The sequence below is a fragment of the Lepidochelys olivacea genome (assembly GCF_965140295.1).
Source record: "Lepidochelys olivacea isolate rLepOli2 genome assembly, chromosome: 16".
NCBI classification, from domain to species: Eukaryota; Metazoa; Chordata; order Testudines; family Cheloniidae; genus Lepidochelys; species Lepidochelys olivacea.
This window is the reverse complement of record NC_140426.1, coordinates 10,751,068-10,895,246: the sequence shown is the minus strand read 5'-3', so window position 1 is coordinate 10,895,246 and position 144,179 is coordinate 10,751,068. Positions and strand designations below refer to the sequence as shown.

The following is a 144,179-nucleotide window of genomic DNA, read 5'->3' as shown; positions in this document are numbered from 1 at the left end:
TTCCCCATTCCCACCTCCTTCTAAGCAGGCCCAAATACACCTGCAATGCATGCCCACAGGGAGTGTACCCATGCACCCCATGGGAAGGGCAAGGAGTGAGGTTGTACTACGGTCAGAGACAGGCATTTCTTTGTTTTTTTAGTGTTTTAAATCTCCCCCCCCCATCCCTCCTTTGCCCCTCCCGACTGGTTGCTTGACCTTGCCTTGAGATAGGGGTTGAGGCAATCTTAAAGTGTGCTCATATTAAAATTACATAATACACAGGTTGAGAAAAGAGTGTTTGTACATCTGGGTATCGTGTTTAGATTACCCACAAATACAAACTTGTTGTTAAAGCCATAAGTTACATGTACTGCATAATCAGCAATAACCTAAATTTAGGTGAATGAATTGAAGAATGCAGTTTAGGTATCTAGCATCCATGCATCTGGGTACATTACTCATGAAAAAAGTTATACAGAGAGTTGGTGGCGGAAAGCAAAATAAATCAATGAGTGAAGATTGTCCCTCAGTATTTGAGAATTTCGGATAGGTTGTCCATTTAGAGAAAAAACAGACCATCAGGAAAGTATTTGAGTTACCTTCCCAACTGCATTTCTCATCAGCACTCCAGCTCATCTTCTTGATGTCTGGTGAGATATTCTATGTAGATGTACCTTGACCACCTGATGGCATCCGACACCATGAGTTGCCGCATCAGCCGAGCGTAGCGTTGACCGACTCCACATTCTTTCAGCACTGTCTCGTAACTGGGGTCCCATGCATCCAGGGCTCTGACAATCAGCAAGTGAGTTTGGACTTCGTAGCCCCTAGCTCTCACGGTGTCGGCAACATACTGTACTGGCTTCTTACAACCATATCATACCTAAGGAATTTGCAGCCACTTCCTGCCATCATTCTCTGCACCCTGGAGAATTTTCTATAGTCAAAGCCTTCTGCTAAAATCTACACTGGCCGAGGTTGCATTAGGACCTGTACTTTTGTAGCAAGACTAGTTTCCCTATAAGCTTCCTTAAATATCTCTTACTGGAAAATTTACCCCTCATTTCCAAAGGGATGTCAAGAGCCTCTAAGCCCTCTGGAAGACCACACAAAAGCTACTTAATCCTGCTCTGAATATTTAGTGCTGCCTTGATCCCCTTTTACAGGAATTTGTTAAGTTGTTCCTACAACTTTTGCAACAACCATGCCCTGTGTCATCGCGGCATGCCGCAGATCATGGGCGAGGAGCTGTCAGGAGCAGCAGTAATGTCTAAAGGATTAAATGATTTAAGTCTTATGGGTGAGACACGGTGCCGTAATTCCAGATTGTTCACCCGTCACCTCTCTTTGTGTTCTGCCGCTGCACTGTTGAAGACTGAATTAGGTCACGGATCTGTGTGTTGGGGGGTGAGGAGGGGGAAAGCACTGCACAGAGCAAAAACCACGAGAGCTGAATGTACTTACGCCTGATTCTGTCCAACCTACAGCAAAGAGAGCTTCCCAGGGCGAGTTAGGCTTCAATCTTTCCATCTGCCCTGAGTGAGGGGCAGCACCAGCTTCCCAGTCCGAAGCCAGACCGCAGAGTGAACTGACTCAAGGTGTGCACCGCCTGCAAACACGAGGTGAGACTGCAGCTTGTGCAGATGCCCCCAAGCGAGCTGCAGTCTAGCTCAGCGGTTCTCAGACAGTGGGTCAGGACCCCAAAGTGGGTCGCGACCCTGTTTTAATAGGGTCACCAGGGCGGGTGTTCGACTTGCTGGGGCCCAGGGCCAAAGCCGAAGCCCAAGGGCTTCAGCCCTGGGCAATGAGGGTCAGGTTACAGGCCCTCCGTCTGGGGCTGAAGCCCTTGGGCTTCGGCTTTGGCCCTTCCCCCCCCCCCGCCAAATAGGGCAGTGGGGCTTTGGTTTTGGCCCCTTCACCTGGGGCAGCGGGGCTCGGGCAAGCTCAGGCTTCAGTCCCCCCTTCTGGGGCCGTGTAGTGATTTTTGTTGTCAGAAGGGGATCGTGGTGCAAAGAAGTTTGAGAACCTCTGGTCTTACTAGTTCGGGAGCTGGTAGCTGGTGAACCCTGGTAGCAGAGGCTTCATCATGGGTTAGCTGTCTGAGTAGCTACCCAGGGGTCTTGGCATGCTTGTCCAGCCCATGCTGCCCTGGTTTCACTGGTGCTGGGACCCCAGCTGGCTAGATCAAAGCTAGCCTGGGTGTGACTGCAGTGTAAACATACCCTCAGAGTCACATTTCCTCCTGGTCTATCCCCCTTCCCCTTTTGCTCTGAGTAGGCGAATAACTTACTTCACAGCTTTTCATGGAGCAGCTCACTCCCCCATTGTGTTAGTGGGGCAGCAGAACCACGGGCCCATTCGCTCACTCTGGGCAGTAACTGGTGAGTAGCCCCTGCTCTACCCCCTGTAGCTAGAGTCACAACCTGAGCAAGGACGAGCATGGGTCCTATCCCTCACTTACTCCCCTGTCTTGCCAAAGAAGAGCTGTGGTGGTCTAGCCCTGGGTAAGTAATCCCTTTGCAGTCAATGGGACTATGTGAAGAATTAAGTACTACTTAGATGATTCAGGGTGGCAGGATCTTTCTCTTATTAATTTAGTTTTAGAGTTGAAGGCCAGGAGGGACCAACAGGTAATCAAATCTGACCTCCTGTATGTCACAAACCACCAGCACCACACAGCACCCACTCACTAACCCAGCAATGGAAATGAGACCTAAGTATCATAGTCCACAGGAGACTAGACTGTTTTGTGCCACAGGCAGAGAACAGGAGGATCCGACGTGTATTAGTGCTCAAGGCCCCCACAATGAAAGGGAAATGACCAAATGAGACAGACCCAGTTAATCCTGGCAAGTGGCCCGCATCCCCACGCTGCAGAGGAAAGCAATGAAAACCCCAGTGCCACAGCCAATCTGGCCTGGAGTAAATTCTTTTCTGCCCCCACGTATAGTGATCAATTACAATGATTCTGCAAAACAGACAAGCCAACTAATTAGCTACTCCATCCAGGGCAGTTCCAAGGATCCCTTTGTTCCTGTGAAAACACAAAATCACTTTATTAGGGAAAGACTAGAAATGTGCATCCAGTTTGCATCTGAAACAGATCAGCTCCACAGATAATGAGCAAAGACAGAGCAGTCCAATCATTTGCTTTCAGATTTATTTATTGTGGTTTATTTTATTTTGGTGAATGATGCATCTGTGAATGATGTTTTTACAATTGCAAGTGTAACACACAGCATCTGGCAAAGACATAGGGCCTGAGTCTCATTTACACTAAAGCCCCTTTACACCACTCTGGCAGCATAAAGAGCCCTTGCAATGGACATAAATTACATTTCCACTCATTTTAAAGCTGGAGGTATAAATTAGAATCAGGTCCATAGTTTATAGTGATGATGGTTTATTCTCTCTACTGTGCAGGAGAGGGGATTTGTTGGTCGTAAAGCCATCTTAGTTCTCCCCACGTACTCTAAAATATAGCAGAAAGACCTGAAAGTTAATTTCTTTACTGTGTTAGGGAATTCACAGACTGACATCAAGAGAGACACATACACAGACTGATATTAGAAGCCATGAGATATTGTACTCATTATATTATACCCGTTATAACAATTCTTAGCACTTCTATAGCACCTGTTGCCTAATAATCTCAAAGTGCTTTACGAAGATACAATAACTGTGCTTCACAATACCCCTGTTTATGTATCAGACAGTGTTATACCCATCTTAGGCCCTGGTTCAGCAAAGCATTTAAGTATATTCTTAGTTTTAAGCATGTTTTTAAACTCCCAGTGAGTTCAATGGAATTTAAGCATGTGCTTACACTGAATGGGGATGGATTTAAGCACACACCTAAAATTAAGCATGCGTTTGAGTGTTTTGCTGAATCCAGCCCTTAAAGATAGGGAAACTGAAGTGCAGGGATATAAAATGGGTTGTTCAAGGGCACAGAGTGAAGTGTTGGCAGTGGTGGGAATTAGCTGGGTGAAGAATGGAATTTTTTTTGGCTCATCAGCAATTTTTGAAAAATCAAAACAAAGCAAAAAATCATTTCCAGTCAGAACAAAAATGAAAATGTTTGAACTCTTCTGTGAACTGGAAAGTTAAAAAAAATAAATTAAAGTTAAAACTTATTTTTTTCATTTTTGACCATTTTTACCCATTTTAAAATTGAATAGAAAATTAAACTCATTATAATGATTAAATTAAATAATTTTTTCAAGCCCCTCCCAAAAGAAAAAAACAAACAAAAACAAAAAACAAAGACCCACCACATTTCATTTAGAAAATGTTGAAACAGACATTTTTTTGTGATTTAATTTATTTTTTCTGAAACGAACAATTTGGTGAAACGGACGCAAGTTTGCAAAACACTTCGATGTTGCCAAATTTGCATTTTTCATCCAAAAAAATAAAAAGTTTCAGCTGAAAAATTATGCCCAGTTCTAGTGGGAATAGAACTAATCTGTCTTGATTGTTAGTGCCCTATTTCATTCCTAGGCCTTTAAGTTTCATGTTAATTAGTATTGTGTTCAGCATATTTTGTCTCAAATAGTCTTTGATATAAAGTAATAAGTACCACCTCCTTGATATACAGTAATAAGTACCACCTCTGTCATTTTCCCCAGTACTGGCTGCTGTCTCTCTCCTCGGTTACAATCCGCATTCCTCATTACTGCTGCTGGGGTAATGCCTGCATACTTGCGTCAAGTGTGTCACATGAGCAGTGCTGGTTTGTCTTTTCAGTTGATGTGCATAAACTTCCTGCAGCATTAAACCCTGATGGATACGTTCTCTTTAGACACTTGCTACAGGCAAGTTTGCATCTTGGATCAACGTTCTCTCCTCCAAGGATTCCTTAGAGAGGAATGTTTCCATGCAGACATTGTACATGGCATAACAAGTGTTTGCAATATTTATCTGCTGTAAAACATTTTCCCCCAGCCTCTTTGATCTGAACAATACCTTTGAAGTCCTTGCCCATTTCTACTCCATAAAATGTGGCTTTCCTTGTGGTTGCATTCAGAAATATATTTCCCTGGAGATTCAAGCCCACTGGAATTAATTTTCCAGACTGATTCCAATCCCTCCATCGTTTCCAATGGGACACGATTTTGCACAGGCGGGTGCTATTTTAATGATCACTCTCCTGAAGCTGGGGAACTCGTTATGTCATCACAGATGAGCTGCACAATGAGTAACTGTGCAGTGGGGAGAGAAGAATGACCTTGAAGAGGTCATCAATGCATCAGCCTGTCGGAGGTCCAGTGCTTTTGTTTCCCTTTGCTGCTGAATAGCTGAGGTCAGGGTGAAGGAGGGAAGGAAAGAAAGACGATGAAGGTAGGTGAGATGACAATAAGGAATGCGTACAAGCCAAAACCAAATATCACGGGTTTCATGCTATTAATGTGCTGGTGGTGACATCTAGGGATTTAGCCTTGAGAAAACACTTCCTGGGAAGATATGCTTTTGGCTCCTTTTGCCAGCTGCACTGATAAACGCAATAGTCTTGGCTAAGGGTAATGAAATGTGAGGTGTGGCAGAGCTTCCCTGAAATCTACTGCATCTTTCTGTAGGTATGGTCCCACCTACAGAGGGCCTGCTGAATATTTGTGTGTCTTGCTATGTCAAGAAAGGAGTAGGAGGATGTGAATCCCAATTCTTTGCAGACAGTGACTGGGTGGGGCCATGAGAATACACACACTGGTGGAAACACAGCTTGTATGAGTTCTATCAGTGGTCAGACCAGATTGTAGTGAACAAGCTCTGCTAAAGAGAACTCCACCCCAGGAGAAGGTGGATCTTGGGATTTCTACATGCAGGAAACTGTCTACATCATCAGTTACATATTATTGATTTTTCTGTCATTTTAAATTCTCCAGTAAATGGTATGCACAAGGAGTAAGAGAAGCCTTCACCCCCTCTGGCCCTGATGTGAGCATTTGTCATCACTGGAAGAGTAAGAACTAAAGGCAATACAGCTCAGTTTTATTGCTGGGGCTGGGATAAGGCAGGAACAGATCTGGATTTTATAACAGTTCAGTTAAAGTTTCCAAAATAAGTGATAACTCTGTATATCACATCCATGCAATACCTCTGGGATTTGCTTTGAACCTGGACCAATGCAAAGAGTTTGGATTATTATAGGATTTCAGAGTCGTACAAGCCAGATGCAAAACCTGAAGGATTCACTGTGAAGAGAGTACAGAACTGGATGTCTAGAAAGGTATGAAGAGGGAAGCTTTTCTGTTTACCTTAGAAAACATCTAAACCAGGGGTAGTTAATAGGCAGACCGGGGGCCAAATCCGGACCGCTAGATGCTTTTGAACGGACTCCAAAATCTCTTTATTTACTTACTATCTAAACCATAGTCCAGCCATTAACCAGTGTTTTAAACAAAAAGGACTCCCCACTTAGAGGGAGGATATAGAGTAGTGGCTCACTTGTGGCCCAATCAGCACACAGCTGTGGCCCATGGGACATCCACAGGGCCATGCAGGCAGTATATATGTTGTGTGGAGGCAGCCCACAAAACACAGAGAGCTGCATATGCAGCCCACAATGGCAAAGAGGTTGAGAACCACTGACGCAGAGTTTAAATCTAAGATTTCCAGGGCTATAAAAACTATGTATTCTAATGACCGATCTTGTAATTGAAACTCTGAGAACTTCAAATGGTCAGAAGAGCAAGTCTGTCTGATACCCCATTTTGGTCTCCTAGATGCTTCTTGAGGGCTTATAATTAAATAGGCGTGAGTAAGATTATCCTGGTATCACAGGAAAGGAAGAGTTTAGAGATCATGTTCATTGTGCGGGGATGAAAACTTATCCGTGAGAAAGGAAAGAATCTTGGGGAGAGATTTTCAGCAGCTATCAGGGTTGTTTTAATGCTACTCCCATTGAATTCACTGGGAGTTTTAGTATTGACTTCAACGGCAGCAGAGTTAGGCCAATGCTGAGCATGTTAGACAATCCCACTCTATGCCTCTAGGCAATGAAGTCCGGAGAGACCATCAAATACTTGTACTTTAGTGGTAAGCAATGCAGTCAATATATTCAGGAATATATCATGACACACAAGCAATGAAGACTGTGAGAGATCCTGGCCGCAAGTCAGTCCATATCCTGTAGAAAACTCCACAGCAGTTAATCAAGAGAGAGGGCCAGACTCTCAGTGGGTGCTAATCAGCACAACTCCACTGAAGTCACTAGAGCTGCATCCATTTACACCTGGCTGCAGATATGGCCCAGAATAGAAGTAGGTAACTTGTGTATTCTGATCACTTTACATCATTATGGAGTGTGTGTGGGTGTGTGCGTGTACACACATACACAAGCAGAAAGCCCAATTTTCAGCCCTCACTTGTGCAAGGAGTGCTTATCGATGCAAGCTGCCAATGGGATTACTCATGTGACTAAGAGCTTTAGGACCTGGACCATAATCAGACAGCTTTCTGTATAATAATATTAATAAAAACTAGCTCTTATATAGTGTTTTTCATCCGTAGATCTCAAAGCACTTCTCAGGGTCAAAAGGAGGTAACATTTTGGAGGCTGAAGTATTCCTGGCTCCGACATCAGCAGCTGTTACTATGAAGATACACACACAGTGGTGAAATGATTAAATATATCCACTCCATGTACACAATTCTGGGTGCTGCGAATACAAGCCCAGGCCCATTGCATTAAAGAAATGACCATATTTCCTCCAACACAAACAGTAATTCAGTGTCTCTGGACTAGTAGCATCTGGCATGAAGCCCGTATGTTGTTTCCAGAAACCCAGGACAGAAGGGCATTTTAAAGCAAACAAAAAGTTGAAATGCTCTGATTCCAGCGAGCACTTGGAAGAAGGATTTGGGTGCAGGGTGTGGCAATGCAGCCAGCACTTGAACTAAACCCAGGCTGTGTGACGTATCACAGCAGCTATGTAAAACAAGGACTCTTTTACACTTCAGCCCTCTCCCTCCAACGGGGTGTTGCACTGAGCTGAGTGTTACCTGACTTTGATGTTCTCCATACAGACCCCATATTTGTTCATGTTTATATGTTCTGACAGTGAAGGAATGGCTCTGCTTAACATCCCCTGGGTTTCCTTGCGGACAGTTTTAAACATCACACAGCATGTCCAACAGCCAGTGAGACCCAGCCAGCCAGCACTTGTGTCTGACGGAGCAATGGATGAGATCACTGATTGCTTGCGTAGATTTCAGACCTACAGCCACCACTGTATGAAGATATTTGGAAAGCTCCTATCCCATCCAAATAGGGATAGGAAAGTACTAAGGTGGATGTAAGAGGTCAGCAAACTAGTACTCGCCTCCTTTAAAAAAGAACAAAAAACACCCAGCATGTTTCAAATATATATTTTGTTACAGTAGCAGGTCTGAGGAGCTATTCAAGAATAAAAATCTCTGAGAAATTACACTGACCATGCAAGCTTAGTGAGCCAGATCCTCCCTCCTGATTACATTTATTCAGTCTACTCATTTATTCAGACTCAGCTGCTCCTCATTGTCCATTCATGTTGCCTGAAACTCCATTGACCTTGCTGGAATTATTCCTGATTCACACCAGGGTGAGTGAGAACAGAATCAGGCATACTGCACGGAACATCCTCACCCAAATTCTGCCCTCGTTTATGTTGGCATTATTTGTATTACTAGGGGCCCTGCCTGAAATCACTGTTAGATGCTTTGCATACATATAGGAACAGTCCCTGCCACAACGGCTTAGAATTTAATAGAGAAGGGTTAAAGAAAGCATTAATATCCCTGCTTTACAGGTAAGGAACGAAGGCATAGAAAAATGAAGTGAGTTAGCTAAGGTTGTACAAAAAGTGTGCAGGAGTAACTGAAGCCACGAATCAGGAGGAACTCAAAGTCTAATGCTTTAACTGTGGGAACACCTTTCTCTCACCCTCCTGAGCCTTGTGTATTTCCATATTTTCAGTTTTCATGATTTTTATTTTAGGTTAATAGGCAAAAAAGCAACAAGAAAGAAAGAACAAATGTAAAATCTCCAGAAGACAGAAGATGGCATGTGTGTGTCTGAAGGATATTTCACCTGGCTCCCAGCCGTCTGTGTTTATCTGTATAGGAAGCATTGCTAAATAAAATGGATTGACCGTGAAATCAACAGGATGATGATCTTCATGGTGACTTAAAGGGCTGAAAACGGGAGAACTTTCAGAGGGAGAAACCACCAACTAACCATACAGAAAGAGAAGGAACGGAAAAAGAGGAGAAGAATACACATATTTAAGAAAGGAACCTGAACTGTACGTCCCAAATTGTTCAAACATTGTCAACACTGGGTGAAATTCACCTTTGTGCAGAGGACCAGAACAAGGCCCATGTATTTCTTATGTCCCACTTAAACCCTCCCAACTGGGATCTTGTTTTTCAGAACTGAGGCCCCTTCCCCATTTCTCTCTTAATTTTTCTCTGCATGGACTGAAATAGAGAATTAAAAATGATGTCACATCCAAAAAGAGAGCCCAACCCGCTGGAACTGTGTTTGTTTTCGGTGTCAATGGGGTTAAATGTAACAAGCCAAAATCTTCATTAAAAGGCAATTTAGCTCAAGTGTCCAGTAGTCTGAACTGCAAGGAAGTGACATCTAGGGATAATGAATTCACTACACAGCTGTCTAAATGACATAAATCCATTTATATCAAATATCTCCTCTACGAGAGACTATCCAACCTCTTCCAGTTATTAGAAACGCTGGACAAAGCCAAGAAGGGGACCCCACGGTGTTATTGCTAAACAAATGCAGTAAGAGGAGATGGGGAGCCAGGGAAATCCTGATGTACATGCATGCTTCCCTCAGGCTGATTGTGCTGCTGATTACAGGAGATTAGTCAGCTTTTGGCTAGGAGCAAAGCTCTGCTGTGAAGATGAAACCAGAGTGGAATTAGTTGACCCTCAAGCTGCCTTCACTCAGTAAACAAGATGGAAAAAACTGGACCAAAACCAAAGCCAGTGTTGGTGGCTTGTGCAGTTGAACTGTCTATTTGGGGTAAACATGAATCTATTCTGTTTGCTTCAGACAGCTCTGTTTGCTACATCTCATTGGTAGCATTCACAGCAGCCAAGAAAGGCAGAACCATTTCAGACAGAAGAGATCCATTCCACAGCATATGACAGAGCAATAAAGATCAGCCTCAATCTTTCACAAAGTACTGGGAGCCTGAAGCCACCTGGGAGTGGTTTGAAGTAGTGTAAAATTAAATGTATTTTCATTCTTGAGTTCAGCATGGGTTTTCTTCAACTCAGACAGGCAAGGACTGAGGGACGGCAGAAACTGTGACAACCAGGGTAGAGGTGTTAGGGATCTGATTCGCCATGTCATCCGAATAACGCAGTTCTGTATCAGGCCCAAGAAGGAAACAATAAATAGGACCAGATCCTCAACTGATGTAAATTGGCCTAACTCCACTGAAGTCAATGGAACTAGGCCCATTTACATCAGTTGAGCATCTGGCTCATAACTGGCAATACGTACAAAGAAAAGGAGGACTTGTGGCACCTTAGAGACTAACAAATTTATTTGATCATAAGCTTTTGGGAGCTACAGCTCACTTAGTCAGTTCCACTGGTATACTTTTGTTGCTTTGTACCACTCTGATATAACAAAAATTTAAACTTAGCTTAGGTGGCCAGTAAAATAAGGCATATGAGTACTTTGTATCACCACACCATCCTCGTGAATCGGGAACACTATTTTTAAAAAGTGAATTTAGCACTACAGAATCAAGTAACGTTGCCCACGCAGCCTCAATGCATCCTCTTTGTGCGTATAAATTACAATACTTTACTTATGTGATCACATCCAGTTGTTCTCCCCCACCACAAGACCCCTGCCTCATTCAGGTATCTATTGAGTATTTCTCTTTATCCAAAGAAGATGGCTCTAGACTGTTCTCAGTGGTACCTGATGACAGAACAAGGAGTAATGGTCTCAAGTTGCAGTGGGGGAGGTTTAGGTTGGATATTAGGAAAAACTTTTTGACTAGGAGGGTGGTGAGACACTGGAATGCGTTACCTAGGGAGGTGGTGGAATCTCCTTCCTTAGAAGTTTTTAAGGTCAGGCTTGACAAATTCCTGGCTGGGATGATTTAATTGGGGATCGGTCCTGCTTTGAGCAGGGGGTTGGACTAGATGACCTCCTGAGGTCCCTTCCAACCCTGATATTCTATGATTCTATGATTTTATGATTCATCAGTCAATGTGTGGCCCCATGCATTTTTTACTGCACTGCATCTAAACCCTGGAACAATTGAAAGAATATTTTTAGCATGGGCAAAACAGTGTTATTTTTCCCCCTCAAATCTCATTCTCAGAAACAGCTGAACTGTTTTATTTCAGACTTTCCCCAAAAATTCCGCTGGAGACAGACACCCGACATGGAAAATTTCAGCCCATACAGTTACACTTTGGCAAAGTTACATGCAACTGAAAATGATGTCTTTTAATGGCAACCTTAACTATAGGTTTTGTTATCTGCATTCCATCTGTTTATACTTGTCTTCCAGATGGACCAAGGAAAGCCCCGTTTGCCAACTGGCCAGATTCCTGGTACCTTTGGCATATTTTTCACTCACTGTAAATATTTACGGAGATGGTTATCCTTGGAATGACAACATCTTTTTCCAAAGAAATTAGTTCAGCATTAACGACAGCAAAAAAAGAAGTGATAAATGTATCTGAGACTTGAGAAAAGCCCAAACACCATGGTTGCCTGATACTGTTTCCTTAGAATGAGTTGCAGGGAGAGAGAGGGAGGGTTAGTTTAAAAAGCACCAGGGACACCAGACTAAGAGTCTGTCAGATCCATAATGTTTTATTCTTCCATGGCTCTCAGATACCATGATGATGAATGTGGTAAACCAGATTACAAAGATGCAAAGACTACAAAGGTACAGAGTCGTATTTTCAGCCACAGGTTGTTGTCTCCTATGCAACAGTTACTGAGTGAAATTCCATGGCATGTGTTATGAAGGAGGTCAGACTTGACGATCATAATGGTCCCTTTGAAAACTATAAGCTCAATTCTCCCTTGTTTCTGAGCTCCCCTTGGTTCCTGTGGCAGCCCGGAGCCAATTGGATTTCCTGTTGGAACTGCTCACATGCTTAAAGTTAACCCCATGTCTGAGTGTTTGGGACCTACACTTGATTGTTGGTCACTAGTAAGAATAATCGTTTGCATTAGAGCAGACTGGAAAACGGGAAGGGGGTGAAATCTACAAATATTTTTGTCAGAAACTGTTTCCTTTTTTCAATGACAATTTTGTTTTGACAGACATTTTCCTACCAGCATCTCTACTTTGCGCTTAACCCAGCACATTTAAATCTAAGGGTCTCCAGGCAAGGAAGGATGGTCTTGTAGCAGAGACACAATCTTGGGTGCTGATAGAACTCAATTCTGTTCTTGGCTGTGAAGGGGCTTGTTCCGGTTTTTTTTTTCTTTTACTGACATTTATACTGGAAAAAGCCTTAGTGTGAACACAGTTATATCAGTTAAAAAGTTCCTTATACCACTATAATTATTCCCCTTCCGATGTGAGAATATCCGTAGCAATATACCAATATTATTACTAGCATTACCGTAGTGCTTAGGAGCTGCAGTCATGAAAAAAGCACCCCACTGTTTTAGGTGCTGTACACAGACCAAAAAGACAATCCCTGTGCCAAAGAGCTTACAATCTAAATTGAACCGTTCCCATATTAGGGGATTGTGCCACTTTAACTATCCCACTATAGTTAAAGTGGCACAACTTTGTAACATAGGCAAAGCCGAATATCATCTCTTCTCAAATGCATCCATCCTCTACCCACTGTGTTTGCCAGACCCCTTAGAGGATCAGTTTTGGGGATGGAACGCTGCTTCGAAGCTGCAGCTCTGGCTGTTGGATCTTGCTCACAGGTCCTTACAGTCAGATGTATTAAGCTCTTCAGCTGTCCTCTGGCCCTCCAGGCTGATCCCTGGAGTGATGCTCAAGAAAGAGTGAGTCCCTCTTCTTGCCCCATAATATGGGCTGCCAGCATCTTCCTTAGCAATGTGGGGTTTTGGGAAGTGGTCAGTTATGCCTGAAGGGAGCTGAACTAATTCTGGCCTGTGGAATTCAGTGGTAAACATTCTCAGAGATGACTTACTGTCTGTCACAACATTGTGCAAATCTATTTGGAACTGGGATTCTTGCAGGGTGAGATCAGTCCCCCCACATGGCAGTTAGATCCAAGAGGAAGTAAGAGTGTGCGTTGGGTTACAAGATGATATCACCTTGCTCACTGCGGCCATATGCCTGTGGGTCTGTTCCCATATGAGATCCTCTCAGAGATTTATGAGACTGATTCAGAAGGCTCTAAGGTCCCCCTTTCTCCCATCCCCAAGGAACCATGTTTAAAGATGATTCAAATGTGTCTGCAGCCCCCATCCAGCACATGCTGTTCAGACTGTGTGGATGGGGGCCAAAACAATTATTATTAAATACATTTGAGATTAGCAGGATTGTGGGAGGCTCATTAAAAAGACAGCCTTGGCCGTTCCAGCATGATTGCAGTATCCCCACTGTCTCCTGTTCTAAGTTTGAAGAGCTAGTGCACTGAAAATAGCAGGGTGGCTTCAGCACCCTAGGGGGTGACTTGGGTAAACCACCCAAGTATAAGCCTGCCCAGCCCTACTGGGCACATATTCAGGTGGCTATCCCAAGCTGGGCCCATGCCATTGCTTCCACACTGCTATTTTTAGCAAGTCAAACAGAACTAGTACATGTCTATCTACCTGGCATAGGCACCGACTCCTTGGGTGCTCCGGGGCTGGAGCACCCATGGGGAAAAAAGGGTGGGTGCTCAGCATCCACTGGTAGCCCCGCGGATCAGCTCCTCCCGTTCCCTCCCAGCACCTCCTGCTCACTGCGATTAGCTATTCAGTGGTGTACAGGCGGTGCTGGCGGGGAGGAGAAGGAGCAGGGGCAGGAAGAAGTGAGGGGATGAGGCGGAACGGGGTGGGCGGGGATGGGGTGGGGTGGGAGAGGGAAGAGGCAGGGCAGGAGTGGGGAGGGGGCGGGGCATGGGGCAGAGCGGGGGTCGAGCACCCCCCGGGAACTGGGCAAGTCGGTGCCTCTGCTACCTGGGCTGGGAAACTTGTTCCTAGCTGCTGTGGAGACCTATCCTTAGCCCTGTTTTCCTCCTCAGATGGTGTCACAGACCAGAGTGCTCTTTTCTATCCCCTAGCACTCCGTTCAATAAACAGTGGCATTTCTAAGCACAGGTCAAAGAACTTCATTAAGCTGTAGATAAGTGTGAAATGTAGATCAGTGTCTGAAGTGCTAGAGACCTTGAAAGAACTTTGTAGCTATCCAAGCACAAAATTCCCAAATTCCAACTTTATGAAAGCATGCAGCCAAGCTGCGCTGGGACTCCTCCTCGCCCACTTGCAAGGGGCCAAGAACTGTACCCATATACCCAGCTTTTAAAATATTGGCAGGCAGCCCCCAAATCCAGGTTATGCACCTTTCCTTTGCTTTTGGAATGTCCTTGAATGTATATTCAGCAGCTCAGGGGAAATCACTGGAGCCAGTTAGGAATGATAATGTGGAATGGAAAAATCCCACTCTGCCCTATAGAGAAAACAGACAAGGCTGTGTAATACGGGAAATGCCATGCTGTTCTTTTTATGCAGGGAGAAATGCAACACTGTAATATCTGGTTCAGGTGCAGGCCAAAAACCCAGCAACCTGGGAAATCACAGGCCAAAAACCCAGCAACCTGGGAAACCGCTTGCCAAAAGCTCCTCCATAAGACTTTTTTTTTAATTAGTTTCTGGTACTTTCCAATATTTTTTCCCTTTTGTTTCGTCTTTCCCAGGCAGGCCAGCTCTCCACTTTGAGAGAGCCTTCCTGGACATCCTGTCCAAAGAAATCCCAGGCACCCCAACCAACAGCTATGGAAAGCAACAAAATATTTTGTAAGACTTTTTAGAAAATTTCAAAGTATTGTTTCCTGCCCACGCATCAGCTTTATCATTGTTCTCAAATATCCTGCTTTTTCATTTCATTAGTCAAAACTTTTTTTTTAATTAACATGAAAATTAGCTGAGACAGTAGGAAGAAGAGCTTAGTAGCTACAGCAGTGGATTGGGACTTTGGAGCTCAATTCCTAAATCAGCCCCTGCCTTCCTTTGTACTGATGATCGAGTCATGGGTGTAGAGCCCTGAGCAGATGCAAAATTTATATCCATGGATATAAAGCAGATATTTGCGGAGCTGCAGGGCTCTACCAGGAACCACAGTGGCAAAATCAGCAATATGTTGGGCCACTGCTCGCAGGAGCCAGCGCCCAGCCCAGATAGCTCCTCCGGTATGGCTGTACTGCCCTGAGCCCAGCCCCTTGGGGCAGGCACCAGGCTCAATGACAGCTGTCCCTGGTTGTGCTACAGTGTGCAAGCGACTCGCATGCTCCCAGACAGGAGACGCAGACAGCTGTGTGGAAGGAACTCCTGTCCGGGAATATGCAAACTGCTTACACGCACTAGCATGATCAACATTTCAATTAAAAGTGCCTGTGACGGGGAACATCGGCCTCACGCTGGTACCGCAGGGGTTAACCCTTCCTTCCTAGCAGAGGAAGCTCCACCCGGAAGCTCTGCTGGGCATGCTCTAACTGAAGAACAGGTATAAAAGCCTACAGAGCTGCTCAGTCTGGACTGACCGCTGGAGGGGAAGTAGGCATGCCACCAGCTCCCAAGGAGGGACAGCCTGCGTGCCAGGATCCGGGGGGCCAGCTGAGCCGGGATGCACCCTCATGCCCAGACAGAGGACGTCACAGGAGGGGAACAGACCGGAGGATCCCACGAAGCGGAGAACCTGGTGTTTATGGTAGGAAGTGACCCAGGGGAACTTTAGAGGCAAACACTGTTAGAGCCGCATAGACACTTGGTGGATCCCCAGCGAGCTGGTGGCAAGGGGAGCTTGCCACTACCAGGGCCCTGGGTCAGGACCCAGTGGAGAGGGCGGGCCCGGGTCCCCCTACCACCCCTCGCACCGTGGGAATCCTATGGACTCTGTCTGCTAGGCTGTACTACCCCACTTGCGAGGGGGATTGTGTGAACTCTGGCCATTGGGCCACATTGCTCCAATGCGGGGAGCGATTTATGTGGACCCTGGCCATTGGGCCACACTGCCCTGACACTTGGGGCGAGTTACCTGGACTCAGGTGGCTAGTCCGTACTACCCTGCTTGTGAAGTGGATTGTGTGGAAGGAGGCCATTAGGCCACAACCGGCTGCCCACAGAGAGACAGGTGCGTGAACTTCGAAGTGGTGAGGTTCCGACACCCCATCCCACCGCTGCCACAAAGGGGTGGGGCAGAGTGCCACGCCTGCCACAGTGCCCTACAGTCTTTAAATTCCATGCAGAACTGCCAGGACCTCACTTTTGAAAGTCTCAGCTGAAAAGCCAGAACACACAGTAAACCACAGTTTCTCTTTCCCTTCAGGATGAAGGGTTACGTCAGGTGAGATATTGCGCCTTGTTTCAGAGGAGACAATCTGAAGTGGCTGCAGCTGGGTGCAGGAGTCAGCTGTGGTCAATGGATAGTTTATGGAGCAAGAGGAAGCCTGTTCTCAAGCTATGTTTCTGAGCCTTCAATCAGAGCTTGAATCCATTCTGAATGTGAGGCCAAAAGGACAGCTGTCCATGCATAGGTGGAAGCCCAGAAGGTACAGGGAGCGTCTTTCCTGCCTTGGATTTCTAGGCAGAAGGCCACCATCACATGGGTAGCTGCAGTCCAAGCACATGAGGGTAGAAGGATGCTAGTGTTGCCAGCAATACTTCATGATCCATATGTGTCTGGCACGGAAGGGACTTGGCCAGGATTCTACTGCACTGCAACTTTCCCACACAACGGGGAGCATCTGGTGCCCAGATTGGGATGGGCGTGTGACTTTTAAATGGGACTGTTGATGAATGTGCTCCCCCAGGACAAGTCGAAGGATCATTCCTGTTGGCCTCCAGAGGCATACTACCTTGTAATGTTGAGAGGTACCGGTGATTGCATCAATCAGAAACCTCTTCAAGATTGGGTGGAGAAGCATCCTTCAATTAGCATAACTGTAATGAGATGTTAATCAGAAGCCCCCCACCTGAGACAAAAGGGGATTGTGAAGCTGCCATGGGATTTGGACTGAATGAGAGGAGGGCTTTTGCTAAATAGTGAGAGACAGAGACTGGGAGTAGGGTAGGGGGCAGAACACACACAACAGAGAGAGAAGCGGACGCAAAAAGCAAGAAACCCAAGCAGTAGCTGTTGAATACAGTGTGATCCTGGAAAAAACTAGAGAGCATTTGGGTCGATCAGCTAAAGAGGCTTGGGATTGTAAGCTAAGAAACTGTTCCTTTTGTTCTTGGGTCCTGCTGCATTTGGAGAAGCAGGACTTTGTACTTTCTTTATAAATAAACAAAACTGCATCAAAGAAATACCTGACTATCACCAATTTCTTCTTCCAGTTGGAACATCCTAAGGGGCCCAGACTTTCACTAGCCACTCAGGTCAAAAAGGGCAACACCTCTTTACGCCACCACACGTGGTGCAGCCACACCCAGCCTGGGCAAACTAGTGCGGATGTTTGTGATGGAGAAACATCTTGGCCTCTCGAGTAAATGGCTTGTCATGGGCTGTGTTTATTTTTGACCTGCTCAAAGGGACCATTAATCATTTCAAGATATGGCATCTTGTGACTGGCCAGGACTAGAAACATGTGCTAAGCACCGTATTTTTCTAATTTAATGGTGCATGAGGTAAAAAAGATCTCAGCTGATCTCATTATTCAGATTATACCATTGCATATCTGCTGAGTCCTGTGTTTGAAGAATAGCATCCTGCCTGTATGACGCTGATATCCGTCTGCCTGTACCTGCAGAAATCTTAATTAGGCCCCTTTATCCAAGTATTTAATATGTTCTTGGTACAGATTTTCAGTCATCAACACTACTGTGCCTCTTGGATTTAGCCAGGAAAGGAAGCAACTCAAACGTGATGCAGGAAGCCCTGGAAAGCTCTGAGGCAAGCCAGATCTCATGCAATTTTCAGCTTGATTTCCACGATGATGAGGACTAGGGTAAATTTGGTAAAGCTTAGGAAAAGCATCCAGATTGTACAGGTTTTCTCCTAGTAGATCTAGTTTCTTGCTGTCTTTTGCCCATTTGTAATTAGAGATACTCCTTAAACCCCAGTCTCCGAGCCAGTGTTTCAATGATCAGCTTATTTGTGGTCTTAAGGAAAAAATAATATTCCACTGACGTGTTACATCTCACCTCATGTTTCCTGGTAATACGTCAGGAGACTGCACCTTCACATTTCTGATGTCAAACTCAGCCACATGTAGAATGCTTCTTCCTCCAGGTGGAATATAGTCTGTTGACACAGTTGGCTTTAATGTTAACCACTTCCTTTCGTAGGGTCTGGAGTACCAACCTTTTGACCTGACAGCGTGCCAGGCCCTGATCTCATTTGCAGCAGTCTAAATCTGCATAACTCACTGATGTCAATAAAGCTGTTCTGGATTTACATCATCATAACGAAGATCAGCCTCTGGCCCTCAATGTTCATCTCAGCCCCCCCAAATCTAAAAAATACCCCTGACCTTTTATGTCGATTTCCAGGTTCTGCTTAAATCCAGTTTGTACTGTAGGTTTGAGGCTCCCATGACATTGCGCTCAATATACTGAATTAATCAGATTCCTCTTGAGTGAGCAAAGGAGCACAGCTGCAGGGTAAAGCATGAAAAGGTTAAAATAAAGAGACCCGATATAGTCCCCCACTGTGATAACTCCCACCAGTATCAATAGGAAAATGCAAATTTTGCCAGACTGGATCAAGCCAATGATCCATCTAGTTCAATATCCTGTCTGTAAAAGTGTCTGGTATCAGCTGCTCCAGAGGGAGGTACAAAGAACCCTAAAATGGTCATTCTAGCCTAACGAACACATTGGGAAAGTTATGGGTATAATGCCATCAGGGTAGTTTAGGTGCCAAGTTTACATTTGACAAGATGTAATGTTAACGGCAACATTGTATGATTTTTGTTTAAACCTTATTTTCAATAAAACAGTCTCTTGCTGGGACAGAAAATTTCCCCTATACCAACTGCAACTCAGACAGCCTGGCCTTTTGCTGGTGCTTTGTGCATGGGAAGCAGAAAGCGGCTTGAAACAGATTATAAATAAAAATGGAAGTAGAGTTTCTCTTTTCATCGAGCAACTTGGAAAAAGCAAGTAGAGACAAAATATATGTCTGTGTAAGACAGGAAGGGCCCTATCCAGGACCCTGCATACAGCACAAGCCAATAAGCCGTGCACAAGGGAGTTCTGCAGGGCTCTTGCAGAGAGAAGCCAAGAGCATTCCTGCAGACAGTGAAATGGCAGCATAGCCATTCTGCAGCTACCTCTGCAACGTGCTGCGTTGTCCCCATTGTCGGTGGCAGCATGATGGGTCAGTAGGTCCAGCCGGTCTGAAACCCTCCCCAAACCTGCCTGTGTGCAGGGATGAGGGGGGCTGTGGCTTGCAGAGTTTGTAAACCCTTTGCTTGGCTCCCTGAATCCTTCCCTCCACCCCAACATGAGGGGAATCTTGCTGGTTCACAGGCAGTGTCTGTCCACAGTCAGGCATGAGGGTTGTAGTCAGAGGGAGCGCCATGATGTTCAAAGCTCAGAAAATTCATGCTGTCAGTTTTCATGACCTTTGTGAGCAACAACAACAGAGGAAGAGAGGGTTTAATACATCGGGCTACATTCAAACGTGGGTAAGTCTACACCTTCTGCTGCTGCTCTTAGCATGTTAGGATGTTATACCAGCTAGACTCCCTCTAGTCACCCTTAGACTCACACCTGCTTACCACTGTGTAACTTATCCCTTTGCCCTCTGGCTTACCTCTGAATTTGACCCACCAAGTGTAAGGGAGTCAAACCCAAACCACCATACCCTACTCATTATCCCATAGCTGTGTAACCTGACCCTGTCCCTTTAAACAAGCAATTCTTAACAGGAGAGACACCTTGCCTTAGTCCACCTTGCTTCTTAAGTCAAGGACCATCAGCCTTAACATGCTTCCCTAGTAGTCAGGAGCTTATTATTCAGAAAACGACCTGCTGCTACAGGACTAAGCAAGACAGGGGTTCATTTAAACCAGCTCCTACTCCCAGAAATGCCCACTGAGTCACATACAAGCTAGTAGTGAAATTAATTGTGCTGCAGTCACATATCAGTATAAGCTCCTTGTCCCAATGAGAACACAATGTCAATACAGTCAGGGTTAAAATCCATCCCATGGTACTCAGCCTGAGTGGCTGGGATCTGGGGGAATGTGGCGGGAACTGGAGCAGAGAGGGAGGAAGTCTGCTAGCTGAGGTGTAGTGCTGAACGAAACGTGTGTGACCACATCACCTAAAGGAACACAGGTTGTTTTGTTTTTACAGGTGCTCAATGCCATTCAATGGAATTCACCCCGCAGGGCAGGAGAGGACCTATTGTTAGCCTCCCACACTGGAGGGGGAGAGTAGGCTGCACAGTGCCACTCACAAAGCATTGGGGTCCCCCCCACCCTTCATCACTATCCCGTTTATGACGGAGAGGAGTCTCACTCACTCAACTACTGAGCCAAGACCTTTGAGCAAAGGAGGGATTATCTAGCGGAGAGTATCAAACGGTTTCCCTCTGGGCTGCTAATTCCCAGCCTGGGGTGGGGAAATCACACGCAGCTAATTAGAAACAGGTACCGTCTGCAGGTAACGTTGCCAGACAGAAGCCCATTCGCATCTGACACAATCTGCACAGTCCACAGCGTCTGAACAAGCCCCCGGGGGAAGTGATGAATTTGTCACACCTGTTTCTCCAAATCTAATAATAATAAAATAATTCCATTCAAGCCCAGGGAAGGCGGCATTCCAGTAACATTTTGCTTTTACTGACTGAAATTTCCCGTAAGACGGGCCTCTGGCTATAGAGTGGAAAATCTCTCCTCACTCATTTCCCCCTGCAGCCCTGGAGCAGACGTAGGGAGTCTGTCTGACTTTTTAGTCCTGCCAGGGCTTCAGCAGTAGCTATGGTGTGCTTGCACCTCCCGGGTGTCAAGTCGGAGCCACGTCGAAGGGGGCGGAGGAGCTGGCAGCTGTGTTCCAGTGGGCACTCCTAAGTCCCGCTCACTTTGTTGTGCAGCAAACCGGGAACAACACCTTGTAAAACGGACCCTAAAAGGCGGGGGGGGGGAAGACGTGATTTCAATGATAACATCAAAGGAATGTGTGTAAAGGCCATAAATGTCCCGTGCCATATGGCCAATCACCAAAGATTGCTTGACGCATCAGACCATATGTTTTCCCCTAAGCAGCAATTTCCATTGTACTTTAACAATAGGACAATGAGAGGTGGAGCATTCCTGAGTGGTTATTGCTGCATGCACGTGGGGTAATAACTGTGGCGTGAGGCCAGCAGCTGCGTGCGTTCAACTCTTCAAGCAATACAGTCACCATTCTCAAGGCAAAGCGGGGGGTATCTTGATGGCATTATGAAATGGAATTGCTATAGCACTGTACTGAGCAATCTCAGACCTGATCCGTTATGGAGCATTGGGGGTACACCTGTTACATCACTGAGAGCCAGCGAGAATGCTCCCAGGGCTCGACGCACAAGGGGGACTTGGGTGTTATGATACTTAGACAGAGAACATAGGAACATAAGAACAGTCATACTGGGTCAGACCAAAGGTCCATCTAGCCCTGTATCCTGCCTTCGGACAGTGGCCAATGCCAGGTGCCCCAAAAGGAATGAACAGAATAGGTAATCATCAAGTGGTCCAGCCCCTGTTGCCCATTCCCAGCTTCTGGCAAACAGAGGCTAGGGACACCATCCCTGCCCATCCTGCCTAATAGCCATTGATGGACCTATCCTCCATGAATTTATCTAGTTCTTTTTTGAATCTCGTTATAGTCTTGGTCTTTACAACATACTCTGGCAAAGAGTTCCATAGGTTGACTGTGTGTGTACTGTGAAGAAATACTTCCTTTTGTTTGTTTTAAACCTGCTATCTCTTAATTTAATTTGGTGACCCTTAGTTCTTGTGAAAGAGCTGGTGACCCTCTCTCCTTTGTATCCAACAGTCCAGTAGTTAGGGAACTCCCATTCAATATAGGAGATCCTTGTTCAAATCCCACCCTGCCTGATGTGGAGCAGAGATGTGAACTTGGATCTCCACTATCCTGTTATGGGACCATTCATGTGCTTTAAGTTAGGCCCCTGCTTAAATGTCTTACAGAGCCTTAGATACTCCCATGCATGTCTCACTTGAGACAATGAAATCCAACCAGGTGAAACCAAGAGTAGGAACTGGCCTTGGCATTGGTGATAAGCCTACACTAATGTATTCTATCCATTTTGGGAACGTTAAATCTTGTATTTCATATTGATGCTGAAGGCCAAGGAAAACAGGCTCATTTCAGTTACTATTTTTTGATATCAAATGTTTTCCTGTGTAATAAAAGAGGTCCCCAGCTGAAGTTCTGTAAAGGAAGTTTGGGGCAAATGTTTGTACACAAACTGGGGGGAGGAGAGATGATTTTATGTATAAAAAAGTAGAAATAGGTGAGCGTGACTGATTCCCATTGTGCTACAATATACTTATTTTACCCTTACTCCATCCTCCACCACAACCTCATTTATGTGTCTCTTTCTTCTGCTAGTCTAGTTCCGTGTGCTTGTGCAGGCAGGGACTGTTTTTTAACAGTGCCTAAAATAATGGGGCCATGATCCTGCACGGGGCCCTTCAGTGCTTCTGTAATGCAAATAACAAATACAATAGTAGCAATACTTGTAAATTTATACCCGTGAAAGCATCTTGGCCTTTGTGGAGACCTTCCATCTCACAGGCCGAGGAATAGGCATGGTAGAGCAGAAAGTTCTCCACACTATCCCATTTTATTAACCTTGTGTTAGTAGACCTTAATAGATAAATATTTAAAGGAGCCACCTTCTCCTGCACAAAAAGTGAGTTTCTATGTTCATTTGATGAGTGTCTGCTTCTGCAGTGGTGTCTCATTTGTTGACATGCCACCCCACCCCACCCCACACACCTTTTTGCCTTGAGAGGACCATCGTCCACTCGGCAATGGGGAAAACTCAATTTCAATGTTCCCTGAAACACAGGCTTCCCCTGCTCCGCCACACAAACAGATGTCAAGCAACGTAACCTGAAGCTGGAGGGGCACACATTATCATGGCCTGGTCTACACCTAAAATTTAGGTCGACCTAGCTAGGTGACTTAAAGGTTTGCATTCACACCCCTGAGAGATGTAGTAAAGCTGACCTAAGCCCTGGTATAGACACTGCTAGGCTGAAAGAAGAATTCTTTCATCAACCTAGTCACCGCTTCTTGAAGGAGTGGATTAACTACAGCGATGGAAAAATCCCTTCTGCTGCTGTAGCTACTGTCTGCACTATGGTGCTACTGCAGCACAGTTGCAGCACTGCAGTTGTGCCACTCTAGCATCTGTAGTGTAGACATAGCCCCTGGGGTAAGGGGGATTCGATTCCTATCTGTAACAAGCTATCTGTGATTGCCATCCCTATGAGTAGGTGGTGATCCTTCTGGGAAAGTGTTAAGAGGGTTATGCAGGACATAAGGAAGGTGCGAATGGCTCTTGAGAGGGAGAAGACCTAGGATGTGGGCTGAGCAATCCTGAGGGAGGAACCAGATGAGCAGTAAGCCAAGGAAGATGGCTTAAACTGAATGTGTTCTATTGTTATTAATCTCTATGTTAACAGAACCAAAACTCAGTAATGAGTCCAGGGGTGAGTTTGGAGTTTATATAACATGGGAAAAGCACCTGTTTGCACCATGTTCACTCAGTTCTGGGCTTCTGTACTCTTCTATCTACCTACCCCCCTGTCTTGGTATTTATACCTGCTCATTACTGTGCGATATGATGGTCTCTAGCTTAAGCCTAGAGAGGACCATACTTTTCTGAGCAAAGGGGAGAGAAGAGGTAGGTGGGAGCTGGTGGTCAGGACTTAATTACAGGCAGTTGCATTGCTATATATTGAATTTATGACTATGTTAGACACTAGTGACAGATGCCAAACTCCTTCTCTCTGCAGTTTAAGATTATTGCTGATATTAGGTCTCTAAGAACACAAAGGCAAAACAAGAATAGAGCTAACCCAGTCAAAGGAGTCTGGGATTACAGCTGTCTTTAATGAAATCCAAGTTAGCCACAGAGAACATAAGTAAGTTAAATCTCATCTGCTTTGAGGTTTCCCTTTGGTCCCAGAAGACGCCAAAGGCAGGATATGAGGAGAGGTGTATAGGCTTTTTCCGGAAACACTGAGAGAAAGGCAAGGAAAAATGCCTCCCTGTGCACCTTTCGTCTGTTTTTATGATGTGACCTCATCACTAACAACCTCATCTACTGATGCAGGCTACAGTACAACACATTACATAGCAAAGCAATGAACGAAGAAAGAGCAGACTAGCGATTTTACCCTCTCCTCCACCCCCAGCAAATTGGATTAAAACTTCTGGAAGGGCCAGACTGGAGAAAGACAGCAGGAAGAGAATCCCCGCCCTCTGCATCCCCACTTCCATCCTCCCCATAACACAGTCCATAGGCCTAGAAGGGAAAAGCAGTGGGGCCAAGGAGCAGGGGGAGGTGCCTAGGAAGAAGCAGTGTACACAATACTTTCCCTCTGCTACATGGCAGGATACAAATTGGGAATTAACTGATTGCAGCAATAAATATTCCCTAGAGCTCTCATGAACCTCATGAGAGCAGTCACACAGCACCAGGGGTTTTTTGCCAGCCCTCGGAAACATGATTCTACTGACACAGCTGGCAGGAGAGGCAGCTCTGCAAGGAGAACACCCACAAAGGCCTTAGTGCTTCTGGCTGGAGATCCACACCATTGGAGCCTGGGTGTCTGGTGGATTCTCCAACACAGCAGTGTCCGCTTGACCCTGCTCCCTGTTTCATTAGCAATAAGGAATGCAGCTGGAGGCAAGTAGGAGGAGCCATGAGAAACAGCTTTATCAATAATGCTGAGAGGCCAGTGATCTGTTTGTCTCCCTGCCCACAGGTTTATGTTCGTGAATTTCAGGTCCCTCACCTAACTATGTCCCTCTTTGAAAACAGAGACTTTTTTCCCAGTTCTACTCATGCCATGCCACCAGTGTACCCTGGACAAGGCCAGAACAAGCTGCAAAGGCCGTGCAGGTGAGCCACTTCTGTTACCCAACATATCTGTATGTTTATAGCAACAGTGTACATTTCACAGGTTGGGTTGATAGCTAGGAGGGAGAATTATGAACTAAAATGATCTGTCCTCCATCAGCCAATAATATTGCCCCTTCCATAATGGCCTTTCCTGCCACATATCCCCGAAAACACCCTGCAGAGTTGCTAAAAATCTGCAGCTCAGTGATTTATGATTCAACTGTGATTTATGATCAAAGCGTGGCAACAGCTGAGCTTTGAAACGCAGCAGCCACGTGGGTGTCATGGACCAGTTAAGGCAGTGAATTGTGTATCCTGGCAGTATAGCAACTGGAAGCTCTGAACTAGAGAAGTCAAGATTCTGCCAAAAAACGGAGGTCTTCATAGCCCTTCCAAACCTTGGTCCCTTCCTAGAACTCAGCCCAAACCAAAATTTTGGAATAGTTTAAAATGCTCCATTGACTTTGTTTCTCATTATTTGTTCACTTTCATGTACTCTGTACTTTCTCCAGTACTCAGATGATGATCACTGTGAGCTAGGTAGGTAAATAGGTAGATAGATAGGACAGACTTGATTCTTCTCTCGCCCCCCAGGTAAATCAGGAATAGTTACGTTCTGGTGTAAATCAGAATAACTCTATCAACATCAAGGGAGTTACACCAGTTTATGCCCCTATACTCTCCTACTATACACAGCAATATTGGCCCCAAACACCTGTTTTACTACTGTAAGCAATAGAGTTTTGAATTATTACTGCAAAACTTTTTTGCAAAGGGAAGTATTTATTCTCAGCTTCACCTGAGAGTGTGTGTCATTCTGTGGTTTGTAAAGTAGAGGGTTATTTTAAAATGTGAGAGTCAAATTATAAGATGGTGCAAATCCATTCACTCCACTGCAACTATATGACTTTATACCAGCTGAGGGTTTGGCTTTAAATTTACATCAGAAATGTCAACAAACTTTGCTAAGGCCATAGCTCCTTACTGCATCACCAATCTGCATCAGTGCCAATGGTTTGGTCTAGCCCCATGTGCTACCCTTCCTATATTGTCATGGTAATATTAGTCCCCAGGTAATATTGCATGTCAGAGTAAGTAGCTGTCTGTGACAAGTGTCTTAACTGCCACAAAGTACTTCCACCTGCAACTTGTGAAGGGAGCTGATTTTTTTTTTTTTTAAAGCTTGCTTTGTGTTTCACTACTGGGCTTATTATGTCCCCTGCTAATGAATCCATGAATGAGATCACAGAATAAAATGGAAACCAAGAGCTTGTTAATTGTTAACAGAGGCACAAAGGGGAGAGGTAGTCTGGTATGTGTCTGCTTCCTGCAGACATTTACATTTTAGTTACATTTTACAGTTTCGTTTCCACTGAGGTATGTACAGAAGTCTGAACTCTGTAAGATACAGGCAGTGAAATATTCCCGTATTCCATAGGTATGAACCCAGGGAGATTCCAGCCCTCCAGAGCTCTCATAAACTCAGCAGTGAGACTTTCTCCATCACCGCCTGAGATTTCTGACAGACATTGTCCTACCCCTTGAAAATTGTTCATGACTTTAAGGACAGATCCTCTTGTTGGGGTGTTTCCTATGAAGGGGAATGGCGTAGGATCTAACTTTTCTCTCGTACCAGTGTAAATCAAGATTAACTCCCCGCAAGTCAACACAGTTATGCCGGTATGTGAGAAGAATCAAGACTATGGAGCGTAAGGGGTGGACTACACTAGCAAGTTAGGTGAACTCAGCTACGTTGCTCAAAGGTGTGAAAAATTCACATTCCTGAGTGACCTCGTTAAGGAGACTTAAGTCCCTGTGTAGACAGCTGTAGGTCAGTGGAGGAATTCTTCTGTCGCTGTAGTAAATGGCTACACTGAAGCGCTACAGTGCTTCAACTGTACTGCAGTAGCATTTCTAGTGTACACATAGCCTAAGTCAACAGCCTTTCACAAATGACTGCTGTAGTCTTTCTTGCATCCTGGAGCAAGATTCCTCTGGTAGGAAGAATGCTCTTGTGGGTTAAGGTGCTGGATTAGGATTCAGGAGATCTGCATTCAACACCCAGCCGTGCCACTGACGCTCTATGTTGCCTTGGGTAAGTGACTTAATTGCTCAATGCCTCAGTTTTCCCACCTGTAAAATGGAGATAAAATTCCTTTCTTCTAACCTTTGTCTGTCTTGTCGATTTAGATTGTATATTCTTTGGAGCAGAGACTGTGGTGTCTTCACACTGCCAAGCACAATCGGAGCTTGATCCGAGTCAGTGCATCTTGGAGCTACGGTAATACATATAATTAATAACTGTATAATTAATAACCTCGGAACCTGGTCTCTTCCATCACAATGGACGCTACAAGATTCCCCTATCCCATTTCTTCTGTCCATTCTCCCCTTTGGCATTCGGACAGCCATCCTGACCATCCTTCCAGGTTGGATGTGGTTCTCTCTACAGCCAATCAATGTTGAGCCTTACATCAGCAAAAAGTAATTACTGGAGAGTAGTGGTGTCCTATCCACTTCCCACCACCCTAATTACAATCGGCCCATGGGACCAGAATGCTCCCATACATCCTCGTCTCCTGTTTTATTTGGATCTTTCTATACCTGTCGGGTTGGTGAATGCTACCTGTTAAACTAGTGACCTTTCTAGCCAAGTCACTTGCAGCTTGAAGGTGGGTAGACATAGTTCCCCGGGGTACGAGTCATCCGACTGCGTTGTAATTTCTACTCGTTAGTCTGGAATTCCGCACTCACTGTTTTCTTCAGGAAGAAGCCTTGTGTGACATGGAGGCCCATTGGTGGTTCACTTCTCTGTGTCCGCAACTCCTATCAGGCCTGACAAACTCACTACACCTAACACATTGCAGTCACAGTATTGCTTTGTAAAGAATGTTGCTAACCCAAATAAGAAGCATTAGTAGGAATAATAATAATGAATTGTAATATTTAGCTGTAAGGCTCAGAAGACGTCATTTTCCTCTGTCCTGGGAGGGTAGTGTTTAGTGTCAGTAATGGCAGATGAGGTGGTAAATCCATGGGCAACAGGTATTATGCCTTTGCAGACTCATATTCTCAAACTGACACTTCATGGGTGGTCCATTTGTTGTAACCACTCTGCAGCTTTCTTTATGAATGAATGTATTTTCTAAGCACAGCTTCTGTTAGCTCAGCAGGTACTTACTTCAGGCATATTTTAACACCCAGCCCTGCAGGGCTGTTGCTTATTCCAGGGTACCAGGGGAAGCTATGCAGTGTCTATACCATTTTTATTTGGAAAAAAAAGATGAAGATGGGCTAATCCTATGCTGAATGACTAGCCCTGACACTGCCTAAAGCAGTGTCAATAGAAGCACTTCAGACATGCCTCATCAAACTCAGAACTAGGAGAAGAGGGCTTCCTAGTGAGCAATCTGGGCTAGACATGTAGAGGACTCATAAAAGTAGCACATTTTCCCCACACTACATGGAGAGTTACGCAGTAATCAGTAAAGCATGTAACTCGTCCCTTCCCATGTCGAAAGTGGATCCTTTGCTCGGCGCCATCGACTCCATTTTACATCTTCTCCTCTGCTAGCATGGGATGCTCAGGATCGACAGCGCCAGCCACGTGTGGAACTTACACGACCTTCCTGTAATGGGTGACATATGGGATTGAATTAAGTCTCATTCAGTTACAGAAGGCAACCTGTCTCAAAAGGGTGTGTGTGTGTGTGTGTTTACACAAAATAATGCTCATCCTAACTTATATAAGAGCTTCTTCTTCTTATTATTATTATTATTATTAATAATAATTAATAATCTTGGGGTTTTATACTAAGACCCATCCCCATAGTATCTGAGCGAACTTCCACATAAAATAGGTATCAATGGTGAAGTCCCTAGCAGGTATTATTTTATTTATTAATAATAATTATTATTATTTTATGTATTTGTTATTAATATCCCAATTTAGGAAACTACACATCTTCAGCAAACATTGTAAGCACATGGTTAACATGCATAACTTTAACAGTAAGGTCAATGGGACTGTGACAGGCTGGCTGGGCTTTTAAGACAAGCCAGGCTCAGCCTTGCCTGTGACCTAGCAACTAGCTCCCAGCTGATGATGGTGATATGGCATCTTAATGATACTTAGTGACCCCAGCTTCAGGGAATCAGAAGGAACTACTTAAACAAGGGGGCGGGGGCGGGGGGGTAGTATGGATGGGGAGTACGCTATGTTACAGGGACTTAAACACATAGTTCAAGTTAAGCACTTGCTTATGTGCTTCCCTGAGTTTGGGCCATAGTGAGTGCAAGGTGGTGGGTTGTGGTATAAAGTCATTGCTGGCATTCATTTGAATACTCTGCATGAGCTATGCATGGCTTCACTAGCCAAAAGCAATGCAATCATGCTGACAAAAGCTTTCTGCTGCTCCACATCCTTATTTATACTCCCTCTCATACAACCACTTGGAATATGCTCTGTCTTCTCTCTAGCTAACTAGAGGCCTCAAACTGTATTTAGTCTCATCAGCTTGCAGGGGAGTCTGCCACAAATATAAGACATGATAAAAGTGGGTCTGAATCTTGCTCTTAATTCTGACACAGTCACTGGGACTGAAGGAAGTTGATACACTTTAATTGCCACCAGTTCTTGACTCTCGCATTACTCCTTGTGCCAGAGCGCTGGTTCGATGTGGTGAACTTAAAGGGTGTTGTATGTTCTATCCTTGGAAGTATCTCTAATAATAGGTTTCAGAGTGGTAGCCGTGTTAGTCTGTATCAGCAAAAAGAAAAGGAGTCCTTGTGGCACCTTAGAGACTAACAAATTTATTTGGGCATAAGCTTTCGTGGGCTAAAACCCACTTCATCAGATGCACGGAGTGGAAAATAGAGTAGGAAGATATATATATAGAGAGAGAACATGAAAAAATGGATGTTGCCATACCAACTATAATGAGACTAATCAATTAAGGTGGGCTATTCTCAGCAGGAGAAAAAGAGTGGGAGTGGATGGGTCATTACACAAAGTAAAAACTATTTTTCCCATTACTCACACCTTCTTGTCAACTGTTGGAAATGGACTGTCCTGATTATCACTACAAAAGGGTTTTTTTTCTCCTGCTGATAGTAGCTCATCTTAATCGATTAGTCTCATTATAGCTGGTATGGCAACACCTATTTTTTCATGTCCTCTCTCTATATATCTATTTTCCTACTGTACTGTTCACTCCATGCATCTGATGAAGTGGGTTTTAGCCCATGAAAGCTTATGCCCAAATTAATTTGTTAGTCTCTAAGGTGCACAAGGACTCCTCATTCTAAAAATAGAAAGTGATATGAGAGGTTGATATTACGATCAGTAGATCTCAAAGCACTCTACAAAGGTCAGTGTATGTGTTCCTATTTCTCAGATGGGGAAACTGAGGCACAGTGACTTGCCCAAGGCCACCCAGCAGGTCAGCAGCAGAGCCAGGGATAGAACCCATTTATCCTGAGTCCCAGTCCACTGCTCTAGCCACTAGGCAACACCAGCTTTCCTGATTTTTTTTCTCTCCTGATAAGGGGACTTGAAATCTCTTTGATAGAGACTGCAGCTTCCTCAGTTATCTTCTCCTGCTTTGGGGTTGAAGCCTTCCCAGGTTAAGTGGAGGCTGTTCAGAACAGAACGCCTCAGCCTCCAAAGGAAGAGTTAAAGAAGGGGATACAGGAAGAGACCCTTGCAACCTGCTTCCTGTGCAGACACATTGCATAAGCCCAGTGGTTTTACTTTCAAACAGCTGCACCCCACTTCTTCTCGGGGCATAAACAGAACACTTAAGACAACATCCTGCCGATAGACACATTCTAAACAAGAAAGGACTTTCTGTTCTTCTTGAGAAGCATTTCACGGAGAAAAAAGTGTGGGTAATTCCAGTGTATTTTGTACTGGAATTGCTGGCCAATTATATTTAATTAGATTATTGGGGTACAGTTCTTCTCCTTACAAGTGTGATCAATTCCTTTGAAATCCCCAGGACTGCTCATCTGATTCTGCAATCGCTGCTCATGTCCTGCTTTCCTGGGTTGGAAGGCTTGCTGCTGCGGATTGTATAGATACGCCATAAGTGTTATGTTTATAGCATTCTGTCCTGAAGTCCTTGCTCACGTTGGACTCCCATTGACATCAAGAATGGGCCTTTCAGTTCTCTGGCTTCTCATTAATGGATCATAACAGCCCCTTTGTGCTGCTGCTGTTAGGATGTAGCCAAATCTAAAGCAGGAACTTCATTAATAAGGTGGGAGCCAGAACACAACTGTAGCCATCCATAAAAGTTAAGAATCCTTTGGAAAAGTTTCTAACAAATCCCTATTTGCACTCCATTAACCACTATTATAGGTATCGGTTCAAGCATTCATACAGGAACCATCCATGCAGCCATCCTGAGAGCTCTTGATTGGTTTGGAAGTAATCAAGGCAGGGAGGAAAATTAACTGCTAAACAGGCTACATGAACAGCAAGTTGCAAATACCAAACACTCCAAGCAACAGAGCCAGGATAATTTATGGGTCCCTGGTAAACTCTAAGTGGAACTATGTTCACGTAAACCACTTGCTGAATAACTTCAAATGAACAAATTCGTAACAATCAAGTATGCGTCAATCATCTGCTGACAGAAGAAAATACTGAATGCGTTGAACAAATGGCTTCTTACAAAAAGTGGAACTTTCTCTAGTAAGAAATCAAATGAGAATATTGAAAGAGAAGATGATAGCAAGGTTAGAAGAATAACACAGTCAGATTTAACATGAGCCACCTACAGGTTAGAGGCATGTAGAAGTCAAGACTTTAATGTTTTAGAAGCTCAATACTTTCAAGATATGGGGCAAGGGAAGACACAAAGGTCTAAACGCTAGCCTGACATATTTTTTTTATTCTGCTAAGCTTTTCTGAACATTGGCTCAAAGATGAGACAATATAACAAAAGGAGATTAAATGGGCTAGGATCACAAATGTCCCTGGGCAATTACTTGTCCTAAAGTCATCAGTAAGGGGACTGGGATCTGGCAGGGACCTTTCAGATCTGGTGTCCATTTAGTCAAGTAGAAAGAACCAACGCTATTATATACTATTTTTTCCATAAACCTTTCATATAACACAAAGACCTATTCCCCTGATTGATCCACCTTTAGAAAGCTTTCTTCCACCAAGGTCCATTATCTAAATATTATTTTTAGGTCATTATTCCTCCTTGGTATCCAATGTGACTAGTTCATTTTCCTCTTTACTGTATCACTTTTGTAAAATCTCAGTCTTTCATCTGGATTCACATTGGAACGTTAGAGCTGAGGTACCTCTCTAATTTGTTTGCAGTTCTAAAAAAAATACTGTGCCTTCCATCTGAGAATTTCAGTGTATTTTCATCCCTGTTTTATGGGTGTGGAAAATGATTTGAAGTAATAATACAGAAAGCAGGGCAGTCAGGATTCCTAAAGTCCTGCTCTAACCAGTACAAAACACTGTTACAGCCTGCCAAGCTGTCCTGCAGTGTCTCAAGGGCATGAATCTGAAGCTCAAGGCAGACTGTTAAGAAGCAGGGCACAAATTGGTTATGAGTTCTATACTTAGATTTCATCAACCAGTTACCAAGTGTGAGCTCCTCAAGTACTAAAACAGCCTAATATGGACTCTCAGACAGTCCCCTTGGGTACTTTCTATCTTGCCATCCGGGTAAACTTATAGATGATTCCTTACACCAAAGATCTTGACAATAGTGTTTACTCCCAGTCCCAAAGGGCCAGTCATTTGCCTTAGGTCAGTTGCACCTTAGATCTCATACTTGACAACACTTGTAGCCAATCCTGTAATAAACTACCTAAAGATTTTATTAACTAGGAAAAAGGAATCAGAGTTATTTGCCAGGTTAAAGCAGGTAAAGCACAAATAAGTTCCAGTCTTAAGCTTAAGACAAATGGTCTATCTTCCATGAACTTGTCTAATTCTTTTTTTAAACGCAGTTATAGTTTTGGCCTTCACAACATCCCTTGGCAATGAGTTCCACAGATCGACTGTGTGTTATGTGAAAAAGTACTACCTTTTGTTCATTTTAAACCACCTGCCTATTAATTCCATTGGGTGACCCCAGGTTCTTGTATTATGTAAAGGAGTAAATAACACTTTTTTATTCACTTTCTCCACACCGGTCATGATTTTATAGACTTCTATCATATCCCTCCCTTAGTCATTTCTTTTCCAAACTGAAAACTCCCAGTCTTCTTAACCTCTTCTCATATGTAAGTTGTTCCATACCACTAATCCATCTGTACATATGATCTATATCTCTCTGTTTTTGTTCTACCTCCCAACTTTGAATTACTTGCAAATGTTATCACTCTCTCATTTGATCATTTGTCTCTAACTGGAAACACATCTCTTCCCAAATGCCTGTGCTTGAATATTTCCTGCGGCCTAAAGCCATTCAATCCAGGTATCTATTCCACTGAATAAAAGCATGATCACCTGATCATTTATGTTTAATGAGGCAGATTCATTTGAGTTGCTGCTTTCCCATCTGTATGATGCTACCTAGGGTTGTGTACACTATTAGTGACACATCAGGATCCACCAAAACCACATGAATTCTCAGCACTACGGGCAAGCTGCATTCAAATCCTATTGTCAATATCGGTCTGTTCTAGGCTAAATTATTCTAGAATAGGATAGTCGAGTTTAAGTCAGAAATCCTAACCACCACTGACTACCTGAGATCCAGTAATCAATTTTCACAGAATATGATGTGATTCAATGTACATCTGACCAGTGTTTTCCAGAATCCCAGTCTGTGAACATGAGAAGTTTGAACTGTGGTGTCCTGCCATTAGAGTCCAGTCATCCCTGGGCCTATCTATCCATTATGTCCTTCTCTACATATGTCTTGAGGTTCTATAAGTCTTATGAATGCTAAAAATCAGCCTTCTCTAGTCTAATGTTCTTTCACTGTCACATAGGATGAAATTCGCTCCCTCCCTCCTCTCTCTCAAACAAATCTCGCCATCAAAGTTTATTTCTCAAGAGAGGACGCATCAGCAGTGAGACCTGGGCTCCTGTCCTGCTTGGTATGGACCGCAGTGCCTAAATGTGTATCTCTGATCCAGAATTATTTTAAAGAGAATCCCCCTCACCCCCACTGATTCAGTTTTTGTTTTGCTTCTGATTCAGGGAATCATTTCATGGTGATACCTAAATTAAAACACCAGTATGTGATTAGGGAGGGGTGAGTATATAGGATGAAACAAGAACAGGCCTGGGGTGAGCCAAATAAGAAGAAACAAGAACAGGTCTGAACTTTTGCCTAAAACATTAATCTCATAGGGAACCTGGCTTGAAATTTGCATAGAGTAGTGGGTGGAGAAAACAAAGAGGAAAATTATGGTGAACAGGTTTTAACAAGTGAAGGCAAAAGGCTGGTATTAACAGTTACTGAGACAAACACAGCAAAGGACTTTGAACAATCCAACATTTTTAGCTTTCTATGACAGTCTCATGGATTTGGACAATGAAATAAAATGTTTTCCTAGCATATGCTAGAGTTAGGGACTGGAAGGGATAACCCTGAATGCATTGTTAATATAAGAACCATAGGAACAGAGGATTTCTTCTGTCAGAACTGAGCATTGGTACATTAAATCCAGGATCATGCTTCCAGCAGTAGTTAATAGCTGAAATTTACCTGAGGAATGGGAGGTTCTGTGGCCTGGGTTACACAGGAGGTCAGACTAGTATCATAATGGTCCCTTCTGGTCTTAATTTATGACCCCATGACACTGTGAATTCCCATAATACTCTTAGCCAACTGGGCAATGGTTATATCTGGGGGGGAAACCTTGCCTGAGCCCCCATCACACTTAACTGCCAAATAGATCACACTTCACCCAGTATTCAACATTTGCTCTTCACAAGAGCCAGCCGTCGTGGGAGATCTGTACTAGAGTAGCTGTACCCTGAAAAGGGTTAGACAGCAAAGTAGGAAACATGCGGGTGCCCTATCTATTTGCATAACATTGTCAGTGCAGCTTGAGAGAACATCAGTTCCAGTACAACCTGCCCAGAACAATGGGGATGTGGTATTTTTAGAAGACAGTGGACCACCCTCAGCTTCTCTCCCAGGTCCTATTGGTGATTATTCATAGATTCCGAGGCCGGAAGGGACCATTGTGATCATCTAGCCAGACCTCTTGTATCACACAAACCCCAGAACTTCTCCAAAATCTTTTAGATCATCCTCGCAGACCTTTTAGAAGAGCATCCAATCTTGATTTTTAAAAACTGTCAATGATGGAAAATCGACCGTGATCCTGGGAAATTTTTATCCAATGGTTAATTACTCTGACTGTTAAAAATGTGTGTCTTATTTCCAATCTGAATTTGTCTAGCTTCAACTGCCAGTAGTGGGGGACAACTTCTTGGAAACAGAACTGGTTCCAAACAATTGGAACAGAGGATTTGTCACTAATTGGAATGGGGGGAGGGGAGGAAGAAATCCTTCTCTTCCTCTTCTTGACAAACTCTATAGCTAATTGAAAAACAGGACAAATGTTTTGTGCCCCCCCACCCCCCATAAAAAATTTTTGTGAAAAAATTCATTCCGTGTTTTCACAGAAAATCAAAATTCGGAAGCTTCACCAGCTTTATTTAATGTGGCTGCTGCTCCTGAGCTGCCTGGGGAAAATAGATGCCTCTGCTAACACAGAACTAGCAACGACCACTGTAAAAAATTTTGGAGGATATTTGAAATGACCAGAATATAAAGAACAGATGAGAGACAACTCCTAACATGGAGATTCTTAAAGAGCAATGATAGGCCCCCATTCAGGAAACACTTTGTTTAAATACATCCTTTATCTGTAAAAAGAAAAGGAGTACTTGTGGCACCTTTGGCCATGTCTACACTACCCGCTGGATCGGTGGGTCGCGATTGATCTATAGGGGATCGATTTATCGCGTCTAGTGTAGACGCGATAAATCGATCCCCGATCGCTCTGCTGTCGACTCCGGAACTCCACCATGGTGAGAGGCAGAAGTGGAGTCAACGTGGGAGCAGCGGCCGTCGATCCCGCGCCCGAGGACGTCAAGTAAGTGATTCTAAATCAATCTAAGATATGTTGACTTCAGCTACGCTATTCTCGTATCTTAGATCGATTCCCCACCCCCCGTGTAGACCAGGCCTTAGAGACTAACAAATTTATTTGAGCATAAGCTTTCGTGAGCTACAGCTCACTTCATCGGATGCTGTAGCTCATGAAAGCTTATGCTCAAATAAATTTGTTAGTCTCTAAGGTGCCACAAGTCCGCCTTTTCTTTTTGCGGATACAGACTAACACGGCTGCTACTCTGAAACCTATCCTTTATCTGTGAAGCCCATAAATCATGTTTAACTTTAAGCCTGTGCATCAGTGTTTCCTGGATCAGGATTCTTTCCTGAAGTAGCAGATGCAGAGTTGCAAACACTAGATCTGGTCAAAAAAATTCAAAATTTGAAATTTTGTTGAAAATTTTGAAATTGGGTGGGAGGCTAATCAAGGAAAATTTTCAACAGTCTTTTGATTTCTTCCCATTTTTCTTTTTTTTTTTTTGGACTGATTGTGGAGGTGGGTGGAATTATCTGAATTTTGACACTTTCCTTTATTTTTAAAATGCGAGGACCTATCCAATAAAATATTAAATTTTCCCACTCTTTCTGATCAGCTCTTGAGTCAGTCCCTCCAGTTTGTCCATTAGAGGGTCAAACAATAGAATCAAATATTATTTTCTTACAAATGGTCAGAGCATTATCCAGTCTTTTTATCTGAAGTAATTATGATGAGAGTCACAGGATTCAAAGTTTAAGATGACTGCCCCAGGTCAGAAATTCTTTCCCTCCTCCATGTGCAGTAGAGCACAGTTGACCATATCTATTATGTCTGCCTTAGATATGTACGGGTGGGCAGGATATTCCCTGTAGTGTAATTCCCTTAACACGGCAAGGATTGGTTGCTGCTGGAGGCAACATACTGGATTTGATGGACAAGTGGTCTAATCCTGTGTGGCAAATCCTGAGTTCCTAGGAACAGCCAGCTGACAGGAGATGCAGTCAGAGGGGTTAAGTAGCTGGAAGGAGCCAGTCAACCAATTTTAATTCCAGCCAGCGTCCAGGTGGTGCCCTCGGATTGCAGCTCAAAAGGATCCCACTCCTTTTTAGGAGCCATATTCATCGCTTGTTCAAGCCAACCGGTGTGTTTACACTGACTCCAATGGGCTTTGGATCAGGCCAAAGGGAGTGCATCAGACGGCAGTGCTTGCTTACTGGAAGAGCATCAGAGATGTGTGGTCAGGACAGTAGCTAGGTGAGGGCAGAGCTGAAACTCTGAAGGTTTTTAAAAGGTAAGTAATTGGGGTGGGCTGAATGGGCTAGTTTATGCTGCCCGATAGGAAGAACATACAGGTTACGTACATACTGAAGCCAGGACACATTTAACCCTCAGTCACAAACCTGAGGTTCAAGGGAAGAATAGAGAGAACAAAAAAGATGCCCTCGAAATATACTAAAGGGTGTGGTCTGTAGATTATTGATAGCTTTGGGTGAGAAAAAGGGATGAAGGTGAGGGGGCTTTGTCCCCAGCTGGATGAAACACAAGCATCACACAAGAGAACAGATTATCTCTCCAAACACACATGCACCCGAGACACACAATCCCCTTTTATCAAATCCCAAGAAGAAAGACGAGGCTTCTCTTTTCTCTCTCCTTTTCAAGGCATCAGGCTGGAGCTCAGCTCAGACTTTTCTTCTTTCCCCCCTCCACACAGCTTTTGCGTTTGCAGCAGCTCAGAGACATTAGTTAATTAATGCAAGGTTGCAGTTACATGGGCCTCCACCTCAGCTGGTGTAAACTGGCATAAACCAAGTGAAGTTTGGCTGATTTACACCAACTGAGGGGGCTGTGATGTGTAAGAAGCATCTTTGGAACTGGAATCCTGCTTGCCACCCTCCTGCTCTTACTGGATTTTATTTCACAGCATTAAAAAGAGGGGGAAAGACTAAAAACTCTGATAATATACTTTGCTGATGCTGTAAGGAAAATATTCTCCTCTGAGTCACTTGCCTTGAGCTCACTTTTTTTTTTTTTTCCTCATGGGTTTCCTTCTTTAGCCATAAACTGCATGCAAATACCTTTGTGTGTGGTGTGTTTCAGTTTGACAAGCTAACCCACGCTCCAAAGGGACTCGGGAGGCTGTTCCTTTAATAAGCCAACTGGAAAAAAAAAAGTGGAAAGCTTGCCTTGAGGCATCCCATTACAGTGGAATGAGACAAGGATCAGGGCTTCTAGCTCAGCTATAAAAACCAGGCAGAAGCTGGCTGCTCTGACCATAGTTTGCCTTACTGTCAAACATCTCTCTCTCTTTCTCTCTCTCTCTCTCTCTCTCTCTCAAACACACACAGACTATAAGACAAGACAACTTTTTCTCCGTTTTGACAGGACAGCAACAAAGTGGAAAGCCGGTTGCTGATTTTTACATCCTATTTATTTCATGGAGGCTGCTTGTGGTGGGATCTAATTCATATCAAAGCTTGTAAGGTAAGTCTGCTTCATCACAAATTGCTAAATCTAAAAACCCCCTAAACAAGAACAGCGACAAAAACTCTCCGGAGCTTTTTCTTTTTTTAAGCTTGCAATAATAGACTGTGCCCTAGTGAACTTTACAGTCACTGCTTTTATTCAGTCTGAGCTGCCAGAGGATCTCATCTGGGAACAGTTTTTCATGAAGTGTGCATGCGTTCAGTCTGTTTTTATTTTCTGAGGTCTGATATAATCAGATGAGTGTCTCAGTGGCATTGGCCTGAACAAATGAATGAACCAATCAATGAATGAATGAGTGTGGGGATTGCTGAGCTCTAGATGTGGGGAAATCCAGATGAAATGTGGATGAGAAGGTGGGTACAAAATGAATGTCTGGGTGGAGTGGAATTCTTGAGGTTCACTTTGCTACTCAAGTAACTAAAGAAGGTGGCCCCCTATCAGATCAAGCCCACTTCTAATTCTTAGGCACTTCAAATAATTCTCATCACTAGACTGTTAGGTATGAATTGAAAAGAGTTGGAAGGTTTTAATTTTTAATTGGCCACTTCCCTTGCGCTACAGTTTTTTTTTTCCCCTCACCTTTTTTCCCCGCACTGGGCTCCATTTTCTTCCACAAGTACAGTGACATCTGACTCTGTATTGGGGGACAAAAGACAAAGGCACACACAGCTGGTATTTTATTACTAAGTATTTAAATGGCAGGACAAGAGGACTCCAGGGTAGAGGGTTGAAATTCTGCCATCATGATAGGTAAAAACGAGCCACTTTCTGTACTAACGAGAGTTACTTTCTCATGATTAGCCAATTATTTCCCTGTGCATTACAATTTTTGGCATTACTAGTGATCCTATTGGCTTAAATTGCTTCAGCTGATAGAGAAGACTGTAATCCTCGGCTTTGTTTAATGGTTAAGTCCTACTTCAGAACTTTCTGTAGTTACATCATTTTTAAGTGTTCTCCCTTTGTGTTTTACAACTTAATATCTGGTTAATGAGAAGAACTGGGTTTGGGCTAGTATTTTCACCTTTACAAAACTTTCGTTGCACTGGGCAGATAAAATGTTACGTTTATGCTGTCTGGCATAAATGGAAAACCACGAAATGTCTCTAGTATACAGTAGAGACACCCATAGTCCAGAGGCACAAGACAGGTATTCTTTACCAATACTTCATTTATACAGAAGCTGGAACAAAAGGCAGTACACTGCAGTTATTCAGTGACTAGGGCAGAAAGTCTGATTAGTATCTTGTTTTCCCACCAGTTCATTTAGCAAATGTCTTCCTTTAGTGAATGTTCATTTTCAAACTTCCCCTCCATATGCTGGAATAAAGTAGCAGAGAGGAAAACTTACAACTACACACATTCAATTAGTTAGAAAACATGGTCTATCTAACATGTATCAGAGTGTCTGTATGTGCCCTGAAATTCTTTAAAGCAAGAGCCTGTAAATGGTATGTACTGTTTGATGACTTAGCAAGTATTAACTCTTTTATAACAGAGAGCTAGAGAGAGACCTAGATATGGTATGGGAGTTTTCTCTTTTGTGTCTTTTTTCATTTTACATTTCTAAGCAATAAATCTGAAAAATTGGATTGTTTTTTTATCAAATCAACATGCGCAATTAAAATCAAGCTGAACCAGTAATGCCACTGGGTTTTCACACCAGTTATTGGGGAGTTCATGCTCAGCCTCATGCTGCAGGTGTTCCCCCTCTCCACTATCAGCCCAGCAAAGAGTTTGCATCTTAATGAACGTGGAGATTAGCAGCTGTAAAACAGCTGAGTAAAAAGGGACTAGTCAAAAGACTCCATCCTGCCCACACCCCCACTGGCCCCATTGCACTCATTGTCTGCAACAAATTACTATTCATGTGCCAGATTTTCTCTTCATTAATGTCATCCTATGTCTCCTTTCATCCCAGAGAAGAGGCTTTTCTAGTTACTTTTCTAGTATTGATGCTATCCGTGCCCTTGGAGGAGCCCTATGATCCACAGAAAAGCATGCATCTTGCAGATTAGAGTGCTGAGGCTTGTCTGACAGCAAAGCTGGTGTCACATAGCAAGAGGTGTCAGACAGTACATATTGCTGAACCAGCCCCAATAAAGGGGGACCTAAAAAAACCCCGCCCTTCCATTGAATTAGTGCTGCTGGGTGCCCCATAAAATTTGACTCCTCAGCACTTCCCAAAGTTACTGTAACACTGTCCAGACTGCATAACTTTTATAGGGAAATCCCCTCTTTTGCTAGCCTCGCCACGCTCGGGATAGACTGTCTGCCCTCCCTCTCCCCCAGAATAATTGCAATTACTCTTAACTATCATGTTACCAGCCTGGAATTTCAAAAGGTGTTTGGAGTTGGATAGTGGTGGCTTATTGATCATAAACCTGCCGTTTATAAAATCCCTATAATACACTAAAGGACTCTTTCATAGGTGCAGATGTCCTGGGATGCTTTACCAAGACTGTCAAAGCTCTCTTGATTAAAGATATTCTTTCACTTAGGGATAAGCAAGACCAGATTAGATAGCTGCAGAGTCTATATTTCTCTGAGTAGGTTCTATACTCCCCTTCCTTCTCTGCTGTCAAAATACAGAACTGAAAATGGGTTTGGTTGTGAGTCTAAAGTTTAGCAGCTTCATAACCTCAAGGGGTATCATCATGTGAAATAATGGCCACCCACTTACAGCTGTTTGCTACTCTTCTGATAATACACATCTCATCTAATGTTTGCCTAGGCTTGTATGACTTTGACATGTAAGGCATTTTGGATGCAAAGCCATCATGGAAAATGCTAAGTATTAATAATTTGGTTTTTTGGATTGCATGAATTGACAATGGAGAATGAGAATTTATACCAGTCCTCTGGTGAACTATATAACCTCACCCTTGCAGAGCTGCTAAGTTGACATAAGGAAAAGGAGTACTTGTGGCACCTTAGAGACTAACCAATTTATTTGAGCATGAGCTTTCGTGAGCTACAGCTCACTACGAAAGCTCATGCTCAGATAAATTGGTTAGTCTCTAAGGTGCCACAAGTACTCCTTTTCTTTTTGCAAAGACAGACTAACACGGCTGTTACTCTGTAAGTTGACATAGTGAGTTAACTTTAATTAGAGTATAATAAACCTCTTACTGCATAAGATCTGGGTTCAGATTTGAACTTGGACACAAGTGAAAAAGAGTTGGGTGGTCTCTGCGTAGTTACCAACTAGCCATTTGTCTACCTTACAAACTCCACACATAATTAAATATAAGAGACACAGGGAGGTTGAAAATTACTCCAGTTTGAAGTCTGGGACTTGATATATTCAGCCCTGGACACATGCCATAAAGTCATTGCTAGGTAAAGGGCCAATGACAGTTTTAAGGTCCAATATCTCATAAACCTCCAGAGTTAGAAATGCATGATTTATACTGCTGGAAAGTTAAGACTTTCATCTTTCCAATGGTAGAAAGCATTTGTTTTGAACTCTAGCAGGCTGCAAGACATTGGTCTGTAAAAATATGTTCTAATTTACCATCTTGTTTTCCCCCCACCTAACTTAACTTTACCTAACTTAAATTCTTAAATGGCTTTTTTTCCAAGCAGCACTGTCTCAGGAATTGAGACTTTCATTTAAAAAAAAACAATTTATAAAATATATAAGTCTGAAAATATCATAAAGCATTAATACCTCATCCTGGCAGTTTTCAAGATAATAGCTGCAATATGATCACAGAAAGCATGTTACAACTGAAGGGGGGCGGGGGGGAAGCTAACAAAGATGGGAATCAGAATGACATGATTTTACGGACCAGTCTCACATGATCTTCCAGGGGTAGAAATATTATGGCAGACAATACAAATTATTTTAGGATCGGTAAAGTTTGGTCCTAGATTTGTGCCTGAAAATACACTTGAGTCCCTGGGCCAAGGAATGGAAGAACAGGGGACAGTTGCAGGTCAATACTGAGCTATGAGACTTACTCTCATTGGTAAAGTGCTTTGAGATCTATGGATGGAAAGGACTTCCAAGGGCCTGATCCAAAGTCCATTGAAATCAACTATCATGACCAGTGATGCTTGAACAATTTTTATAGTGGGGGTGCTGAAGGCAGAAACCATGTATTTGGGTTGTTATTACTACTTCAAGCCTGGGAGTGCTGCAGCACCCCTAGTTCCAGCACCTATGACCATTGCCTTCAGTGGATTTTGGATCAGACCTCTTAAGCTGTTGTTGTTATGACCACATTAGTTGTGCTAGGTGCTGTATATACACTTAGAGACAGTCCCTGTCCCCAGAACCTTACAAATAGACAAGATAAAAAGATTATTACTGATGGCTGTAAAAGCTCTTTGTGTGATTCAAAGGGAAGAAATGAAATGACAGTTCTTTAAAGAAGAAAAATGTCAGAAAGAAGCAAAATGAACAATTCTCAGATACCTTGTTGAGCTATTTCAGTTTCCACTGGGCTGTGGGGTGTGTACCATGCCTGTAGATGGCCCCGCTATTTACTTGTGCATTCCCCACTCCAGCCAATCCAAGTTGAAGTTAAATGCCTTCTGCATGTGGGGAAAGTTTAAAAACTGGGCATTCTTCCAGTAAATAAAATCCCCCAAAGTGTGATGGAACTAAGCTGCACAAAATGGTTGGGACAGGAATGGGAGAGGATTCTTTGGGACAAGGGGTACCTGTGGGCCTAGCCAGACGTTTGGATGCATGACGAAGGAATATTATGAAGTCCATAGTGCAGTGCAGAAAAAAACATTACCTATGGTCTTTTTCTAGCCTTCTTAAATAGGAGAAAAGCTGTTACAACGTAAATGTGATTTAGATTATATATCTTTCTTCAGACTTAGATGAGAAAAAAATATCTTATTAGGATTTCTCTCTGTGTCATTCGCACACCCCAAATTCCATTGCTAGTACACACAGCAATATAGGGCCATATCCTCAGCTGGTTAAAATCAATGTAGCTGCATTGACTTCAGAAGAACTAGGCTAACGTACACCAGCTGAGGACATAGCTCACAAACTGTCCATAATAAAACGCAAGTAAGATATTGCTCCTTGGGCTATGGAGCCAATGGAAATGATGTCCCATTTACCTCCCTCCCCCATATATATGAAAGGCTTATTTGTAAGTTGGATTCAAAAGACAAATTCATTCCGAGCTGACTCGGACATTAGAAATCTCCTCAAATTCACATCCTTAATGGTGTTACCACTGTAGTTTCAGTTAAACTAACCTTGGCTGTTGCCAAGTTTTAAGAATTTCTAACCAGAAAATCCCTGTCTGCAAATAGCCTGTGGGCATTTTGTATTCTTCAGAAAATGGAGGGTAGCCTTGCCAAGGTTTCATTCAGTCACCCATCACATATTAGCCATTCTTCCTCAGCAAGAGGGGAGCTCTGGTGCCTACTTATAAAGATTACTCACACAGAAAATGCTTTCCTTTTAACCAGCACTGCATGAGGAGCAGAAAGGAAGCTTTCTTCAATTCATATAGCTGTTTGGTTTCCAAACCCCTAACAAAAATGATATTGTTTCATGGCTAGAAAACCTATTCTTTTTAGTAATTGACTAAGAAGAACATGGTGATGGAAACGAATTAGTTTTAATACAGACACAAACAAAAAATCAAATCTTAGAAATGAAAAAGATCAGTTAGGATATCTCTTAGATATCTTGTCCATCCTCGTGCTGAGCTGTAGATGATCTAGCAAGAGATGAACTGGGTATAGTTTTAGACTGAGGTTTTCAAGATGGCCCGTGGAGGGGTGCTGAACTCACTTATTTTCCTTTGAAAATCACTGGTGTGATGGCCCTGATTCAGCAAAACATATTATAATCTATCCTGAATCATCAGAACAGTTTAAGCACACGCTTAAAGTGAAGCATGTGATTAAGATCCTTGCTGAACCGGGGAGTTAATGTTAAAGTTTAACTCTGTGGGCCTGATTCTTATTTACCCTTATGCCTCTTGACACCACTGTGTAAAATAGTCTTAGAGTGGGTGCAATGTTTTTCACTCTGATGCTCAGGCCTCTCAATCCTTAGGCCTGTGGGGTTGCTTTTACTTAAACACACACGCACTCATGTGTCATTATGGTTATTGGCATCTCTAAGGTGCCCAAAACTGTGGTACTTAGGCATCACTACACCAGATCGCTTTTCAGAAAAGCGATCAAATTTTCCATCCCCCCCATGGGCTCACAATTACAGTGACCCAATGATCACCCAATTACTGCATTGCCAAGTCTGTTATAAAGAGTACAAGATCCAAAGAGTGTGACATGCCAAAAGGGGACAGAAATGGATTTCCACTTGCCTGGTCTCTCTCAATCTGACTCTGATCTGGTCACACTTCTGGAGCTATTTCACTGTTCTACTAGTCTTATTTTACTGATTATATCATCTTTGATATGGTACTGCCACCGACATTTTGGGAAAGTCAGTTTATTCTTGTGATTTGTTTGTTTGGGATCTCTTAAGGGTGGATTATGAACCCTTTATTCAATTGGTGGTCAATTACTTACACAAATACCCTCATTGGCACTACCCTGAGTAATGGCTCATCATCATGAGTAAGGCATTTACAATCTGGCTCCAAATTAACAGTGTTGTTTTAAAGGGGCAGGGCCTGATTCTCAATTACTCTAAGGCCACCTTACAGTACTCTGAAAGTATGAAGGAGCCTTACATTGAGTGTAAATATAACTTGCAATTGGTGTAAACTCTAAAGTCCTTGTACACTACCAGATGGGTGCACACTGCTAGATGGGTGCAAAGGGCTTAGTGTAAATGAGAATTAGTCCTGAAGTGTCTAATTTATCTTCAATTGCTTTATATATGGACAGAGCTTATCCTATTAATCAGGGAGCTGTTAGCATTGCACTCAGAGTTGGAAAGTTGAGTGAGACCTAATGCATAACGCTCCACGCAGAACACCGAGCTAGTTGTATTGTAAAGAAACTTCAGCTTGCCCAGGATGCAGCAATGTGTGTTGACCTGATTCTGATCTGACTTGCATCCATGTAAGTCAGGAGTAACCTCTCGTGGAATTACAGCAATGTAAAACCAGTACAGGTGAGAGGAGAGCTGGGTCTGTTGAATGCTTTTCAGTGGATAGAACGTATTACACCTGTGCTTCACCAATGTCATTGTTTGAAATTCATTTAATTTCTGCATGCAATTAAAGGGATCGGTTTTCCTCTGTGCAATCAGATGAGCTTAGAGACTGCAGGCCAAATTCTCTGTTGATGTCAGTGTGTTGACTTCAGCGGAGATCTGCTCGCATAAAATTGGGCCCTGCCTGCCTCCTCAGGTTCCACAGCTCAAGTTGCAGTCAGACATGGCTCTTGAGTGGATAGATCCCAAGCGAATATGTTTGAGAGAATGGGTCAGGATATTCTTGGAGGATTCTCAAATGTCCTGTCAGCTCAGCAGAGCCTCAGTTTGTTGACAGTCCGAACAATGTGCAAGGTGTCTCTGTGCAGACTTCTTGCACAAGTGCAGTCATTGATTCAATGCACCATTTGCTCAGAGCTGCCCGTGTGTCTAGATTTTCTGTTCCCCTACACGATGAAAGCTTATGCTTTACATCAAAGTACCAAGGAGCATTTCAGGCTGAGTTAAGGAGGAAAGATCTACTTCTTGTTTCAAGTGTTTTGCCCCCATTTCCCTCATGGTTTGTGGATTTGATCTGTTGGCGGGGTTTTTTGCGCCCTCTGGAGCGGACTCCATCCCATCTCTGCCTCTCAACAATATTTTTTGCTCATAAAATAGAGGGTCTAAGGAAGGATCTACAACTCCACTGCTGGTCTCCAAAGAAGCAAGTTCTTGATTTCATTATATCTGACAGAATTAGGCCAAGCAACTATCTAGCCTTGAGGGAGACCGACTTCTAGGAATTATTTCTGTGATCTCATGTGTTGGTAAAATGTGCGTGTTCCTGCAAATTTAAAATGTTAGTACCAAGGACAGAGGAGTTCTCAGCTGGGATGGAATGCAGGCCAAGTAAACCATGAATTCTTTAAAAAATTAGGGTTATCTCAAAGGAGTGTTGCCAGCTCGCTCCCTCAGCACCTAGTAAGAGGAAGTCATAAGCCCCCTGGGGTTGGGAGGGAAGCAGTAATATTTCACATAGCTGAGAGCAGTGTCTGTTTATGGTGAGGTCTGAGGGACACATCATCCCAATGTGTAATCCACAGAGCTGGAATAATTATGTGGTTAAAGCAAAGCAAAATTACAAACTGCAGTGCAAAGAACCACAACCTTTACTTAAAATATCTTTCCACTTCCCAACCAATTGCCATCTTAGCCATTCATATCTTTTAAACACTTTGTCTTTTTCCAGGCCAATGCACAAGTGTGCCAAGTGTGTTCTCTAGTTAAGCTAAGTCATAAAGAAAGAAGACGACCACTTCATTTGCCTCTATATGCAAAGATCCCTCTACAACATTAACTTAAAAGAAGGGACTGTGTTATATTTGGCTTATGGAATGGGACACGGGATAATTGCATGCTGACTTTATAACCCCAGTATAAATCTTTATTTTCATAAGAGCCCACGTTCTATGAAATAACAAACAAAATTACAACACAAATCCTTTGATTGGCCAAGAAGGTCAATGGCATTTTGGGATGTATAAGTAGGGGCATTGCCAGCAGATCGAGTGACGTGATCATTCCCCTCTCTTCAACATTGATGCCTCATCTGGAGAACTGTGTCCAGTTTTGGGCCCCACGCTACAAGAAGGATGTGGAAAAATTGGAAAGCGTCCAGTGGAGGGCAACAAAAATGATTAGGGAACTAGAACACATGACTTATGAGGAGAGGCTGAGGGAACTGGGATTGTTTAGTCTGTGGAAGAGAAGAATGAGGGGGATTTGATAGCTGCTTTCAATTACCTGAAAGGGGGTTCCAAAGAGGATGGCTCTAGACTGTTCTCAGTGGTAGCTGATGACAGAACAAGGAGTAATGGTCTCAAGTTGCAGTGGGGAAGGTTTAGGTTGGATATTAGGAAAACCTTTTTCACGAGGAGGATGGTGAAACACTGGAATGTGTTACCTAGGGAGGTGATGGAATCTCCTTCCTTTGAGGTTTTTAAGGTCAGGCTTGACAAAGTCCTGGCTGGGATGATTTAGTTGGAGATTGGTCCTGCTTTGAGCAGGGGGTTGGACTAGATGACCTCCTGAGGTCCCTTCCAACCCTGATATTCTATGATTCTATGATTGGGTAACTCCAGGGAAGGATGGATTTGGCTTGCTATTTCTATAGGCTATGCGTGATCATAACCTCACCTTTGTGCAAAATGAACAGTCATTTAAATATGAATGAATATTATGTGCTGATAACATAAGTGCTTTGCTCCCTAACTGCAAGCTTCAGCATAATTACAAAACTATTTTTAAAAATATAGCTTATGTTTTCACTGTGATGGAAAGCGAACTCGAAAGTGAAGAGATGCTATTAGTCAAATTACGCTCTCCTTTTCACCATTGTCATTCTAGTGTATCACATTTGACTAGCGTGGAGTCACTCTGGATTTAAATCAGTGTCTCTGAGGAAAAAAGGGGCAATGAAAATCTTAGAATATAGAAAAAGGAATCAGACCCCCAAAGTACGCGTAAGGGGTTCAGCGTGTGTGGAATGGGTTCATGGTTATTGGTCAGATCTTGAAAGCTCCATTTTGTTTTTACACATCCTTCTCAGTATTGCTGACCCCGAGCCTTCAAAAATCATGAACCTGGCCTGAAAATTATGACATTGGGGGGGGAGGGAAGAGGGGGCTCATTTTATTTCTCTTACGTTTTCTGAGCCTATAGGTCACACTGTCTTCCTGCTTTTAAGCTTTTTCCTGCAACTAGAAGGTTAGAAACTTACTTAAAACAAAGAGAGCCTGAGGGTGGTTTTTCTTTTTTGGATAACATGATTCCAGGAGCTGGGTTTTTAAGAGAAATACCAAATATCACAAGACTCCTAATATGAGAGCTGGCAACGGTGAACTACTCTTAGTTGCCCCTCTACTTTGTTGATATTAGTTGGCAAATTTATTGTAGGGGTGTCAATGGTGGATTTGAGGAGAGATTTGAATGCAGTCAGGGTGGTGGTCTTGTAGACAGCTCTGAAAGGACTGCTCATAGAGAGTAGAATGGAAGAAACTGCAAAGATTGTTTTGAAAGAAGCAGAAAAACTGGCCATCTAGTGAAGCATCCTCTTCAGAGAGGTGGTGATGGGAAAGAGGGCGAAGCACTAGGTCTGAAGGTCTTTCCATGAATACTGCTGCTCTGTGTTTCTAGGTACAGTGGTTTCTCAGCCTAAACACGTTTGGATGTTTGGTTATAGTAATTCTCGCTCACACTGGTGGGATAAATTAATCATCAAAGTTGGGTGGGGAAGAAATCCACCCCCAGAGCACATGGGCGGGGGGGGGGGGTGTACTGGAGGTTTTATTGCTTTCTTCAGGAGCAGTGATAGTCAATTTGTTCTTTATTGTGGACTACTTACAACAGGTCAAGGAGACTCCCCTCCCAATCCCACACGTTCTCTGTGGTCGCTATAGTGCAAAGGAACATGGAAAAGCAATATTATGGCAGAACTGGAGACATGAGGAAAATCAAATCACTTTAATACAATGAGTTGGGCTGTTTATGTCCCTTATTCTGTAGCTGTGCTTCTTTCCTTCTCTCTGTGTTGTCCAACATCTCTTCTGATCTGTAGCCCCCACTGTCACCCTCTTTGCCAGTTAGTTCTGTTGGCGAACTCTCTCAAACTGTGTTTTTCATCTGCAAACTTGACCATGATTGAATTTACACCAAAGAAACACCCATGAAGGAGACTTAATTGCAGTCTTTCATGTCGGCCTCGCAACCCAAACAGGTATATAACGGAGATGCTGCTTCAGAACTCAGAGTAGCAGCCATGTTAGTCTGTATCCGCAAAAAGAAAAGGAGGACTTGTGGCACCTTAGAGACTAACAAATTTATTTGAGCATAAGTTTTCATGAGCTGCAGCTCACTTCATCGGATGCTTCAGAACTGATTCAAATGATGGCAGGCAGGACCACAATTGCATTTTGTGACCACCACATCTCTATGGGCTATGTGGAAGTAAGCTACTCAGATTCTATGAACCTGTTGAACAGCATCACTAAAGGAAAAACTTTCTTTGGATTGAGTGGACACCATACTGTGATTAGAGGCAGGTGAGTGGGCACTAATGTACTTTCACTCTTCTTGACTTCTTTTATATGTATTTTGGTTTTGGCTTAGTAACAATAACATACTGTATAGCACCTTCATCCAATGATCTCAAAGTGTGGCAGAAATGTGAGTAAGCTGAGTTTGGAGACACCCCTATGAGGCATTATGTGTATTTTACAGATGGCACAGCTGAGGCAGAGTCCAGTGGACAAATTGAGAGTAGATCTGTAAGGTTATGTTAAAGAAAACAGCCTCAGAAATACTTTATTCCACTTGCTAGTGTGTAAATCTGAATGAAAAAAAGTCTAAATTTATGTAACTTACACTTTTTTCCAACCCTTTCATATTTAAGAAGCTGTAAATTAGAGTAAAGCAAAGGGCATTTTAACTTATGGACTCCTGTTGGTTGTATTTCTTGTCACACTTCCATATTCTGGCCCATCTCTATGTGAGATACACCAATCTAGAGGCAAACTGATGCTTAGGAACGTGTAAGTTACAAGTTAATAGAAGAGAGCCTCACTCATGTCTAACAAAGTAAGTCAGTCACTGTAAGATGGTGTAAATTACATATTGGAGGGTGCAGGGTCAGATGAACAGCAATTTAGACTCCTCCTACTTGGAATTAGTGGGCCAAATATTGCTCTCATGTACCTCAGTATAAATTCAGAGTAACTCCATGAAACTGTAAATGAGAACGAAATTGTGCAGTTAGTCTTAGCTTCTCTGGACCCAATTCAGAATTGATGCCAAGTGGCTTGCCCAGCATCAGGCAGCAAGTCAGCAGAAGAACCAGGAACAAAACCCAGAAGTTCTGGTTCCCAGCTTCCGACCATTGTGACCTAATGGAAACTAACCCTTCGGGGCTATGTGAAATGGGCTGTTGAAAGCCTATGGATGGTTGTGGAAGAAACAGTGGGGGTTCTGGAAATGAAACAGAGCTTTGTATATGAAATTAACATATGTTGCTATGATTAATAGGGAGAAGAATACAAACTTCATAGTTTGAAACTGTGTCTGTGAAACACTTGGAATAATTCAGAGTGAAGTCACTTATGTCTACCCAAAAAGTAATGAGCTCTCGAGAAAGTGTAAATTGTCAAAGAAACTTTCCAAAGACAAGTTTAGAAATCTGTTGATCTTTTCCAGCCATGCGCACATCTTTGCTAAAGGCAGGAAGAGCAAGAGTAAGCAAATACTTTTACCATTAGGCACAGTTTTATTAAAAGGTACAGATTGTAGGATTGGTTTTGCTGTATGATTAAGCACATATATTGCTTTGGCTGTGGAAGGCTTTTTACTGGAAAAGGCACTAATCTGGTCTTTAGCTTCCTTGAGTGCTGCTTATGGACCTGTTTCCATATTTAAGAGTCCAGCAGCTCCATATGGGTCTGCAGAAACTAATGGGTAAGACTGATTTCTGTGCCGCAAATGCCGGGGGTGGGGAGCAGGGCAGGGGAGTTTACAACAGGAGACAAAACAAAAGGAAAGTGCAAACCCAGACCTTCTGTTTCCAGTCATTTTGAGAAGGCATATTTCTATAGTTCTGCTTCCGTTTTTAGAACAGAGCCTTCTTTTTCCCCCTGATTTCATCCCCTTGTTGCTGTTCACATTGCTGATGTATACTGCTGTTTCTAATCTATATTCTTTGTCTATGTTGTATCTGCCAGAGGCATTTTAATTCCAGCCCTGGAAACTACAGTAAGAATGGAGATTGCTTTGCAGTTTCGGGAGAGGAGTGTGGGGAGGTAGTATTTAGTAGATGCATAGTCCCCTCTTTTTATTTTATTTTCTCTCAAGTTTGTAGCAAATTGCTCTACTTGGCTGAGTGCTTTGCACCCTGCCGGGATTCTGAATGTAGCTTGAAAGCACCCCACTGACCTGCTTGTTTTGTTTCTCTTTTGCGAATTCCTGTTTCCAGAAAATTATGCTCAAATAACCAAGCTCTCTGCAGAAACAAGCTTTGTGCACGGACTGGATTTCCTGCTAGCCTGTGCCTCTTTTGAGGCAGTGAGAATTGGGTTGCAAGAGAAGGATGGGGTTGGCTCTTCCATTGCTCCCTCCCAATTTTCCATCTATCAGAAATATTAGTCACTCTGATCATATTCTGTCCCCTAAAACATCCAGATTGTCTGTCATGGCTTGGATGAAAATCCCTCCACAGTTTCAGCCGAGTATTGTGTTCTTCACTTCTGTCCTAAAGCAAGAAACATGTCAGCTGTTTAACAGTGTATGTCATCACTACACAACAGTGATGCTGTTAAATAGCTGATATGTTTCACCATAGAGTGAGGGTGCATTTTGCGTGTGCACATGCATATGAAGTTATTCTTATGCTCAGCTCGTAAAGACCTTGGGGATTCTTTGAGATCAAAGGCATTGGGTAAATGTAAAATATTAGCTCCAAATGCAAAGTTTGGATTTTATTCCAGCTGCACATTGTCCCCAAAGGCTGTAGGGTTTTGTTAGTATTATCGCTTATTTCCATACGTTCATCTTGTTTTCCTAGTCTGCTGACCACATGTTGGCTCCAAACAAAGTCTTCAATCTAGTATTGTTCCACCAGAAATTCTAAATCCAGGCAGCTTCATGGTGTTCTGCCCATTTATTTTCTCATGAGGACTTCCTCCCTGTTGCAAAAGATAACCCATCCTATAGATAGCATGTGGGAATGAAAGAAGTTTCCTTATCAGGGAAATCAGACTTCAATTATTCTAATGTATTTAATTACTGGCATGGCTGTGGCGCTCCTGAATATTGTATCTAACTGTGAGCTAAGGGATTCTTCAGTGCCTTTCATCTGAGGTTGTTAGTGCACTTTACGAACATTCATTCATTCAGCCATGCTTCCCCTTTGAGAATTTGTAAATGCGCAAACTGAGGCGCACTGGTTAAGTTACACAGTGCTATGAGAGACAATAATATAGAAGCAAGGAATCCTGAATCCTAATCCCCTGTTCTAACCACTAGATCATGCTGCTACTAAACCAGGGCTTATAAATGTTTCCTGCTGACACTAAATGGTTGTCTGGGGACTCCAGCCATCCAGCATATTGAGCCAGCTTTATTTCTCTGGTTACAGTTGAGCAGGCCTCTAGTTGGGAAGCTCTCATCTAGACTATTGACCAGTGGTAGCTTGTCTGAAACTGGAGAACTCAATCCACCTGTGAGTTCAGTTCATGTTTTAGCTTTACAATGACATAAGGGGTCTCTGCATCACCCTGCAATCTAACTTTAACTCTAGTCTTTCCATTTTGCTTCAGCTGCAGTACATGTCAGTTCAACTCCAATTTCCCTTGCATTTTAATTTTCTAAACAGATTGCCTAGCCTGATGAGTTGAAGTGTTTCGTCCTCTAACCTCAGAAGAGGAGCTGGGAGAAAGAACTGTCTCTAGTACATTGCAAAACCCAAAATCCGCTGTACAACAGACGTGAGCTGAATGCCTTGCCCTGCCCTGCACTCTGTTCCATGTGTAACAGCAGATATATGGACACCATAGGCTCAAGTGTGGAGCATGTTTTCTCCCCTGCACACGTAGCCTGTTTAACAGAACACAAACCACTCTGAGCTGATGTTATAAATTTCATTTAAGATATAAGGAGCAAAAAAAAACACTCTAAAAAGAACATTAATTCGTAATGCTCCACTCAGAGTTCAAACAAAGATCCATGTCTCTGTGTTGCCAGTTTGGAAGTAATCCCCGATTTGCAAAATTTGTATTTTTTATTGAAACTGCATTTTAACATCCTGATTTATAAAACTTAAGCCAGCAAGGAGCAGCAAGCAGTTTAAACAATCAGGGCCATCCCTTCACTGGGAATAAATCAGCATCATCCCATTGACTTCAGTGGAGCTATGCCCATTTACACCAATTGAGGATCTACTCCATATTTTGCCTCATATAGAAATTGTGGGGAGTTTTTTTTTATTTTTTGTTGTTGTTGTTGTTGTTAATATAGGGACAGATTCTAAGCTTGGGTAAGTCACCGGCCCTCAGCTGTGCTGATTTTCACCAGCTTGCCCAAAGCATTTGGTAAGAAAAGAGAAGGACATTTTTAACACTCCAAAACAATGCAATGGAATTAGAAATATTGATACACGGGACCCCTCCTTCAAGCATTTCAAACTGCTTGCTTCATATCTAGTATCAAAAACACTTTCTCTCTCTCTCTCTCTCTCTCTCTCTCACACACACAGTTTATTTACCAGTCGTCATGATGGTTTATTGCCAAATGGCCAAACTTGCCTTGGTGCCATAGGAACTGGTGCTCCAAAGTGTGATGAGAAACAGAACTAGGACTAGACAATGAGCCAACTGGAGAGAGAGAGAGAGAGAGAGAGAGAGAGAGAGCGTCCTCCGATCTAGGGCCAGATTCTTAAAGGTCTTTAGGCACCTAGAGATGCAGATAGTTGCCTAGTGGAATTTTCTGAAGCCTCTAAATATAGACGTTAGTTGCCCTGCCACTTTGAAAAGCCTTTTAAGCACCTATCTGCATCTCTTGGTGCCTAAATACCTTTGAAAATCTGGCTGGAGGTTGCTTCTGAAAATGACCTTAGGCTCTTAAGTCACTGAAGCACTTGTATGAGAAGCTGGATAGGAGTCAGCAGTGTGCCCTTGTTGCCAAGAAGGCCAATGGCATCTTGGGATGTATAAGTAGGGGCATTGCCAGCAGATCGAGGGACGTGAACATTCCCCTCTATTCGACATTGGTGAGGCCTCATCTGGAGTACTGTGTCCAGTTTTGGGCCCCACAGTACAAGAAGGATGTGGATAAATTGGAGAGAGTCCAGCGAAGGGCAACAAAAATGATTAGGGGACTGGAACACATAAGTTATGAGGAGAGGCTGAGGGAACTGGGGATGTTTAGTCTACGGAAGAGAAGAATGAGGGGGGATTTGATAGCTGCTTTCAACTACCTGAAAGGGGGTTCCAAAGAGGATGGATCTAGACTGTTCTCAATGGTAGCTGATGACAGAACAAGGAGTAATGGTCTCAAGTTGCAGTGGGGGAGGTTTAGGTTGGATATTAGGAAAACCTTTTTCACTAGGAGGGTGGTGAAACACTGGAATGCGTTACCTAGGGAGGTGGTGGAATCTCCTTCCTTAGAAGTTTTTAAGGTCAGGCTTGACAAAGCCCTGGCTGGGATGATTTAATTGGGGATGGGTCCTGCTTTGAGCAGGGGGTTGGACTAGATGACCTCCTGAGGTCCCTTCCAACCCTGATATTCTATGAGTCTATGATTCTGCAGAGATGAACATAAGACCAGGCATACTTAGTCAGACCAATGGTCTGTTTAACCCAGTATCCTGCCTTCTGCCAGTGGCTGGTGTCAGAGGCTTCAGAGGGTATGAACAGAACAGGGCAAGATTGAGTGATCCACCCCCTGTTGTCCAGTCCCAGCTTCTTTCAGTTGGAGGTTTAGGGACACCCAGAATATGGGGTTGCATCCCTGACCACCTTGGCTAAGCGCTATTGACAGACCTATCCTCCATGAATGTATCTAATTCTTTTTTGAGCCCATCTATAATTTTGGCCTTCACAACGTACCCTGGTGATAAGTTCCACAGGTTGACTGTGTTGTGTGAAGAAGTACTTCCTTATGTTTATTTTAAACATGTTGCCTATTAATTTTGGGGGAGAGATCCCTTGTTCTTCTGTTATGTGAAGGGCTAAATAATTATTCCCTCTTCGCTTTCTCCACACCATGAACTTTACCCATATAGCAGAGAGTTCCACTGTACCAGAGGAGCAGAGCTTTCAACCATGGTCTTTATCTTGGTGCATTAGATATGCTGGACCCTGGCTACTGAGCATCTTGAAGATAAGGACTAATACCTTGAACTTCTCTAAGGTGGATGGGCCATCTCCTGCCTAGGAACTCTTGGTGGTTCCTTCATCCTCTCCCCTTACTGGATTACCTCTTCTGGACTGATTTCAGTACTGTCATACCCCTAGCATTCAAAAAATCACAAGTTGTCTCTCCCTCCTTCCCCTGGCCCCTCCAGTCCCCCAATTGTGAGATTGGCTTAAATCAGGAGAATTTTTTTAAAATGTGGTTCTTTTTTGCCTTCTGGCTTTTGAGCCGCTGGTATTCACGTTTTTAGGCTTTTCCTCTATAGCCATGAGGTTGGAACTTCCTTTTCTGTTTAAATGAAAGCTGAGATGTCCAAATAACCACATGGCTCCAGGAGCAGGGGCTTTTAGAGAACTCCGGACGTTATGAGACACACAATAAAATTGTGGATTGACAACACTGTTTTGAATCTGTCAGTGCTCCATCATGATTGAGCTGGACCTTTCCCTCCAATAAGACAAGTGGTAATGGCAAAGTACAGTAGCACAGTGTGGTGACAGCAAAGTGACACGGTGAGATCATGTGGAGTCCATAACTCTGTAGTAGACTGATCACCGCCAGGCACTAGTTGTACATGGAGCTCCTGGTAAGCCACTCACTTCCTAATGAGGTGCTCTGATACCACTGTGATGAGGACAGGAAAAACCCGTAAATTAATACAGCAGTTAGGCAAGTGAATTCTGTTTTTCCAATAAAGACCAAGAGTAACAGCAAATTACTGATGTGAAGTGGTACAATTCGATTAGGTACAGATGTTTAACAGCAGGTGTTTTACAACCTCCCTGCATCTTTGTCCTGAATCCTTTTAGGTAAAATATAGTAAAACTACTTTCCGCACTGCTTGGGACTCTGATCCTGTTAGACCTCATTAGCTAAGCACGGCTGGACCCGAGTAAAGACTTAGACGTTACAACTCTTTGGAAGAAAAGCGAGATGTGGTAGGAAGTGCTGACAGCAATTCAGTATGGTTCTCTCTTCCTTCTTAAGAATGAGCCACGTTCCCAGCCTGGTGTTAAAGGGCACTGTGCCGCTGAAAAAGCCATCTGAGATGTACATCACAGTGTTTCAATTACAGCTGGGTGCAGATTTTCTTGTGAAACTTTTTTTTTTGATGAAAAATTCAGATTTGGCAACACCAAAACATTTTGCAAGTTTGTGCTGCTTTTGCCAAATTGTTTAGGGAAAACCAAACAATTCTGAAAGTTTCAAAACATTCTGATTTTTTTGGTTTTAAATGACTTTTGAAATAAAAAGTTCCTTTGATTTGTTTTAAAAATTCCAAAAATATTTTAAATGATTGAAATTGAATGTTTCATTTGATCCAAATCTTTTTTCCCCCCAATTTGCTGAAATGTTTGGAAATTTTCATTTTCAAAAACAATATTTTTTTACTTCAGACCTGAAAAAATCCTTTATTCACCCAGTTCGCGTTCCAGTCTGAGAGGAGAGGTGTTAACTTTAGTGTGCAGGTCAAAGTACAAGTTGGGCAAATTGCAATTGATCTACCTCAAACCGCCCCTCCTCCCCAAATCCTTAGTTTGAATTCGGATTCCGCGAGTGCAGACAGAATGCTACGCTCCAACCGCGAGGTGACCTTTTTTCAGTGGTGGTGTGAAATGACTCCTGTAAAGTATGTACAATGTGGAAAGGAAAGATCCTTCAGGCTGGAATGTGCTATATAAATGTGTATCATGATCTGCTACAGTGATGGGCGCTATAGAAACCCCTAAAATAGATTAGGATTTTGAGCATTGCTGTTCGTCTGTGAACAACGCACCCCTTTCTTGTGTCCCCTTTCCCATCTGATTGCTCTTTGCCTACATTGAATAACACAAAGCAAAAGAAAATCCAGTGTATTTATTCGCTTCTTCCTGCGACTTTTTAAAAAGACCCTGCTTTTGTGAGTTGAATCGAATGCTTGATAACAGACAAAGCGTTGCTAACTAGCACGGAGGCACAAAGAAGCCCCTTCAGAGGAACACATGACCTCATCGACAGGATTACTTGCTTACATGAATTCAGACTTGGTTGCTCACCTAAAATTAATGGTAGGCTTGCTTTGCAAGGACGCTCATTATCCCCTCCCACTCCCCTCTCCCCAATCCTCCCCAGCAGGGAAAAGGCTTTACGAATCTCTTCCCTGGGTGCTGAGATCAAACGTATGGAAATGCAAAGCAAGGCAGATGTCCCTAGTTAGGTTCCCTGCCATGCATTCACAGGCTTCTCCAGGGACCTTCGCTTACAGCCACTGCCCTCGCTGAAGGGGCTGAGGACCAGCGACAGTTCCTAGAGCACGTCAGGCCCTGTTGACTTTGTTGGTTGTCGTCGGTGCTTGGAATATTGAAACCTCAGGTGCAGTGCCTCTGTGGATTCTTGGGGGAGTTCACGCAGCAGCAGTTACCCTTTTACCAGGGTGCAGCATGTGTTCCTCCCGCACGCACGGGGAGAGATGCGAAGCCAGGGTCCTGCCTGACTGCCTGTGTGGGCTGCTGTCAGCATTAGTGTCCCCTGGCTCTCGTACAACGTGGCTGAGATTTTTTTGAAGGAGCGGCTTAGGGGATTTGGATGCCAACCGGGTATTTGAATTGCCCAGGGGCTTTGCAAATCCCAGCCTTTGGGTATGAGGATCCAGATGTTGCTTGACACTTGGGCATGAGTGAGAGAGGTACGGAGCACCAAGCTCCTAGGCTCGGCAAGGCTCCATAGAGCCTTGACTGTACAAGTGTGTCATTAAGAATAGGGACAAAGGTCTTTTACTGTTATTGAACATACCTCAGTGCTTGGACAGAGACTGCACAATGAAGTGGCATGGCAGTATCCCACTGTGTTGCGAGCTGGAAGCATATTTGGTGTAAGCCGGTCTCTGCATAGCAAGGAACCCAGGGAACCACTGGAAAGCAATGGATCTGCCATCTCCTGTTAATGAAGTAACACAGACTGAGACACATCATTTATTTCACTCTAATTATACACCATTAGCAATGCATTACATGCGAGATCAAAGACAAAGTCATGAGCTAATTCTGAATTATGGAGCCACGTCCGTTAAGGATTATCTCTATTTATCCAGAGCTTAATTAATTGTCTTTAATTCTAGTGGCATCAGAGAGGAGTTATTGGAAGCTTGTTCATTTCTGTGTTTAGAAATGGACCACAATGCGGATGGCTAAACATAACTATTACATAATGCCACATCCGATGCTTCTTAACATAAACCTTAGATGCAAAACAACTGTGTTTAAATAACCTTACGGGTCTGATGCAAACCAAAAGCAGGCTGGAGATTCAAGGATACATCTAAAGCTCTTTCCCATTGAGTTGATCAGGCCCAGGAGGTCTTTGATGGATGTTGCATTGGGCCCCTAATGCATGCTGTTGCTCTGCAGGTCCCTGCTCTGTCAACTTTCCTATTGATTTCAGTGATAGTGTTGCCTAAGTGAGGGCCCACAGAATCAGCCCTAAGAGTGAGAGTTGACGATAAGTTACAACAAATCAAGGCATGCCTGTGAATTTCTTTTAGGGGGAAGGGGAGTTCCAAAAACCTTAGGGGCCAAAGTGTAGATTTAAATGACAGTCCTCCACAGGGGGCACTGCAGAGTCACACTGCCCAGCTGCCAGTCCAGGAGGATCTGTGTCTGATTGACTCCAGCTACATCCTTTGGAAGGGTGAAACATCCATTCCACTGCATTTGCTGGCTGGTGCAAAGAAGGGCTGGGGGCCATAGTTTCCACCCTCTCTGTCCTCTCCCCAGCTCCGAGAAAGCTAGGGCTGCTGTAGGCACAAGACAGGAATGTTTCTTGTGCTCCCTGATCACAAGGATTGGGAGTGTGCCCAGCAAGTGTCTCCTTGCACATATCCTTTCTGCTCTGTGCTCACCTGGGCAAGAGAGGGCAAGAAAGACCTGAAATTTAAATAGGAAATTTATCTCCCCAAATTTGGTCCTCTCCGGATCAGAGAAAATTCCTGATGGATGAATCCAGACAGGCCGGAATCCTGCAGTCCACGTCAAAGAGCAAAAGCCGTCATAGTTCCGATGGTTTGAACTATGAAGGGGAGACAGTGCTGCTGCTCTTGGAGTTTTCATATATAGGCGCGCACACAGACAATGGATTATCAACATCCAATCTGGATTCCCTCGTGGTCTGGACACCACATCACACCTGCTATCCTTAAGGCTGCAAAGGACAGGCAAGGATTAATATCCTGCCCACTACAGACTCCATATGGGCTCTTTTTGGTGCTCATGCTGGCAGAATGCTACTCCTCAGTCAGCCAGAGTTGTTGGAAAGGGGAAGGAAACCCTGCTCAGCATCCCCCTCTCTTTGGGGAGTGGATCTGTGCTCCTCCAATACTCTGGCACTGGGGCATTGCGGTGGATTCAGAACAGTATTCAAACCAAGATCTCCCACATGGCAGCATGAAGCCCTACCGCTACACTAATCTCAATTTAATAATGTTAAACACAGATCTGTTTAATTTCCTCCAAGAGTGTCCAGATTCTGGAATGGCTCCAAAGGAAGCATTTCAACCTATTCTATAAATAATTACATAGGCGAGGCTTTAACAAGAGTATCTTATACCCAGGAGCCGTAACCACCGTGGTAGTCAATTTCAGTGTTGAAAGAACTATCAGAGTGTATATTTTCCAAAGACATCTCATCTGCCCTCTGCACCACTGTTCTTATCTTCTGTATTAGCTACCTCTTTAGGTGGTGTACCCTGAATATTATTAACCCTTTTGTCACTATCTGTAGTCACCCCAAGGCTCATTGTTAGTTTTCTTCGTATTACAGTAGCATCTAGTGGCCCCTCAATTAAGATCAAGGTCCGATTGTGCTAGGCACTGTACATACATACAGTAAGAGACAGTCCCTGAACCAAACAGCTTCATTCTTCTTGTGCAGATCAGGAACTGAGCCATGGAGATATCAAAGATTGAACATTTCAAAGGGTGCTAGGGAGTTTGGCAACCGACTTTCATTCATTTTCAATGGGATTTGGGTGCCTAACTCCCTTAGGCTTGGATTTTCAAAGGAGCTTAACTGACTTGCCCAAGGTTATGCCAGAAATCGGGAAGTAACCCAAAATTCCTGAGTCCCAGGTTAGTGCCTTATCCCCAAAACCAACCTTCCTCTGAATTCAGTGAAATTGATGGACTGCTAAGGTGTCAGGCTGAATTTACCTGAGATGCTCATCAGCATCATGGAGTCCCAAAGAAGCATGCACTAAAAGCCTTTATGAAATCTATTTAATGCACATTTTCTACTGTCATTTTTTCCCAACTTGTATCTTGGCCAGTTAGCTTTATTTGCTATTTAAGTTGCAAGTAATTGCTCATCAAATCTAATATTTTATAGATTTGAATATGATTTCTGTGCTGTTGATGTTGGAAAAAAACCCATGTCTGATCCACAAACTGCCTCTATTTGACAAAATGCCGAACCGACTGTTTAATTTGGAAATATATGTTCTCTGTCTGGGATCTTGAATGACAAGGGTAAGCCAAGGATGAGTTTCTATAGTTGAGAGTACAAACCTCCTGAAACCAGTGGTTTAGAATGCAATAATAGATTCTAGTTTCATTAGAAATTGCTATTGTACCACAGTAGGTTTGGTCTCTCAAGGGGATCCGTGTGTGCTTTATCACTCAGAATTTACTATAGCTCCTTTCACATGGTTTACGGTCGTTGGCTTTAGTTTTTTCTTTCCCTTCGTGGTAATGTCACGCTGATGCCTTTGTAATACAAGACTCTTCTAAATTCAAAATTGTACACAAAGCAATTAATTTAAACTCCTTCCAAAACACCCTAGGCAAAATTTCCTCTGCATGCTGCTTTTCATCCAAGATGGGAGGGATGGAGGCGAATATTAATCTTAATGGTTTAATTCCAGGATGATACACAGTAGGAGCTGTAAAGCAGAAACTGTACAGCTATTCCCTTGTTGAAATCACAAGAAATTACTCAAGGGGAAAGAAAACGGCCAAGAACTATTTGAAAAAAAGTGAGTGGTAGAACAAGAACAGCCATAAGTGATAGGAATGAGTTTCCAAAGCCCGTGGCTACCAAATGAGATAAAGGGTAAAAACCCAAGCTGATAAATAGCGGGGAGATTTTCAGCTGCAGAAAGAGCAGCTAACTGCCCAACTCCCATAGAAAGCCCGAGTTGTGTGCCTAAAGCCTTCTGTGCCTTTTGCCTTAGGAGAGGGGGATGAATAGAATCCAGTGGTGGAGGGCTGGGAGCATAAGTACAGCCCAGTGTGAGGAAGGACAAATATTATCCGGTGCCCAGAGTTTAGGAGCTTAATCCTCAGGTCCAGCTGAGCTGCACTTAGAACAAGATCCCAGGCAGTTGATTGGTCAAAACAAGTTTGTTTACTACTATCATATTGCTACTCTCTGATATGGAGGCTGGGTTTGGACCCTGGTAGGGTGAGCAGACAGCAAGTGTGAAAAATCAGGACGGGGGTGGGGGGTAATAGGAACTTATATAAGAAAAAGACCCCAAAATTTGGGACTGTCCCTATAAAATCGGGACATCTGGTCACCCTAGACCCTTGGAGCAATAAACATAAACCTCAGGGCCTATTTATAGCCTCCCACAGCTTCCTTTGTTTATCTGAAGTGCACTAACACAGAGTTTCTCAACATTTTCCATACCAGGGACACGGTTGCTTCCTTCCTAAACTGTGTCAGGGAGATCTCAGGGACCGGTGCCAGCCCCGGGACTGGTCGTTGAGAAAGACTGCTCACATAGGAGGTCCTCAAAGTCATTTTGGAAGGAATGGGGTTTCCATAATTGCACCACCAATGTTTACGGGGCATGCATTTTGCACATAAAACACCTCCTTTGCTGCACAAAAATTAATCACAAATTGAGGGTGCAAATCATTTTCCATGCTGTCCATGGAAAATGGACAAGATCTGGGAGTTGTTAAGGAGGACCTTTGTAAATGTGACCATGTGGGTCAGTAAGAGCTGTGCCAAAGCGAGATGTGAAACAGATGACTGCAGGATGTAGCCAAAGCCCTTCATTGCAGACGTTTATCCACATCAAACAAAAGCCTCAATTTGTCCTTCAAATAAGAGCTATTTAAGCTGTAAAGGCAGGAACATGAAAATGAGGTCCTAGAACTTGGGCTTGATACTGAGAGGTTCTGAGTGCCTCCTGCAGGAGGCTGAGACCTCAGCTGCAAGACAGAAAGGGTGGTCTTGTGTTTTAATGTACTGGAGTAAGACTGAAGACACCTGGGTCTATTTCCAGCTTTGTCAGAGACTTGCATTGCCTTGGGTAATTCACTTAGGGCATTTCTACACTGCCCCGCAGTTTGTACTTACTACAGGGGCGTGAACTGCAGCGTGCATCAAAGTGCTGCGCTCTTACTCCCCCATGTGGAGGCTGTGGGCACAAACTTTTAGAGGTCCCTTGTTCACACTCATACTTCTGTTTGTAGAGGACTATGTCAGCGCAAACTCAGGACCTTTAAGTTTTTACCTGCAGCATCCACACTGAGGAGTTACAGCACAGCTTTTTGGTGCATGCTGCAGTTCACACTCCCAGAGTCCAAACTGCAGGGCAGTGTAGACATGCTCTAGGTCTCTGTGTGCCTCAGTTTTCCATCTTTCAAATGGGAGTAATAATACTTTCCTTATCCGTTGTGACTGCAAGCTCTTTGGAACAGGAAGTGTCTCTTCTATGGGGTCTCTGGGCATCATTGAAATATTCTAGGAATAACAGGAATTAAGGGCCCACAGGGGGCCTTGCAGTTTCAGCCCCCCATCGCTTTAGTTAAGTGAATGAATTTTTCATCCATTCTTCTTTTTTTCCCAACTACTTTCCTCATGTCCCTGTGTTTCTGCCCCATGTTAGTGCCCAGGGCAATCTCAGAGCTATGTTTCTTGGACTTAGCATGTCCTGCTTTTTAGCTTGTGTAACCATGAAGATGTGAGGCCAAGCTTTTCTTGCATCCTGTCTGATGCAGCTGAATCCACTGTGTGCCACTTCATGAAAATCACCTCATACGGCAATGCTTTTTGACTCATTACCCCACAAATGGGTCACCACATCTGAGAGAGTGTTGGCTGATTTGGGGCTTAATCCAAGATGATACTTGATAACATAACGGCATGTGACATCCTTGCCTAAACTGAGAAAATATAATTTCCTTCCAACTGGCTGCCGCCTGCATTTCAATGTGACAGCGCCTGATCTGGTGTTCTGATAAGCAGAAAACTGGAGGGCGTTCTCTCCCGCTTTTTCGTTCCTTATGGATTTCTCTTCAAAGTAAGAACCCTTCTGCAAATGTATTTCTTACACTGAATTTCTAGAGATGGATTCAATCTACACATTTGGAGCTGCGTTGTGAGGGCCTTCAGATCTAGCCTTTCGCTTCCTGTCCATTAGAAGGAAGGGGGCCATTGAATCTGGATCCACAATCTTGGATTCTTTGGTTCTGGGATTTCCAATCAGGTTTCTCTCTTTTATTTACAAATAGTGGACCAAATACCTGTCTGGAGTATTTGGTGGGCGTGATGGACAACCCTAAGAGAGTTACTTGATGATGATGTCCACAGAGATAGAACTCAAACTGTCTAGCTCCAAAGCATCCGTCTGTATTGCTTGATCTAAAGAACTAGGCCCATCAGGTTGTAGGAAGTGGAAAACCAAACCTTTTTTGTGTGGTCCAGTTGCTGTATGGCGAACAAAGAACTACCCTTGGTTAAATATAGGTTAAGAACATAAGAACGGCCATAGTGGGTCAGACCAAAGGTCCGTCTAGCCAGTATCCTGTCTTCCAACAGTGACCAATGTCAGGAGCCCCAGAGGGCATGAACAGAACAGGGAATCCTCAAGTGATCCATCCCCTGTCGCCCATTCCCAGCTTCTGGCAAACAGAGGCTAGCAACACCATCCCTGCCTATCCTGGCTAATAGGAATTGATGGACCTTGTGACGAGTTGCCCCCCTTTAAGGTGCCACCTGATGTACTGGGGTTTCACTGAGCCCCTTCTGCTCCACCAGTCTGGATTCCCTCTCCTGGTTTTGCTGAATTAGGCTCTCCGGCCTCTTGTAGCACACACACACACACAGGTAGGGCCATACCCAGCTGCAGACACAGACTGAAGACAGCTCTGTGTGAGAGGATTCACCCAGCACTCACGGCCACACCCCTTTTGGGGAATAAACCCAAAATAATACTGTCTTGTGCTGTATGGAAAGATTTTCACAGCAAAAGCTAATAAAAATTTACCCTTTCCCTCAATGTGAAGAGAGATATGCACAACTTATTGCCCCCCCCCCGTTAGAAATTGCACAAACCTAGTTTAATAATAAACAAACCAAATTTATTAACTATAAAAGGCAGAATTTAAGTACTTAAAAGGGATAGCAAACAGAACAAAGCAGATTACTGAGTAAATAAAACAAAACACACACACTAAGCTTAAGATCTTAAAGAGACTGGTTTCAAGAAGTAATTTCTTACCCTAAATGTTGTTTTAGGTAAGTTGCAGGGTTTCAGTAGCTTAGAGTTCCAGTTATTTTTTCTTGCAGACTTGATCCCTGTCTCAGTCTAGACTCACCCCTGCCTTTCCCTTCAGGTTAGTTCCTTTGTCCATTCAGGTTCTTTCAGCAGTGCTTCTTGGGTACGCAATGGAGGAGAGTTCCTATCAACTTCCTCCCCAGCCCTTAAAAAAGAATTTACCTAAAGCGGGAATCCTTTGTTTGATTCCCATTCCCCTACAGAGGAAAAATACCAGCAACGTCCAAAGTGGTATTTTGTTATCAGGTGACAGGACCACCTCACCGGGTGGTGTCACGGCTATGTCCCAGGATGCCTCTGACAAAGTCGGGAGATTAGTATCTTTGCAGTCTTATCATTCCCTCCTAATGGCTCATCAAGGCTGTGATGGCCCGTTGTCTGGTGTGCCTCCCCCAACTACACACACAGTTGTAAAAATATATCTTAGTTAGGCCATATTCGTATCATAACCATATTTCTGTGAAGAATATGGGGTGTAACATCACGTACTGATCAATAGATAGATAGAACTTTTCTGAGTGTGGGAATCACTATTTCTCTCTCTCACACACACTGTTTCTTTCCCTTTTTCCTCTCTGGACTCTGGAGATTCAACACAGTGTAAGAGTTTTCCATAGGGTAGAAGGACTAATTACTGGATATTGTAAATAACTCAGCAGCCAGAGATTCCCAGTGAGAACACTGAGAGCTGCTGGATGCTGAGCTATGTGACTGCACACAATTTCACTACACCCTTAAGGTCCATAACTCACTAAGACTTTCTGAAGTGGCTTGAATCATCCTTCTTAAAAACCTTCCCCTTCAGAACAAATCAGATGGCAGCCAAAGGAAAAGATGCAATGGTTTTGCATTGGTAGTACTCCTCCCACGCTCTTGGGAGGCTGCAGTACAGAAGTAGTCAAGGACTGTTGTTACAAATGATCATTTCTGCTCCCTGGAGTGATTTCATTAGTCTGCTTTTCACTGAGGATTTCCCACTAGGTTCTTAGGCCTTTTGGCATCTCCGGTGGAAAGAGAGAGTATTTTTCTAGGCTTAAATGTACAGCAGCAATGAGGAGACGTGATTAGTTCAGAACTGTTCACTTGTTGCCTGGCTGCATCTTACACTCTTTAAAACATTTCAATACCCTCTACTCCCTGGCCTACCTGTGCTCGAGAAGATGATGCAAGGTCAAGGGCCCTGGCACAGCAGTAATATTAGCAGATTTCCTTTAGTTGGGTTGAGGCTTTTGAAGCTCTTCCTTGTGAAAATCCACCCTGGTAGCCGCTTTTCAGTTGCTAATCCTTGGGAATGAGGTCACTCGCACCACATTAGAAAGTGCCTGAGCTTTACCATTTCCCCAAGTCCCGAAAGGGAAAATATCCCAGAGCAGGGCAATTCCTAGTATGAGTCTTCTGTGCCTGTCTGGTGGAAAGAGACAGAGACAAGGACACCACAAAACAGGGACACCAATGCTGACAGCTGACCATTTCTATGCACCCCAATCCTTGGGGTAACTGGGGACCAAATTAGCCCCTGGTGCACATTTGAGAAGCCCTGAGTCCTGATAAGCCTCAGAGGGCTGCTGTGGAGTCAGCGGTTAGCAGAGTACAAAGTGCACCATTTTATGCTTCCTATGCCAAGGGGTGCCACAGAATATGTGTAACCAGCTCTATGCCAGCTGATGATCTAGCCCCATGTTTTCACTCTAGATTTTAACAAAACATGCAGAAATATAAAATATGTTGACACTATTTGTTCCCATCCTCTCGGGATGGTGACAGCGTCAGCATGGGTCTAAATGTAAGTGTGCACATCTGTGAATTTAATTTCCCTGTTGTGACATGTGGCAGGTGTCTGAAGAAATGGTCTCAGGTTTTGCCTTCTTCAGGGCAGGCTCTGCAGAGGGATTTGTTACCTCCTACAGTTCCTCACCCGCCGCAATCTGCCTTGATTAAAACCACACAATGTTCTTTTTCGCATACTTCTATCGCCATGTGTCCAGAAATCCTCTGACGGTCCTGCCACTCCTTCTGAATTTACAAAATGAACCAAAAGATACTCTAGAATGATAAGCTATGCGACCATAAATTTCTCTTCAAACCTGGTAGCTTCCAACTAATTTCTTTTTTGGAAAATATTAATAGATTGTGTTTCCTTAGCAGCCACTGGGAGCCAGGACTCCTGGGTTCTGCAATCATTGTAAATATTGTTTTCCATTTTCACTTAAAAACATAGGTTTGCTATGTTTAAAAAAGTGAAAAAAATTCAGCTTTCAACAACCAAAAAAATACGATGCTTTGAGGTCCTCAGAGGTAAGGTGCTGCTGTGTAAAAGAAAAGTGCTGTTTTTCTTGGTATTATGGAGAGTCCATCTCCCTTCCATCATATATTATTATTATTATTATTATTTATTATTCATTGATGGCGATCAATATTTTATGGAGTGTTTCTTCAGGCATTTCCCCCATTTGTTTTCTCATAATCATCAAATGTCAACAAGTCATTCTTTCATGGGAAGTGTGCGTATTTTCTTCTGAACCCGATCAATAGGAATTCCAAGTCAGCCAAAGGGGTTAGTTTGAAACTGATGGAAGCTTCTTCATCCTCCACCAGAGGGTAACTCTGCTGCCTCTACCGTGCTTCATTGCGTCAGCTGGTCCAGTTGCATGTTAATAGTTGCTTTAGCGTTCCCTCCGCCTAAGTTAAAAACCAGGACTCTGGTCATGGCCTCTGCTCTGTATTCTGAATGCCTGGCTGCAATTCACTTAATTCCTAAAGCATATGTCGAAGGCTCTAACAGTGTGATGTTGAGGCAATAGCTTAGGCTGTTGTAACTTCTGGGTCCGGTACCGTCACACTTAATCTTATGGCTTCCTTGAAAAACAAAACGGTCCGCAGTGACTCTCTGCCATCTTCTGCACAACGTTACTGCCACGGCAACTCTCTTGTTAAATCTTTATGCAATATCTTCAGCCTACCAGTAGAGAGGGTCTGAAATAGAGGATTCTGTTTTAACTTCTCCTGCACCTTCAATCCTGGTGGCTTAGTTGCCAGTCATGGACGTTAGGAGTAACATTTTCAAAAGCTCCTTCGGCTTAGGCATTTAAGTAAATGAGAATTAGTCTCGAAGTCACTTAAGTGCTTTTGGAAATTTGACCCCAGGCCAGGAAAATCTGGCTCAGTATGAAGTAAAGAGAATGGCTTTGATCCGTTCAGCAATGTTGTCAGCTTTATGAGCAATGGGCTGGACTGAGCACTGAAGTCAGTGCAGTAATACTACTGTGAAAATCGTGTCAGAGGAGAATCAGGCCCAGTGTGTGTTTATCTGACATTAGTCTTTGACTCAGGCTGGGTGCTATAAGCCGATGCCTGTTTGTCAAGCTACTCCAAGATCTCTAGACTGGTATTTCCAACCTAACCAGAGGCTAAGATACTGGCTCAGGTTTATTCATACCTAACCCTAAAGAGCTCGTCTCTAAGAAGATGGTCTTGTTAGAAAATATTCTGCCTTGTATTTCCTATGCAGTATATTTTTCTTCCCTTTTCCCCTCCCCCACCAATTGCTTTAGGCCAAAATCCTGGTCCTTACACATCACATTGGTTCCATGCAGAAATCCTAAATTACATCAATGGGATTTCTGTATGCAAAACAAGTGTAGACTAGGCATTAGTCTAGCCCACAGTGTAGACCACAAAAGAGAATTATGCCTATAATGCATTTTGTATTGTGGTGGCTATTTTTCATGATTCTACTGTATGTTAGCTGGATGAAGTCTGCAGCAAAGTATACGGACTAGTGAAGAATGGGAAGAAAGAGAAAAGAAAAAATAACCCTGCAATCCAGATGGGATTATTTTCCCAATCAGAAACAAAATGTTTGTCCTATTTCATTACATTTTAGCTAAGAAGCCTAATTATTATCTTTAATAAAAACATGTAAAAATGCAAACTGCATTCCTGGTGGTTGTTTTTTTCAGATGTACTGTGTCTAGAGCTAAGGTAACGAGTGACAAAAATAATACACTTAGAATATTTATGACAGATGGTTCTTCTAAAGGTTACCGATCAAGGGCTTGATTGCTAACCTGTACTCATAAGATTCAGGGTATGGCTACGCTGCAATCACAAGGTGTGACTGCAGCTCGAGTAGACATACCCAAGCAGAGACAGCAAGTGGAGACAGAAAGACAGATGAGGGAGCATAAAGAAACAATGAAACAGTATTAGTCAGCATGATGGGCTGTGGGGGTCAACCCATCAGGTACTTAATCATTGTCGAGTTTTTTTGTTGGCATTAGGGCAGGATTGAGCACTTGGTGAATAAGGGCTGTTGCATCTGGGCCCTCTTTTGCAAACTCTTTTGAGCTTTATAACCTGCCGTACATTAAAATATCTCAACCCTTGAGGTCTATAGTGAGAAATATTTAAGAGATATCTACATTGGATTATATGTCTGTAACTTTTGGATGCTGACTTGCATAGCAACAAGAAACATCACAGAGGGGGGCTGAGGGAGGAAAATAAAGAGCAAATACTGCAGGTTGCTTGGCTTACATCTTTCCCTTTTTAAATGTCTGTTCCTGGGTGGTCACTAGTGGCCAGAACTGTTGGGTAAACATGCTTGAAGGGTGGGAGTTGCAGGAAGGAGTGTTGCCTTTGTTGTTCCAGCCAAAGAATAGATAATTTATAAAGTACTGTGTGGAAATTGCCTGGTAGATTAGGAAAGATCTCAGATCCAAGTGGGGAACTCGGCTCCCCAAGCCGGATCCTTGTCAGATCAGACAAGAAACACCTGATCTGAATCAGCCGAGATACACTGGAATCCTGCGCTCTGCTTCAAAGCACAACGACCATGACTCAGGCAGCGTGGAGTGCTTCTTCCAGACCACCCCTGAAGAATGTCAAAAAGATGTCAGTAGGGATGAAGTCTTCCAGAGTCATCCTCCAGCTGGGAGACTTAATTGATTCGGTCTGGCGCACCTACAATAAATCTGCATATGATCTTGTGACTCTTCAACAGTGGAGTGACAGTGGCCCACTAAGAAAACAGGTTTTTCAGTTTCCAGCCACATTCCAAAGACACAATTAATACAGTCACAGAGCCATATTCAACTCCCATTGAGGTCAATGGGCATTGGACTGCATCCATATCCCTTTAGGCTGGGATTTTGCAAGAGGCCTAAGGGAGTTAGGTGCTCAAACCTTTTGAAATCTGTTAGGAGCTGGATGCCTAACTTTCCAGATGTCTTCTGACTAGCCTTAAACTCACGAGAATTAGGATGACATTATAGGGGTATAATATTGACCGGTGAGTATTGTTTACTAGTTTGGAACATGGATGGGAGCAAGTAGAGAAACATAAGGAACTGGGCTATTTGCTATGATTAGGTGCCTGTTATATTAGTTTGAGGCCTTGTGGGAGGAATTATACTAAAGGTTGGATTTTAGCTCTAATCACAGCAAGCTTAATAACCCAGTTACTTACTACCTACTTGCCTCCCTGCGTGTTCCAAACTAATACACACAGGTCAATATATCCCTATAATGTCATCTTCTTTCTGGCGAGCTGAAGGTTAGTCAGAAGACATCAGGAAAGACGGTAGATCAATATGCCTAAGACCCCTTTCTACATCCCAGCCTTCAGTCTGTTGTTGATCCTTTCACCAACTAGTTCCTAAATGTAGCTAGATTTTTGTCCATCAGTATCTTGTTGTCAATTTGGACAATAATTTTGCTTATACACTGAGCAAGACATGGCTAACATCTGACACAGACATCTCGCAAGAAACTGTAAACACCTACAGATAACTTGTGAGACAATCGAGGTCTTGGGGTAAAATACATAGCGTACCTGGGATCTCCGCTTCATCATTTGAGATCCACTTTGAGATCCTCAAGTGGAAACTGCCGTGTAAATCAGGAAAGGCCTTAAGCACCTACATAAATCCTGACTTCACTGGAATTCAAGGACAAGTATGAAGTAAGCCTGTTTTTAAGTACTATCCTGAGTAGGGATACTTGCATGACTCAGAGCCCCATTTACAGATGGGCCTAGGTCACAAATTGAGATATAGATCTAGATCTGAACTTCACCAACCATTGGGAGTGTCTGGCTCAGGACCACCTCTATTATTATTTACCTGGTGACTTTTTCCAGCACAGAAGCTGGGTTCAAACACTTTTGAACAAACAGGGAAAGTGCTGGAGAATGATTCAAAGCTGAATGGTTTCCTAGACAGAGAACAAGATGCGGTTGCACCTTGTATGGTTCTGATTTATTTCCTAATTAAAAAATATAAAGTTCACTCTTTGGGAGCCCTGCTTTGTCTATGCAGAAAATGGACCTGGATAAAGGAGGCTGGGGTATTCTTGTCCTCCTGTTGTAAAAGCCAGCGGAATTGCATGGGGAAACAAAATTGATCTCTACACTTCATGGGAGGCAAAGGGCCATGGAAGCTGGTTACCCAGCTGATATCTATTGCCATCAGAGCCTTGGGTATCAGAGTCTTTATTGCTGTTTGGGGAATTACCAACACAAAGAAAGAGAGGCCACATCCAGTCATGGGCCAACAACTGATCTATCCATTTAACAAGACTTTTCTGGGAGTGGAAAGCAACACAAAAATTAAGGTATTTATTAGGGAGTGGTTGGATAGCCTGCCGAGCAGGCTCTTTGAGTATGTCAGTCTGAGAGAAGAAGGGCTAATTCTGAATGGACGAAGATTGGGGGGAAGGGGGCGGTTATTTTTTTTTTATCTGCTCTCCAGTTCAGTCCACTTGAAATTCACCTCAACATCTTTTTTTTTCCCCTCCCGAATTAAAAAAGAATGACATGCAGGAAGGGCTGTTCTGGCCCAGCCAGGTGGCCGTGGCTAAAAGTAGGTACTTTATGGATAGCTGATGAAAGATCAGATATTGGAAAATGGTGCCTGATGAAAGGAGTCACCTGTTGCTGAAAAGACCTGTTCACACCTGTGTCAATGTGAAGCTTTCTCTTTCTCTTGAAGGGCTCAGGTATATCAAAGGGGTTTTCTTTTCTTTTCTTTTCTTTTCTTTTCCCAGTTATTCCCCCACACACCTATCTGGTCTCCTACCCTTCCGAGAGATTGATGTAGCTCAGCACAGTGCAAGATACCTGCTACACTTGAACTAATATCTGTTTCTCCCAGTATATACGATGGCCTGGATCCTTAGCAGATGTAAATCAGTGTGGCTGTGAAGAAGATATCAAAGTCCATAAGCTTGACTCTTCGTCTGAGAACACATTTACTTCACTGCCATAAACCAATTCCTTTGCGGGGGTCTATATAAGAAACACATTAAGTCTTGACATTGATCCCCTTTCTACCCCCCAAGTCAATTGTAAATAAAGGGAACCAGTTGAAATGGGCTTAGTGGCTGTGACGTGCTAGATGACACATGATTTAGGTCTCAAATGGCCTGATGCTTGTTAGGCTGAGACCACTTGGTTGTTGGGTGAGAGGAGGGAGGGATTCTTAGTTTCTTACTAGAATGACATCAAAATGTAGAATTTCCATTTGTTTTTAAAGGAAATCATCTTGATTTTTTTCAGAGTAACAGCCGTGTTAGTCTGTATGCACAAAAAGAAAAGGAGGACTTGTGGCACCTTAGAGACTAACCAATTTATTTGAGCATGAGCTTTCGTGAGCTACAGCTCACTTCACCGAAGCTCACGAAAGCTCATGCTCAAATAAATTGGTTAGTCTCTAAGGTGCCACAAGTCCTCCTTTTCTTTTATCTTGATTTTTGTGTTTTGACTAGTTCTGCTTCTTACCCTTATAAAAACAGACTATCCTTCAGTAATAGCCCCCAAACTTACTGCTCACAATACTTCTTTCAGGGGGCCGGATTCTTACCTCGAGTGCACATGGACAGTGCCCATTGTCAGCAATGGAATTTACATGTGTGCACCGGTGGGTAGAATTTTTGTCAGCAGTCTTGGTTTCCGTTCTTGGCCCTGTGAATCACTTAAACTCTCTGTGGCTCGGTATGTTCACTTGTAAAATGGGGACTCATTTGCAAGTGCACCAGGGTCTTGGATGGAAGGGGATGGATTGTGGTGGTGTTTAAATGCAGGCTCAGTGACTTGAAGCTGACTGGCTCTTGATGTCAGCGGTGGTGCACCTGACCTCTTTATCAGGCCTCCCGGCTTTCAGTATTGCGGATCTTTAATTGGGAGGTGCAGTGGTAACTCATTCTGTGCAACTTTCATTGTTGTTATAGGGGGAAAGCACGGCAGGAAGAGAAGAGAAATAGAATTTTGTTTGGAGCTGGCTCTCCAAATTCTTCTCCGGACTGAGAAAGCAAAACGGCATTGAGGAACCAGCAGTGTCCCAAAGGAGCCGAATATCACCATGGGGCTTCCCTTGCAGGTTTTGACCTGTGCCATCATAGCTTTGCTACACCACCATGTCAACGGTGGGCTCATCAAGAGAATTATCCGGCAGAAGCGGGAGACCGGGTTAAACGTGACCTTGCCGGAGGATAACCAGTCTGTGGTCTTTAACCACGTCTACAATATTAATGTACCCATGGGCTCCCTCTGCTCTGTGGACTTGGACTCAGCTAATGAGGACGCAGACCTGAAGCCCCAGGTTGAGCCAAGCAAGACCTACCAGGAGCACACGGTGAACGAGGGGAACCAGATTGTCTTCACACACCGCATCAACATCCCCCGCCGGGCTTGTGGCTGTGCAGCTGCCCCTGACATCAAGGATCTGCTGAGCAGACTGGAAGAGCTGGAGGGGCTGGTATCCTCTCTACGAGATCAGTGCTCCAGCAGCGCTGGCTGCTGCCACAGCGGCCTAACAGCAGAGGGTAAGGCGGGTGGGCGAAGCTGCTGCGTAGCAGAGTCTGGCTCCTGGCTGCGAATAAATGAGAGCTTGTTGAAAAACCGGGGAAAATGAACCCCATTCGTTCTGAAGTGCCATCAAAATTGGAAATATTTTTGACCAGCTTGTGAAATGTTAAGATACATTTGCAAGACTTGGATTTATCCACAGGCCATAGCCAGACAACTGTTATTCATGAATCCCTTTGGTTCATGAATCACCCGGTTCATGAATCCCTGTGGGGCTTAGGCTGCAGATAAGCAGCCACAGGCCTAGAGGGAGACAGCAGCAGGTGAGGCCAGAGGCTGAAACATGGGCACTTTGGGAGCTCTTATCCTGAACACGTAGGTGTCTGGATTAGGGTTTGGTGGGAGTTTTGTGGATCGCAGCGCAGCCAAAACTGGGACTTAGGTGCCCAAGTACCTTTGTGCATCTGGGCTTTCAACAAAGCCATCCTTTATAACAGCAGCTGAGAATCAGGCCCTATATTCTTATGATTATCATTTTGTAAGGACAGAAAGTATTATCCACTGGCCTGGCCAGAAATCCATCAGCGGGTCGTGCCTGTCGACTTCAAAGTGCTGCACAGACTCTAATTCCTCTTCACTGCCTCCCCACTCCATCTTATCCCCATGTTACAGATGGGGTAAATGAGTCCCTGAGACTATATATGCCCAAGGCAGCACAGCCAGTGTGTTTGTACAGCACCTAGCACAATGGGTCCCCATTCTTGGCTGGCCGTTAGGTATTACTGTAATAAACATGATTAATAATAAATAATACATTTTAAAATTCTTACCATTATCTCTTTTTTTAAATTTCAACATACCTCTGCTCTTGTTGGGTTTGGTCGGGGCTGTCAGAGCAGCAGAATGAAGTGTGAGAAGCCATTTTCAGAGTATATTTGGCACAACCCAAACCTGAAGGGTTTAATCTTACACAAAACTTTTGGATATTTATCCACGCTAAATTTTTTGAGATTCACCCATCCCTTAATCACTATGTGATATTTGTGTGAGCAGGCCACGAATCCAAGCTCACTGTCCCCATTGGCATCATCCCACTTCTGCCACCATTACTATTTTTTAAGAGAAGAGGTAACAGTTGTCCTTGGGTTCAGTGGATGCTTACCCCTGCCATTTTATACAAGATTATAAAATTTTGTAACCCTGACCCGTGCCCTACGAGCAGTACCAGAGTGGTCTTAGTAACAATCTTGTGTGTCTAACTTCTGTGACGCACACCACAATCTCTTAGGTGTAATGAGTTTTCTGATTCATTGATACAGGACAAGTGGACACCACGCCATATTGCAGTGGACGAGGGAACTACAGCACTGAGCACTGTGGCTGCATTTGTGAACCTGGCTGGAAAGGACCCAACTGCTCAGAACCAGAATGCCCGAACAATTGCAACAACAAAGGCCACTGTGTCAATGGAAAATGTATCTGTGATGAGGGCTTCACTGGGGAGGACTGCAGCCAGCTCACCTGCCCCAATGACTGCAGTGACCAAGGCAAATGCATCAATGGTGTCTGTCTGTGCTTTGAGGAGTACACCGGTGAGGACTGCAGTGAAGAGCTTTGCCCGGTGGCATGCAGGGAGCATGGAAAGTGTGTGAACGGTCGGTGTGTGTGTGTTGAAGGCTTCACTGGTGAGGACTGCAGTGAGCCGCTCTGCCCGAACAACTGCAATAACCGTGGGCGCTGCGTGGAGAAAGAGTGTGTGTGCGACGAAGGCTACACAGGTGAAGACTGCGGCGAGCTTATCTGCCCCAATGACTGCTACGACCGTGGCCGCTGTGTCAACGGGACCTGCTACTGTGAGGAGGGCTTCACCGGGGAGGACTGTGGGGAGCTTACCTGCCCCAACAACTGCAACAACAATGGCCGCTGCAGTAATGGACTGTGCATCTGCAATGAGGACTTTGTGGGCGACGACTGTAGCGAGCGGCGGTGCCCCAAGGACTGCAACAAGCGGGGGCGCTGCGTCAACGGGAAGTGCGTGTGCAACGAGGGCTTTGCTGGCGCCGCCTGTGGCCAAGTGAAGTGCCCCAAAGATTGTAACAACCGGGGCCGCTGCGTCAACGGGCAGTGTGTGTGCCAGGAGGGCTTCATGGGCGAAGACTGCAGTGAGTTGCGGTGTCCTAGCGACTGTAGCAACCGGGGCCGCTGTGTCAATGGGCAGTGTGAGTGTGACGAGGGCTTCACAGGCGAGCATTGCAGCCAGCTGAAGTGCCCCAATGACTGTAACAACCGGGGGCGCTGCGTCAACGGGCAGTGTGTGTGTGAAGAGGGCTTCGTGGGCGAGGACTGCGGAGAGCTGAGGTGCCTCAACGACTGTAACAACCGGGGGCTCTGCGTCAACGGGCAGTGTGTGTGTGAAGAGGGCTTCGTGGGCGAGGACTGCGGAGAGCTGAGGTGTCCCAACAACTGTAATGACCACGGGCGCTGCGTCAATGGGCAGTGCGTGTGCGACGAGGGGTACATGGGGGAGGACTGTGCTGAGCTGAGGTGCCCCAATGACTGCAACAACCGGGGGCTCTGCGTCAACGGGCTGTGCCAGTGTGACAATGGGTTCACTGAGATCGACTGTAGCCAACAGCGGTGTCCCAGTGACTGCAACAACCGGGGGCTCTGCGTCAACGGGCTGTGCCAGTGCGACGAGGGCTTTCAAGGAGTGGACTGCGGTGAGCGATCCTGCCCCAACAACTGCAATGACATGGGCCGCTGCGTTGATGGGCAATGCATTTGTGATGACGGATACGAAGGGGATGACTGCGCCAATGGTAGGTTTTAGTGTTGGTCTCAGCCAGCCAACCACCCTTAAATTACCCTCTATTTGTCCGTCAGCGAATGGAGATTTAAGGGTATTTTTTAGAAAGCCGGGGTCTGATTCGGATCTTGTTTACGATGGTATAAACCAGGAATGACTCCAGTGAAGTCACTGGGGTTAAGGCAGCATTTGGCCAAGGTGACCAGAATTCTTGTTATTTCTACTGTTCTTGGGTCTAATAGTTTGATGACCAAGAGGCCAGTGAGGCTAACACTGTAGCTATGTTTCTCACCTGGTATAAATCTGTACAATTCCCATGGACGTCAGTGGCTATGCAGCGATTTACAAGTAGCTGGCAATATGGCCTCCTGCACTTTTACTTTCCCATGACACTTCTTCTGTTGTATTCTTCTGTACTGGTTGTAGCTAAAATACATCTGCTCAGCCAAGGGGAAAGCAGAGTCCTAGAACTAGGGAGTCAGCTGGATTTGCTAAGGGAAGTAGCTTTTTAAAGTGTAGAGGGAGCTTTGACTCAAAAATAAGACTTGTGGCCCTCCAGGAATACTGGAGTATAGGCTAAAGACTTCAAAGGTTGACAGCCTGAGTTCTGTGTATTTCTGATAGCCAGGTTGCAGATTAAAGATAAGTTTCCTATGTCTGATACCTCTTGTTCATGCTGAACTGGGAAAGTGGGGGGTTTGCATCTGCAGCATAGCAACTGTTTCAGGTGTACAGAACAGAGTGCGTGCCACGCTGTGGCACCATGCAAGGAGAGACCAAGGAGCTCAGTTGGTTGACTGCTCCTTGGGAGTAAATCAACCTGTGGAATGGACAGTCTTGGCTCCCATCCTCTCTGACTTGCTGGTCAGCAAAGCTGAGTCAGCACTGGGAGTTTTGTCATTTGCTGTTAGCACAACCTATGGCCCTTAAGACAACTTGCAGTCACTCCTGTAGGAGTTTCAGAGGGGCAGCCGTGTTAGTCTGTATCAGCAAAAACAAAGAGGAGTCCTTGTGGCACCTTAGAGACTAACAAATTTATTTGGGCATAAGCTTTCCTGGGCTAAAACCCACCTATTTTCCTCTCCATGCATCTGATGAAGTGGGTTTTAGCCCACGAAAGCTTATGTCCAAATAAATTTGTTAGTCTCTCAGGTGCCACAAGGCCTCCTTGTTGTTTTTCCAATAGGAGTTGTAACTCTTGGGCTATGAAACCCTGCTGTGTTCCTTTTGCTGTCCCTGTGGTGACATTTCCAATTCTTTATCTCCTCCAGTTTCCTCCCAGCAGAAGAATCCTGAGTCTTAGTTTGATCTCCCACCCATGAAAATCTGGAATAATTCCTCTGAAATTGTTGAAGTAATTCCAGATAGCTGGCCTCACCCAAGCTGACAATAGGATTTGAACCCAGGATCTTCAGCTAAACTCATGGGCCATTAGCACTTGAGATAAGTCACTAAGTCCCCTAACAGGCAGCTCTGGTGGCCTTATAAACCTCTGTGCATCAGCCATTAGAGGGGGGCGTGTATTACTATGAACAGGAGTTGCATATGGGTGTGACAGCAGAAATTGGCCCACTGTCTTAATGTCTCCATTGATTTTTTTTTCTCCCCCTGGCAGTGTCCTCTCCAAGCGACTTGACAGTGACAGAAGTGACAGATCAGACGGTCAATCTGGAATGGAAGAATGAGAATCTAGTCAATGAGTATCTCATCACCTATGTTCCTACCAGTGTTGGTGGCCTAGAACTGCAGTTCAGGGTGCCTGGAAACAAGACATCTGCTACCATCCGTGAACTGGAGCCTGGTGTGGAATACTTTATCCGTGTGTTTGCCATCCTAAAGAACAAGAAGAGTATTCCAATCAGTGCCAGGGTGGCAACCTGTGAGTTTAAAATAAATACAAATCTCTATATTTGACCATCTCTCTGCTCCCTAATATACATTTACTTGTCTCTTTTCTTTTCTTTGGGACTTTTCTTTTTTTATTGTTCTTTCTCTTTTGTATTCCACTTGAAGTCTGGACCAAGCCAGAGTCTCCTCAGTTTTCTTTTCCAATCTCTTCTTGCAATGGTATGCCTTCAGAACGATAGAATTACAGTACTGGAACTTTCCTGCTCTGCATGAAGCCTTCCATTGAATATCATTGGGTTCCCGTAAACCAAAACTCTGTCTACTGTCATGACAGGCTACAGTTTAAGGCTTTGGGACTCCACCTGTAAAATCGTTTTCATGCATCCACGTAAAAGCATTTGGCTCAGTACTATTGTAATTGGATTTTCAATGCTTCCAAGTACAAATCACTTTCATTGCACATCTGTCTCACCTTTCTCTACGATATCTCAATGCCTTTCACTACTGCAAGGTTCAGCCTCTTGTAAGGCATGCCATGCCGTACCATACTATTCTATACCCGTGGCCCTCTAGCCCTATAATAACACTATTATAAGCTGTTGCTGTAGAATATTATGCTTTATTTTTAAGAGTAATGTGCACCATCAAAGCCAGATTAAATAAGTGCATTCACTCTTCATTATCCTCATGTTTCAGTCTTGCCACCCAAATGAGCTCATATATTTCCAGTTGGCCCACCTGAGAAAGCAAAGGCATTGTGGGTATATATAATATATTTAACTTATTGCATGCATGTGCTAATTACTGTGCTTGGAAAGGTTCTATGGAAGGGAACTATCACCTGTAAGTAGAAGGGGCTAAAGTCTGATCTCTGCTTTAACATGTAGTGCTGCAGTGTATCACAGAACTGCTAAACTGGCAAGTACATAGCTATGCATGTCTCTTAAAAGGCACCAACATATCTGTGGGTGTGGCGGACATTTGGGGGGGGGGGGGTGGGTCTGGAAATCAAGGATGATTAAAAAGCCCTTGTGGCTGGAGAGGTGGGAGGGAGGAGTCAGGATGGTGGATAGATTTTCCTATTGTTTGGGTCCCAAATTAACTCTGGCATCTTTGGGGACGAAAAAAAGTCATCCATCCGTCTACAGAACCCACCTTTGCTATCGGTCCACCGTGTGTTTGTTCATTGTACTAGTTGCCTATCTATCTATCTATAGCACCCGTCACAGTACCATGTAAGCATCTTGGAGTATCTCAAAACATCCCCAGTGATTTTCACCACGGTACTCGTTTGTGAAGACCTAGTTTTCTGATCTGTGGGAACACTATGATCCATGTAGCTACCCTCTTGCTGTTTCTCCTCATAGATCTGCCTGCTCCTGAAGGTCTGACATTCAAATCCATCAGGGAGACATCTGTGCAGGTGGAGTGGGATCCTCTGAACATTTCATTTGATGGCTGGGAGCTCGTCTTCCGAAATATGGTAAGGAAAAAGCTCATCCCGTGATGCCTCCGAGTACAAGTGCAGAGTGTTGGGCTCCTTTTATGCTGCATTCAAACTAGAGCTGGCCAGAGAATGCCCATTTTATTTCACAATAACTTTTGAGGGTTTAAAATTCGTTTTTGTTCCTCATTGGAATGAAAACCAAACTTTTCCAATGTTTCCACAAAATGGAATTGTTCCAAAAGGTCTGTTTTTGGATTCAGTGCTGTCTCCCTGGAAATGACCGGAGAGTCCCTCCATGGACCTCGGAAACCTTCCCATCAAAAACTTCATTAAAATCAGTTTGTCTTCAGGAAACGTTAGAGTTTGGATGAATAAAAAAGCAGTTAGTCCAACTTGAATTTTAACCAAGTGCCTTGTGTGTTACAGAAAAAGGAAGATAATGGGGACATAACCAACAGTTTGAAGAGACCAGACACATCATATATGCAGCCAGGTCTGGCACCAGGACAACAGTATAACGTGTCCCTGCATGTAGTGAAAAACAAAACCAGAGGACCTGGGTTGTTTAGAGTGTTTACCACAAGTAAGTACTGTTCTGTTATTTGGTGTACTCTGTGGAGATGCTAAACTAGAGGCAAACCAAGCCACACTTTCAAAAGTTTCTGCTTTTGAAAACACATAGCCGGGAAGAACTGAAGTAGCTGACACAAGGAATGAGTGGGTTACCTGTCTGGGGAGGAAAGGAGATGTTTCTTCCAGCTGGCCATGGGCCAGCATACATTTTATTCCCATTCAGAGAGTGCAACAAAGTGAAACAGGCTCTGCATCCTTAACCCACCACATGGAAACTATTTGGCACCAGCAGGAGTCCTCGTGCAGCTGAAGAACTTGCTTGGACTGCTGCTTATCCTTGCTGTGCCGATGCAGAACCGGCTCAGTATACGTCCCTTTTCCTTCCTGTGTAACACAGCACTTTCCATCTGCATCGGTAGAACATTAAGGGCCATAAGGAAGTCGACATGAAGATGAGTTTCAGCTAATAGGAGCCACGTATTTGAACTTTGCTTTGATTCAACTATTAAGGGTCAATGTCCAGACTATGTTTGATCTCTCTATGATGGGATCAGAAAATTCATGTTTTTCCTCTTTCCTTAACAGAGCTTGATGGCCCAAGCCAGATTGAGGCAAGAGATGTGACAGACACCACAGCTTTAATCACATGGTTCAAACCTTTGGCTGAAATTGATGACATGGAACTCACCTACGGACCAAAGGATGTTCCAAGGGACAGGACGACCATCGACCTCTTTGAGGATGAAAGCCAGTACTCCATTGGGAATCTGAAGCCACACACAGAGTATGAGGTGACGCTGATCTCTCGGCGTGGGGACATGGCCAGCGACCCTGTGAAGGAAATCTTTGTCACAGGTAAAGAGCTTGTTCAGAAACGGTCATAGCTTCTTGTCTTCTGCTCTACTCCAATCACCATCAACACATCCATGCGAATTAGCTGTATCATGTTGCTTCACTTCACAGTTGTTATGCCAGCACAGCACTGTACCAGTCATAGAGGTTTATGGAAGTCGAGTAAACTTTTCAAAAGTGACTTAGAAACTTAGCTCCCATTGCTTTTCCAAGAGACTTAGGCTCCTAAGTGCCTGCATCTCTTTTGAAAATTGAAATTAGGTTCCCAGATTCTTTAGGACCTTTAGATACCTTTACCTTGAATCTCCCGTTTCCCACACCATCACCACCACCAAACAGTGTTCCTCCTACCTTATCTGCCTGCCTGTGTGTTTACTGATCTAAAGTTTTCCTATAACCGCCATTACCACAGTGCCTAGTTCTGAACAGATGCATTATTCTGCCTACATCCATTGTGGATTAGAAGAGAACTCTTTTTTTTTCCCCTTCCTGGGTCCTGGGAATCTCTGCCTGCTTTGATTTTTAATTCAGTTTCACCTTTGGTTATGCTGGGAATGCTTTGGTAAAAGGTGTGCATTTTAGCATGCAGTCATGGTTTGGATCTGTTAATGGAGCCATATGACAATGCTGGGGAATAAATGGAACAAGGAGAATGAAATCTTCTTTTGCCCCAGGGTGCAGTTGTTTCACCAAAGCAGGATTTGAGTCCGTTATGGGAGTGAATTATGACAGCTCCTGGAATTTTTAGATAAAATCCCTATTTCACTCCAAGAGATGAGACTCCTTTAGGCCAGGGTTGGAGTGTATCTTCTGAATACTGAATTCCAGGGCTGGTCAACCATTTCCCGTCACACCTTTAATGTGATGGAAAATTGGGTTTTCGATTAAACAAAATGAAAAAATTTCACAGGAAGTGCCTGCTTTCCTTGAAGTGGCAACTTCTGTGGGAAAATTGATCTTATCTTGTAGATGGTACCATATGCCAGGCGTATGAATTATTCTTTCCTTCTGTCCTGAGAGAGAAAACCTTTTTTCCCTCCTCAGACTTGGATGCACCGAAGAACCTGAAGCGCCTGTCTCAGACAGACAACAGTATCACCTTGGAGTGGAAGAACAGCCAAGCCAGCATCGATAACTACAGAATCAAGTTTGCTCCCATCTCAGGTGGAGACCATGCTGAAATAACTGTGCCAAGGAGTAACCAGGTCACGACCAAGGCTACACTCACAGGTAGGATCAAAGTGAGATTGTTGTTAATGTAACTGGCACCAGTAACCATCTGGAGATCTGACCTCCTATCATCACGATGCACTGTGGCAAGGTGTAAAGGCATGTAACGGGTTACAAATAGAAGCCGGGTACCTGCTTGCCACATGGCTGATCTGGGGCAGGTCTCTAAAAACAAAGAGGAATCTACTGCATGGATAATGCCTTGTCCTCTCCTCTCACAGCTGTTGACTGTTTTGAAATCTTAGGTTAATAAAACTAGCCATGAATAAAGGGATCTTGAATTGAACCAGAGTTTGGGCTTTATTTTATGTCTCCAGCTGGTGCCTCAGCCCACCATAATATTTATATAATCACAACATAATTGCATCAATATTCAATAAGAGCATTGTTTTCATTAGGGTCTCATAAGCTATCTAGAGAGATCTGATCTTCCTTTGCTATGAATGGAACTTTCCCCAACTCTAAGAATTATATCTGCACAACAGAGGAACAGGAGACCCACTTAGTGTAAAGGACTGTATCTTCTGAATGGATTACAAAGAATTTACAAAAATGTAGCACTATAAAGAGTCATATTGGAGAGATGAGAAGAGAAATGTGAATCTATGAAAGAGACTTTAAAACCACACCAAAATCCATGCAGATTGGGATAATAAGTGTATTTGAATCTTTTATGGTAGAGAAGATATTCAGGATGTAAAAGACTTTGAAGATGATTTACATACCAGGAGACTCTCATTTTTTACCAACTTGGGTACATTGTGTCTTTGTTCCTGTCAGGAGCCACATTGTCAGCCTGAGGGCCAGATTTTTAAAGGTATTTAAAGATGCGGATAGGCACCTAGTGGAATTTTCAAATCAATTTTGAAATCACTGGCAGTTGATTTTGGGTAACTTTGAAATCTCTCTAGGTGCCTCTCTGAATCTCAAAAAAAAAAAAGGAGTACTTGTGGCACCTTAAAGACTAACCAACTAACACAGATGTTACTCTGAAATCTGACTCTCCAGGCACCTAAATACCTTTAAAAATCTGACACCAAGGCTCCGGCTCCCCATGCCACTTTTGCACGTGCTTGCAGAAATGAGCACACACTTTTTTATGCTTGCAGGTTGACCTCTTGCCTGCAAGTTAGGCAGTTGGGATTTTCACATTCAACACGAAGTCTGCACACTCGTGCAGGTTACATTTATTTCAATCATAATCTCTTTGAGGTGGGAATTGTCACTTTTTATGTGTTTGTACAGTGCCTAGCACACAGGGACCCTGATCTTGGTTGAAGTCTCGAGGTAATGCAATGATGATAATAAATCACCAAGTTGACTGTGAATGCAACCGGTTTTTCTTCCACATTGGAGGCCCACCAGAGAGTGTCTGAAAATTTGGCTCTTAATGTTCATAGAACAGGAAAGATCTGGCGCCACTATAGTTTTCTTATTTAAAAAAACCAAGAAACTATTTATCTAGCACCATCCCTAAACAGTGACACATCTCTACACATTCACCGTAGGTCTGAGACCTGGAACTGAATATGGCATTGGAGTGACAGCAGTGAAGCAGGACAGAGAAAGCGCTCCTGCTACTATGAATGCTGCAACCGGTGAGATGATCCTTTTTCTTGGCCACCTAGGGGGAAAGAGCAAAGAAAGCTGGAGCTGTTCAAGAGCCCCAGTTAGGGGCCAAGTGTAGAAGTCTGGTAAATTGTGCAGTCCTTGTGGTCTCTTCCACTAAAAGTGAATGTTGTTGCTGGGAAAAAGAGAGAAGCCCACAAAATACGGTATAGTCCAGTTCTAAACATATAAAATGTTAATAGTGGGTTCAATTAACCATTGGGACAGCTTAGTGAGGGATGTGGCAAATTCTCCATCCCTGGGAGTCTTTTCCCCGGGATTGGAGGTCTTCTTAAAAACTTGCTCTAGTTCAATGGATCTCAACCCTTTTTGTACCCAGACCTGTTTCCGTACTGGCATCCCCCTTTCCATTACCGCTGTGGGAAGGGCCGTGCAATTGCAACCCCCTGCTACCTGTCTGTGGCACCCACTCTCCCCATGACTGCCAGGCTGAGAACCTGTGCTCTAGTTTCATCACACGGGCTCAGTGCTGGAATTACAGCTGAAACTGAATGCCTTTTAAAAATGAATAAATGAGGGGGTCAGATTCTGCCTCTCCTCCATGCAGCCCTGTTGAAATGAATGTTAGTGAGGGAGATCTGGATTCAGTTTGGTTTGCACATAAACGGAACTTCACCTGCTACTATTTAGACCAAGGAATAGGGTCTGAAAGACATAGAAAGGGAAATCAGGCTATCATTATACAGTGAATCTATTAAGGCAGCAAGAGTAATTATGGCTTTTTCTGCAGTTAGCTGAGAGAATACCCACATGGCAGTACACAGCTCCTGCCCTGAGGAACAGAAAAAATTCTGATGTATAAATAACCTCTGTGGTTTAATGTGCAGATCTGGATAACCCCAAGGACTTGGAGGTCACTGATAACACTGAAACGACCCTCTCCCTCCACTGGAGAAGACCACTGGCCAAGTTCGACCGCTACCGCCTCACTTACATTATCCCCTCTGGGATGAAGAATGAAATTGAGATACCAGCAGATAGCACCTCTTACCTCTTGCGAGGGCTGGAGGCTGGTACAGAATATACCATCACCCTAGTGGCAGAGAAGGGCAGACACAAGAGCAAACCCACAATGGTGAAGGAGTCTACTGGTAAGTAACAGCATCTGAATGGGTGCACTGTGTCCGATCCTCTTAAAGAGCATGTGAGATGGTCCAAACAAAATGTCACCGGCTTTCCAAGATGCTGCTGGGGAGCAGCTTTGAATACGTCAGCTGGCTGTAAAAACCTGGTTTCTCTCTGTCTAGTGTGTGAAAGCCTAACTGAGGTGTAGCCATGCCTTTTCCTTATCCCTTTGTTTTTCTCCATCTCCTCTGTTGTGTGCTTGCTTATCCCTTAAGGTGACCCCCACAATACACTTATTCTCCAGCAGGGAATGTACAACCTCATTCTTTGCTTTAAATTGGACGATTTTGTGTGTGTCGGTCTAATGGTTTATTTTGTTTCCCTGCACTCTAGCAATCAAAGAAGGGGGACAAAGATGTTAACAGCACACCCCTTTAACATTCCCCCCCACCACCTTAATGAATTTTCATTGCAGCCTTTCTTGACACTGGAAGCATCAAAACATGGTTGGAGCCCTCACAATTCCGCTTTTGCCTGTCACCATTTTTCTCTTTCAATAGGAGAGGAAAGCTGATGTCCTAATGTTAGTCTCAGTCCCTTGAGTCCATTGGATACCACAACTGCTACACTTCTCGATAAAAGAGAGGCCATTGGTCCACCAGTATTCACCTTGAGCAGTACCCTATTCCTCAAGGAGTTTCTACTGAAGTCAGAGGGACTTCTTGTTGAGTAAGGAACTGTTCAGTGTGTAAATGGGGCCCAGAGATGGGACTATATCAGGCTATGGCCTTAGGGTAAAAGATAATCAGCTCCTATATGTTTTCAGGGTGTTTTATGTTTAAATATTGTGGGCTAGCATTCACCTGGTATAAATCAGCAGAGCTACACTGAAAACAGTGAGGTTACAACAGTTGGCACCAGCTGAAGATCTGGGCCTCGGAGTTTCATTTTCTTTCCTTCAATTCCATCTAGAGTACAAACCCATGCAAGAAATCTCAGATCTTACAAATTAGCAGCTGTAGACAAGAGAACATTGCCTGGTATTGCGAAGTCTGAAAATTGAAGTAGGCACCTTATTCTGCTGCCACACAGTCAATCCAATCCAACCCAACTTTATTTTCCATAGTATTTTTCATGCCAGCTGTACCTATAAATGCTATACAGAGTTGGATAATTCAAGACAGCTGAGAGTTCATATGCTGTAAACATCCACATTAAGTAAATTGTATGATAAATAAATAAGGCCAGTAGCCGAGTGGGAGAAAACTCAGCAGGCCCCGATACACAGAACAAAGCCAAGGGTCTACACTGCAGGGATGAGCAAACCTTTGATCTTTCCAGGGTTGTTTCTCCCCCTTCTCTTTGAAGAATCTTCAGACCCTCACAAGAAATGCACATAGAAGGTGAAAAGGCTTAAACAACATACATCAGAAGGACCTTGATGTGGAGTTTCACAAGCTAGTCATGTCTAGCATCAGAATCAAATCCCCTCAAACCTTATTCTGTATCTTCTTGTGATATCTTAAAAAATGCATGAAAGCAGTGTAATTTTTTAAGCATTTGCTCTGGGCCGTGAATAAACCGAGAGGCTCCTGAAGCACCAGAGAGGCAGCAGCACTCGTTGATGTAACCTATCTCTGGGATCTGTCCCTTGACTGGGGATGGATGCATCCCAAATGCATAAGAATCAGGGGCTGTAAAATAAGATCTTGTGGATGTGTGAACTGGGGGCTTGCTGCTTTCATGATTCCGTCCATGTTCCAGCGTGTGTGAGATCCTCCAGTCCTCAGGCCAAGCAAAACAAATCTTGTTAGCTCTCACACTCTGCCTACGGCGAGAGATGGCTTTTGTGCCGCTTCACCATGGGGCGGCGGGGGAGTGCTTGCTCTGAGCAGCAGGGAGCAGAGAGTATCTGATTCAAGTGGAAGGCACCAGGAGCATGAGTAGGACCGAACTAGCTCTTTGTATTCTAGGAAGGATGCAGCGGAGGAACCCAGGGGCGCAGCTTGGAAACACTCGTTCATTAAAAGAGAGATTTGTCCTCCGCACTGGAAAAAAAAAAAAAAAAAGGAAACTGATTCACATGCAGCTTATAGAGCACAACCTGCTTTAGGGCAGGGAGTATTTGCTTTCAAAGTTCCCTTCTTTTACCCATGTTGTGTATTTTAGTCTTTCTCCTTAATCCTCCCTGACTTCTGTTTGTTCAGTCAGGCCTGCAGAGGTCAGGGAGCCTTTGGTTTGGTTTGCAGGATTTTTTTGTTTGTATCTGCCAATTATCTCCTACTGAAATCCTGTAAGATAGGCATTGCTCCTGTTGAGCTGAAGACATTATTTTCTTATGTGTTGTATGTCTGGCTGGTTCTCCCTCATACTTTCTTCAATCTCCCTCTGAGAATATAAACAACATCCACCCCCTTTGCACGCAAGCACGCACACACAACTTAAGAATCTTTGCAAATTGTGTAGCACGCTGGCAAAGAGTGTGTGTCACAATCTCCTTCAGTGGCCAGCCCATTAGTGGATAACAGTCAACTACGGCTACCAAGTAACGGAATGGATCCTTTAGCTCATGTGGTAGAGGTTTGTGCTTTGGTGCTGAAGGTCCTGGTTTCAAAATCTGCTTAGACGGTAATAAGTATGAAGTGCACAGTTCATTGACTTTTGTTCTTTTGAAAAAAAGGAAGGAATTAAGTATTTCATATTCTACCCTTTGCTTGTTTATTTCTTTATAGCCACACGTAGTCTAGATCTAAAGTGGGAGGCAACTCCTGGCCCAGATGAGTACTCTGGATCTTGGAGCTCAGAGGCTTCTGGGATGGGGGAGGATACGCTGAGGGATGTTGTGGTCTCCAATGTGACAGCGCATGGCTTTAGTCTCTCGTGGAAGGTGGACTCAGGAGCCTACACTAGTTTTGTGGTGGAGTACAAGGAGGTGGCATTGGCAGCTGGGCCTCTTGCAGAAGTCTTCATGCCTGGAGACTCCTTAGGCACTGTGATTGATGGCCTCCAGGCTAACACATCCTATAAAATCAAGGTGTACGGAATGATTGGAGGACAGCGCTCCCATCCTCTTGAAGCTGTGGCTACAACAGGTACATCTTTTCAGTTGTTAACTAAGGGGTCCCTAATCATGGTCCACTTTGTTAGTTGTTCCACCCAGGATCATGGTATATTTGCAGTTTAGAATGACATGAGAAGCAAAGAGGAACAAGCCATGTATTAGCTGGAAAGGCCATTTCTCCAGCATATCTTTCCAAATACATTTATGGAGGCAGAGAGTCAATTTGTAGTGTAACCACATAGCCCAGCTTTGAGGAAACTGAGCAATCAGATTGCATCTTTGTTTCTCCCTGCTCCAGTTCTGGAGCGATGCCTGAGCAGCATAATGTGGATGCTGGAGAAGGAGGGACAGTAGTATGTTACGCATGAGTGGCATGTGGAAATAAATGAATGGACTTTATAATAGCTGAGTGCCTGCTTAACATTCCTCTGCAACAGTGCACAGATTGTTCAGTGACTACTGGCATGTCTTGGATGAGATGCTTTCTTGTCTATGGAAGTGAGTTACAGGTCAAGAGCTGAATGGGAGCATGGCTTGGAGAAGGCAGCTTCCTACTCTGTTGAATGACTAAAGAAGATTCTTTCTATCTGCTGAGGACCCTTGACAATATTCTGTGTCAGTCCTTCTTTCTCTTATGGCTTCTGCTTGTCTGAAGTTTTGTCCCTGTTTTCCCAAGCTCAAAGTAATATTATCAACAATGAATAGGTGAGTCAGCCTGACAGGAACCTGCAGTGGTTATCACTGAAAAGTAATTTGCCAACAGATGCTACACAGTTACCACATCGGATTCCTGTTTAAAACAGAGGCATAAATGGGTATTGCAGATATCAGTATCTAGTGACTACTGGCAATACAGAATTTTTAATGGTAGCCATTGTGGTATATTAATCCACCACAAGTAAGACCTTAAATCAGATCCTGGCCACCAATTACTTCCCCTTTGTTGTTCTCCAATGGTACAAAGCTAGCGTAACCATCTAGCTGAGACAGAAGAGAGGGATATTTAAATGGAGGGCCCAAAATAAGATGGAGGTTTCATGGTTGACCCTGATGCCAAAATCCTATCTGGGGAGGGTGAGAGCCCTGAGGCATAGAACTTGGGTTGATGGAAGACCTGGCACTGAATTGATTGTGGCCACCTCTTTCCAATAAATAAAGCAAAAGACAGAAACAAGAAATAGTAGAAAGTAACACTCCCAGCTCTGTACCAAGCACCCAGAGAAATCTGACTTCCAGGCAGAACATTAATGTTCTTCATAGTGAAAGTACTAGTGAGGAATTAAAATGGAATTCCTTTAGAAAGTCCAAGAACATCCATATAGGAAAGAATAGGCTATATGTATAAAAGGGACACCTCCGTTTGAATTTTTTACCCTCAGGATAATAAATATAGGTATTTCACTTTGACAAGGAATTCTCATAGCAATTTATCTGTTGTCCATCCAAATGCCCTTTCATGTGTTTAATTCCTGTGCGTTTGCTATTCACTCATCGTTCTACTAGGTGACATTCTGTCTGGCTCTCACCCATCCATCCAGAGTTTCTAGTTTGTCTCTCTTTTGTCCAGTTATCTAACTGTTGTTATCTTCACGTGTCTCTGCCACACACCCACTTTGTTATTCAACAATCAAACTGTTACATTTTCTGTTGTCCATTCATCTAGTTAACAATCTCTTACACATTGATAGCTATCACTAGCTACATTACCTGGATGTTTTCCATGTATCCAGCTATTTTCTATGTCTCCGTTCTATGTCTGTACACTAAGCCATTCATTTTTCTATTATGGGTTAGTTTTGAGCTAATCTGGTTTTCTCTCTACTTATCATCCATTCATTTCCCCTTTGTGGGTCTTGTTATTAAACCCTCAAACAGTATCCCTAGCTAGTTTTGCAACAAAATGATTGTAAATAATATGACAGTGTAACTTTACCTGCATGTCATGGGCCAATTTATGCCCTGCAACTCCAACTGAAGTCAGTGGAATCCCATGGGCAAAACTAAGGGCAGCATTTGGCCCAGTACGTTTAACCTACTGGTAATAGTTAGATCCAGAATTCAATACTAGTTGCAAGGGTGTCCCCTTCATGTGAGTTACTCACTGGAGTTATCATATACTCCACCATCCTTTTTTGCTATTAGCAGACTGCATGACAAATTAAGTCCTTGCCTGCAAATAATAGAATAAATAATTAAAATGGAGTCATTTTCTGTAGGGCTGGACAGAAAAAAAGGAAGAAAATTGTGACTTTTTTCCAAAAATTCCCCTTTTTATTTTGGAATTACAAAAAAATTATATTTGGGCAATTGAAAACCTTTGATCAACTTTGAAGCTTCTCAAAACCAATAGGGGGAGGGCTAGAATTTTGTGGAAATATCACTGAAATCTTTCCCCTTCTTTTCTGAAATTGTGAAATTTTGTCACATTTCTGAAATTCAGAAATGGTTAACTAGCTCTAATGTTCACCCTGTCCCCTTAGTTATGCGTTTATCTCTGCAGCAAGTGCAAAAGGATGTATAAAATCAGTCTGCCTTTTCCGCTCACATCTTTCCATGCTGTGCGTTCTTTTCTGCACGTCTCCACGATCTCCATTTCAATTTGTATAACGGACCCCATATCTCTATGATAATTTTGCTGTTCCCCCTAATTCTCATGTTCTGTGTATGTATCCAGTGCATGTCTATATAGTTGGATGTACTCTACAATATATGTTAGCTAGTAGAATGCATGTAGAGTAGTCAACATTTAGGCAGCATTTGCCTTCAACTAACACACACCTCAGATTCTGCTGTTGCCACAAATACTTAGAAAAGAACGGGTGGCAAGTCTTGGCAAAATGCAGCCAGTGTAACAGCAGTTCACAGACTTGTAGGAGGTTAATACTTAGATGTTGCATGCTTTCCTCAATTTTTCTCCCCTATGGCTATCACATGAACATAATGACTCTGATAAAAGCCAGTTAACAACTATAGGCTAACTCAGTATCCTCACTGGCAAAATGGGAATTAGTATAGTAATGCTCATGGTAGGTAATGCACTATCATGGTAATAAAGATACTGTCTTTCATTTATACAGTATATAGATTCTGGTCTCAGACTGGAGTAAATCAGGTGGAACTCTATCTAAGTCAATAATAGAGTTACACAGATCCATGACCAGTATGAGTGAATGGTTTCCATAGGCTTTCAGATTTCTTGAAGATCAGCAGAAAAGTACTTTACATGAGTGCTGGAAATGTATTTTCTAGATATCGCTTTTTCTTTTCTTTTCTTTTCTTTTCTTTTCTTTTCTTTTCTTTTCTTTTTTTGCTTTTGTTTCAAGATGTTTTAATTGTTCTTTCTCTCTGCAAACATTTTTGTGCTATGCTAGTATTTTGTCAGTTTGGAGACAGATATTGAATCGAGGCTATGTACCCATGCTGATCTGCCTGGTGGTGGAAGGCTGCTCACTGTCTTTTAAATGAATGCTACTGAGACAAGAAAGCAGGGGAGCCCTTTCAGTGTGGAATGATGTGGCTAGTCCACGAATGAAGAGATAATGCTGCATGGCTAATTGAAGTCTCAGAAAAGTTCTCTGCCTGTTGCTCTCCAACTGCGATGGGCGTTCTCTCTTATCGGTGCAATGCTCAGAATCCCAAAGGCTGATTGTGGTCTAAGGCATGTTACTCTTGGGTAGCATGGAAACCCATGCACAGAGCAAGTGCTGGCTCATCTCTTTGTCTTGTGGAGCTCTTAAAGAAAGAAGGCTCACATTTTATTTTTTTTAAGAATGAGGCATGTGTACAGACAGAAACAGCTCCACGTTTGTTTTTCTTCGGGTAGGAAGAAAGTTAGCAATGCTACTGCTATAGCTGAATTCTCAGTCTGTCTCAGATATGTTTGCAGTCCTAGCATGCATTCCATTTCCCGTTTCCATCAGCAGTTTTACCCGTCATATTGTGTGGATAGAAGGCATGTTTAAGAGATTGAGGGCCAAATTCTTAGCCAGTGTAAATCAGCATAGCTCCGTGGAAGTCAATGAAGCTAGGCTGATTTACACTGTATCTCTACTGAAAACTAGTGTCCTTAAATTGCTAGCTATTGTGATTGATGCTCGAGAGCTACCATTGAGTGTGGCTGGTATGAGACTGACATTATGCTTTGTAATGCTTCCTCTGCTTATGACCTGGATTCAGTCTCCAAACAATCAGCTACCCCATCTGCTTTCTCTGTGTCTAGTGATCTTTAATGCAAACTGCAGAAACTAACCATTCTCAGATGTTAGGCATCATTTGGTTTCTTTGCCTTTTATTTTATTTTTTTTTAATAAGGAAAACTTAACTTGTGATTTACCTCTGTTTAGCACATCTAGTCACAGCACCTGGAGAATCAGACAGCGAAACAACACTTAATCCTACCAGCCCAGCACCTACTGAGCTAAGTTACTTAACAAACCCAAGCACTGATTCTCACACTCTGCTTTCAGTACCCACTGATTTTTCCACCCTGGAATTCACTGCCCAACTTCATGACCTTAAAATAACGGGCAGGACTTTCAATAGTTTCACAGTATCCTGGGCAGCACAAGATGCGTTATTTGATCAGTTCTTTATCACCCTGAAAAGCCTGCCCAGTTTAAACAGGACCCAGGAAATCTCTGTGCCCGGAAACCTACGAGAAACAGAATTTATCAATCTCACAGCTGGCACACAATACCTGATTAATCTCCGTGGAAGCACTCAAGGTCAGCTCTCTCAGTCACTGGATGCTCTAGCTGCCACAGGTATTTTCTATGGATTTTGTTATCCATATGTTCTCATTTCTGCTTTGACATTCTGGGTTTCATCTTGTACTGCAGTTCCATTGCAGAAATGCCAGGCTTCATGAGAGATGGCTTCCTTCTGAAATTATTTTCTGCATGGGACAAAACTCCTGTTGCTTTGGAATGAGTTATGTAGCATGGACAGTTCCCCATCCAGCTTTTGAAGGGGCATAGCATTGATTCTCCCTTTACAGATTGCATGCAAAGACGGGATTCGATGCATCAGCTATTTATAAGACACATGGAAATAGCAGGATATGTGACTGGGTTTTGTTTGGATTGTGATCCAAACAAAAGGAAGATTGCAAGGAGGTAGTATCTGGCAGTGTTTCCATGGAAGTGGTGATGTCTGAAAGGGGGAAAAAAAAAGATTGTAACACATTGTGAGTGGGGATTTTCAGAGTTTTTAAACAGCCTCTTATTTTCCTTTTGCATATTCATTTCTCCTTGAGCAATACAACAGTAAAAGGAAACAACCGTATAAACTCTGAGTGCAATTCACTAATGATCAGGTACCGAGATGCAAATGTAGAGTTGGAGAAACAGACAATAGACTAGTAATACTCCCTGTCCACGTGCCAGTAACAAAATCACTGGTATGGAAATGGCTAGAACAGTCTCATCTTTTTCTACGACGTGTTATATCTTTTTTTTTTTAACCTAAGAAACATCATCTCTTCATCTCACTCCCCATGTTGTTGTCATCTCTGTTGTCATGTATGGTCAAGGCTTTACTGGTGAGGCTGGCCGAGCTCCCCAGCAATTGGAATTGGTGCATTGCATGATTTGTGTATGAGAACAGGAAAGCATGATGGGAGTTGGATGCATTTCCAGATCAGACATGCATGTCCCTGAACAGGAAACTGAAAGGAAAAGTGTTTTTGTGAGCCTGCGTCTTGGAAGAGAATGGAAATTGAATTTTATGTCCAGGGAAATCTGAATGGCTTTTAAGTTGTTATGGCATTTGCAAAATAGATAATGTTTTTCCTTGAAAGACTTCGCTGTGACTTGACTTCTTTTTTTGGGGGGAGGGGGGTGTATTTTGATTTTAAATTAATGTCTTATTTTATCTCTACTGCCATCAAATGATCACTGATTTCTTTTCCAGCCTGCATTCTCCCTTTTGCATTATATCATAACGAGTGTCTGATCCCTATTTTTGTTAAAACAGCTCATGCAAAGTTCTTGAGCAGCACTGATTTGAAAAGTTACTCTGTACAGTGTCATCTCTTGAGGGTCAAAGGGAGATGGGAGGCAGCTAGTTGGTGCTTCAGTGGACCTGAGTGATACCACTTTCCTATACAGAGATATAGGGCCTGAGTATTCAGAAATCCAGTTAAGTCAATGGGAGCTCCCATTGATGGCTCAGCATTTCTGAAAATTAGGCCCATACTGTATGCATTAGGGCATGCAATACATGCAAGCACACATACACTATGTGCAACCCTTACTTTACATGATAAGCAACTACACAAGTAATCTCATTGGGCCTGGTTCTCATTTACACTAAGGCCCCTTTACACCAACCTGCCTTAAAATGGGTGCACACCTTTAAAGCACCTTACATCAATGTGGCTTAAAGGAACCTTGAGTATAACTGAAAATCAGGTCCTAGTGGAACATCTCTCACGAGTAAGTGCTCAGCAACGTGTGTAAGGGTTGCACAATCAGGCCCTGTCATCATTATTAGGGCTGCTCTACCTTGATTTCAGCCATTGCAAATAAGAGAGAAGAGAGCTATGGAATGAGCCCAGTCCGAAAGTTAGCCACAGATTAAAAGAGGAGATTCCCCATGCATAACCAACAGATAAGAAGATGCTATTTTCCAGCGTGACTTTGAAAAACGTAATGTCTGTCACTTGTCTTCCCTCACCACAGGAGGGCTTTCTATAGCATGTCACTGAGATTCTTCTTTTGAAATAATAAGCTTGTCTTTTTAAAGAAGTTATTGTTATCTGCCCTCATTAAACTTGTGTTAACCACAATTAGGGCAAATCTCTAAAGATGGGCATGTACGGGCAAAGAAACCACTATTCATTCTTTGTCATTTTGAATTAGGAATTGATTATTTGAAAACAAACGAAACCAACCTTGCTTCAAGTGGACCCCATTAAAAACATAAACTTCACAGCCCTGGTACTTACAGGAACTTCTGTATCTGTCTAACCTTGGAACAGGAAATACAGCAGTATCACAATCACTTTAGAGTAGCAAACATTGAATTGTTAATGGCAGCTGTAAGATGGTTCTAGAAATACTGACTTGCCTCACAAGGAGGTTTAATTAATGTTTGTAAAATGCTCTAAGCTCCAAAGCTGCTTCCTACATGAAATATTATAGTATTAAAATGATTATTTATTATTGTTGCTCTCTGCTTATTGTACAGCTCTGCATTGCCAAGTCTCAAGGAAGCTTTCCACTGAGTTATCAAGGGCAGAGATAAATCTAGAAAAAAGAAAAGGAGGACTTGTGGCACCTTAGAGACTAAGAAATTTATTTGAGCATGAGCTTTCGTGAGCTACTGCTCACTTCATGGGATACAGACTAATACGGCTGCTACTCTGAAACCTGTCATCAATCTAGAAGTGTGTGATATAGTGCATCTATAGGAACACTAATTATAACTGAAATTCATTAGCGTGGAAAGTCATCAGGCAGCACCCCAATTATTTGTTACTTTAATCTGTAATTTGAGTAACTAATTGACTCTCTGTCCATATTCAGAGGAGGAACCTGAGCTCGGAAAGTTTACAGTATCGAAGGTTAGCTGGGATGGTTTCCAACTCAACTGGACAGCCGCAGAAGGGGCCTATGAGACTTTTGTCATTCAGGTGCAGGAGCCTAACAATCCAGAAGAAGCTCAGAATCTCACAGTCCCAGGCAGCCTACGCTTTGTGAATGTTACTGGCCTCAAGGCTAACATGCCCTACACTGTCACACTTTATGGTGTGATTCAGGGCTACAGGACCAAACCCCTTTCTGTTAACACCACAACAGGTACCCTTTCTAATTTATTCATCAGTTTCCATGCTACTTCTTTCTTTGCAGAGAGGCATATAGGCCAGCGCTATTGCAGTGTCCAGTGAGAGCTTGGATGTCTGCACTCTTTTGCATGACCACCCTTAATCCTCAAGGCTTATCAAAGCTTGGCTGAACATATCATGCCTGGAAATGTCTCGTGATGATCAGATTTTCTAATGAGAGTCTCAGGGCCACCATGCTGTCATTTGCTTTCAGGAGCTCCCATTTGTCCTTAGAACAACTTACTTTTGCTTATTTTACTCACTTCTCTGGTTGGAACTAATTGCAAGACCCAAATGTCCATTGCACATGATCAGAAAGAGCAGACGTTGTCCTGTGAAACCTGTGAAAACCTGACTTTATAGCCCAGATATTCAAGGCCATGAGCACTTGTGTTTCTTGGATTCCAAAAGTTATGTTCAAAACAAAGCACAAAAAACAATATGGAATTACTGCTAATAGGTGATCTCATCTATTGGGCTGTTAACCAGTATGAATCTGTTACTGCTCTCACAATGTGTAAATCAGGAGTAACTCCACTAAAGTCAACAGAATTACACCGGTGTAAAGCTGGTGTAGCTGAGAGAAGACTCAGGTCCTACACAACCAAAAATTGCGTAAAATTATCAATAATAATGAAAGTAATTTGTATGACTCATCTCTACACCTTTCATTGATATGCATTCACCTTTCACTGATGTAAATATGGTATCTGGGTTGATGAAAAGTAGAGATGGGCACTAGTCTCCACATTCATAACCAGATCTTGCATCCCTCAAAGATGTTCCATGGTTTTGGTTCAGGCCTATCTCTCATAAATAAAAAATAACACTGTTTTAATGATCTACAAAACTCTAAATAATTAACCCTCAGATATAGAGAACCTAGACCATGTGTTCCATCTGCCCAGTCAGATATTTGATTTTCTTTCCCTTCCAATTTGGATTTTGTCCCTCATCTTCACCTTGCAGATTTTTTTTTATTTGCACTACCTGTTCTGTACTTGCAATGGATTGCAGCCACTCTCATTTGTCTATGCCTTAGGAGTATATCTCCTGCAACCCAGTGCACTTCTACTGTAACAAGTCAAACATATCCTTCCTTGGATTGTTCCATGCCACTGCCACTTTTAGATACTCAGAAAGACTATAATTAATGGGGCTTTCTATATCTCATTTACTCAGTGACAATGGCTGGGACACAGTGGCTCTTCCTTCAGATGCACTAACAATCTGTTTCAGACAGTATTCACAGGACCCTTCCTTAAAGTCCTTTGTAACCTGCTGCAACTTCTCTCTAGCTTGGAGGATGGCTCAGACTTACTCTTGTTTGCTCTCTCAGAGCACATTTTATCCAGCAGCTAGAAGGAACTAGGAAAATTTATAACTGAATTACAGAAATGAGGATGTACTGTTTGCTTTTTGCTGTGGTGCGTTACGTGGCTTGGCTTGGCTAGAGTGGTTTTTATGACATGAATTGCTTGCTTTGCACTATATACTGCCATTGACTTTTCACTAAAAGCTTCCATTAGGAGTTCTGAGTATGGGTTGATATCGGATTATAGTCTAGTCACAGTGGACATAAATCTCCTTGAGGTGGAGAAAGTAATCTTTAGGGGGTTAAAAAGAAAACAGACCCCAACTCAAGCCTGGACAGCTACACTGCTATTTTTAGCACTGTAGAGCAAACCCAAATCTGTAGACTTGGGCTCTGAGACTCGCTGCCAAGGATTTCTGCTTGCCATGTAGACATACCAACAGTGTCCTGCCGAAGTGTGGCTTAGCCATTGCTCAGTCTCTGTTAGTTTATTGGAAACAGCAGATGACACCCTACTGGGGTTTTCCCTTCTATTTCAGTCACACTCACCACTTGGCTTTTCAAGACTTTTCTTTCCAGGGGATTTTCCATTGTCAGAATGTTTCATGCCTTTTGGAGGCCTGTCAGGGATGTCTGCAGAAGGGAAGGAAGCCCCAGGGAGCTACCACAGCTTTGTACTTTGGGTCAAGCTCTAGGACTAGATGCCAACTTTTGTGTGTTTTAATCGGGAAGGGAGAGAGGAACAGCTCAAATGAAACTCGTCCCTTTTTCCTTGACTAAGCCATGGATCTAGTTTCAGCGAATTTGAATCAGTGAAGTGTATTCTCCAGGTCTTTAAGGCCCTTGGTGTGTTCTTACACATCTGCTTTCATGCTCAGACCTCAACGGGTACATCGACACTGCAGTTGGGAATGTGATTCCCAGTATTGGTAAACAGACATGTACTAGCTTGGTGTGAGGTAGCACACTAAAAATAGCAGAGTGGCAGGGGGTAGCATAGGTGAAGGCTTGGGCTAGCCATCCAAGTAGGTACCCAGAGGGTCCAGGTGGATTGGTATTCAGGTGGCTAGCCTGGACAGCTGCCGATGCTACCCCGGCTACACTGCTATTTTTAGCACACTAGATTGAGTAGAGGTAGTGTGTGTCTGTCTACCTGCGCTGGGGAGCATGGTCCCAGCTGCAGTGAAGACATACGCAAGGATGCTTGGCTGCGCTCAGAAGCATGGACAACCATTGCAGTCTTACAGCTTTCATTTATGCAGCACTGTTAGACGCTTTCTCTTTTTGACATTCTTTCCCTTAGCTCATGTCCGCTTGCAGCAACCTGTTATTCGAACCCTCCATTCCTCTTTTCAACGTAGAACAGTGGTAGCTGTAGATGCAAGCACAGCATTTCTGAACATATGGCTTCAGAGGGGGCATCTAATTCTCACTCCTTTTGTTTTCCTCTTCAGCAGCAGAACCTGAAGTTGGTGAACTAACGGTTTCCAGCATTACCCCCGAAAGCTTCAACCTTTCCTGGACAGCCACGGATGAGGCCTTCAAGACCTTTACCATTGAAATTATTGATTCTAGCAGGTTACAGGAGCCCATGGAGTACAACATTTCAGGCAACTTAAGGACTGCTCATATCTCAGGGCTTTCCCCCAAAACTGATTTTATTGTCTACCTCTCTGGGAGCACGCGTGGTTTCCGCACAAAGGCAATAAGTGTTGCAGCTACTACAGGTATATAAACCTACCTCGCATACTCACTCCGCTTTCTCCGAACTCTTCTTTACAGGACCTTACCTTTCCCTCACCCTTACCTTCCCCAGCCAACCCCCCCGGTACCAAATCCTTTACCTCCCCCTACAACGCCTTCTGATGAAGAGCTGCAGGCGTTATTTTAACCTGTACAATTATGTTTAACCCGCCTGTCCAGTGCAGGGAAAGGACATCACGGCGATGAGGGATGTTCTTATTCACAACAGAAATAATCAGCTTTCTTTCCTCTCGGCTCCATCCAAGCAGGGGCAGCTTCTGGTAGAGAACCCCAACAAGTTTGCTTAGGGGCTGAGCATGGAGCCAACACTTCTCTAGGCACACCTCAGTGTGGCAACATGTGTTCGTACCTGTTACGTTGCATTTAGGGGGGTTATTTCTCTTGAATAGGCAGATGTATAGGCAAAGCTTTTTCTTCTTTTTGAATGGGGTGTGGGTGAAACTGACTCCACAGCAGAGGAATTATATAAGGCCGACGCCCTATTTTAATCCCATTTAAGATTTAATCCCATTTAAGACCTCAGATTAGGTTTTACATGGGACTGAAGTGGTTCACGGCCCTGGGCTGGCTGGCTGCACTGGTATGGATTTTACTCTAAGCACCTAGAACAGCCTGAAGTTTCACATCTGGATCTCTGTAGCACAGCCATTCCAAGGAAAGAAGGAATCCTATTGTTGTATGTACGCAAAATTGAATTAGAAGTAGAAAACCAGCAAATTACAAAAGTAGATGGATTACTCAAGGGAGGGTTCTGTATCACATGCAGTAATCTTTTATTACCCATAGTGACTCCATTCATATGACCTCATATGCAAATGGTTCTCTGCTAGGGTGACCAGAGCGCAAGTGTGAAAAAGCAGGATGGGGGTGGGGGGCAATAGACACCTATATAAGAAAAAGCCTCCAAAATCGTGACTGTCCCTGTAAAATCGGGACCGCTGGTCACAAAGTTATCTCAAAACAAGGTGCCTACATTAATCTGGTGAGAGATTATACAAGTAATGCAGGTTATATCTCCTCACAGATTGCAAGGACTAGACCGTGCTTTATCTTAAAATCCGTATAAGTAGGAGGAATTGTAACAAGGGGATGCTGCTGCTGACATGATTGACAGAGAGTTCTATGGAACTTTAGGATGCCAGTCGCAGTTCAGCGTAATATGAAGTATCTGTGATCAAGTCAATAGCAGATACATTTGTAGGTGGGGAGTGGTATCCTGGCAGAGGGATGAATTAGGGTTTCTCAGCCTGGGGATCAAGACCCCCAGCAGGATTGCAAACAGGTGTCAGTGAGTCAAAATCATGCTGCCCATCTCATTCTGCTAAATGGGAGGGGGATCCTGGTGAGCTTTTGGCTAAGATGAGAGGGGTCATGGTGCAGAAAATGTGATTAAATAGATCTTTTCCATTTCTGACATTGATTTTATTTGATTTTATTTTTGGTTCTAATAATTCCGACACATTTCCATTTGTTTTTCTTCCTCTAGTAGACGAACCTCTCCTTAGCAAACTAACTGTCTCAAACGCTACCTCAGACAGTGTGTCCCTCACATGGGAAGCTCAGGATGCTGCCTTTGATCGCTTTGTTTTAGAAGTTATAAACTCTGACTTGCCTTTGGATTCCCTGGTGTACACAGTGCCAGGGGCCTCACGGAGTTTTGTAATCACCAACCTAAGAGCCACCACTAATTACACTGTCCAACTGCATGGTCTAGTTGATGGCCAAGGTGCTCAGACTTTGACAGCACTGGTTACCACAGGTATTTCACCTTCCAGATTTACTTTTTCTATTCTTTCTTTTCTTATCCACCAAACTGCTTTAGAACGTGGCTCCAAAGAGACCTCACTTTTCCTCATCTAGATGGCCCTTGTTAGTAAATTACAGGAAGGGTCACTATGGGGACAGGTTGGAATAAGCTGAATCCGAGACTGCTTTGAAAGAAGCGGATCTGGGACCCTGGAAATGGCTGAAAAGTGTCCCCAGAATTAAGGAAGCACAATGCTAAACCTTTGGTTTATTTATATATACACTTATCTGCAAACTCTCTGTATATATAACTAAATTGCTCCAGATGATTCTCTGGAACATCTTTGCATTTGACTTTGAACACTCTTTGTGTTCATTCCACACCCTCTCTCTTCATTTGCCTGTGATCTTTCTTATCACGGGAACGGGCACTGTGTCTGTGTCATACCAGAAAGGCAACTGCATGCCATTTTGGTTCTTTGTTTGTAAAAGTCAAATGTCTCTCATGGCATTTGTATCTTTTACTGGTGCTTTGGGTAGCATGTTCAATGACCAACAGGAACTGCATGATGTGGTCCAGTTATTCAGTGCTGGTACCAAGAGTTTTTTCTGCCTGGCATCTTTCCACATCCCCTCAGCAGTGAGCTGGGATTGAAAAGGAAGTCCATCCCTTCTTGATGTTCGGCCCTGTACCCTCTCACTTGCACTGTTGCCAGTGAGTCTTGTAGGGGAATGGGCACCACAGTGCCTTCCGGTGGATGCCAGAGCCTTTCCAGCACTGGTGGAGACTACAGGACGTTGGGAACTCACTAAGCCTGGCCTGGAGAGAGATTTTCAACTTGTGTTGCATGTCGTAACCTTTGAAATCTGGATGCCATGTCGTGGGCCTGCCTGAGCTCGGTGGGAATGGCATGTGAAGGAATGTGCCCGTTTCGGGTTCAGGGTGGAAAGGACTGTTCTCTACAACCTGCATGCAGGACTGACAGCACCGTGCCTGGTTTCACCACATTCTCCCTTACGTATGTTTGCATCTTGAATACTTTTTGATCTCCTCCGCCATCTCCCCAGGCACCGAGCTCACGCCATGACAACCTCATTACTGACCATGCTGGCTCTGCTGGTCACTAGATGGCAGCATGATGACAGTCCCAGCATGCATCCTTAATTGGGGTCACTGAGATGTCCCTGCTCCTGGACTAGACCAAGGCGGCAGCGTGGATTGGGAACAAACTCTTCTGGCCCATTTAATCTAAGTCTTGGGTGGGTAAATTGCGGTAACTTGCGTCAGTTCATATGTCAATTAATTATAGGTCTCTCTCTGTTCTTTAATTGTTCTGTTGTTATGATTACGTCCCCCAGAGTGAGTCACTTAACCAATAAACTCCCCCTGAATATCACTGACTCCATTTAACCAACACTTTCATGTCCCCAAAACATTTTAACACATGGGGTTTAAATAGACTCCTCATTGTTGAATTATGTGAAAGCTGGATGGATTTGGCTCCAATTTCCAAAGTTATTCCTTTGAGGATGAGAATGAAATTTATCCCAAAAGGGAATATTTTTCCCTAAGAAGAATTTTTCCCTAAGACTCCCCTAAAGTCCTGAAAAAGGGGGTTGCAGTGATCTTGTGTCCTCCATTCAGTGGTCCACAGTGTGACCTAGTGGATAGGGTGCTGCCACTGGCCTGCTGTATGAGCTTGGGCAAATCACTTCACTCATTTGTGCCTCAGTTTCCCCATCTGGACAGCAAAGATAATGATCCTGATCTTGTTGGTAAAGCACTTTAACCTGAAGTGTGCCATACCTTCTGTGGCCTTCTGCAAAAGTAAAGTCTTGGTTCAGATCTGTGCAGTCGTTGAGAGCCTAATTTTCAGAGGTGCTTAGCATCTGCAGTTCCCTTGAACTTCATGAGGCGTTGTGTGTGCTTAGCACCCCTGCAAATCAGGCCCACGGTTAGGCGAGACAATTGAATCTATTTACCAGTAAACAAAAAAGAGCAAGAAAAAATTAAAACTAATAAACACCTGCAAGAGGTTAAATTGAAAGCCCTTGTCAATGGCTATTTGTAATGCCCAGCTCCTTATTTCTTCAGCCATTGCTCAGCAGATGGTAAAGGCTGGCTCTGTTGCTCTATACCCTTAAATAGCCATAACTCTTTCCTGCTTCTAAGCACTGCCCTGCTCTAAGTAATGCTTTCTCTTCACCTGTGTTCCTTTTCCTTCAGAGGCCAAGCCACAGCTGGGCACGCTCACACTCACAAACGTTACCCCCGACAGCTTCAACCTCTCATGGACCGCGAGAGATGGGCCTTTTGCAAAGTTTGTTATAAATGTTAGAGATTCCTATGCAGCCCACGCGCCGCAGGAGCTTACGGTGTCAGGAGGGGCCCGCAGCGCTCGCATCTCAGGCCTGGCAGATTACACTGGCTATGATATTAACATTCAGGGCACCACCAATGCAGGGGTCCACACAGAGCCCCTCACTGCTTTTGTCATGACAGGTACCCGTTTAAAGGCTGCTGCTTTGTGTGTTTGTTTTTTGTTAAAAAAAAAAATAACATTGATTAATGTGCAGGAAAGGAGAGAAGTGTGGCGGTTGTTTCTCTGTGAAACTGAGTAATGTTGACACTTAAAGAGATCATCCATTTTTAGGGCGAGGGAGGGGAGAACAGTTTCAGGTGAATTAAGAACCCATCCAAATCTTTACTCCTAACTTCAGCTGCAATTAACCTCCCTCACCAGGCTTTGAAAAAATAAGGTTAACTTCATGGGCTCATTTATCTAACCTGAATGCCTTCTAGGCCTCATTTCAGCTCTTGGATATTTAGAGCAGCCCTGGCCTTTAAAATTCCACCTGTCCTTCTGGGTCAGTTCCACTGATTAACTCTAATCATCTGTGAGATGGGCATCTCCTTTCTGCACGACACGTGGCAATTGAAAGGGCCAGGACTTCAGACACCCTTGTGCCTATTTGAACCTCTACATGTGGCAGTAAGAGAGGACGTCAAGATTCAGCCCATTTCTGTTGCTGTTTCACTCTTTACTCAGATCAGATCTAATATAATAATCTGACACTCATGCATGAATGATCATGCTGCCTGCAGTCCATTTATACTCCTTGAAGACTAAGCATTCCTTGCACATCATATCACAGTAACAGAGGCTGTCACTACAGCTTCTCTCCGTTCTTTGTATACTTTGCCTCGACCAAACAGCCGTCCTGCATGCGCTTGCATCCAGAAGCTCATGTCTCATTAGCTTTCCTTTTCCTCCTCACTCAAGTAATACACAGAGGTAACACCATCTGCAAAGGCACTATGCCAGGGTAGCCTCCCTTACATAAGGCAGTCTGCGCAAGCGCTTCACTGAAGTCCCAAGGATGCTGACTGACCTCCCTCCCTGATGGTAGCGCGTTACAAATGAACCAGCGTTTGCCTTCTCCAGTCCTGTTCTTTGCTTCTCCAAAGTACAGATGCTTCCCTATAGCAAATGTGGCATTGCTATATTTGAAGGCAAGTTTCTCAGATCTCGGTAAGCATGCTATGCTTCCTGCAAGCAAACAAATTCTTGTCTGCCTGTAGTTCATGTAAACCTGTTTCTAGAAAATAATTTCAATGTTTCAGGTCCTTTATTTATTTATCAAGGCTCCAGCAAAGCAAACCCATGAGGGGTTGGATCCAGTATATCTTGGGGATGCTCAGTAGGAGATTAGTGTAATTCCCTTAAACCACTCTGTCATGCTGTCTGCATCATGACCATGAGTGCCAGAGTGTCAAGAAGCAGGGCAGAGACCCCGAACTGCTTGTATGTTCTACGCTTAGATTTCACTGAACTCCTAACTACAGTAACAGTCTTACCATGGAGTCACAGACAGTCCCCTTGGGCATTCCAGTCTATTTTGCCACACAGGCAAGCTGGACTGGGTGATAGTTGGTTGCTATACACCTTAGATCACAAAATATTCACGTTACTCCCATTCCCAAAGGACCAGTCACTTATCCAAGGTCAATTTGTACCTTAGATCTAACACCAAAGACAACACTTGTAGCCAATCCTATAGTCAGCTATCTAAGGATTTATTAACTAAGAAAAGAAATGAAAGAGTTATTACAAGGTTAAAGCAAAAAGAAAAGGAGGACTTGTGGCACCTTAGAGACTAAAATTTATTTGAGCATAAGCTTTCGTGAGCTACAGCTCACTTCATCGGATACATGAAGTGAGCTGTGGCTCACGAAAGCTTATGCTCAAATAAATTTTAGTCTCTAAGGTGCCACAAGTCCTCCTTTTCTTTTTGCAGATACAGACTAACACGGCTGCTACTCTGAAACCTGTCATTATGCAAGGTTAAAGCAGGCAAACGTGCACACAAATGAGTTACAGTCTATGGTTTCAGAAGGTGACACAGTTGTAGTAATCTGTCAGCTCTGAATATCTTTTAGGACTAACCCAGTTTGACCCTGGGGACCTCTGCTTCTCTTTTGTGTCCTGTGAGAGTCCAAACAACAAAAGAGATGAAATTTTTTCTTGTCAGCTATTTTTAGTTCCTTCTTCCAGAATGGAACTAGCCCTTTTGCAGGTAGCCTCTTTATGGGTGTAGGGGAGTAATTAGCAAAGTCTTTGTATTGTGATGTCCTACGATGGCCCATTTAGTTTTGATAGAATCATAGAATATCAGGGTTGGAAGGGACCTCAGGAATGTCATCTAGTCCAACCCCCTGCTCAAAGCAGGACCAATCCCCAACTAAATCATCCCATTTAGGCCTTTTTGATGGACAGGAAATGAACCCTCCTGGTTGGGTTCACAGTTTCAGAGCAAACATTTTTTACAGTTACACAGCAAAAACTTAAATATTAACTTATATCATGTGATAAAGAAATTCTAAGTGAGATTAGTGCATGCAGCAACTTACAAGCATTTCATAAAGTCTAAACACATTGTTATCATTCCAGTACCCATCTAAACCATATTAACGCACAGGTAAAACAGACTAGTTTCCAGCATTGAATTTGTCAGTGCTCGGCTGAAGCCTAAAGCCTTGCTAAGAGCTGGCACCTGATCTGCCCACGTCATGCACTCCACATGCATCAAATTCTAACAAAGCCTTTGGTACATTGCTATGCAGCCATCAAAGCTCGAGGACTTATACATTATTTTAAATGGCTTAATACTATGGATGGGAGAATGAGGGAAACAATGTCTCAGTTCCTACAAGAAGGCCACGGGGCGCCCCAAAGTTGGTTCTCGGGTCCTTCCCTTAATAATAGTAAGAAATACTTCACTGTTCATGCCTAGTTTTTGAAGAGCCATGTGGCTTTGGTGTAGAGATTGGCTCAAGCCTAGAAGTTCTGATTCTGATCAAAACCCCGAATTTTCCCAAAGTTTGGAAGTTGGGGGGTCCGTATCTGAGCTCCTGGATCAGACTAAGGCTATGTCTACAGTTGGAGCTAGGGATGTGGTTCCCAGTTAATAGACATACTTGCTCTCACTCTCATCAAGTCAGCACGCTAGAAATAGTAGTGTAGCCATGATAGCATGGGTAGCAGCGAGCAGCAGTATGGCCTGGCCACCTCTAGTTCCTGCCTGTGGGCTACAGGTAGGTTTGTACTCGGAGGAAAGCCTGCACCACCATTTGCTGCTACTCGCATTACCACGCCCGCGTTACCACAGCCACGGTACTATTTTTAGCGTGCTTGCTCGGTGCAAAATCGCACAAGTATGTCTGTGCGAGCTGGGAATCGCACTCCGACCTCCAAGCGTAGACATGGCCTACGCTGTAGAATTCAGCTCAAAAACTTTCTCAGATGCCTGAGTTGCGTGTTTCAGATCCATGCTTCTGGTTTGGGTCCATCTCTACTGTTCAATGCTCTTTCTGTAGTCACACATACTGAAATGCAGGCGGGGTTATTTTGTGGGGGGTGGGAAGGAAGGAAGGAAAGAAGGAAGTCAAGGACCAAATCCACTCAACTCTTACTAGGGATAAACTTCCACTGTAGTAAGTGATCATGTTGAGGAAGGATTGCAAGATTCCATGAGTGGGCCATATGGGAGAGCAAAGCCAGATTTTTAAAAAGCTTAGGATTGGATTGCCAAGGGCTGGGCACCCACAATCCGGGCTAGACCTGTGACACCTAGGACCAGATATTCAGATGAGCTCAACAGATTGGGCTCTTTTAATAGCCTGGCCACTTAATTTTAGTGCCGAAATGGAAACTGACCTTTTTTGAACCCATGGCCCTATGCCTCTGAACTTAAACTAGTGCCCTTTTGGTCTGAAAACTACCGGAATAAGCATTCTGTATTGGAATCTCTTTAAGTTGTCAACATATCAGTTAAAGGGGAGAGAGGGGAGGAACTGTTGGCTATTAAGATTTTTAGCCAGTCTGATCTTCAGCCACTACCTGCAGTCATTAGCTGTTGTTAGCACAATCTCTCCAAGTAAAAAATCCTTCAGTTGTTTAGATCTTACGTTTGCAGTGACCCATGTTGGTTTAAGCCCTGGTTCCACTGGGTCAACCATTGGAAAGAAAAGCAGGCGATACTGGTGTGAAGTTGTGAGATATGTGAAAATTGAGGCTTGTCCCTAAAGCAATGGTGATGGAGAGGGGAGGATGGAAATAGATGTGTTATTCAAAGCAGCGTAAACCTCTATTATTCACAACTGATTCTGTGTGCATGTGAAATTGAAGAAACTTGTTTAAGTATCAGGGTTGGGGATTTTCAAAGGGACCTACAGGAAGTAGGCACCCAAATCCCATTGGCATGCAGTGAGAATTGAACACCTAATTTCTTTAGGCTCCTTTGAATATCTCAGCCTTGCTGTAGTGGCCATGCATTTCCATTAAATCTTATGGTTTTTGGGGAAAACTTGTGATTGATGTTTGCTGGAAGCTGTGACACTATCTAACTTGCAATGTTTTTATGCTTCTTTTCTTTTTTGTTTTTTTGCACCTTCCCTTCTTTTAGAGTCCATGCCCCCACTGGAAAACCTAACTGTCTCTGACATTAATCCTTATGGGTTCACGGTGTCCTGGATGGCATCGGAGAATGCCTTTGACAACTTTCTAGTAATCGTGGTGGATTCTGGCAAGCTGCTGGACCCACAGGAGTTCCTCCTTACAGGAGCCCAGCGGCAACTGGAACTTAAAGGCCTTATTACTGGCATTGGCTATGAGGTTATGCTTTATGGTTTTGCCCAGGGGCACCAAACAAAGCCCCTAAGCACTGTGGCTGTTACAGGTATATTATCGTGGGCAAATTGTTCTTTTCCGTCCTCTCTTTCATGCTTCTCTTCTCACCTGGAAGATGTTGTGTGCAATCCATTTGCAAAACAAACCATGGCTTTTGCATATCCTTTTTCATCATGGCTACACATACCTCATCATGATTGAGAGGTTCACTAATGTGATCCCATTTTTACGTTTCTTGGTATTCTCTTTATGTTCTGTCTCTGTGGGGTCCAGTGGAGAAGAGTGGAACAGGGTGGAGGGGTAAATTGCTCCCTGAAAGAACCCTTAGCTGGAGAAAGGAGACCAGACGAATTCACCATGTTATAAGCCACCAGGTACCTCGATATTCTTCAATTGTCTATGCAACAAGACCATTCAGGAGAGTCATGCTGGGCTTCCCGCCCATGGACTCCTCCCCTTCATTCTCCATGCCAAATAAACAAGAGGATCATTACAACCAATAGCGTTGGGCATCTCTTAACAAAGCATTGCCCGTGTTCTCATTCTCATCGTAGCTGAGTTTTTCCAGCTGCATTTTGGCCTTATTGAACAATTATTGCTTCTTTTCACCAAGTCTCAGCCACAGGATTTGCTCATTCCATGCACCAGCAAAGCCAGAGTTTATATGGCTGAACGTTGGTGAGAAAATAAATATGGACCTTTTATTGTGAAAAATACAACGCATTGGAGATACTGTTAAACAGTTATTATTCTGGTAACATTGCTACAGTTAGTGATGCCTAGAGTACCCTATGAGGCAGATAACCATAATAATAGTGAGAAACCATCTTAGGTAACTGCTGGAATCCTCTTAGGTGGATTCCTCTACTAGGGGTGTTAGATAAACCTCTTTGGACTTAAGCGTGCAGCATTGTGGATATAGATTTTCTTGATTTCCCCTTGCTGCTTCAGCATTGATTCCAAAGGAAAAGTGGACACTGTAGGCTAGATCAGAAGCATCAAGAAGCCCAGAACCACATGCAATAATTGTTAGGAATGAAGGAACTTTTCAGTGACTCCTCTACAGTGCTCCTATCAAAGCGGGAGAAGCAAGCAACGATATAAGCACAGCTGCAGATTATTAACAATGGCTTGTTTTTATTTGTCATAAAGGGCTCGCAAAGGATGGGTAACTCTAGTGGAAGCCAGAGAACAAATAAACATCACTTTTACTGTTAGCATCTTCAATATTGCATGACCGGGGCAAATGGCCTGTATCCAGATATTTGTTCTGCTTTGGGGTATTGTAAAAGTTGGGCACGCCTATACGCACACACACATATATCATGTACAGTACCTGTATAACTCTTGAATATCCAAAGGTTTCTTTTTTCTTTTTTATAGCTAGCAGATTGTTCCAATTTCTTTAAACTGTGGCTGGATTTTTGCAGCGTGCTCTGACCCGACCTAGAGCTGGTCACTATGAACTGGTGTGTGTGTGTGGGGGGGGGGAATCTAATTTCTTCTTCCTACTGCTATTTTCTCCCTTTTTTTAGAAGCAGAACCCGAGGTCGACAACCTTCTGGTTTCAGATGCTACCCCAGCTGGCTTCCGTCTGTCTTGGACCGCAGATGATGGGGTCTTCGACAGCTTTGTTCTTAAAATCAGGGATACCGACAGGCAGTCTGACCCACGGGAACTAATAGTGCCAGGCCATGAACGCACCCAAGATATAACAGGGCTGAAAGAGGGTACTAAGTATGACATTGAACTCTATGGACTTATCAGTGGACGACGTTCCCAGCCCATAAATGTAGTAGCTACCACAGGTATTGCCTCTGCAATGGAGGGAGAAAAGCATGACGTGCATGTCTGTCTCTTTCATTTCTGTCCCTCTCACATCCAGTTTGACTTCTCACAAAGTTTTTAAAAGCCGTTTGCCCCAACAACTCTCACCAAGATTTCTTTTCTTTGCAATCTGCTCCATCTGATGGAGCATACTCTTCTGCTTGGTCTTGTTCACCATATTTAATAAAACAAAAGGAGGGTTATTTCATACTTGTTATCTGAAGACAAGCAGCATGGTCTAGTGGTTAGAGCACGGGGTTTGGGAGACAGGAGATTTGCCTTCTATTGCAGGCACTGTCCGTAATTTTCGACAGTCAGTTGTCTTCACTTTCCCTCAGTTTCCCACCTCTGAAGGATGGATGATAAAACTTACCTAACTCACGGGGTTATTGAGAGGCTACTCAATTAGGGCTTGATTTGCAAGGTTGCCAGGTGCTGAGCACCCTCAACTCACACTGGTTTTAATGGGCGCTAAAGATGCTCAGCAGTTCACAGGAGTCTTCAGCATTTTGCAGGATCAAGCCCTTTAGTGTCTGGGGAGTGCGCTGAAGTCCTCAAATAGAGGACGCTGTAGATCTGCTTGACTGTGAGTACAGTATCCATGTGTCAGTGCTTATTTAGCTGAGTCTTACAGTTAATGGGATCCCCAAGGAAAGAGGCAGACACAAGAGTTTATTAGTGCCATTTTGCTTAAAAAAAACAGGGCTGGATTCTACACTGTATCATGCCAACTTTACCCAGGCAGAATTCCATTAACCTGGCGCAGAAATGGAGTAATGCCAATGCCATGATCCTGAAGCTTGATTCCTGCGTGCCTAACTCCCGTGTGTGCCTTTCAAATCTCCCCTGGAATAAACTCTCACTTCCAGGCCATTTTAAACTGCCAGAGTGGTATAAAGGGGTCTTGATGAAAATGTGAATCAGGCCCTAAATCTGGCTTGATAACCTTTAGCCAGTGTTTGGAGAAGAAAAGAGCCAATGGTAGATCAGTGTTGGAAAGCATCTACTGAGACCACATGCACCATGATTCATCTAACTGGTCCCCCATGGTTGAGGGGCAATGCACACTTGTGACCAGCTTCTAACTGATCACAACCATGTTCCTTAAACAAACAGCAAGCAAATGTACTTACAGTCCGAGACATTTGCAATACGCAGAACATCAATCCATCACAGACAGCCTTTTGTCAACCCACGGGTTTGACTCTTGAGAAAGGGTGCTGTTTAAAGTCAACTGTAGGTTTTAGCAGCATGTCCCTATTTTCACTGACTCACAGAATATTTATGGTAAAACACAGGCAGTTATAAATTTCCTCATGCCTACATTCTGATTCGGTCCTGGCAGAAAGATTTAGGAGCATGTCAGCTATTGAAGCTAATAGTCCAGAAGACAGACCCCCATAAATAGCCCATGGATAATTGATAATAGAGCCTGGCCCACAGAATCCCAGTTAGATGATTTAGGCTGCCACTTATGCCACTTCCAGCAACAGTAGCCAATGCCATCAAGAAAACTAATTAGCTTTTTGAGTTAGTAGCTTCTGTCTGTTAGACTTTCATAGCATTTCTGCGATGATGGTAAAGAAATATTTGGAGGAATTTTGACATTTCACCATTATTTTCCCTTCCAAATAGGAAGCAAAAGTCAAAATATCAAAAAATGTCATGAAATGAAACATTTCAAAAAGATTTGATGGAAAATGATCAAAAAGAAATAATTTGAGGTATAAAAAAGATCTTTACATTTTGTTTTGAAACAAAAGCTGGAAAGGCCAAAAATAAAGTGTCCGTTTGGAAAGTGAACTCCTCCTTCACACCAAGAGGTGGCCCCTCTAGCATGGCACAGAGTCTCACTGGCAGTAGAAGTGAACCTGAAATGCTTTGCACTGTCCCTGCCCATGCTGTACCTATGCTGTGGTTCAAGGGTCTAGTCCGGTATTGACGACAGTGGGATTATTCAAAGAGGGTGCAATTCACCCCATGCAGAGAGGCACCATCCAGGCCAAACATCACATAACTGCTCAGAATAGGGCATAGATGGGGCTGGAGTGGTACTCAGGCACTCCTTGCGGGGATGAATTTCACCCATGCGTAAGAATGTCAGGATCTGGTCCCACTAGAGGCTCTCAGTCTCCAGGGCTATCAATCCATCAGCTTTCAGCAGCTACTAAATTCACTGGAATTGCAAAACTAAATCGATATTATTTCCAGCTCTGTCTCATCCATGTTTTTTCTTCTTCACTGTTTCCCTCAGATTGTGGATTGATGGCTAAATCAGCAGCAGCTTTTGGTGCAGTGCTGGTTTACCAAACCCAATTTGCTTTGTCTTTAAGCCCCCCGCCCCGCTCTTGTTTTTGAACAAACCCAGCAGCCCAACGTGGACAGCAAGCTGTGGAGATAATTTACAGTTCTCAGTGGAGTGCAGGTTGTTTTCTTTTCCTTTCCCTTCTGTTGATTTAGTGCCCTGCTGCTGGAGCTCCCAGGAGCACCTGGAAGTCACAACCCCCTATGACTCCTTTTCCTGCAAACTCTTTCTTTGCAAGCCATTTCACCCACAGGCTCTTTCTTTTTCCCTCTCACCATATACCCTGGCTTGTCTCCACTAATCCTCTTCATATAGCTCGTGTTTGGTATTTGTCACTCTTCTGCTAATGGACTTCTCTTGTGTGGGCTATTTATTTTTGTTAACAATGATCAGGGTTGTTTTTATTAGACAAAAGGGCAGATTAGGACTGAAACGCTGAACGTGAACTTTCAAGAGCCAGGTGTTGTCACCCCACAGTGCTGGGAGCCCTCATCGCAATCAGATCACACTTAAGATCTAATTGGTTAAAACACTGCGCAGACTGGCAAAAATTTAGAACACATCTTCAGACTGAATCTCTTTGACACATGTTTTTCTACTTATCCAAGTGGTGCATGCAGTCCGATTTACATGTCTGATTCCAGCCAATGCGTATACAAAGGTATTAGGAGACAGGGTTGGAAGGGCAGCAGGCTTTTAACAAAAGACCCTCTGTGTGTACATGATTGTGTGTGTGAGAGAGAGAGAGAGAAACCAAAGCCTCAAAGGTTCACTGTTTCCCCATTTCTCATAAGACCTATCTACCCCCAGTGGTTTCACTTATGCAAAAATATATATGGGGCCATATTCACTGTTATGCTCTGGCTGCTTTGTGTTGTTCTGGCAATGCAAATCAGCCATAAACCCAGGTCAACTGGTTGCATTTACGGCTGTGTACACACCAACCAGTGAATATTCTTATTCTTACTTATTGTTAAGTGCCTACAATGCGTTCACTGCTGTACAGAACAAGACGGCTTCCGACCCAAATGAGTTTGCAGTTGAAACATCGGCTGCATTGCTCTCAACAAGTACATACCTCGCCTAGGCCCCTTTAAATTCTGCTTAGTGATGGCCCCTGCTTTGGAAAGAGAGAGAGAGAGAAGAAGAAGCAGTGGTTTTATCCATAGGAATGAAAGCCAAAAGAATTCCTTCCCTGTCCTCCTCCCTCAAAATGATTTGTTCTCTGGCTCTAAATATCCAGTCACTTCCCAGCCAGGGAATGTGTTTTTCCCCTCCTGCTCCCTGGGTAAAATGCTGCTTTCATATGCAAAGCTCAAGTTAAAGTGGCTTTCAGCCGGGGGCTCTACTCTGGGGTCGAGGTGATGGAATCCTCCCCGTTTTCATAAGCAGGGTGCAGGCTGGCTGCACAGCCACACCACAGGGGATACTGCCTCCTGTCCTAGTGGATCCATGTAGTTGTGGTCCCACTGACTCTCCCTGATTCCCTTCTGCATGCCATTACAGAGAGAGAAATAAAGTCCAAAACGGTGCTGCACCACAGGGAGTGAATGGTTTCTTCTACACACTGCACAGCTGGGACTCCCCCTGGTGCTGGGGAGGGGGGTACTGTGTTCTCTCTGCATTCTGAACCTTCAGTGATTTTGACTTGGGCTCAGGAGTCACTTGGAGTTTGTGATCTTATCTGGGGCTTGATCCTGCAAGTTTCTCAGCGTCCTCCACTCCCTTTGGTATCAGCAGGAGTTGAGGGCACTCAACCTCTCGCAGGATGGAGCCCTTGATGCACCTAGACTGTAGATTCAAGACCTTTTGTGGGCTTCTTGCCTGCTTGGGACTTGGCACCATGAAAGAGGGCTTTCTCCATTTCTGAAGACTGCTGTGCACAAATGCTTTCAGGGTGTAAGGATGGGCTGCCTCTGATGTTCAATAAAAAACTAAAAATAGACCAAGCGCAATTGGGTAGAGAAAATAATGGCTAGAACAAATTCTGTACAATATAGAGTGCAAACCAAAAAATGGATCTGTTCCATAACCCCTGCAATTGCCATTATTCCCTGCAATATACTATTAATAAAGTAATAGATAATATGAATACATTTAATAGCTTTTTTATGAGGCTGGACATGGCTGTAACTTTATTGGAAAACAAAATCAGGACTGATTGTTCTGAGCGGGTAATAAAACCCTTAGCAGTGTGGAACTTTCTCTCGCGTTACGTTGAACTAGATAGTTATAGCTTCAGATCCTGGGACAGGAGGCTGAGGTCAATTGTTATTCCAGCAAAAAATGATTGATAAGCACATGCTTTAACTCTTTCTCTGTGTCTGTGTGGTGTGTTTTTCCCTCTCCCTCTGACTCCACCGGCAGCTGTGGGATCACCCAAGGCACTCACGTTCTCTGACATTACTGAAAACTCAGCCACAGTCAGCTGGTCACCTCCAAGGACCCGAGTAGAGAGCTTCCGGATTTCATACATCCCCATAACAGGAGGTGAGGAAGTGGTGGGGTAGTGAAAGGAATAAGGGTGCACTGGTAAAAGAGAGTAGAGAGCAAGTGGAAGGGACTACGGTGATGCTGGTGTCAGTCACTCGGTACATAGCAGTCTAGCCTCCATATCAGAAGGACACAGAGGTTCAATTCTCTGGCTAGCCGGCAGCTGGCAGGCACAATTACTGTGCACTTAACCAGTTCCAGTGGGTGGACGTACTGTATGAATGGCATATCTAGTATGCCATGGACCAGATTTGCAAAAAAGCCAGATTTCTGAGTGCTCAGGAGCACCCATAATTGGAGCCAGATTTTCCAAAGAGTTCAGCTCCCATTTTGGCTCCTAGGCACTTCAGCCTGCATGCATCATGCTGAGCACCTTTGAAAAGCTGGCCCTTGAAGATTGAAAATAGTTTGTTTTTTAAAATGTCATCTGTGGCTTTAACTGTGCTTTCTAAGTCAACGCTTTTTTGAATATCCCTTAAGGATGTTTCATTCCATCCACCATATCTCTCTGTTTTAGTGCTTCACTGGCAAATGGGAAGCTTGTCTTTTTCATGAGACTTCCGTGATGAGTAATAGACTTTAGCACAACTCATAGGACCCCTGGGTGGAAAGATTACCTAACAGCATGTGAAGAGCACCTACCAGGGACTAAAAGAAACACCCTGGAAGTGCTACAGAACAGAACAGGAAGGAGATAGGAAACTACAAAATGGGAAACCACCACCATCAGATAACTGGAGTTGGTTTTTCCACTAAGATTTAGGCCTTGATCCAGCAAAGCACATATGTAATTTTTAAGCACATGAGTTGTCACATTGAACTCATTGGGCTTTCTCAAAAGCATACAGTTAACCATGTGCTTAAATGCTTTGTTGGAGTAGGACCAGAATTTGGAATAAATAAATATCCTGAGTCCCTGTCTATGCAGGTAGGACCTCTCAGGCTAATATGCACTGTGTCTTAGTCTGAGATTAAGTGGGCCAAAGAGAGACTCTGAATAGATATCTGGCCTTTCTTCACCTCCCATCAGAAACCAAACCAAAGCGGTCCAAATATACAACAAGACTCTTTGATTTCTTTGTATTTAATTGCATGTGCAAATACCTACATTTGCACATGACAGTTATCCATTTTGCACATGAAAATGTGGCCGTGCCCGTGCACAAGATTTTAGTTTTTCCTTACACATATTCAAATGTTGGCACTCGGACCACTAGGGGGAAAAAAACACGAATAAACCAGCCCCTTTGATTTATGTTTTAGGGAGACTATTTTTACTGATCCTCAACTGTCAAAATTTTCCCTTGTTTTCACCCATTCAATCTTATTGACGTCAGTGGGTTTAACCAAGCGGGAAATTTGGCCCTGATGTACATAGCACAAGCATGGAGGGACAAACTCAGGATAGGGCACAAAATGAATTACACCTAGCAAGGGATATTGAAGGTAATAACACACGGTTATTTAAATTCAGTGGAGCAAGAGAAAGATGAAGGAAAGTATAGGTTCTTTACTTAGTGGAGAAGGAAAGCTAATAATTTATGACATCAAGAAGTTTGAAGTGATTAATTCCTATCTTCCTCCAGTCTTCAATAAAAAGGTTAGTGGTGATTAGATACTCTACACAATTAATATTAACAACAAGGGGGAAAGAACACAAGTCAAAATAGGGAAAGAAGAGGTTAATGAATATATAGCTTAGTTAGATGTATTCAAGTCAGCAGAGCCTAACAAAATTCATCCTACGTTACTCAAAGAACTAGCTGAAGCAATCTCGGAACCGTTATCAATTATCTTTGAGAACTCATGGAGGATAGCAGAGGTCCCAGAAGGATGAACATAGTACCTATCCTTAAAAAGGAAACAAAGAGGACCTGGGGAATGATAGGTCAGCCTAACTTCAATACCTGGGAAATACTGGAACAAATTGTTAACCAGTCAATTTGTAAGCACCTAGAGGATTATAGGGTGATAAGGAACAACCCACAAAGATTTGTCAAGAATGCAAAAAACAACCTAATTTCCTTTTTTTGACAGGGTTACCAGCCTAGTGGATGGGGGGGAAGCAGTAAACATGATTTATCTTTATTTTTGTAAGGCTTTTGACACAGCCTCACATGACATTTGCATAAGCAAACTAAGGAAATGTGACCTAGATTAAATTATTATAAAGTAGGTGTAAAACTGGTTGAAAGACAGTAGTCAAAGAGTAGTTATCAACGATTCACTGGAGTCCCACAGAGATGGGTCCTGGGGCCGGTACTATTCAATATTTTCATTAATGACTTGGAAAATGGAGAATATGCTCATTCAACTTGCTGATGACACCATGTGGGGAGGGGTTGCAAGCACTTTGAAGGACAGAATTAGAATTCAAAACATCCTTGACAAATTGGAGAATTGGTCTGAAATCAACCAAATGAAATCCAATAAAGACAAGTGCAAAGTATTTCATTTAGGAAGGAAAAAAATCAAATGCACAATTACAAAATGGGGAATAACTGGCTAGGGAGCGGTATTGCTGAAAAGAAACCGTGGGTTATATTGGAGCACAAATTGAATATAAGTCAACAACAATATACAGTTATAAAAAAAGGCTAATATCATTGTGGGGCATATTAACAAGGAGTGTTGTATGTAAGACAGGAGAGGTAACTATTTTGTTCTCTGGTGAGGCCTCAGCTGGAGTACTGTGTCCAGTTCTGGGCACTACACTTTAAGAAAGTTCTGAACAAATTGAAGAGTCTCTAGGGGAGAGCACCAAAAATGACAAACCTGACCTATGAGAAAAGAGTAATAAAAAAACCTGGGCATGTTTAGTCATAAAAAATGAAGACTGAAGGGGCACCTGATAATAGTCTCCAGTTATGTTAAGGGCTATTATAAAGAGAATGGGGATCAATTGTTCTCTGTGCCGCAGAAAGTAGGACAAGAAATGAGGAGCTTACTCTGCAGCAAAGGAGATTTTGGTTAGTTGTTAGGAAAATCTTTCCAACTATATGGATAGTTATGCCCTGTAACAGGTTTCCTAGGGAAGCTGAGGAATCCTCATCTCTAGAGGTCTTTAAGAACAGGTTGGACAAACACCTGTCAGAGATGGTCTAGGTTTACTTGGTCCTGCCTCAGTGCAGGGGGCTGGACTTGAGATCCCTTCCAGTGTTACATTTCTATGATTCCATGAAACTTATTTCCGTACTGGAAATGAAGTCCTTTGTTTAGAGCACAGCACCACAGCCTAAACACGAGTTGGAACATCATTTCATCATTGCCTTGACATATGGTTTGCTCCTAGGTACTCCCAATGTTGTGACAGTGGATGGAACCAAGACTAGGACCAAGCTGGTGAAACTGATCCCAGGTGTAGACTACACTGTCAGTATAATCTCCATCAAAGGATTTGAAGAAAGCGAGCCTATCTCTGGAATTCTGACTACAGGTAATGCCCAAAAGAAATAAAGTCCTAGTAAGTTTGTTCAAGTTCATGTGTCATACAGAAGACTCATAAAATCAGAATTGAAAAACACTAACCAAGTCACATTTTAGCTATCCCCTGATACTGACGAGAGGATTTCTTTCTTTTGTATTTTGCCTACTGGTTATTTATTCTTTGTATTTGTATTGCAGATGAGTCTAGATGTTTTAACTACCCCATTCTGCTAAGCACATACCAACTTGTAGTGAGAGACAGACCCCTGCCTCAGATATCTTCTAGTCTAAACAGGCAAAACAGAAAGAAAGCATTATTAGCCCACTTTTATAGATGGGGAGCTGAGGTACAGATTGATTAAGTCACTTGGCCGCACTCAGACGGGGAGTCTGGGGTGGCACAAGGAATTGTACTCGGGTCTCCTGAGTCCCAGAAAACCATCCTCTCTTTCATCTCTCTTTTGTCTAGCATAGTTTTAAATAAACCAGGGTTTCCCCCACATCCCTTTGGAAACCACCTGCAGTCTAATTGATTCATAATGCTCCTGGGCTCATAGGGGTACAGAGCACTGGGAGGAAGGGGCAATGCACTCAGCACTGGAGGCCAGGTCATACTTCATATCCCTCACCCTTGGGAGCAGCTAATGGTCCCAGTGCAAGGTCTCTGATGGAAGGCATGAAAAGGAGGGAAGATGCAATCCCCACAAGAAAGAATGTAGAAAAGCAGATTATGTGATTCAAAACAATTGTGGCTAGAGGTCTGTAGAAGGTTGTAATGGCCATGAGTTGCCATCCGTTCAGTCCTTTCCCCACCCTCGGTAGTGTGAGTTTTCCCCAAGAACCTGTCTGGAACTGAGAGCATTGAGGAGAGAAAGGTATCAGGGCTGAAAGAGGCCCCAAGATGGATGATGTCAAGAGTATTATCTTAGAGCCTGTGGAACTGAGACTTTGAAAATAATTAGTTCTCACTGCCAGCCTCTTGGTATGAGTTTAATCCTCTCCCATGATGACCTCCCTCTGCAGCAGTGCTGTTCTGTGAAGCACATCTCTCCAGTAACCCCCCCTCCCTCACCCTCCCATTCCAAAGAGGACCACGCAAGGGCAGCAGTGTCTGCTCAGTTTTCACTATGTGCCTGGCACAGCATATTATATGCAGCAGGGAAGCCCTTAATATGTATAATTCCCTCATTATGGTATTATCTGTCCTTTCAGCTCTGGACAGCCCATCAGGACTGGTAGCAGTGAATATCACAGACTCTGAGGCCTTGGCAGTCTGGCAGCCAGCGATTGCCACAGTGGACAATTATGTCATCTCCTACATTGCTGAGGATGGTAAGAAGGGTCAGTGGGGGGCGTCTTTGAGCTCGACCACAGTCGGTGAGAGTGGTGCTCAGGACTGAATTCAGCAACTGGGAAGGGGGAGAGGAAGGTTGACTCTGAGAGGTGAAGGCTGGTTAGGAGCATGTTACAGCATCCTCATTTAAGTAAATTGTCAGTCCCTAATCCCGGTGGTGAGCAGCAGCAGAGCTGTATCTGTGTTATCCTTGAGGCGAAAAGAAAACACACTGTTATTTTCAACAAATACAGCAGGGGGCGCTAGTACTTGGGTATGGAATTGACTGTAGAGTTAACAGTTTGCATTCAGCTTTGGTGTGGGTTGAGGCAATGACTCCACTGAGCCACTGCTTCTCCTTACTTCATCCTCGTCCCGAAACACCTCCGAAAAATGGGTTTCCTTCCAATGAACGATCAGCCCTTAGCTCAGGATGTGAACATTTGAACGGAGCGCTGGTGTTAAGCCTCCCTCTGAGGAGTGCTCGCCACTTACAACCGACCCCCTGACTTCTAGTGGCCCCCAAACTAAAGTTCTCTGTTCCCATCTTTTGTGTGTTCGCTGTGTAGATCCAGAAGTTACTCAGACGGTGTCTGGGAACACTGTGGAATATGACCTTAATGGCCTTCGTCCTGCAACTGAATATATGCTAAGGATCTATGCAGTAAAGGGACCTCAGAAGAGTGAGACGGTCTTCACCAAATTCACTACAGGTGCAGTGTCAAGCCTTTCCCCAGTATTGCAGCCAAAGGTTCCATTGTCTGCTGCCATCAAGCCAGCACTGCACTCACTGTATCTTGTCTCCTTTAGGCATGGATGCACCAAGATCTTTGAATGCCATTGAGGTCCAGTCAGAAGCAGCAGTATTGTCATGGAGGCCTCCACGGGCTTCTGTCACCGGCTATCTCCTTATCTACGAGTCTATCGATGGCAAAGTCAAGGTACTGCACTTGGATCTAACCCAGAAATTCTGAGTTGGGAGACATGCTGGTAGAGATGCTCAGAAAATGCCAGTCAATGGGACTGAAGCACATGTCTAACATTAAGCACATGTCTAAGTGCTTTCCTGAATCGGAGCCAATAATGAAAACTTAGCTGCAGCTGAGACAACATATAGTCTATCTTCTCTCCGCAATAGGGAAAAAAATAAGACAGCAAGCAGCTGCCTTCTCCCATCCAAAGTCTATGGCATAAAGGCAATAGGCATATGTGTCTAAAAGTGACTAGTGATTTTGGGTGCTCAACTTGAGCCACTTTTAAAGACTCGATTTTCAGAGGGCGGATGTTTAGCACTTTCTGAACATCAGGCCTTGTCTAGATATTTCAAGATGGTTGTCCAAAATTGTCACGTTTGGAAATTCAGTTCCATGGCATCTACGGACATACCACAAAGGACAATCCTGCTTAATTTTTGATGAATTTCGCCCCTGCGGCAGAATATGATGTGTATATATATGCCATGTTAACTTCTACCATGCTTGCTTTTAAACTACACTACTTAAACATTATAATATTAAACATTCATTTCCAAGCAACCTTTCTTATATTACTAATGGACGTTAGTCTGGTAAAAATCTTGTAGGAATAAAGTTTCATAATAAATCTTTGAAACGGTTAAAAATACCATCAATAATTTACATAAAAAGGCATCTGAAAATCTAAAATATGCAACAGTTCCAGTCCATGGGTTTGTTCATTTCAGAGTTTCTGTAGGATTTATTCTTCCAACAGGAAGTCATCCTGGGACCTGAGGCAACTTCCTACAGCCTGTCTGAGCTAAGCCCATCCACCCAGTACACAGTGAAGCTGCAGGCACTGAACAGAGCCCTGAAGAGCAAGATAATCCAGACTATTTTCACCACAAGTAAGGCCTTTGCTTTGTATGAGGGGTTGGTCCATTCTTAGGAATGAGCTCTGGAATAGGCAGATGCAGCTCCCATTGAAGTCAAAGGGCAGTGGATACCTGCAGTGTGCTTAGGGCAGTGAGTATGTCTACACTGCAGTCAGAGGTGTGACTATAGCTTATGCAGCCTGAGCTAGCTTTGATCTAGCTAGCTTGAAAAACACTAACAGTGAAGCCCCTGCAGCATGGACCGTACAACCCCACCCAGGAACCTGAGCATCTATTCGAGTGGCTAGCCTCTGTGTAGAAAGCCAGCGTGAGGCTCCCTGCACCACTTAAACTCTGTATGAGGCAGCAGCCCCATTCACTGCCCTCAGACTGGAAGGTTGGATTTCAGCTGTTCAACCATTCCACACTCCACCCACACAGAGCCTGATTCAGCCTGTGGGTGGAGTGGCTTGCACTCAGGTTGGCCCTTACAGCTTTAATCCCTGGACTAGCTTCTCCTCTCCCTTCTCTCTTTCCCACTGAGCTCACTCAGTTTTCATACTGCTACCCCAGAGTGTTTGTTCTGATCCTACCTGGGAAGGCTCTCCAGTAAACTGAATGCAATCAAGTATTCTGAAAGCCTCATCACAGCTGACAGTCAGTTCTCCTGTTGCCACATTTTTGATGGCAGGGAAAATACAATGTCGTTTTTAAGGATTAAATGGCTACAAAATTCCACCTGCCGTTCTCCTCACTTCTCACAATTCTCAACCTTCCAAACTGAACAGCGTCTTCAAATGTTTGCCTCTGACTTCTGCCATCTATGCTGACATCAGGTCAAGTGCTTATAAAATGCTAGGTAAAGTCACAGGGCCCTGAATCTGTTTCCAGTCAACTCTGATGTAAATCAGGAGTAACCTCATTGAAGTTAATGGATCTACACCAGCGAGTGGGAGCAGAATCAGATCCTGATGTGTTTAAGTGACATCTACCTTCATGACCAGTAACTGGAGACCTCCAAAGCTAAAGCATGAATCTCTACAGCTTCAGCTAAAGAGCTAGTACCTTATTCAGGCAAACAATTAAGTCCATGTTTAATTTTAAGTACATGCTTGAGTCCTGTTGACCTCAGTGGGGAGGCAAGCACATGAGAAAGTGTGCTTACTTCCCCACTGAGTAATTGCCCTGAGTAGGGATGTTTTCCTGAATTGGAGGCCTAAGTCCTATCATAGAGAGCTGTAACAGACTCAAATCCTCTGGCACAGAGTGCATCACATAATACACAATGGACCCTGAGTTACATTTACACAGCTGGCTTTGAGACTATAAAAGTGTTAATAATAGAAATTCACCTAATATACATTTCCAGAACATCCCTTAATTACACCTGTTGCAGTTATTTCCACTGAATATGCTAAAATCAATAGTATTTTCAGTCATTTCAAAGATGTCAAGAAAATGCCAAAAACATTCACATTTTAATAGTTTTGGGGATTTTTTGTGTTCGAAATTGTATTGACTGCACCTATACCTCTATTAAGTTGTAATGAGAAAAAAATGCACCATTGTTTTTTTTTTTCTTTTTCACACGCCTTGTTTTATAACATACTTTGCATTACACTGGTTGTTGAAGAAGTCCCAATTTTCGTCTTGGCTTTACCCATGCTTCCACTGTGATAGTCTCACGTGCCATACATGCAAATCATTAAAGGTGCAGTTTTGTCCTGCAGGTAGTTGCAGACAGAACTGATGTCACTTAAACATTTAACTACATGATTGTGCCGACATTGTAGGTAGGTAGGCATATAAATACAGTTAATTGAGCCTTCAAAATTGCAGACATACACAGGAGGCTTAGCTTTAGAAATCTGTCCCTAAATATTTCCTTTTATCACATAGTATCTGATTTTTTTAAAATTAATATATATATACACAACCCCACACTGGTCTGGATTGCAACCCAGAACTTCTCTCTCTGTATAGTCCTGGTCCACAACCTTGGGTGCTTCACAATGCTTTGCTGTTGTAACTCCCAACCTGGGATGCTCACTAACAGTCTTGCAGCATGCAAGTCACACACTCTGGGTCTGTGTATAGCTTCAGCCCTGGCCCAGCAGCTCTGGCCCCAGCAGCCTGTCAGCAGCACTCCAGTCACACTCTGGCTTCCAGCAGTCTTGGTTACTACTTCCAGAGTGATCCCAACAAATTCCCAGTCCTGAATTTTCCCAGAAATGTGTGTTCTGCACTGTCCAGCCCTTCCCTGGACCGTTCAGATTTTACAGGTCCATTGCCTCTGTAAAGGGTCAGTATTCTACAGTTTTCTACTTTAACTGGAGTTGCCAAACAGTGCTGTTTAAATTAAACACTGGATTGGTTTAGCTTAAAAAACAAAACAAGTTTATTAACAAAAGAAGATGCGATTTTAAGTGAATTCAAGTATCAGGTATGAAAGTCAGAAATGATTACAAGACACATAAAGATGAACACACTTTCTAGTAGCTAAAACTTAACAAGCTAGACTTGGTTCAAGGTAAAATCCTTACCACGTTTCCAGCAACATGGTTGACCAAATTCTCAGGTCAGGATCTCCCCTCAGAGTCAAATGGCTGGTTCCTTTGTCTTCTTAGGTGAACAAGAGATCAACTGGGATATTTTGCCCCTCATTTTTATTGTCCAGTCACCCTTTGAAATGCATTTTCTTGAGAGTTACCCCTACATAAAGTTTATTCCATCTGTGAGGAAGGAGACATGGAGGCTTGGGGTGAAAAATGTTGTTTTCTAAAATGCAGATTGATCTGTTCCTGCCCCACCCCCCTTCATTGCCAAAGACTGGCCACTTGACAGGTGGCTACCAATCAACTTTGATGACAACTGGCTAGAGGTATAAGTTCGTCCTTTGTCTTTGAGTAACCAGTTTACCTACTCCCCAAACTTGTCTTGTAAACAAATGGCAGTCATAATTTCAGCTTGTGTTCATAATGCTTAATAGGCATTATGTACATATGTTACATAAGATTATTAATGATCAGTGTGGTGTTAGTTTTTAAATGACTTCTCACAAGGCATATTTTGCACAAAGATTATTACAATAATGTCTAGGGTGTGAATACAGGATCAAGGATTTTCTAGAATTTACAGTCAGGTCTCCTAGGCTCTATTCCTGGCTGGGCCATTGACCAGATGAGAAACCTTCTTGGCCATGTCACCTAAGTTCTCTGATTTAATTTCTACAACTGTATACTAAGGACACTGCTGTTTAATGCACCTAGTGTGCTGTAAGAATTCATTAGTTAATGAGCAAGTTGAAGAAGGAACGTACTATATAACTGCAAAATATCAGTATTTTTTCATCCAGATTTGTGGACAGTCAAGTTGATTTTTCTCTTGCAAATTTTCAAGTCTGTGCACCACTAGTACATTACGCCATTCTTAGCAGTATCTCTTCTAAATGAAATAGATTCATTTGCCTTGTCACCAGAAAGAGCTCACAAATTAATTACCTAAATGACAGGAAGCTGCATCCCCTTTTCATAAACGATTTCACAAGCACTGTTCTCTGCTTTTTTTCTTTTGTGTATAGCTGGACTTCTCTATCCTTACCCTAAAGACTGCTCCCAAGTTCTGCTAAATGGAGAAAGTACCTCTGGACTTTACACCGTATATATGAATGGAAACAAGTCCCAGTCTGTGGAGGTGTATTGTGACATGACCTCTGATGGAGGTGGATGGATTGTGAGTATCCAGAACCTCTATGTCACTCTTCCCTTATGCCTGAGTCAAGAACATGAGACAGGGCCCAGCCTCAATCAATTACTTCATTATTAATGATGTTGCATTAACGTGCCAAAACACATGGGACATTTAACTTTTCGTTCTAAATCTGACTGCAGTCGGGGTGGGAGACTGAAGCAGAGGTGCAGCCAGTTCCAAAGCTTTGCAGGAGATACGAGGCCTGAGAAGGATGCATTAGGTCTACCGTCACACTGAAGGGTGGGTAAGCAGGGCAGTAAAAACAGAGGCAAGAGGAACAGCAAAGTATGGTGCTGAGAATCTGTGGAATTCAAAGAAGCCAGTTGGGGCTGAGAGTCTGAGAAGTGTCAGAGTGAAGGCAAGGAGCTTGAGAAATACTGAGGCTTCGTGGACAACAGGTTGAAGGATACAGAAGGACCTGGCAATAAGGCTGAGTGATATTGAGCTTTGAGGGAGTGCTAAGAAAGCAGAGGGCAGGGACTACCAGGCTGCAAACTATAGAGGTGGCTTGGCGCCCAAGAAGAAACATGGGCCTTGCTTTAAAAAAATGTTCAGTGGGCCTGCTAAAATATGTACTAGCTTGGGCTGAAATATGTCAGTGCCCATGTTACTTTGGGATGGTTGGTGTATGGAAGTCCTTAGTGTGTAAAAGTCCTAACTGTTGCAAATATAAAGCTACTGGCATGTTGGGGTTTTAGGTGTTTCTGAGGCGTCACAATGGAAAGGAGGATTTCTACAGGAACTGGAGGACTTACGCTGCTGGGTTTGGGGATCCCAAGGATGAATTCTGGATAGGTAAGTGATTGGCAAGAGCTTTCTGAAACAAAAGAGAACGAGTCACTTGTAGGCATGACAGCCATGTTGCTGACCACAATATTGGCTTTTCTAAAGAGGCTCATGGCAGGAAGATGTAATATGTGGTAATAAGACATTAAGACAGAAAATCAAGAGAGAGGGAGACAACACAGTGGTTCTTTACTCATTTATCCATTCATTACAACAGGTCTGGAGACCCTCCACAAAATCACTTCCCAGGGCCAGTATGAGCTGCGTGTGGATCTGCGAGACAAGGGCGAGACAGCTTATGCTCTCTATGACCGGTTTAGCGTGGGAGACTCCAAGACCCGTTATCGGCTAAAAGTGGATGGATACAGTGGAACCGCAGGTTGGTTAAAACTCATATTTTTTCAGGCCAGAAATAGGCCAAGAAAGGGGTGGGGGAGGGAGGAGCTATGCATTTCTCCATATTTGGCTGGAGCTACAATTTCCTTCCACTTGGTTCAGAGCAACAACTTCTGTGTGCAAACGATGGGGATTGCTGTCACAGAAAGTAAGTCTTTTCTTGGGCGGGGGGAGATTTGAAAATATGAAAGGATCACTTTCCTCTCTGATTCCATTCTCAATGCTCTGCTCCTTCAGGTGCCACTTTTCATAACATGCTTACGACCAAATGTAAACAAACATATTAAACAGACACATGTCTCATGCGAGCACTGCCTACCTGTCATTAATAGGGCTTAGGATAGCTGGCTGCAGTGCCGTTTGTGAAGAATGTGCCGCTGATGCCTTGTTATAACGTGCTTGATGATGTTCCTGAAGAATGCCTTTGCCTCCTTCAATCCCATTAAGCCCAGGCCTGCAGATCATGTCCAGCCCCCTCTCTGGCTTCATTGTTGACAGAGTAAGGACCAAGGGCTAAATTCTGTGGCATGGGAGCGTAAGGGCTTAAACAAAAGAGAAATACTGTGATTCTGCTGTGCATGGCCACAGAAAGAACTCTCTGGGGACTATGCACCTTGAAGCTGTCCATGGTGGCTCTCTGGATAGTTGAGTAGCAGGGACAGGAGTGTGGCCAATGGCTTAGCAATTGTGCAGCCCCAACAGTCAAACTCCCCCAGTATAGGGCAAACAGACTGAGGTAGAGGCTGCTGCTTCAGCTCATGGGTTACAGTAGCAGCATTACTGCTATGCCATCAGCTGAAGGGGAGACTCAGTTCCATCAGTGTCCTACACAAAGAGCCCCCTGCACTGTCTGTTCACTCTGGCTTTGGACAGGGGACCAGGGAATTGAGCCCCGAGTGCACGAACTGCAGACAGTTGGCCCCAAAGCAATTTTACGCAGAGCCGTAGAAGTGACCGTGGAGATCAAATTCACTTCAGCCAGTTGTGGAGTTGTCAGATCCAAAGGACACATTGCATAGAATTAAATTTGATGAGTGCATTTTTGAGAGGTAAGCGGAAAGGCAATTGAGCATCTGCCAAGGCTGAAGTTAAAGGTCTCAGGGGTTCTTTGTTTCTCCTGATAACGTTATTGACATCTAAAGTAGCATAAGGAATGTAGTGCCCTGCTCTGCTGCAGCTGTTAAACAATATAACATTGATTCGAACAAGAGAAACGCTGCACCTTGAGGGTTTGAATCTTGGATTCAGCAAGTGCAGTGAGTGAACAGGAAATCCATTTAAACTACTGAGTTTTAAAATGTATACATCTGTCATTTTTTTAAGCCTACACACCAATTATGTTTAGGTCAGGTGTTCAGCTGATATAGATCAGCATAGCTCCGTTAACTGGCCTTCATTTACTTTTGGTATTTATTTTTAGCCAAGATGGGCCTGAACCAAACCCCCAGATCTGAAGCCCAAGAAGCTTGTGGTGGGTTCAGAATCTGGATACAGAGGCAAAATTCACAGTGTGGGCGCATCTCTCCTTTATTTATTGGCAAATAGCATTTCAAGTGAAAGTCAGGACCACGGTTTCAAAGTGGTCTCTGCAAAACTTGTGATATGCACCGCCAGGTTTTTCTACAGGAGCAACCAAGATATTTTATGCCCAAAAACTCAGAGTTGCTCCTACCCATTGAATCATTTGCACATGCAGAATAGAAGTCAGGTGAAAACTCTGACACCATTCTCTTGGTTTCTCCTGTATAGGTGACTCCATGACCTATCACAATGGACGGTCCTTCTCCACCTTTGATAAGGACAATGACGCTGCCATCACAAACTGTGCGTTGTCCTACAAAGGTGCTTTCTGGTACAAGAATTGTCACCGAGTCAATCTGATGGGCAGATATGGGGACAACAGCCACAGTCAGGTGAGTTTGCCATTTGAAAGCAACATTACGTAACGATCTTCAAGGCATGGGAATGTAGGAGTGGCCATACCAAATCAAGTCACTGGTTCATTCATTCTGTTAGTCAGTCCCTTGTTGTGGCCAATATATAGTGCTTCAGAGAGACAGGAGAAACCCCACCATTAAAACTGAATGAATCGTGGGGTGGGGAGTTATATTAAATCACATTCACCAAATGAGAATTGCGGTTTGGTCAAAATATGTTCTCAACCTTCTTTGTTCGTTCTCCCATGAAAGTTCACGGGAATGTTTGGGGCTGGAGCTTTTATCACTTCAAATACAGGTTCTCATGTTTTAAGAAAAGACATTCTGTTGAAAATGAAGTAAACCTAGGAGAGAACAGCGAAGGAGTGACAGTTTTGGGAGAGCTCACTGTTACTCTAGCCCAAGCCGCTGCTTCCTCCAGCAGGGGTCAGTAAAAGGAATGGCATAGGAACACTGGCTTTGATGGATCTCAAAGCGACTACCGCCTCCTTAATCCCACACCAGGAGTTGGTCTCAGGGACAAAAGTTGTGGGGAACCCACTGCTGTTCTAGTCACAGATTGTTGTAGCTGGAGTTGGAACAGGGGACATGGTAAATTCTTCACCAGCCTTTAAATTGAGGTTGGAGATCTCTTGGAGATGTTCTAATTCAACCACAGTTTATTGGGATTGATGCAGGAATCACTGCGTGAAATTCTAGTCTGGGTTGCATGGGTCAGATGAGATGATTATAATGGTCCATTCCTGCTTTACAGTCTGAGTTCATAATGCAGAAATCCTGGAGAATAATATATACTGCAACCTCTCTGTTATGAGGTTCTAGAATAGAATAATACATGTACAGGCAGCATTGCCTAGTTGATAGAGATCCAGACTGGCAGTCAGGAGACCTGGCTTCCGTTCTTGGCTCTGTTGCTAGCCTACTTGAGCTGACCTTGAAAAAGTCATTTCACCGCTCTTGTGATCTATGGCAGAAAAGCTCTGTATAAGAGCCAGGGATGCAGATTGTACTAATATGAGGTCATGTTGCCTGTGTGTTTTTGCAGGGTGTTAACTGGTTCCATTGGAAGGGCCATGAATACTCCATCCAGTTTGCAGAAATGAAGTTGAGACCCATCAGCTTCCGGAATCTAGAAGGGAGACGAAAGAGAGCATAAAACCCAGAGATGGAGGAAAGTTTGGGAAGCCAAGTGGGGGTAGTGGGAGGGTTTTCTGGAATAACAGGGGGGAGGGGGAGATAAGGCAGCTGGTAATCTTACCAAAGCATCGATGACGCTTGGCCTAACTGGGGCTCCTTCTACAGTCTGAGTGACCAGCCTTATGCAACTACAGCATCTTCTGCAGACCAGCTTTCGCTGCCCATGGTTAATGCCCTTCACACCAAAGACAACTATCTCAAGAGTCCTATATTGATTTTAGATTTTGGGAGGGGGGTTTTTCTCAGAGAGGTTCCGTGACAAGATTCTTCCATGGTCTCTTGGGCAGCTCAAGGGAAGGGCGGGGGGAAAGGCTGTACATTGATAGTTTGAGAACCAGCCATATTTTACACACACAAATTTGTATGATTATCATTATTATTATTATTGGTCAAACTTCTGTTGGTCATTGGAAAGCTTTTTTTAAATATATATATATATATCATGTATCGCAGAGAAAGATGTGGGAGGGGAAGCAATTTAAAACATAAGCAAAATCTTAATTTTATTAATATAATGACAAAATAATAATAATAATAATAATGATAATAATAAGCTACATTTTTGTCATGCTTTCCGAAACACAGCAGGACAGTGTCTGATTGTATTTTTTTTTTAAATAAAGCACAATTTTAAATAAACCTCTACATTTTCTTCATGCATCAACTTTGTGCACATCCAGGGTATATTTCCTTAAGTAGGGGAGTAAAGAAGGCTGAGAATGATCAGGATGTTAAATTTATTCAGAAAGCACGCTCCCTTTTGTCAGTGTTTGGGTGTAAGTATTCTGGTGGACTCCTTGCAGTGGAATGCTCAGGGAGGTTTTTAAAGGGTGTTCCTTTTTTCCTATCCAGAAGCACATTCGCCGTGCCATCGAACTGACTGACTCTTACGTTCAACTAGGTGGGAATCACTAACAAAACCAAACCAGCAAAATGCAAAGGTGGGATTAGCTACCAGTTGGTGATGGGGGACACCTGTGTAAATAAAGGGCTCCTTTTTAAAAAAAAATGAACGAAGCCTCTGTGTAGTTCCTCTGTACCATACTCTTTGATTAAAGACAATAAAAAACCTTTTGTTTTAAGCCCTGGTCTCTCTTCCTTACCTTGCTCTCTCCGTGCTCCTCGGTTGTAGGCTTCTGACTCTTCCTCTGCCATCTCTGGATTGTGGCTTGGAAAGAAAATGCTTGCTCTGTGAGCACAGATGTGAGCAGATCTGTTCTAACAAGGACTTCATGCTGCTGGCCAAGGTGGGTGTGCCTTGTTGCAACAACGTCCTGCAAAACTCTGTCCAAGAGGGCCTTTTTTCTTCTCCCCGAATACCTGAAGTTTCGATATCACATTGGAGCTAAAATATGGTTAGGTTAAAAATACATGTGTGATTAGCTAATGACATAAAATATATCTGTCTTCCACCACATTTCTTCCTAAAGGCCTCAACGATGCCACAACATCTCTTGCAAACATTTTTACCAAGCCCTGTTCTTTTCAAGGCCCCCAACTACAAGATTCTCCCCTCTCCCAGCCTCAAGAGTGTTTCCATAGTGTAATCCTTTGAAACAGATCAAACCCTGTTTCCATTACAGCGTTCCCCTAATGTTGTTGATCCTTCTCTGGCCCAGAGCCAGTGGCTGAGTGTACGAGCACAGATGAGTACAGCCAGCTCATCCAGTTGGGGAGCTGCATGTTAAGCTGATGTGGAGATTCTGCTAGACCAGTGGAAGACGTACGGCAGACTCCTTGCCAGCAAGCTCTCGCCACTCACAGCAGTGCTAGCATCATTGAAGGCACTTTCCCCTGCCTCCTCAGTCCTAACCTTTTACAGGAGAGACTAGAGATTGAAAAGGAACAGGAGAGTGTCCTCTTCAACAGAAAACTTCTCATGAGGCAACTCATAATATCTATGAAACAATCACTTCTGTGGGTGTGATTCAAAGCCCAGATGTTCTGGACTGAGATTTTGGAAGAATCAAGGTAAAGACAGCCCACTGAAGAAAGCATACCAGACTTTATAAAAGCCTCATGCATGGTTGGACAGCTCACTTTCTAGGGGAATTTCAAAAGCACCTAAAGGATTGGCTTTTGATGGGACTTATGCTCCTAAACGCCCTGGAAAATTTAAGAAATATCCCACTTTGGCGGAGCTGTGCTGACATCCATCCAACAGCTGGATGCATTCACTAAAGATGAAGTGGAAGGATAGCCCAGTGGTTATGGTGCTACCATGTAACTAGGAGACCTGGGCTCAATTCCCGCTCCCCTACAAACTTCCTTGTGACCCTGGGCAAGTCACTAAGGCCTAGATCCTCAAAGGTATTTGATAAAGTATATGAAATAGGAGTTTGGTGCCTAACTACCTTAGAGGTTCTGGGATTTAGTGTTTCTGTGCCTCAGTTTGCCATCTGTACAATGAGGCTAATGGCACTGCCCTACCTCACAGGGGGGTGTTGAGAAGATAAATACATGAAAGATTGGGAGGTGGTCTGATGCTATGGTAATGGGTGGGGGGAGTCATATAAGTGCCTTAGAGAGAAAGATGTTAGTCCTTTGCCTTTAACCCTAACTCTTAGCATGTGAATGAAAGGTTGCCATTCACTTGGGACACAACAAACCCAGCCTACATCTTCATACCATGTCTGATAAAGAAGGAAAAGACCTATGAGCAACGCCTTGTTTTAGACCCATGTTTTCTTCTGTCCCGTACAGAGGTACAGTTAATCCAGGGTTACTGCAGTCATTTGATTGGGTCAGAAATTGCTGAATTGAAACGGTATAAAAAAGTGAACAAAGATACTCGAAAAACTCCCATCTCCCTTCTTGTCCCCCTTCATCATCACTTGCATCTTTGCTGTTTCATTAAATTGCATCCTTCAATTGGTTTCTTACATTTGCGCTTTGGCTGCTTGACAGCTGTAAAGTCCTGGGGGCATTCCCCTGCAGATTTCTGGTCAGGACTTTGGAGCAACCAAAGAAGAGACTGCCTACTAGCGAATCCATCCAAGGTTTTATGCTGCGAATGAATAAATGTGGAGAGTAGTCAGCCACTGTTATGTGGCTACCTAAGCAAAGCAGACATGAGCAATAACTCTCACTATAATCTGCCTTGCTATCAGGTTTCAGTGCCCACGTTTCAGAAGCAGCCTACAATAGGATGTGTTGCAAGAACCAAGACAATACAACACACTTTTATGAGTCTTCCACATGACTGTTTCACAAGTTGCTCACCACAAAACAAATGTTACACATGGAAGGTCAGAGAGTGAAATGCAGGGAGCCTGTTAAATGAGTTAAAGGTTGATAACAGCAAACCCCTTTGTGGGGAAGTGGCTAAGTGTATTGGCTGATACTAGCGAATGATTTTTTGAGGGGTCTTTTTGTTCACATCTTCCCCCATCCCAACATTTGGTGGGGAGTCACACTCTCTCTCCCACGCTAATTTGTTCAGGCTTCAGCTAGAATTATTTCTATCTCTTTTTACCAGCAGATGGCACGCTAGTTCTATCTTGCATTATAGCTGAGCGCTCTCTAGTCACAATTAATGTTCCAGGCCTTGTGTTTGACTGCACTTGTAAATTCTTCATCTGTTAGCATCATCCCCACCATGCCCATGTTACAAGGAGGTACTCCTGGCCCAAAATTCAAAGCTGTTTAGCCTCTCTTTACATCTCTAAATCAGAGATCCACTTGGCTAATCAATCTAGGTATCTTGCCAGTTCTAGAGTACTGAAATAAAACTTAATCATAGGTCATAGAATATCAGAGTTGGAAGAGTCCTCAGAAGGTCATCTAGTCCAACCCCCAGCTCAAAGCAGGACCAATCCCCAATTTTTGCCCCAGATCCCTAAATGGCCTTGTCAAGGTTCCTCCCCCACTCTGAACTCTAGGGTACAGATGTGGGGACCTGCATGAAAAACCTCCTAAGCTTATCTTTACCAGCTTAGGTCAAAACTTCCCCAAGGTACAAAATATTACACCTTGGACAGGCCGCTACCACCACCAAACTAATACTGGTTACTGGGGAAGAGCTGTTTGGACGCGTCCTTCCCCCCAAAATACGTCCCAAAACCTTGCACCCCACTTCCTGGACAAGGTTTGGTAAAAAGCCTCACCAATTTGCCTAGGTGACTACAGACCCAGACCCTTGGATCTTAAGAACAATGAACAATCCTCCCAACACTTGCACCCCCCCTTTCCTGGGAAATGTTGGATAAAAAGCCTCACCAATTTGCATAGGTGACCACAGACCCAAACCCTTGGATCTGAGAACAATGAAAAAGCATTCAGTGTTTTACAAGAAGACTTTTAATAAAAATAGAAGTAAATAGAAATAAAGAAATCCCCCCTGTAAAATCAGGATGGTAGATATCTTACAGGGTAATTAGATTCAAAAACATAGAGAACCCCTCTAGGCAAAACCTTAAGTTACAAAAAAGATACACAGACAGAAATAGTTATTCTATTCAGCACAATTCTTTTCTCAGCCATTTAAAGAAATCATAATCTAACACATACCTAGCTAGATTACTTACTAAAAGTTCTAAGACTCCATTCCTGTTCTGTCCCCGGCCAAGACGACTACAGACAGACACAGACCCTTTGTTTCTCTCCCTCCTCCCAGCTTTTGAAAGTATCTTGTCTCCTCATTGGTCATTTTGGTCAGGTGCCAGCGAGGTTACCTTTAGCTTCTTAACCCTTTACAGGTGAGAGGAGCTTTCCCCTGGCCAGGAGGGATTTCAAAGGGTTTACCCTTCCCTTTATATTTATGACACGCCCCCCAAATCTCAGCTAGGGTGAAACACTGGCTGGGATTTCTTCCTGGAGCTCTAGGAAAACAGAGTTAATAAGACACATGCATCTCTAAATATACTACCAAGTACATAAAGACTAACAATATTTTCCACATCTCAAGGACGATTTTAACCAGTTGATTCTGGGAAACTTTCACGGGAGAGTGCATCAGCCACTTTGTTAGAAGCTCCTGAGATGTGTTGGATGTCGAAATCAAAATCTTGGAGAGCTAAACTCCACCGAAGAAGTTTTTTGTTAGTTTCTTTGACGGTGTGAAGCCACTTTAGTGCAGCATGGTCGGTTTGCAGGTGGAAACGCCGTCCCCAAACATATGGGCGTAGCTTTTCCAGAGCGTAGACAATGGCATAACATTCTTTTTCAGTGACTGACCAGTTGCTTTCCCTCTCAGACAGTTTTTTGCTGAGAAACACTACAGGGTGGAATTCTTGATCAGGTCCTTTCTGCATTAAAACTGCTCCCACACCACGCTCGGATGCATCTGTGGTTACTAGGAACGGTTTGTCAAAGTCTGGGGCCCTTAGTACAGGGTCAGACATGAGTGTCGCTTTAAGCTTGTTAAAGGCCTTCTGACACTTTCCGGTCCACTGAACAGCATTTGGCTGTTTCTTTTTGGTTAGGTCTGTCAGTGGGGCAGCGATTTGGCTGTAGTGCGGTACAAATCGTCTGTAATAACCGGCCCAGCCTAAGAAGGATTGAACCTGTTTCTTTGACTTTGGGACAGGCCACTTTTGGATAGCATCCACTTTGGCCTGTAGGGGGCTGATAGTTCCTTGACCCACCTGGTGTCCAAGGTAAGTCACTCTGTTTAGGCCTATTTGACACTTCTTAGCCTTAACAGTTAGTCCTGCCTCCCTTATGCGCTCAAGGACTTTTTGTAGATGTTCCAGGTGGTCTGCCCAGGAATCCGAAAATATGGCCACATCGTCAAGGTAGGCGACTGCATATTCTCCTAATCCCGCTAGGAGACCATCTACAAGTCTTTGGAAAGTGGCGGGTGCATTTCGCAGCCCGAAAGGGAGTACATTAAATTCATACAGCCCGAGATGTGTGATGAAGGCTGACCTTTCCTTGGCAGATTCATCTAGCGGTACCTGCCAGTACCCCTTGGTTAAGTCCAAGGTAGAGATGAACTGGGCCCTTCCCAGTTTCTCTAATAGTTCGTCTGTGCGCGGCATGGGATAGTTGTCTGGGCGAGTTACAGCATTTAGCTTACGGTAGTCCACGCAAAAACGTATTTCCCCATCTGGTTTGGGAACTAGAACCACTGGAGATGCCCATGCACTTTCAGAGGGGCGGATTACACCCATCTGTAACATATCCTGGATCTCCCATTCTATAGCAGTTTTAGCTTGAGGAGACACCCGGTAAGGGTGGACCCTAATTGGGTGAGCATTACCTGTGTCAATGGAGTGGTATGCCCGTTCAGTCAGTCCTGGGGTGGCTGAGAACGTTGGCGCGTAGCTAGTGCACAGCTCCTGGATCTGCTGTCGCTGCATACGCCCAAGGGTCATGGAGAGGTTCACCTCTTCCACACCACCAGCACATTTCCCTTCGTAGTAGACACCTTCAGGCCACTCAGCGTCGTCTCCTCCCTGGGCTGTAAACTGACAAACCTTTAATTCTCTGGAATAAAAGGGCTTTAGAGAATTAATATGATACACCTTAGGCTTTCGGTTGGAGGTGGGGAATGCTATGAGATAATTAACAGCTCCCAGGCGCTCCTGGACCACGAATGGCCCTTCCCACGATGCTTCCATTTTATGGGCCTGGAGCGCCTTTAAGACCATGACCTGGTCTCCTACTTTGAAGGAACGCTCTCTGGCATGTTTATCATACCAGGCTTTTTGCTCTTTTTGAGCATCCTGTAAGTTTTCTCTAGCAAGGGCTAAAGAGGTTCGGAGGGTGTTTTGTAGGTTGGTTACAAAGTCCAGAATGTTAGTTCCTGGAGAAGGTGTAAATCCCTCCCATTGCTGCTTCACCAACTGCAATGGCCCCTTAACCTCACGGCCATATACAAGTTCAAATGGGGAAAACCCTAAACTGGGATGTGGTACAGCTCTGTAGGCAAAGAGCAACTGCTGCAATACTAGGTCCCAATCATTGGAGTGCTCATTTACGAATTTACGTATCATGGCCCCCAAAGTTCCATTAAACTTCTCCACCATGCCATTTGTTTGATGATGGTAAGGAGTGGCAACCAAGTGATTTACCCCATGAGCTTCCCAAAGGTTTTTCATAGTTCCTGCCAGGAAATTAGTCCCTGCATCTGTGAGGATGTCGGAGGGCCAACCTACCCTGGCAAAAATGTCTGCTAGTGCCTGGCACACACTTTTAGCCCTGGTGTTGCTTAGAGCTACTGCTTCCGGCCATCGGGTGGCAAAATCCATGAAAGTCAGTAGGTACTGCTTTCCTCTGGGTGTCTTTTTCGGAAAAGGACCCAGAATATCCACAGCTACTCGCTGAAATGGAACTTCAATGATGGGGAGTGGCTGGAGAGGAGCTTTGACCTGGTCTTGGGGTTTTCCCACTCTTTGGCACACCTCACAAGACTGGACATAGGTAGAAACATCCTTGCCCATTCCCTCCCAGTGGAATGACCCCCCCAAACGGTCTTTGGTCCTGTTCACCCCAGCATGGCCACTAGGGTGATCATGGGCTAAGCTCAAGAGCTTGGCCCGGTATTTAGTTGGAACTACCAACTGTCTCTGAGGATGCCAGTCTTCCTGGTGTCCCCCAGAAAGAGTTTCCTTGTATAAAAGTCCTCTTTCTACAACAAACCTGGATCGATTAGAAGAGCTGAGAGGCGGTGGGTTGCTCCGTGCCGCCGTCCAAGCTCTCTGGAGGCTTTCATCTGCTTCCTGTTCGGTCTGGAACTGTTCCCTTGATGCTGGAGACATCAGTTCCTCATGGGATTGTGGACCTAGGCTTGGTCCCTCTGGAAGCGATATAGGGGATGGAGCTGTTTCTGTTGACTGTGAACCGCTCTCCGCTGGTGCACTATGTTGGGATTCAGGCTCCGGCTGAGCCTCTTGTGTAGGGTTATCGGCTGCTGCCAGTTCAGGTTCGGTGGGGCCCTCTGGTGTTGAGGTTGCAAGTACTGGATTCAGTGCTGACACGGGGTCTGGTGTTGGTTGTTTGGCTGGTTCCGGTTCTGGGACTGGTTCCGTCTGGGTCTCTGGGACTGGATCCACTACTGCTGTTGCAGACATTGGCCTGGGGTCCAGGTCCATCACCTCTGACTGGGTCCTGATGGAAGTTTCCGGAACAGAGCTAGGCCTCACGGCTTGTTTAGCCTGGTTGCGGGTGACCATTCCCACCCTCTTGGCCTGCTTCACATGATTGGCCAAGTCTTCCCCCAACAGCATGGGGATGGGATAATCATCATAGACTGCAAAAGTCCACATTCCTGACCAGCCCTTGTACTGGACAGGCAACTTGGCTGTAGGCAAATTGAAAGAGTTGGACTTGAAGGGTTGAATCGTCACTTGGATCTCTGGGTTGATTAAATTGGGGTCCACTAAGGAAGCATGGATAGCTGACACTTGTGCTCCGGTGTCCCTCCACGCGGTGACCTTCTTCCCACCCACACTCACAGTTTCCCTCCGCTCCAAGGGTATCTGGGAGGTATCTGGGCCTGTGGACCTCTGGTGTGATTCCGGTGCAATGAACTGTAATCTGTTGGGGTTCTTGGGGCAGTTGGCCTTTACATGCCCCAGCTCGTTACACTTAAAACATCGTCCAGCTGACGGGTCACTGGGGCGAGGAGGGTTGCTGGAGAACGGGGTGGTGGGACGATAAGGGGTCTGGAGGGTTCTTTGGGAGGTAGGTGGGGCTTTGGGCGGCCCCCGGTAATAGGGTGTGGTCTGGGGTGGTCCCTTCTGGTCTCCGCTCCAACTGCGACCAGTTTTCTTCTTCTCTGCCACCTCCACCCATCTGGCTCCAATCTCTCCTGCCTCAATTACAGTTTTGGGTTTCCCATCTAGGATGTATCTTTCTATTTCCTCAGGAACACCCTCTAAGAATTGTTCCATTTGCATTAGGAAGGGCAAATTTACTGGAGATTCAACACTTGCTCCTGATATCCAGGCATCCCAATGTTTTACAATGTGGTAGGCATGTCGGGTAAATGACATGTCTGGTTTCCACCTTAGGGCTCTGAACCTCCGACGAGACTGCTCGGGTGTTATCCCCATTCTGACTCTCGCCTTGGATTTAAACAGTTCATACTTGTTCATGTGTTCTTTAGGCATTTCAGCTGCCACCTCAGCTAAGGGTCCACTGAGCTGCGGCCTCAGCTCTACCATGTATTGGTCAGTAGAGATGTTGTACCCAAGGCAGGCCCTTTCGAAGTTTTCTAAGAAGGCCTCAGTATCATCACCTGCCTTGTAGGTGGGGAACTTTCTGGGATGGGAAGTGGTACCTGGAGAAGGATTGCTAGGGTTTGTTGGTATATTCTGCCGGGCCTTTATCCTCTCCATCTCCTCCACATGCTTCCTCTCTTTTTCCTTCTCCTCCTCCTTCAGCCGCATGAGTTCTATCTGTCTTTCATGTTCCCTTTGTTTTTCCTCAGCCTGAAATTTGGCTAATTCCAGCTGTAGTCGAGCTGAGGATTTGGCCATTCTAACCTCTCTGTTTTTAACTAACTTTACACCCGAGGTTTAGAAATAAACAAACAAAACTTGGCTGTAAAATTTTGCTGTGCTGGAATAGAATACCTATTCTCTGATAGTGATTGTCAGCCTACAGAAAAAGACAATTCCCTTGTCTCTGCTCTGGGCCCAAATTAAAGCAAAAAACCTCCAACTACTTGGAAACCTGCTTACCCAGCCCAAAGAAAAAAAAAATTTCTTTTCAAACCTGTGCTCCTTGTAAAACAAAAAAAAAATCAAAATCCTAAAAAAAACCCTGCCACTTTTGTCTCCAGGCAAATGGGTAGAACACACACCCCCTATTTACTTTTAGGAAGAAAAGAAAAAAAAAAAAACCTCTGGGTTGGAAGACTGTGAATTTCCCTGCAGGAGTTAAGTACCCTGCCTCCAGGCAAAGAAAACCTGCAATTCACAAGATAATCCCCTTTTGTCTCTGCTTGGCCACAAAGCAGAGAGAAACCAAGCTGCTTTCAGTTTCAAAGCTGCCTTCTGGACTTCCTAAAAATTCCTTTTTAAAATCTGTATTTCTAGTTCAAAAAATCTCAACTGGATCTCAAAATGATTTCAGGTTAATCCCACCACTGTGCCACCATGTCAAGGTTCCTCCCCCACTCTGAACTCTAGGGTACAGATGTGGGGACCTGCATGAAAAACCTCCTAAGCTTATCTTTACCAGCTTAGGTCAAAACTTCCCCAAGGTACAAAATATTACACCTTGGACAGGCCGCTACCACCACCAAACTAATACTGGTTACTGGGGAAGAGCTGTTTGGACGCGTCCTTCCCCCCAAAATACGTCCCAAAACCTTGCACCCCACTTCCTGGACAAGGTTTGGTAAAAAGCCTCACCAATTTGCCTAGGTGACTACAGACCCAGACCCTTGGATCTTAAGAACAATGAACAATCCTCCCAACACTTGCACCCCCCCTTTCCTGGGAAATGTTGGATAAAAAGCCTCACCAATTTGCATAGGTGACCACAGACCCAAACCCTTGGATCTGAGAACAATGAAAAAGCATTCAGTGTTTTACAAGAAGACTTTTAATAAAAATAGAAGTAAATAGAAATAAAGAAATCCCCCCTGTAAAATCAGGATGGTAGATATCTTACAGGGTAATTAGATTCAAAAACATAGAGAACCCCTCTAGGCAAAACCTTAAGTTACAAAAAAGATACACAGACAGAAATAGTTATTCTATTCAGCACAATTCTTTTCTCAGCCATTTAAAGAAATCATAATCTAACACATACCTAGCTAGATTACTTACTAAAAGTTCTAAGACTCCATTCCTGTTCTGTCCCCGGCCAAGACGACTACAGACAGACACAGACCCTTTGTTTCTCTCCCTCCTCCCAGCTTTTGAAAGTATCTTGTCTCCTCATTGGTCATTTTGGTCAGGTGCCAGCGAGGTTACCTTTAGCTTCTTAACCCTTTACAGGTGAGAGGAGCTTTCCCCTGGCCAGGAGGGATTTCAAAGGGTTTACCCTTCCCTTTATATTTATGACAGGCCTCCTCAAGGATTGAACTTACAACCCTGGGTTTAGCAGGCCAATCTCAAACCACTGAGTTATCCCTCCAGGGATATTGGTGGAAGGTGCTGGATTACACTTCTCATTGATATTTGTCAAAGCACAGAGTGAGCCCTTCAAATGATAGGTACCAGAAAAGAACAGCAAAGCATTCATTGTTGGATCACATCTCCTCTCAAGTCACACAAAGATGGCTGAATACTACACAGACCGTTCTTCGCATTAATGTGAAATGTCACTGAATAATTTTGAATAACAAGCAAATTTAAGAAACTCACAATTTGCTTGCAGACATTCAGCCAGCAAAGAATTGGGTGAAATGCATAGAAGTGATTTCCTCATTACCAGAAGCATCCCAAAACAACCTCTATCTAATCATTGTGGTGTTATGCTAACGGCTTAGATTTCATCGGGGAGATCCAAACACAGCTGGTATAGACCAGCTTAGGTTTCCACCTAGTCACAGAAGTCATGCAAATAAGCTGAATGGGAAAGAGATGATATTTCCAGTAATTATTCACTGACAGATACCTTACCGGATATTTTTTCAGGGCCACTGACTAGCAAGAAATTGGCAAAACCTCAAAGTAATGAATGTCAAAAGAAAACCACTGACCTAATGCAATTTTGATTCCGGATAAAAAAACACACTGCAGCATCTTTTGTAGGATATAGAATGCTCTTTCTTGCTGTCCCTCCTCCATCCCTACTTCTAATTTGACAGAGTCATTTTGTAAAAATTATGAGAACACTTTCAGCTTTAAGTTAATGTAAAACCTGCCAAGATTGATCTAGAGACTCATCTAGGTTATTTTTTTCCCCAAATAAGAAATTAGAAGCCACTTTCAAATTAAGTCATTGTGGATAAAATTCTTAAAAGTTCCTAAGTGACTTAGGAGCAGATGAGCCATATATTTAAATGCTGAGCTATGCAGCTAGATGCCTAATGGGATTTTTAAAAACACCTAGGTGCTTAACTTCCATTGGTAGCGACGGAAATTTGGTGCTTAGGCACTTGAAAATTCTACTAAGCATCTATCTGTATCTTGAGGTGCCTAAAAATCCAACCCTAATGCCTATTGACGTTCATCTCCCATTGGGAGATAAGCGCCTAACCTGCTTAAGTGTTTTTGAGACTCCCACTAGCTGCCTTTCTCAGCTTAATCACCGAGGCCCAGATCACCAAAACGATGTAGGTGCCTAATTCCTATTGAAATCAGTTGGAAGATTTGGGCCCTAAATACACTGGAACATCTGGGCCTAAGTCCCTTTTGAAAATGGAACTTCGGCTCTGCCCTTATGGCAGCGTGTAGAGGATAAGCACAACACGTGTAGCTAAAGGCTGTGTGAAAGGCTCCAGCAACGGGGAAAGGCTATGGCGGAGAGGCGGGGGAAGTGTAGAGAGCCCATATATATATCCTGGGGGTTCAGGCATGTAAGGCATCCTACCTGCCTCAACCATGCCTCCCCAGCCACACTGCTACTTATACCTGTTCTAGCTGGACATGCAGTGTGTGTACTCCACACACAGTAAGTGTGGACACTCCCTGACGGTACTAGGGCAGGGATCGGCAACCTTTGGCACATGGCCAGTCAGGGAAAGCCCATGGCGGGCCGGAACGGTTTGTTTACCTGCAGCATCCACAGGTTCGGCCGATCGCAGCTCCCACTGGCCGCGGTTCGTAGTTCCAGGCCAATGGGGGGCTGCGGGAAGCGGCGCGGGCTGAGGGATGTGCTGGTCACCGCTTCCGGCAGCCCCCATTGGCCTGGAGCAGCAAACCGCGGCCAGTGGGAGCTGCGATCGGCCGAACCTGCGGATGCTGCAGGTAAACAAACTGGCCCAGCCCACCAGGGGCTTTCCCTGAAGGGCCACAGGCCAAAGGTTGCCGATCCCTGTACTAGGACATTTAAGCACTTTTAAAATTTTTATCCTCTTTTTATTCGTTTTTAAATTTTTAACCCTTTTTAAAAGAAAGTCTTGATTAAGATGTTTAATTGATTAATTGGATTGAATTGATTAAGACCTTAGGATGTTTCGAAGGAAATTTGAAAGAGAATCTGGCTTGAACATTTGCATTACCACAGTGCCCAAGAAATGCTTGCAGTATATCTATGGCAGGAACTGCTCAGACCCTGGGGACCAGTATGATTGGTCCAATCCAGAAAATAAACACGTGAGTAATTTTACTTATGGGAGCTGCTTCCTCTTTCAAGAAACACAGAGAAACTCCTCCAGTGGAAACTGCACAGTCAGAAGGGGTTTGGGAACTGGCTTTACTGGTGGTGGTGGTAGATTTCATGATGTGAACATTACTGAAAAGCCCTTGCAAGCTATAGCTCAGAGATTGGTGATGGGTGTGGACAGGGCTTATATAATTACAAGATTGCACTTCTATGTTAGAATGGAAGATTATTTTGTTATCGCTTCATCAATTTTCACAGAATTTATTTTTGCCTGTGTTGTTGCCTAGTTAAATAGTAAAACAAAGAGCCAGACCAAATGTTTAAACATAAGAAACTGAACTCGATATAGTATATGTCTTCTCACAAAAGGCTTCTCCCCTCAGAGTCGCCCCACGCAAGAGCTTTTCAGAGAAAATTCATGGGATTGCATGCAGTGTTTACTTCCCAGCATGCCTTGAGACAAGGTAGTCCTACTTCTTGGACTCTCTCCTGGATAGAAAGCATAGTCCAGCCGGTTATTGATGTCTACAGCTGCAGGACCTTTCTATATCCTGAGCAGGACGGGTTTTTTCCATATGTCCTTCAGTCACTCGGAGGTGGGAAGTGGATTATTACTGTCTGATAAACAACGTCAACTTTCAACTCAGGGTATCTTTCTTTAAGAAGATTTGAGCAGGGAGATGGGTGTAGTGGGAGACATGGGAGTGCCTGAATGAAAAGAAGCTTTGTGCTTGTCTGCGTAACTGAGAGTCAGACACAGAGAGAGGAAGTGATATGCCTGAGGACACACAAAGAATCTGTTGCAGAGCCAGGAAATGAACCCAGATAATGAGTCCCAGTCAACTGCCTTAGCCATGCATCCATACTTCCTCTGTTCATGCTCCCTGCCATAGTAGTTGATTGTGTAACCCCCTGAGATTAAATTTAGCAGGGTTGCTAATGATTCTGTAAAGAAGGTTGGTGGGAAGATAAATGGAGAATGCAGGTGATGATTAAAAATAAAGCAAAACAAATAAAGCTCAGCTCTTTCCTCTCACACCACCATCTCAAACTCACAGATCTCCCCCAGACTATAACTTTTACTGCTAAACTAATGTAGAGAGGTGTACACAAGCATTTTATGGTTTGGAGAATTTTGTGTGTGTAAAAGAGAAACTGGGG

At 43.8% G+C, this 144,179-nt stretch overlaps 1 protein-coding gene across 8 annotated transcripts; it reads left to right on the top strand.

Moving 5' to 3' along the window:
• Positions 1–38,612: 38,612 nt before the first annotated feature.
• On the top strand, positions 38,613–130,930 carry TNC (tenascin C). 8 transcript variants are annotated; one of them, XM_084649811.1, is made up of 29 exons: positions 38,613–38,825; positions 73,640–74,233; positions 75,536–77,035; positions 78,638–78,901; positions 80,238–80,353; positions 80,744–80,900; positions 81,476–81,745; positions 82,787–82,972; positions 84,481–84,570; positions 85,429–85,692; positions 88,399–88,758; positions 93,071–93,490; positions 96,254–96,526; positions 99,322–99,594; positions 101,118–101,390; positions 103,605–103,880; positions 108,344–108,616; positions 110,103–110,375; positions 115,067–115,189; positions 118,485–118,628; positions 119,831–119,950; positions 120,521–120,664; positions 120,762–120,892; positions 121,683–121,815; positions 125,363–125,514; positions 126,231–126,327; positions 126,536–126,697; positions 128,464–128,627; positions 129,697–130,930. In XM_084649811.1, exons 2-29 carry the CDS (start codon positions 73,771–73,773, stop codon positions 129,805–129,807), a joined length of 7,212 nt encoding a protein of 2,403 aa, XP_084505937.1. In that variant the 5' UTR covers positions 38,613–38,825; positions 73,640–73,770; the 3' UTR covers positions 129,808–130,930. The 8 variants fall into 8 exon arrangements, with proteins under 8 accessions (XP_084505937.1, XP_084505938.1, XP_084505940.1 ...); XM_084649812.1 differs by lacking the exon at positions 88,399–88,758 and having other exon boundaries at positions 38,614–38,825; XM_084649814.1 differs by lacking the exons at positions 88,399–88,758; positions 93,071–93,490; positions 96,254–96,526 and having other exon boundaries at positions 38,614–38,825.
• The last annotated feature ends 13,249 nt before the right edge of the window (positions 130,931–144,179 follow it).

Bases quoted from the DNA above. Each gene is read 5' to 3' on its own strand.
- TNC (XM_084649811.1), top strand. From the start codon at position 73,771: ATGGGGCTTCCCTTGCAGGTTTTGACCTGTGCCATCATAGCTTTGCTA. The intron at 82,973-84,480 runs GTAGGATCAAAG...CATTCACCGTAG, and splicing joins GACCAAGGCTACACTCACAG to GTCTGAGACCTGGAACTGAA. The intron at 119,951-120,520 runs GTAAGAAGGGTC...TTCGCTGTGTAG, and splicing joins CTCCTACATTGCTGAGGATG to ATCCAGAAGTTACTCAGACG.